Source organism: Ixodes scapularis, unplaced genomic scaffold, assembly GCF_016920785.2.
Source record: "Ixodes scapularis isolate PalLabHiFi unplaced genomic scaffold, ASM1692078v2 PGA_scaffold9__187_contigs__length_104089568, whole genome shotgun sequence".
In the NCBI taxonomy this organism is placed as follows: domain Eukaryota; kingdom Metazoa; phylum Arthropoda; class Arachnida; order Ixodida; family Ixodidae; genus Ixodes; species Ixodes scapularis.
The window spans coordinates 95,622,295-95,766,473 of NW_024609884.1; the positions used below are offsets into that span (position 1 = coordinate 95,622,295).

The 144,179-nt window shown below is 45.4% G+C and overlaps 1 protein-coding gene across 1 annotated transcript; it reads right to left on the minus strand.

Annotated features, from left to right (window-relative positions):
• Positions 1 to 3,522: 3,522 nt before the first annotated feature.
• LOC8028413 (atrial natriuretic peptide-converting enzyme) lies at positions 3,523 to 85,983 on the minus strand. Its single transcript, XM_040218232.2, has 16 exons — positions 85,842 to 85,983; positions 70,026 to 70,055; positions 69,847 to 69,959; positions 69,118 to 69,188; positions 68,863 to 69,029; positions 67,013 to 67,354; positions 57,027 to 57,134; positions 55,474 to 55,566; positions 34,696 to 34,806; positions 21,644 to 21,839; positions 20,610 to 20,696; positions 20,487 to 20,545; positions 17,825 to 18,002; positions 14,873 to 15,117; positions 11,127 to 11,254; positions 3,523 to 3,699 (listed from the first exon to the last, which is right to left on the minus strand). Exons 1-16 carry the CDS (start codon positions 85,981 to 85,983, stop codon positions 3,523 to 3,525), a joined length of 2,247 nt encoding a protein of 748 aa, XP_040074166.2.
• Positions 85,984 to 144,179: the final 58,196 nt, after the last annotated feature.

Sequence of the window (144,179 nt, forward strand, 5' to 3'; positions counted from 1 at the left end):
AATGGGAAAGGAGGGGCGGAGAAACGGGAGCGGAGAGAACCTTGCTCGCTAGCGCCACAAAAGAGCGAGCGGCCAAACGCAGAAACAATCTTTTTTTTTTTCTCTCTCTCTTCTCTTGTCGCTATCGTGGAGAGGAGAAACTCAACGTCCACCCTTTCCCGTTTCTCCCTGCGCCCTTTCGAATCGCCGCGCCCGTTTCTCCCGGAGTACAAAAACGACGGTGACGAAAACACAAAAACAAGCGTGGTTCGGGGAGCGGCCGCTCACGACACAAGCGCTCGCTGTCTAGGTCTGCCCTTCCTGCTCTGCGCTACCATATTGGTCACCGTTCGGCGCGCTCCTCCTCTCCTTTTTCCTGCGGCCGCGCGCTCTATGGCTCCGTCGTCGATGTGCCAGGCTTTCTCCGTATAGAGGAGGCTATGCCTGTGCTTATCCGGGAGGCACAAAGGAGGATCCTGATAAGAGGGGAGCTCCTTCTTCCCCTCTTCTCTGGAGGGCAACGGAAATGACGTCCTGTGCAAGCCACGTATAGGCTCCTTGCACAGGACGTCATTTCCGTTGCCCTCCAGAGAAGAGGGGAAGAAGGAGCTCCCTTCTTATCAGGATCCTCCTTTGTGCCTCCCGGATTTGCACAGGCGTCGCCATTCTCCTCCCAGAAGATTATAGAAGATTAACCTGTCACTCAAAATTCTCACAAAAGCAGCTTCCCTCTCCTCCTTTTACTTGGTGTTCAAATGTGTGCGATGTGACGTCAGTGCAAGGAGCCTATACGTGGCTTGCACATGATGTCATTTCCGATGCCCTCCAGGGAAAAGGGGAAGAAGGAGCTCCCCTCTTATCAGGATCCTCCTTTGTGCCCCCCGGATTTGCACGGACGTCGCTATTCTCCTCCCAGAAGATTATAGAAGATTAACCTGCCACTCAAAATTCTTACACAAGCAGCTTCCCTCTCCTCCTTTTACATGGTGTTCAAAAGTATGCAATATGACGTTAGTGCAAGGAGCCCATAGTTCGTACGCTGAGCGAGGTACCTCTTGTAAGATATGCTTGTCATAAACAAATGTTTTCGTTTTGCGTTTTAACGGTGTACAAGAATAAACGTAAAGCAACGATCAGGACGAGGACAGGGTTAAATGTTCAGAGTCCCTTTTTTATTTTTTGATTTCCCTTTATTCTTGTCATTACCAGTGCGCTCTATTTTTTTTTTCTTGAAAAATATGTACATTTTTATAAAATGTCAAACTGATCTTAAAGGGATACCGATCTGCTCTCAAAATGAAAATGTTTTAAGTGCTTGCGTGGATTTTAGATGATATAAAACAATTATTTTTCACCGAAAAAAGACGAGTGTTAGTACCATAGTGAACAGACTAAGTGCGGAAGCGAGCTGATGGTAGCTAATCATGTCGTGTAACACCTGAGGCTGTGGTGCAAAAAAGGAAAAAAACTTTTAGTCATAGGAATAGACAGAAGGGAACGTTCCTTTCTATGACGTTCCCTTCTGTGCCTGTTCTTTCCACTAAAAGTTGTTTTCCTCTTCTGCACCACAGCCTTAGGTGTTACACGACATAATTAGCAGCATAGTTGGGCCGTGAGACCTATCTTGAGTTGGACGATTCCGAAACTAAGTTATACGTATGTCGAGGTCGATAACGTAGAAGTTCGTTTCGGAGTCACTTCCAACTCAAAACGTGCCTCGCGACAGATATTCCAATGAAAAAAAAAATTTCGGGGAAACCATATTTTGCAAAAAATGTGTCCTATCCAGGCACATAAAACATACTTTACTACACAAAGGGGGGGGGGGGGGGGTTGATTGTAGGAACGATGCGCGAGGAGCCCACATTTCTTGTTACCGTGGTTCAAAAGCAGAAAACGAGCATGGTTACATGGACTCTTTTATCATGTCTCGATACATCTTTTCGTACACATTTGATTGGTGTATCTTTATGTCTTTAGAAAAAAGTATTTACATAATACTCTAGTCACGCACAAAGTTGCGTGACACGAATGCTTATTATGTTTTTGCAATATTTTGTATGAAGGAATTATTGTTAAAAATGAGCCGTTGCGATTTTAAGGATTCAAGTTGTAGTCTGATAATTCTGCTTAGTCTTGGATCTTACTATGTGAACTTATGGCCACAATTTATGACCAACCACGCATTGGTCACTCGCTTCTCATGTGGGAATTAGATTGGCAATGATGTATGGAATTTAACCCTATAGTTATCCTTGAGCAGTCATTTGCCTAAGCAGTTATCTATCGCGCATTACGCGATGCACTCTTACCTTTACAAAAACTTCCAGATTGTAGATTCTCCTTCACAGAGAAGCATCTTGGTTTGTTCCTTAAGAAATTGCACTGCAACGCATTGAGTAGTTGTGGCTTTCTTTTATTACAGGTTTTAGTATTAAAAATATGTTACAATATATTACAGTGTGCACTGAGCTCAACGTATGACATATATACATTACACCACCTGTGCATTCTTTCGAAAATGTGCATCATATAATTTTCTAATTTTTCTTGTACACTTTTTTTACTGCATTAGTCACAAATATCTTTGTAATTTGTGACTTAGCAGTGTCAATATGCTTCGACACATAAAAGTGAGTCACACGAATTATTATGCGATATACTATTTTCCTTCCTTGAAAGCTGTGCTGCGACCTGGAAATTATTCATCTAGACTTAGATTCTAGCTCTAGTCAAATGAATATTTCGACAGGGAATAAATAATGGTTTATACTTTTCTTTTCTTGATAGAACTATTCGTCTAAGTAACATATAATAAATTCTGGCATGTTAACTGTCACATATTTTTGCAAGAAGCCTACATAATGTGCTGCAAGTAATTTACTGACTTTTTTATGTTCACTCCTTCCAAAGTCGACTGTATCAGTACATCACAGAATAGAAAAACAAACGATGACTCTTGTTGTGCAGGTGAACATGATGCTAGCTCTGTGTCAAAAGAAGCCTTTGAATATATGAAATGAGGGTTTTCTTTTAATGATGTGCTTGTGACTCTAGAAACGGGTATGTACATTGTACACATATTTGTGTCTCACATCCTAACTCTGGGCGAAGTTTTTATTCCAGCGAAAACTAGTCTTTCACCCAGACCCGGAGCTACGATGCCTTCTCAGATGTTTTGTTCAAAAGCACATTAAAAGCTGGGAAAACAATTCTACGGGAAACAATTATAAGAAATAAAAACGGCGAAAATGTTTGTTTTGTTTTTTTCTCCAGGACCGCGTTTCCGAAAACGGCCTTCGGGTTTTGTTTTGTTAAGCAGCCACCATGTATCACTTAATCTGGAAAGTGGTTGCACTATCCTAGTTGAGCGTACGCTCAGCCGAGTATATGCTTGAAGCGGACAATTTCCGGCTTCAGGCTTCCTGACGCGGATTTCTGCAGAGCCGAACGGCTCCAGCATGGCTTCGACGGGACTCCAGCTAATTTCCCGGGCGCTTTCCAAAAGGCCAAGGTAACGTCAGAGGCGGTGAGTCGGCGGGACTAGGAGGGCTTCTTGATACCCATGACAGTGGAGATCCACTGGAGGTGCGACGATATGGTGTGGAAGTGCTGCGGCACGGGGCGGTCGTTGCACATGCTCATGCTGCTTCCCACTCCGAACAGGTACCACCGGTCGCCCCGCCAGCACATGAGTTGCCGACCAGGTAACGACTCGTGCTGAAACGAGGGGAGAAAAAGTTTGTTCGGCGAACTTAAAAAAAACATTGAAATGAAAAAAAAAGAAGGGCTTGACAATTTTACAAGTATTTTTTTGTTGTTGTTGCTATATTTACGCCGTTAGACGAAATTTAGGTGAGGGTAGCCCTACCCTAGGCACCGCCGGGTGCTTTCAAAACTCAGCACCTTCTCTCGGCTCTCATTGGTTGGAGAGATGATTCACGTATGAAATGTTGTTTGTAAAATTGTATCTCCGTTTCGTAATAGTATTTTATTAGTAAATAGTTTACGTTAAAAAAACAGATAATTTAGATAGAGTCATTATTGTTTTGAAAAAAAAAATATATCCCGAAATTGCTTTTTGCTTCGGTTTCAAACGATAACAAACATGGCTGCCCGCGTCTGCGGAGTAATCAACCAGAGCAGCTCGTCGAGGTCGTCTATTTTTATAAGTGCGAGTCGTTCTGCGTTCACCGACGTGTTTAGAGGAAGATCTCCTCAACCGACCTAGTTTGCAGCAAACAAGTGTCGCAAGTACGCACCTTCGGAAGCGCTGTTGGCGCTGTGCGGGGGCTTCGGTTCGTAGAGGGACTGGCCTAAGCCTAGCGCCCCAGTTCAGCTATTGTAGATTGATCTAGCTTGATTTGTTCCTTTGCGCGTGTTGATGCTGAAGAAAGATATTGGTTCCCGTAAAAGTGGCCCTGCTGCTTTGTGAATTGTGCGACCGTTGTGACTGACACCATGGTTTCAATAGCCGAGAAGATACCTACACAGATAAGAATTTGCGAGCGATTTGGCTGGAGGTTCGCTTCGCATCAAGTTGGTCCAGGTTTGTTCTCGCCATTCCGCCAAGGAAAGTAGCTATCAAGTTTTGCAGTGCATCTGGCCTGTTAATACGAACATTTCAGTTCAAGTGTAAACTGTGCGTCTTGATGCTCACCCACCTTGCTGGCAGATATCATGTGAACATATAACAAGAACAAAACATGGTGGAAGGACTACATATTCATTTTGTTCATTTTAGGGGCGAAGCTCCTTACGGTCTAGCCTTGTCCATCCGTCCGTGCTCACATCGACTGCACTGCCTTCGGGATCGGCCCGCTTAATAATAAACAATAATAATTAAAAAAAATCCCGCACGGGGGTTTGAACTCAGGACCGCTTGCTCCCGAGGCAGACGTCTTAACCCCTACGCTAAACTCCAACGTTGCATGTGGCCGCTCAACGTCTATACAGGAGAGGGCGCTGCGGTCAAGTGTGTATATAATCGCGTTAAACTTTGCATGCATTGGCTCAACGTTTATAGACGAGAGGGCGCTGTGGTCAAATGCTCAACTGCGTATATAACCACGATCCATACCACACATTCTCTTTCTGACATGGACCGTTGACTTACGCGGTGGAGACGCGTTCTCACGGCTTCTAGCGTATCCAAGCTGATCCGCTAGAAGAACCACTCGCTCTCCATTTCACCGACCATAAAGCACTAATAATGAAGTCGAAACGCAACCCGGAACTCAGCACTCCCTATAAACAATACAAAAAAAAATCAGCACTATTAGCACTACCTATGAACAATAAAATCAGAATCATCAGCACCACCAGAGCTTCGCCTTAATCAACCTCATTCACCACGTGGAGATGCGGCCTATTTTCTTTTTTTTCGTCCTTTTGGTCGCTTTTACCGCACATCAACAGACACTGACAGACGCTTGTATTGGAGCGTGGCTCGTGCGCGATGGAACGGTAGAACGCCCTTTTCATGGTCGCGTCTTGCAGACGTTGCAGAAGTTTTTAGACGGGGGCAGAATAGCAGACGGACGAGGGCGAAAACGGACGCCGACGCACAGTTCTCATGTCCGCGTCTGGGCATTGCAGGCGACGATACACGGTGGTCGAATAGCAGACGTTGCCGGAGGCTGCCGCGCGTTTGCTCGTACGACTAGTAGGTGGTGTCAGACTTCCCGACTAGACGCACCGGATGTCGGGAAAATGGAGACAATAGGCTTCCCAGCATGTTCGGTCGAGCAGCCAAGCCAATCCAGTAGTAATGGGCAGGGCCCTGATCTGTGGGTGGGGCTTAGAACGGGCCGTGACCTCTGCCTAAATTGCGTGTAAGGCCGTAAGTATTGCACTATTTTTGTTTTGTGGAAAAATTTAGAAAAAAAGAGACGTGTCCCAGTTAAGCCCTTTCATTTTTTTTTTTCATTTTAGTGTTTTCTTTAAAGATCACTCATTTAGTTTCCAAGCTGAACTTTCCTTTGCAATCTGGAGTTGGCGAGACTGATAGATGCCATGTATGCTTATAAGCACAGTCGCCTTAAAGCTTCAGTGGGCCCAGTATCGGAGCAGGCATAAAGATCGTTTGGTGCTCACATTTCTGACGACTTACTGGAAGATTAACAAAAACTACCATATACAGCGGGCTATATAACCTTAATACCATTGCCCCGAAATTAATACAAAGGCCACATGTTTGGCCTTTCAATTTGCCCCAGATATGTAACACGAAAGTAACGCAAAAACTAAATTAGTTAGACGGTACCTACGACGGTAGGTGTTTGGAGTCCATAGTATTTTAGTTCGTTCAAGAGGCCAGCTGGGCGCCACTTTTTTCATTATGAATTTAGCTTCTGCATTCGAACACGGATGTCTTCAATGTCTTTTTTAAATAATGCATAGTAGGTGACAAATTAATGGGTTTTTCTCGAAGCGAAATAGTTGGTGTATAAATGAAAAGCTAACTCGAGGAGGTGGACGAATAAAACGTATAATCAGAAAAATAGTGCAGAGGAGCGTGGTGCGACCCAATCGAATGGGACATCAGTGTTCCATCATTTTTAACACTCTTATTTCCACGTACACGGCGGATTCGAAGCACCACGTACGAGTACTCAATTCGTGCTTCAAAGGGTGACGCAACACATGTGCAACCCGTGTATGAGATTATACTCGAAAAACTTTATCTTTCGCTGATATTAAGGTGTAGAATAGGCGTAAGCATATAGGGCATCCGGACATACTCCATTACTTCATTTAACTAAACGTATTTCAGTGAACATTCTTTAGTTTTAGTGAATGTGCAGTACTCGTAAATTAAATTTTCTCCGCATCTGTGTAGGGCCGGTTAGTTTTTCTTTAGCATTTTGTGATTTTGCGGCGAGATTTTCTCCGGTAAGCTTCTGTTCGCCGCCGCGTTTCACCAAAATGGGTCGATGCGCTAGGGGAAAGTGGGGAAGTCAAAGCGAAGCGCACGTGGTGACTAACTGAGAACTTAAATTCTATGGATGTGAGCAGAGGCGTTCCGGGGATATTGACCAAGTTGGAACTCATGCAGATTTCCCACAAATTAAAAAGATTTGTAAGTTGTTTATACAGCGAGAGTTCAGTCTGCCAGAACATGGCACCATTGTTATCCGGTTTAGATGAGGAATTTAGCCAGTGCAGTACGACTGCTAGCCCGGGGTCTTTGACGCACGTGCATCATGCAGTAGTGACAGACAACCGCACGCCGGTATCCAAAAATTCAACAAAATTAGGCAATTATCAAGGTGGCGCCGTCACGGCGGTGGAAGAGAACGAAAACGCGTGCGTTATCTTCTGTTTCTGTAGGTTCACATCGAGGGAGAGAACTTTCAAATGCAACACCAAACGCTTCACTAAACTTCGTTGAACCTAAGTCCGGACGCAGCCGACACTGATGGGACCAATCAACCAGCGTCCAAAGCACTCCAAGACAATGTTCGCCATATTTCTGTGCATGTTCCAGTATCGCTGAACCAATCATGCTTGGGAAAGGCCCAGTGACTTTACAATTTACGGTTTGATTGGGCCCCTTTGCACGTGGAGGCGGCTGCGTCTGGACTTGAGGTGAAACAAAGTAGAGAAATAATGGATTCCACTCGGCTCATTTTCATTACACAGCGCGCCTACAGTGCCATATCGTCCCCGAGCGCTTTGGACACCCTGCGTACGAGAGAAGGAATGCGTATTGCGTTGTCCACGCTGTCGCGCAGTCACGCGGCGCCGAGACTGTGGCCTGCGAACCGAGATCACGGGGTCGCCGAAACATCAGAGACGGCTGTCTGGACTGGCGCTTTTGCGTACACAGCAATAGATGGCGACATCCCCCCCCCCCCCCCCCCCCCCAATTCAAAGGCAGGACGGTAGGACGCACCACACCCCGAAGGGGAGGTGCGTCCTGCCGTTCCCACTACGCAAAACCTGTCCGCGCCATGGCCATTCGACTTTTGCTGAGTGAGATGTGCTCTGCTGTGAATGTATTTGGCAGCATTTTTGAGACCTGAGGGTGAAAGCCCGAGAATCGAGAGGAAAAAACGGTTCCATCACCGCCTTAGATTGAACCGTTAAGTCGGTTTTCATTGTTGTCGTTTTGCATACCGCTCTCACTTTTGGGAAAGAATATTTATCCTAAAATTCTTGAAAAATGCTGGGCGCTGTGCTGTATCCCCTAAAAAAACGAAAAAAAAACGTAGATTGCCAAAAGAAAACAAACAAAAAAAATGTGACTTTAGACTTTAGTGCATTTCCCAAAAGAGATCACTCTAGCCAATTCTGTAACACGCGAATATATTTCTTTCATACCCAAGTTTATCGCTTTTATGAGTGCCTTTTATGTATATCTGCTGATTGCCAACCCACGCTGCCCAAATTTATTGGTAAAGGTAGTTTTTTTTTTTAATGAAATCCTAGTTTTCTTGTGAATTTAACAGTTTTCTTTTGTCGCCTCGTTGCCTGCCGTTATTTTATTGCTTGTTAGGAGTCAAATTCAACTTGTAGCCAGTAGTGCGCTTGTGCGTGCGTGCGTGCTTTTATGGGCAGGATCAAAATCCAATATGTGTGTCCGTCTGCGTGTACGCGAACATAAGTATTAGCCCCGAGCGGGACCGATTGGAGCGCTGCGATCGATCGATGGTGTCGTGGAGATAAGGATCACGTGACGGGGCCAGGTATTTTCTCCGCTCCGCCTTGCTTCGGCTGGGGAATTTCGCGCGTAGCAGCAGAAACTGTTCGCTTGCTATATTTTGCTTTTGCTATGGCGCAAAATGTGTGTACGACGAAACCTAAAAACAAATATAAATTCGCCAGGCGAAACGATCGGAAGGTTTGTTACGATGGAATCCTACGATAGCTTCATGACCGCCAACACCGCTCGGATACTTCGCCGTGGAGACCAACGAACATACTTCTACATCCTTTTCGCGCGCATCACGACTTCAAGCTGCAGAAGAAAAGAAATCCGTACTCGAAACTACAATGATCGATGAAGGCAGCTCAATCCAGAGATTCCCGAAGCAACGAAAATGATTCCACCGACTTGAGCGGCCGTAGCCGTACTCAACAGGCAAAGCCTAGCAGGGGTGCTCATCACTCGCTGCCCGCGACCGCTAGCCTCGTTGAATGGAAGATGTTCGCACGACCCCTTTCTTTTATTCAGTGGACCCTTTCTGTATAAATAGCTTGAATCTTGGTCTAGATTTTCCAGTTATATAGTGAGTCTTATTGCTTACTCGTCCCCTTGTCATTTTCAAAGTGCTGTGCCGTGGTGACGGTTGCTCTCGTGGCAGTGACGCCCTCGTCGATTCAGTTTTCTGCTTTCTTTGACGTACAGCTGAGGTGAACACGGTATGAAATACCCTCACCTCGTGTGGTACGTACACTTTATTTGTCGCGTGTGTTTCTCTTATTCCGAGGTGACGGCGGTGCAGACGTCAGCACGGATTGAGCTATAGAACATGTCTCGGTAGTTACGTGGTAAAGGACCAACATTTATTTTGCTGAACGTCACGTCAGTATTTGAGCCCGAAAAGTCACCGCAGTAGGTAATTTCATAGGGATTCCCTGCGCCCTTGATATTTCAACAGTCGATTGGCTTTCACGGGCCACGGCAGCCTCAAAGCCGCCTGAGAAAACTGCGAAAAAACCCGGCGATCGGAATGCCAAATTCGACGCCAGCTCGGCCGTCCACATAATTGATATATGTTAGCTTTGTCTGTTTCCAAAAAGTTACTAAAAAAAAAAAACTCGATTGGGATCTACGCTATCCCAGAATCTACCTATTTGGTCCGTTGACAAACCTCCAAAGCCACGACTACGGCCCACTTAATCGTGGTCAGTTTGATAAGAAGCTGGGTCACTGGGCCTTGTTTCATGGGGCCGGACATTTCATCGAACGAAGTTTTGTCGAACACCGCTTCACCGTAGCCATTTCATCTAATGCCTTTTCATGGGACGTAGTTGTGTCGAACACAATTGAATCGAAACCGTTTCCTAGAAACCGTCCCATCGAACGCCGTTTCATCCAACGGTTTGCTCGAAATGAAATAGCTTGCACATCCTGAATTACCTATCTTTATTTTGACTGCTAGAATCCCGTAACAAAGGAAGTACGTTTCATTGTGTTTTTGTATTAACGACAAATGCATGGCAGGCAGAACAACGAAGCCGCAACTTCAACTATGTAACAATGATCACGCGTGATGTTTTTCATACCCTCCTGCTTGCGAAGTGCAATTTTGTTCTAATTTTGAATTTGCCGCCTACATATTTTCGGTTCCCTGTTTTAAAAAGTTTACAATTTTTTTTTTCTGCTTTACAAGATCTCAAAAGTCTAGATTACCAACCTTAGAAAATAAAGTTTGGAGGACGAAATTTTTTTTCTCCATGGTCAGGCTTTCCACCATGTATAACTACAAGCTCGCCCGCCCATTTCTTTTCTCTTCAAGCTGGTTTTTTTGTGCGAAGGCGACGATTCATCTGAAGTCAAAGCCACGCCCTCTCACCGGAAGGCAGTGCGCTTCTACTTTCAAGGCACGGAAAAGGAATGGGTGAAAACGTTAGAGTTGCCATCACCTAGCAAAATACCTGCGCGAGGGGAGGCTCATATATACGTGTTTTCATAATGCGCCATACCATAAATATAGGGATTGAAAAAAATCGATGAAACGGCCGTCAGCAGTTCGATGTAACGGCGTTCTCTAATACATCTTGAGTTTCAACTTGGAGTTTTTTGATGAAACGGCGTTTTATGAAAAGGCGTTTGGTGAAATGCCCAGGAACCTCTGTTCCATAGGCTGCGACGCCACTGTTGTAACGCTGCTTGAGTTTAATTTTGACGAGAAGTATAACAAAGTTATATGAAAAGCAACCCGAAACTCTCGTACAAAATATCGAAATAAACGTGAATTGTGAATGCTAAACCTCAACCTACATGCTACCAAAAAAGCGCAGAAGCGGTCACGTGACCTTTGCTCCTACGTCACGACGAGGAGCCGTCAGGTGGAGCCACTCATTCTTCTTCTGGCTAATACATGTTTGTCTGAGTGCACACACATTCATGCGTGCGTGTGATGTGCGCGCCCATGTGTGTGCATGACCCATTTGGCTCTTTGAAAGAATGTGCTTACCATACATATTGAGTTATGACTTGACTCTTGTTGCCGCCCGCAGATGGTGCTCCCGGTGCCGGGAAGGCTAGAGTTGTAGCAGGCCGTGAATGTCACGATTTCCAGGTTCAGCTGCTCCATTTGGTCGCCTGTAGAGGTTGCAAGCTTACTTCGAGCGGCTCACCGACGACATCCAACCATTTCTCTGCGACACATTGCAGAAAGTTTCGCCGCGCTTTGTAAGCAGCCTCACCGTCTACATATATACCAGTTATGCTCGAGTCCCACTTGAGCGACAAACAGAAAGAACAGAGATCGACAAACTCCGAGTGCGTGAAGCAGGCACGCGAAGGTACCTTGGCAGGCTTGCTGTCTCTCGGTGCTCGTGGAGTAAGCACAAGTTACTTACAAGCTTGCCAAAGCTATTCTGTTTGTCGAACCGCACTAATGGAGCCGTCGAGTTATTATAATGTACGCTGGAGGTTCAACTGGAGCTAGTGTGCTGTCGCAAATTGAAGCAGACAGCGACCAGTCGACAATTGACTTCCGGTAATGCATTCCTATGGGAAAAGGCGAGTGCATTTTCTTTTTGAGCTCGATTATAAGAGCAAATATGCCGAATAATTCATACGTACTAGGTAGCCTGGTACATTTCTCCGTCAGGCAGACAAAATTATTGATCAGTAACGGCGTTTTTCTTTTTTTTTTTTTTCGAATGGCCTTTCAAATTGCACGGTGCTAAAACGGTTTCGTACATGCATTTTTATGCACTGTCGGACACTGTTAGCGAGAAAATGTCGGTGCTTTTCAGGATGGGGGATATACGTGCCAAATGAACGAAGGGCATCTGGAAAGCAAAGAGAGGCGGCCAGAACTACGCAGTAGAACTGGACAAGAAACTCCCTGTGCATGTTCGATCAAAATTAATTGAAGGCCACGTAATACATTTCAATTTTCTTTCAGCTCTGCGTGAAGATGCTTATTGTACGTTGAAAACATCACCCGCACGCTCAAAATATTTGAGAAGAAGTGCCTGATAAATGCTGCCTGTATAGAAAACAATAAAAAGAGGCACCTTTCATAGCCCACGGACTTTATTCTTTAAGTCTTGAATGTTTTTAATCAGAAGACGGGGTTATTTTTATATAGTGACAGGACTGGCATACTAGCAATATATAAGCGTCACCAGAATGCTAGCAAACCTTTAACACACTCTATATTCCTTTCGATTGTTATTTTGCTTCGAATCGTAGCTTGTTTTAAATACATCTATTGTGGAACACATCTCTGTGCCTGAAATAGGGCGAAGTTAAACATCGTTCACTGATGAAGAAAAATGCACTAAAGCAATTACACTTTTACGGTTTCACTAAAGGTGCATACTATCCGGTAAGACAGAAATAACAGAGGTGTTCCATGTTATTTTCCGGCGAAGAGACAAAATGCACGCGCCTTTTCCCATAGGAATGCACAGGAGCACCGCAAAAGTAGACTGATTGCTGTCTGCTTGAATTTGCGTCACGGAAGTCGCATAGACACGAGCGCCAGTTGAACCTCTAACGTATGTTATAATAACTCTATGAATGTAGCGAAAGAAAGATCAACGCCATCTCCCGTTTCTTCCGATTGTCCATCTCCCGAACACTTCCGACGCCACTGGTCCACTCCCTGAAGCGGGTAATCTGAAGGTAACGTTAATCTATCTTCTTGTAAAAGATGCCTGAAATTTTTACAATGTGGCGTATAGTTCACGATTGCGCCAAACACTTTAAAAAAAAAATTGCGTTGAAAGCATCACGTGGTTTTGCAAGAATTCTATGTGGCCATAATAATTTTGATGGAAAAGGAACCTCCTGAAAAGTCTCGAAGTTTCAGATGAAGTTTCGCAATAGACTACTTCCATAAAGCCCTGCATGCAACACGGCGCGCGTTGCACCCTGGGAACTAGTTGGCCAGGGAGGAGAGTGGCATGGTTTCGGTTTCAATCGACACGTCGACAAGAGGTCACACACAGAGCGTGGACTGTTAACGGCCGTTATCTCATGCTCTCTGGTCCCGAGAGCGTCATTTGTGGTCTCTAAACTAACCTAAATGGCCAGACCTCGAAGCTTTAGCACAAGTCCCGAGACGTATAGCTTGTCTTAACGCATGCTTGTTATGTTTTTGTACTTGAGCCTTTCTGTTAGCGTTTCGAGGTATGTGGACGAGCCAGTGCTGGGAATCTCGACGCTGCGAAGCTCGGGGATCTTGCTTGTGTGCGAATCAGCATCGAGCTCGAACCTTTACATTAGTATTGTTGATCAGGAAGTTTGTTTCGTGCGTCCATAGACGAAATGTGACTTTTTGCGATTACTTTTTTTCTTAATACGCCTGAGTACTCGAGGTAAAACTGGGAGGCGCCATTGAAAAGTCCCATTTGAACACACTTCTCATCTCTTATCTGCACTACCCCGCAGCACTGCACGATGTGAAGTTTCCACCTGCTTGCATTCCAACAAATATTCAACATCGCATATGCGCATAAAGTTAACCTGCCAATCATATAGGCACATTCGCACATACAAAGGGTTTTAAGAAAGCAAAAGTCGAGCACTTGTTTGAAGAATGTCGCACCGTTCGCCGGAAGTGCGCCGGACGGGCACGAACCGCTATGCGGTGCGCCAAACGAACGAAATTATTCAAAGCGCATTTGACGGTTGCTAATGGCTATAATATTTGTTATGTGTTTGATTTATTCCTGGTTGAGTATGCCGAGATAATTTCAGACACACCGGTCAGGCACAGATCTTGGGCGTCAGGAAAAGCTCATCCAAAAAGGCTTACCGAGGAGTAGGGGACGCTTGTATAGGGCTTCCGTCGTAGCAAGCCGATCTCAGTGTTTGCGAAAACTTAATCTTCTATCAGCATAAAATTTGAGTGTGAGATATGTAATGACTCGAGGAAGACATCGTAGTAACGTTTGTGCAGTAGTGAGGTCGAATTTATTGCGTTTCCCTGAAAGTTCATCCGCCAACGCCGGGCTCAAGTTTGATAATCCTGTGAAGATGCGGCTTGCTTTTCGCCCAATGAAGTAACAAGAGGCGGACATTTGGCAAACGAAATACGTGTAGGGCTCAAATGACCAAATTTCAGTTGTAGTTCACTGGTACTAGACTGGATTACTGACATTGAGCTCAAAGATGCACTCGTGGGTCGTGGGGTGAGGTGATCCACGTCTTACTACGTTTGCATACGCACGCACAATATCCGGTGTTTCGGGAACCAAGGAAAGTGCCCCGGTCTTCGTTTTGTAACGCTCGAGAATGAGTGTGTTGTACGTTCGTGAAATGTCAGATAATCGAAAACGCAATCAGCGCGTTCGGTCGCGGCTTGATAGCATGAGATGAACCTGCTCACTCGAAACCGAAACTGAGTGGCCAACTAGTTCCCAGAGTGCGTGGTATTTCGCCGCGATGGGGTGCGTCGGTTTTGGAAGAAGTCTATTAGCCAAGCCTTCTAGGAAACGTCCAGGAGGCTGCTTCCGCACTTCTTCCACAGAGGCTTCGACTTGCTTTGTCTCTTGGACGTAACGGAACTATAGTCACTGCTTAAAAAACACAGGGCGTGGTTAGTCCCGAAAACTCTTGATCCACACTCAGTAAGGTATTAGCCGATAAGAAGGCCGAATCAGGAAGCGAGAAGAGTGAAGGAAATCGTTAGGATATGCCCTGCGTTTTTGAAGCTGTCAGCTAATCCTTGAGCTGGGAACCGCAGCGAAGAGTACTCGCCTTTCAGGTCGTATCCCAAGGTGACGCAGGTTTCACCGACAGATGTCCTCTGGTTGGGCGCAGGAAGACAGGACGGCCTGACGTAGTGGGATTCCTCGACCTCCGTTTCCAGACGGACCAAAGAGAGCTGAGCATTTACCATCGGCGAATGGATGATCTGGATGGCCCTCAGGTACACGTCGAACGGGGAGGCAGACATCTTGCGCACTGAGCCCAGACGGACTGCCCAGTTATGGTTGTCGGGGCTGGAAGGACAAGCAGCGCTCGTCGATCAGTGATTCTACATTGCGTGCTATTTTGAGCTGACGATTAAAGCTGGAGAATTATTTGAGGACGCGAAAAAACCATGCGGTCGTTCATTGGTTCGGCGAGCTTCATGTTTTCTAAATTATTTCAGAGATGTTATGTAGCTGTGTTTTGTTGTGATTCTGAGGGGCACGTCCTTCTTGACTATGCGACCTTTGAAGGAGCACTAAGCCCCTCCTCTCTCTTTCTCTCTCCCCCCTCTAAAAACAAAAACAAAAGCAGCTACCACGTTATTGACGCCGTGAGACTGGTTTTGTGTTAGCAGGGGCTCCGCAACATGCTGTAATTGTAATACGTCAACCCTCAAAGAGAAATCTATCTGTCGGGGTGTCAAAATTGTCCCGCGACGTAAATATTTTGCCAATTTCTGTTTTCTTTTCGCGGAAAGTTTATTTCGTGGCAGAGAAGCCCTACCCTTGGCACTTAAATAAGTGTTTTAGAGAGTTCAGGGAACCCCTGAAGGGGCCTTTAAAGTGTATTTTGATATTGTCTTCTTATGGCGAGAACTCATTCTACGCGCCCTAATCATCCTAGAAAACCTAAAATTACAATCATGCTTGTCCTTATTAAAGGGGTCATGAAACGATTTTCCTACTTCTTCCTCCTTAGCTTTAATCCTCAACTCAAATGCGAATTGTGAAATCACGTGGTCGTGACATTCCTTCGGCACCGGTGTGATGACTCCTAGGTTCCACCGTGCTTCCTATGCACACCATAGAACTTGTCATTCCCCAGTGACAATAAGTTCCCTCAGGGCACTTATTGGCCACGAACGCGAATCCAAATATTCGTCGACGGATTGATTGTTGACGAGCGCATACGCCCGAGTGACGCAGTTCTCGTGTCCAATGCGTGAGCTGGGCTCTGCTGACGTCAGTTTGGCGCCCGTGACGCGCTTTTGGTACGGCGGATGTATCATAGTGAAAAGGCGGAGAGCTTTCGAAGGCAAGAAGGTACAAAATAGTCCCCTATATATTCAAATGTTCGTACCGAAAAGCTGGCTTTGGACTTTCTAGCCTCTTTCTTTTGGCCAACTAAACGATATGCGATTAGTAAAGTCCCAATTTAAAATCATTCATCCCAACCCAAAATTCGTTTCATGGCCCCTTTAAGCACGCGACCAAATATCGCGATGTTTGGTCGCGTGAGCGATCTCATTTTTTCGTTATTGTTTTTTTATATTTGATATTCTGTCCAGTTTATTGACATAGGAAATGTATAGGCGTAACTACGTAGGGAACTCGGGCTTGAGCGGAATCGCACCGTGCGTTCCACACCATCAAGAGCACCGTTCTTAGCAGGCGACAGGTAGGAGCTTGGTCTGATTATCGGGGACCTCTGCCAGGCCAACCATACCACTCCTCCTCGGATGCGCTGTGAATAGCACTGACGGTTATTTCTACTTACTGGTTCCCTCGAGGTCCTACTTCTGCGGGGTGAAAGTAACAGGGTGAACCGAACGCTCACCGACATAAAATACAGGCATGGCCGCGAATGTCATAACAGGCAAGCTATGGATAGGCCAGGTGGCGTACAATCCTCGGATATTACATCTAAGCTAGATTGTCACGCGTTGACGCCACCAAGCGGCAAAGCTCGCTACTACGGTACCCTTGGCCGTAAGGGGCACCTGACGTTACGAGCGCATACGCATTGCGCTTCTGGCTGGCCAATTTCGAGGCGAGAGGTAGAGAGCTCGCAGCCACGTCATTTCGTTTCCGTGCCCCTTTAATTCTCATGGCTTTTTGGGTTTCGGGCCTTCAAGTCTCATCGACTGCGGACCGCCGTCTCCAGGCCCTCTTAAGCAGTGATCAATAAATTGTGTACTGGGTTGTAGAAGACGTTCTGAGCATGCGCAGTGACCAAGGAATCTCGAACGCCGCGCATGCGGTGCACAGCCCAGTGACTTGGTATTTTGTGCCTGGGTGAGCCGAACCGTGGTAAGTTGGTGCTGGAGGACTAAAGGACTACCCCGCCGTTCTTTTCTTGTGACTACATGGCCCCAAAATTGTGAACAATAATATCCAACTTCTTCATGCTCGTGTCACGACTCCTTCGAAACTCGAAAAGAGGCGGACGACAGACAACGCAGAGGAACCCTCGTCCCGGTCATTTGGTGTTCTCTGGTCATTACCTTCTTAGCATTCTCAAGTTTCTGTTAGGGATGGCGCGAACCTACCGAAGTTCGAGTTCGACCAGGTTTGACGTTTTCCGCCATTTAACTACAAGTTCAACATGAAGTTAGACTCAAGCTAAGGTATTCTGCGCATGCGCAGAAATTGAGAACCAGCTGACGCCACCTCGCGAAGGAGGGGTACGTGCAATATTTGGAGAGTTTATTGTTGATTGTTTCAAATTAATAATCTAACTAAAGCATTAAAAGTACATGTTTGCTTTCATATTGTGTAAACAACGCTTTTCATTTTATAAAATATAAAATAAACCACTGTACAAACGATTTTCCTCGAAATTATAATTTGTGTGTGCGTGCGTGCTCCTGTGTGTGTGTGTGTGTGTGTGTGTGTGTGCCAGGCAGCACCGCTCATAAGTCGAACTTTGTCGGATTTTGTTGAAGGTTCGACGAACTAGTCGAGCCTCAGGTTGGACAAAAGTCGGTGCCATTGCTCGTGTCGGTGCTGCACTCACCCTCTGAAACAGGAGCTGGAGGTGAGCACCCATTTGTTGCTGATCAAGGTGCCGTCGCAGACATGCTTGCTGTCTTGGAGCAACATGACGTGCCAGGGCCAGTCGCCGTGCCGGCCGGGTCTCGACGTGTACATGGCCGTGGCGTTCTGAGGGGGCGTGGCCGAAGACTTCCCGCATTCTGAAAGTAACACTGTTTTCCTTACAATAAGATCGAGCTTTGCAAGGCGTCAGTCAGATCGGGGCTGAGGCAAGCGCCGCTAACATCCAGGCAGTTATTTTGCCAATCAAACGCTTTCCAAAAGACACGTGCAGATTGTTGGCAGGTCTGAATCAACTGTCTGACACAGGAACAACCGACAATGTGAACGACGCGAACATTTTGACGATCAAGTCGAAGCACCCGAATTTGTTGCTTAACAAAATTAAAAAAAAAAAAGTCACAAACGGAAAAAAATGCGCATTTAATAAGCTTTCGCGTGTGCACGGGGAGCACGGGGAGGGGAACACCACCCAACGGGCCCACCTTTTTCGGGGCCCGCCACACTCAAGCTCCTTGCGTCGGTTTCTTATGTTTAGACTTTATATATGGCTAAAAAAAGAAGGTAAACGACTCTAGTGTGAAAAATGTATTGTGTGTTTTTTTCGAAACCCCATTTAATCGGCAATCAATGAAAAAAAAAGTTTCGGCGTGTCAGAGGGAACAGGTTTTTGAAAAAGAAAGCTTCACCTGGATTTTGAATTTCTGCACTTTGAATTCTGAACTTGGCGCGTTTGACCGAAAATTCAAATTCTGAACTGACGATGTGGATTTTCGTCTGCCCTCAAAATATTTGCTCGCGAAAACTAAGCACACGCACGACATAATGTCTCACGAGTAATTAGTAGGGCAATTTATTTAAGCTTCTTTTTTGTGGCGTCATGGTTTTATTTGAATATCAACATGTTTCAGATTAATGTGAAGGCCGTGGTTTGCCTTTCTCTAATTTCGCATGCAACATAAGCTTGATGGTGACTGACAGCTTAAGAAATGCGATTCTGGGCATCTTTTGTGCCACCGATCCCTACCTAAAAATCCGGTATAACTTTTCGCTATCCGGAATATGGAACCGGAAATCTATCTGGATTCTATCTGGACTCTACCTGGAATTTAGGTTTTCAGCAATTATTTCTTTGTCTGCAACCTGGATTTCGGGTTTCCAGAAACAAATTCCCAGTTCCATAATCCGGATAGTGAAAAGTTATACCGCATTTTTCGGTAGGGATAAGAACGTAGTAAGCTTTTCTGGGCTAGCTACAAAAGAAGCGCTCTTCTTTGGCCTTTTTATCGGCGCATGCCGCAATCTGTGCCGCCGTGGTCATAATCTACTTGGGATACCCGCTTCATAGGCTGACTAGGAAATACATAGTACGCTACGCACTTGGGGTCACTGCTACAAGCGGCACTCACAGATTATTTCGTTGATTTGACAATCAAACTAGCAATCGTCCTATGGCGATGGGTGAGCGGCGTTTGGGAACTTGTTCCTTAGCAAATTATGTTTTACTGTTGACAAACGACGACAATGAGCTGCAAGCCTGTGCAAGCATGTTCTGAAACCTGCAGACTGGTATTCAGAACCCTGCTTAGACAGGTTTATGGATCATCGTCGTCGTTTGTAATCAGCTAAAGAAAATTTCCTAAGGAACCGGAAGTTCTCAAATGCCGCTCACCTATTCCATTGGTCGTTTTGGAGCGCGCCGGCATCAGTAGACCAGGTCCGAAATGGAGCAACGCGATCCGAATGGAGTCTCTCCGCATCCGTATCCCCGTGGAACATGACCACTCCTCCGGGATCGGTGGATGCCTTCCCGTCATTCACTTTCCCGGGAATTCCCTTTTCGCGGTCCCGGATCTCGAAGCACATGTTTTCGCAATCGCGGCGCTAACTACACGTGTTCAACGCACGAGCGAAGTTAATCATGGTGTGAAAGATGCGTGTCGATAAGCGATGTGCATCAACTTAGCAGCGTAGCTCACTTGCCTCATCATCGGAATATTGGTGAACGGTGCCCCAAGTAGGTCTCAATTTTTGGCCTCTTCTGCGGAGGTCCGAAATGGGAGTCGGATTCACGCGGGAAATACAAGCAATCCTCGTCGTCGCTACTACACTCGAGCCGCTGCTGCTGGATGAGCTGCTCCAGCAACTTGACGACGAGTTGCAATCAAGCAGCAGCAGCAGCACTAAAGGGGGCGGCACTTCGCGAGCGGCCATTACGAAATTTTCCGCGGCGATATGCCCGACGAGAAAGAAAGTCACGTGTGCGCGCCGAAGGCTGGCCAGGCTGGCTTCAGGCCGAATTCGCCGAAATCAGCAAAGCGACTTTTTTCGGATCCGGATCAAGATCTGGAGCGGGAGCTGATACAAACCGACGAATGGAACACGTCCGTCTCGATCCCGATCGCCATGGGAAATAGCTGCACTCCAGAAATATCGACGCCGGCGCGCTCCAAAACGACCCGTGGAATTCGCCATTAGATTAGAATGTGGTCAGTATCTCCCAAGATACCTTTGTTACACGTTATAATCGGAGGCTAAAACTATAAGATTAAGAATTAATTAACCATTTTATTATTTTTTTTTGCTATTTGGTAATCCCATTTTTGTATAAAGTAAAACGGTACCTTGGAGGCTGCACTGCAGATAAACCACCAGCTTTGTCTGGCAGTGAGCCGATGAAAACCTGCAAGAAGAGACAGAGTTTGTTTCACATTTTCGCTCTTGTTTACGTCGTTGCGCCGCGTCACCTTAGTCCGGGGGACTGGGGATCCAACAGCTGCAGGTAGCTGTCGCTGCTGTTCCCATCCCTGTGCAACTCCATTCTCGAAGGTGGCCTGGAACGGTTATAGGGTGCGACATATAAGTTGCGTGGCTGCTGCGCTGGAGAAGAAGACAGTAAAACCTTGCGTTCTGTCCTTTCTAGCACACTATCCGACAAACATACCGACGGCCTGCCACCAAATGCATATTCGACAAATCACTCTTTAGGCATATCCAGCAATTTTTGTTGAAATTAAAATTTTGAAGCGAATTTTCTGTTGCTTTCGGTGCGCCCATTTTGTTTTGTTTTTGTTTAAAAAAACAGAATACCAGGTTCTTTTCTAACTGCTACAATAGGCGGATCTCGCTATATTCTGTGTCAGGTTAAGGGTGAAGTAGAAGCTCCTCCCACCTCTTTCCACTTTAGCAGAGTGAACGCTGGAGAGAAGGTGACCAGCCTTAACTTGTCACCGACTATAAGCGTCCCACGCATGCGTTACGCAGCCAGAACTGTAGTTCATAGAAGGCAGGCGCCAGTTCACGAGACAGCTCGTGCTGCCTCGCGCTCAGAATTCCAGCGAGGTCGTCGCACGTGCAGAAAGGCTACAGTTCCCACCATGGATGGCGGCAGTGGTGGCGTAATGAAACCTGCGGTGAGATCGGTCTATCCAAGCTTTAGTTGTCAAGTACGTTTCAGGGACATCCACTAAGTCATCTGTCAGACGACGGCATCGACTTGAGACTGCAAATTAACCCCGTTTGAGCTCTAACACACTCGCTTCACTTTAATCTTTAAAAATAAGAATGTATTAGGAAGAAACTTAACCTCAAGATTCCAGTCCGTTTTTATGTGTTGTTTTTATTTCTAATCTCACACATACAGACACGCACACACACACGCACAAAGGTTTATACTATACGAACTGTCCGCCGACAACATGCTTGAGTTTGCGGGAAAGTAAACGCCTGCAACAGAACACTGTAATCGCAATCGTAACAACTAACGGAAGGTACTACCTACCCCAGGTTGAGTATAGAACACGCGGTTGTCGCCAGATTTTTGAGTATGACGTCGCGGCGAAACAGGGGAAGTGTCGAGTTGAAGTCGTCCATGCAGATCTTCTTGTACTGTCCCTTTTCATTGGCCATCAGGTATCCTTGGTGCGGGTGCAGCAGGGGTGACGTGCTCACGGTCTCTGAATTCGATGCGAGCGTCACTGGAAAGTTAAGGTGATCGATTAGCGCATTTTTCATCTTGGGAACTTAAAGCTCCTAAGGCCAGCGAAATTTTGATCGTGAATGATTTGCCTCAAAATTTATTCAACAAATTATCTGAACTATTAACCCAAATTATAAGTCTTCATAAATTGCTTCGCAAAGTTATTGCATTTTGAAATTCGGTCTGAGAAGCTGCAGAAAGGCCCCACTGCAACAGTAAACACTCGACGTCAGATGTAATTCGGAACAATAAGGCGGAGGTACAGATTGTTCTCGACGGGGTACATGGCGTCTGATGGTGTGAAATGAATGCTGGTTAAGCTCACACCAGCAAAACAAACCAAACACGCGCAACATACTGTTTCATAGACTGCCTGCATGACTTGCAAGTTCTACGACATGTGACGTCACTGCACTGGAAAGCCCGGGAAAAGTTTAATGTTGGCAACAATTTGCCGCTTTCTGAATAGCTATTTTAAATTTAGATATACTAATAAGTAGCATGCTGGAAAAAGCAAAGCCTAGGTATTTCTAAGATGTGTTCAGTTTCGGTAGCTAAAAAATCACCGGGCTGCCGCTTAAGAAAAAAAAAAAAAACTCATCACAAGTATCCCGCATGCTCCACTAATTCGTGCACTGTTCACGAACGAGGCTCACTCGTTCACTCGCCAACAGACTATACGCATATATATTGTTAAAGAAAGTTCGACAGAACCCGCTCGACAGAAACCGTGCACACCAACGCACACGACAGTTTAGAAGGAGTAAGGGGTTCTGCGTTTTCGGGAAATATCGAAACCCCAATAAAACTGACCCCCGAGCCTATTTCAGCAAAATCGGAAAAACCGTAAAACCCCGATTTAGACCTGCCCTTCAATAAGAAAAATGTAAGCCTCAGGGGACGAAAGTTTCTCTTTAACCACGACAAAACACCCCCAAGACTGCTTGTAAAAACGGCACATACACTAAAAGGTCTAAAACAGAGCTGAAGAATTTATTTTGCAAAAACTGCTTAAAAAGGCACTGAGGCCAAGCAAAACAAAAAGAGAAGAAGCCAAAAACCCTCTTTCCACAACTGAGCCCAAAGAGATCACCACAAAAACACAAAAGACGTCGCGACCACCACCTCCTCCTCTACCTCTAAAACTCTTGCTATGCGAAAGCTAGAACCTCATTCCACACCGGAATAACTTTGTTCGTCCAAGAAAGAATTGGAGGAAAAAGCAGCCGTACTTGTGGGAACCGATAAGTCAGGCTTGTTTTCGGTTACGCCGAAGGTGGAATTTTCGAAGGAAATTCGATATAACCATTTCAGGGTTAGTTAGGCCTTTCGACATCAGTTTGAAGCAAGCTAAGGAGAAATTGTTGCCGCGAGCGCAGCTGACCAAGAAGGCAGCGCGCTCGTGGTCTAACGGTTATCGCGCGTGCTTTCCACGCTGAAAGCGAGGGTTTGATTCCTGGCCGCGGAGGTACACTTTTGTTGACTCTGTAAAGTGATATTCTGGTAAATTCGAGAACCATGTTGGCTTGTTCGAGGTCAGAATGTTCTACGCGCCGAACCTTCTACGCCGAACGATCCAGAAGCCCACGAGGGTACATAATGGATTCCGCAAGGCGAGCGGAGTCAGTTTCGCCCCAGCGTTCGACTCTGCTGCTACGCCGACTTCGACGCCCGCGACGTTCTGTTATTATCTTTTGTACCCTTTTATTTCTGGCACAAGTTCGCCACATTAAACGTTTATTTCTTCCTGTTTATTTATTGTTTTTGGTCACCACCCGTGACATTTTGGTGGAGGTGCGGGGTACCGCATGCCCGTGCAGCGTTCCCCTCCCAGGGCCCGCAGTGCAAGCCCGATTCCAAGCCCGGTGAGAAGACCACTCAACGCGGAACCTGAAACTCGGACCAGTCGCCGCACCCAAGGTCTACACCCGGAATACGGACTTCTGCCACCCAGGACCAGGCAGCCAACGAGGCCGACGATGGACGACCAGCAATCGCAGTCCCCGACCGCCGCCGCCGTCATCTACCTGCCTGTTGCCCAGCGTACTCCGACGACCTTCCATGGCGAGACCCACGAAGACGTAGAGGACTGGCTTCAGCACTACGAACGTGCAGCACGCCATAATGGATGGACCACTGAGTAGCGCCTCCAAAACCTCTACTTCTCCTTGGAGGGTACCGCGAGGCAGTGGTTCGAGAACCACGAGGCGTCGCTTACGTCGTGGGACACCTGTGTCGCTGGCCTGAAGGAGACATTCACGAACCAGACACGACGACAGCGCGCGGAAGACCTCCTTCAAGTACGAACTCAAGGGCCCAACGAAACGGTCACCAGCTTCGTTGAAGACGTCCTCCGCCTGAGCAGCCGCGCCGACCCTCTGTCCACCGAGGAGAATAAGCTGCGCGTCCTGATGAAAGGAGTGAGGAGTGACATCTTCGGTGGCCTTGATCGCAACCTACCAACTACTGTCGATGAATTCGTCGCCGAGGCATCTAACATCGAGCGGGCCCTGTCAGTCCGAGCCACCCACTACAACCGACTCGCCGGCACGCCTGCTGCTTCGACGCTGACGTCTTCCCGATTCGACGAAAGCGGCATCAGCGCTGATACTCTCCGGGCAATTGTCCGCGACGTCGCCCGGGAAGAGCTCAGGAAGCTGCTGCCTGCTGCCAACCAGCCGGCTTCGCTGTCGATAGCCGGAGTGGTACGCGAAGAAGTTCAGCGGGCAATTCAACCGGAGACTCCTGCCAGCGTGGCCGCAGCCGATGAGCCGACAGTGACCTACGCCGCAGTGGCCCGACGACCGCCGCCAACTGCTCAACATTACCCGGTGGCGCCACGACGAGACCCACCAACGCAGGCGTACCCCTGACGCAACGACGAAGTACATCAGTACGACCGCCGAGAACAGCCGGCGCCAAGGAAAACCGACGTGTGGAGGACAGCGGATCGACGAACCATCTGCTACCACTGCGGGGAGGCCGACCATATCTACCGCCGTTGTCTTTACCGGCAAATGGTCCTGCGTGGGTTCCACCCAAACGACCCACGCCGGAGGACATCTCATCACGCCGGTCGGGAGATGCACTGCTCGCGTCGAGATCCACGGTGAAACGTGCCCTGTGAAGTTCGTCGTTCTGCAAGACTGTTCGAGGGACGTTATCCTCGGAATGGACTTTCTCTGCGAGTATGGCGCCGTCATCGACCTCGGGGCAAACCAGTTGACGCTACGAAAACCTGTTTTGCCGACGGTGGAGACCAAAACGACGTCGACCGCGATCCGAGTTATTGCCGACCATGTGAACCTGCCGCCGCGGTCGAGTGTTTTCGTCACCGTTATAACCGACGCAGCCATGCACGGTGAAGCTCTTCTGAAAGGCAGCGTCCAACTGCTCCTCGAAAAAGGAATTGGTGTCGCAAGAGGCGTAACGGATCTCCAAGAAAGACGTACAACTGTTCTTGTGACGAACTTTCGAGAGGAGCCGCAGCACCTAACGAAGGGTACCACCGCGGCCCACGTCGAGGAGCTTCAGGCGCCAGCCGTGGTCACCGCAATCTCCGAGGAAACCTCGTCGCCACAGCAGAAGAGCACGACGCCGCCGCCGCTCAAAATCGACCCCGAGCTCCCAGCTACGAAGCGCCGGCAACTGGCTGATCTCCTTGCCGAATACAGTGACTGTTTTGCCACGACATCGAAGATTCGCCAAACACCAATGGCGAAACATCGCACTGTTACCGACGACGACGCACTTCCTGTCCACCAGTCGCCGTATCGAGTCTCCTTAAAGGAAAGGAAAGTGATTCAAGATCAAGTCCAGGAGATGCTCGACGACGACATCATTCAACCCTTAAGAAGTCCATGGGCGTCCCCAGTCGTCCTTGTAAAAGAAGAAGGACGGAACCCTGCGGGTTCTGCGTGGACTATCGTCGACTGAACGCTGTGACGAAGAAGGACGTCTATCCGCTCCCCCGCATTGACGATACGTTAGACCGACTGCGCCACTCCCGATATTTTTCGTCGATGGATCTGAAGAGTGGCTACTGGCAGATTGAAGTCGACGAACACGACTGGGAAAAAACTGCCTTCGTCACTCCCGACGGACTGTACGAATTCAAAGTGATGCTGTTCGGGCTTTGTACAGCGCCAGCCACCTTCCAGCGTGTCATGGACACCGTGCTGGAAGGTCGGAAATGGCAGAGCTGCCTCGTCTACCTCGACGACGTCGTGGTATTCTCACGAGATTTCGACGAACACCTCAGACGACTTCGAGCCGTGCTTCAAGCCATCAAGACCGCCGGCCTGTCACTCAAGCCAACAAAGTGTCGGTTCGCCTATGGGGAACTAAAGTTCCTTGGCCACGTCGTGAACAACAAGGGTGTTCTACCTAACCCCGAGAAGACCCGCGCCGTAGCTGCATTTACGCCGCCGTCTGACAAGAAGGCCGTGAGAAGATTTCTCGGACTCTGTGCCTACTACAGGCGCTTTGTTCGAGACTTCGCCAAGCTATCCGCACCGCTGACACACCTCACGAAGGACGCCGTAAGGTTCGAGTGGAGAGAAGAACACCAGAGGTCATTCGACGAGCTCAAACGAAGACTCCAGACGGCCCCGATTCTTGGCCATTTCGACTAGTTTGCTGAAACCGAGATCCACACCGACGCCAGTAACACCGGACTGGGTGCGGTACCAGTCCAACTGCAGGACGGAGCAGAGCGAGTTATCGCATACGCAAGTCGGACGCTGTCTAACGCGGAGAGGAACTATTCAACGACTGAAAAGGAGTGCCTCGCTGTCGTATGGGCAATAACAAAGTTTCGCCCATATTTGTATGGAAGTTCTTTTCGCGTGGTCACAGACCACCACTCGCTCTGCTGGCTGGCGAATCTGAAGGACCCCTCTGGACGCCTCGTCCGGTGGAGCCTACGACTGCAGGAGTTCGACATGACCGTGGTGTACAAGTCCGGCCGGAAGCACAATGACGCCGACTGCCTGTCAAGGGCCCCAGTCGAGGCCGGTCCTGCCTACACCAAAGAGGACGACGATGAGTGTTTCCTCGGCGCTCTGGATGTCAGCGACATGGCAGCACTCCAACGAGACGACCCTGAGCTGCGAGCACTCATTGAGAACCTAGAGGGACAAGGAAGCGCCGTTCCCCGCGGTTTTGTACGAACACTGCCAACCTTCTCAATCCGACAAGGCGTACTGTACAAGGAGAACTTCAGCGACAACAACACGGCGTGGCTGTTGGTGATCCCTTCCAGTCTTCGAGAAGAAATTTTTCAAGCCTGCCACGATGACCCGACGGCGGGACACCTTGGTTACAGCAGGACTCTTGCGAGGATACGCAAAAAGTACTACTGGCACAAGCTTGCGAAGACAGTACACCACTACACCCGATCTTGCCACGAGTGTCAACGACGGAAGAAGCCACCGACGAGACCGGCAGGACTTCTTCAGCCTATTGCGCCGCCATCTGCCCCATTCCAGCAAATCAGTATGGATTTACTCGGACCTTTCCCACCGTCGACGCAAGGAAACCGATGGATAATCGTCGCAACTGATTATCTCACGCGGTACGCCGAGACAAAAGCCCTTCCACCAGGAACGGCTGTTGAAGTCGCCAAGTTTTTCATCGAATCCATCGTCCTCCGGCACGGCGCTCCCGAAGTCCTGATCTCAGACCGTGGATCATCATTCATGGCCCAGGTGACGCAAGAAGTCCTTCGTCTCAGCCACACCAGCCATCGTCGCACCACGGCGTACCACCCGCAGACCAACAGGCTGACGGAGAGACTCAACGAAACCATCGCCGACATGATCTCCATGTACGTCGACGTGGAGCACAAGACATGGGACGAGGTGTTGCCGTACGTGACATTTGCCTACAACACGGCCGTACAAGAGACCACCGGAGTGATACCCTTTCAACCGGTGCATGGGGCGCAAGGTAACGACAATGCTGGACGCTATGTTGCCCCACGAACCGGCTGTCAACGTAAGCGACGACGCCCAGGTGGTTCCCCAAAGGGCAGAAGAAGTCCGTCAGCTCGCCAGACTCCGGATTCAAGCCCAACAACGCGTCGACACTGGCCGCTACAACCTTCGTCGTCGGGACGTCCACTTCCAGCCCGGAGACAGGGTTTGGGTCTGGACTCCCATTCGTCGCCGTGGTCTCAGCGAGAAGCTTCTCAAACGCTACTTCGGACCCTACAAAATTATCCGACGCCTCGGCAATCTGAACTACGAAGTTCTACCGGACGGAACGCGCCCATCTGCAAGACGCCAGCCACGACCCGAGGTGGTGCACGTCGTCCGGCTCAAGCCGTATTACGAACGATAGAACTCTGGAGTTTCGTCAAAGAGTGAACTGTTAAGTGCGACTCGCGAGTCTGCTGTCCTTTTGCTGTGGATCTGTGTTTTCGTTTTGCGCTGCATCGGGACGATGCACTTTTTTAAAGGGGAGGATAATGCCGCGAGCGCAGCTGACCAAGAAGGCAGCGCGCTCGTGGTCTAACGGTTATCGCGCGTGCTTTGCAATCTGAAAGCGAGGGTTCGATTCCTGGCCGCGGGGGCACATTTTTGTTGACTCTGTAAAGTAATATTCTGGTAAATTCGAGAACCATGTTGGGCTTGTTCGAGGTCAGAATGTTCTACGCGCCGAACCTTCTACGCCGAACGATTCAGAAGCCCACGAGGGTACATAATGGATTCCGCAAGGCGAGCGGAGTCAGTTTCGCCCCAGCGTTCGACTCTGCTGCTACGCCGACTTCGACGCCCGCGACGTTCTGTTATTATCTTTTGTACCCTTTTATTTCTGGCACAAGTTCGCCACATTAAACGTTTATTTTTTCCTGTTTATTTATTGTTTTTGGTCACCACCCGTGACATTGTGAAAGCTTTGAAGGACGCCGATTTTACTTCCCTAGCCACCAAGACAAATGAAGTCTCAAAAGATACGTTTGGGTTTAAGTTTTTGTTTTTCTAAAAGACCGCAAGGTCGATAGTACCCTCCGGGTGGTCGTTAATGGCAGAAGTTGCTGTCTTCCTTTCTACAGAACGCTGTTGCTAGTTTGGATACAAGAACTTTGTCCTTGCGGTGCATCCATGATTCTAGTGAATGATCAACAACCCTTTCACTCATTAACAAAATTTCAAGTGTTTTCATTGGGCATAAACTATCGGTATTACTCCCTTAAACACAAGACCTTACTGGCTAGGGCAAGCAGTTCTTGGAAGAACATTTGTTAAGTTTCTTGTCACGGTCCAGTGTTTCGGTCCTTGAGTTTATGAGGCTTTTGGTGGAAGTACCTTGACTAAATGGTAGTGACACATGATAGTCCGAAGTTTAGGAACAAGGTGCGTGTATCTGTTCCGCGGTAGCCCGTGCTCTTTCTGGAATCTATCTGAGGTTTATAGGTTTGCAGCTCTTTGCATCTATCCGGAACCCTAACAAAGTTTCAGTAAGGAGGAGCGCGGAGGATGTTTTGTTTTGTTCTACCAAGATGCTTTGTGCGGAATCTATGGAGAAATCACTAGCGCCCCCGAGTTTTTTTAGAAAGGCTAAGGGACGGATAAATACAATATCTGGACCTTCAACTTAAAACTAATTCCTTCCCTGGGAGTATGGAAAACGGCAACCGGCCCACTCGTCATCGGAAATCTTGTCACAGGACAACTGGTCACAGCGGCCTTCTGGATGTAGGTCACTTCGTCATAGGAACACTCGCCAAAGGGGGCCGTTCGTTACCGGAACACTGGTCGCAAAGTCGTTTGTGTTTTGGAAGGAGTAGGGTCATTCTTGATTTACACAAAATTAGTCGTTTTTACTAACAAAAGGAATTCGGACCCGACTTAGAAATACGCTTAGGACGCACGTATTTGGTAAGACTACGTTCAGAAGGGTTCGGAATTAACGAACACACAACGCACAAGACTTCGACGATGTTGCACTAAAATGTTTCGTTCCATTGTTCCAAGAAATTTCGTAATTATCTATCAGAAAATTCAGTTCTGGAATGCACTGCGTGTGCATGGAAACGAACTACTGCAAGTCAATCAATAAAATTTCACGAGTCCGTTTGTATTCTGACCGTTAGGGGCACACATACTTATCTCGGGGACCAAACAGACCACTTACCGAGGTACGTCAGAAGAAAAAAAGACCACCGGTAAAATATTTTCCGTTATTATTTTAATCTGGCTAGTGAAAGTGTGCACTTCGTTTACTTGTTTTTTTCCCACTTGTTTCTTCGCGTATTTTTTGCTCTGCTTTTCTTTTTTTTTTTAATGAAGAAAATAGAGCAATCTCCCACATCAAAATCTGCATGATACCGAATTTTCTTGGTATTTAAAATTGTTTCCACAATCAGCAAACTTCGGACTGTTCCAAAAAACGTCCAGATATCTATCTGAGCCCATTGTATGCTCTGCATAAGTTTCAAAAAAAAAATTGTTCCATGATTTACTGTTTTATAAATATTTATACATAACATCCACATGATTTGGCATGCCAGTTCTGAAAACTGCTAGCATGATAATAATTTAGTTTTAAAAATAGCAGCACGCTGTTCAGTATGTTACGAAAGTCAAGTTCAAAAGTCCCGTTCTCATTTACTTAGTTGATCTCTACATCTTCTTCTTAGAGCGGTTCAGAATTGCAAGGTATCCTTGCGAGTATATTTTAAGACAGTTGGTTTATCTGGTGTCTCCAAAAAAAGGTAGTGTAAAAGTACTAAACCTTCGAAACGAGCAGTCCTTCCCAACTTTCACAGAATATCCCACAACATCAAAGCACTAGCCAACAGGTTTAATATTAGCACCGTCTTTCACACAGATTATAGGCTGAGCTGTATGACCCGTTCCCTTCGACAAATACAGATTGTGAAGGGACATGGAGGAAAAGATGTGGAGTGTGTGTCAGGAATTGAGCACAGGATACCCTTTGATTGTGGCCTGCGTTATATCGGGCAAACTAAACGTTGTATAAATGACCACCTATTATAACACAACCACTGAGTAAAACATAAGGACCTATACTAAGAAATATATAAACGGATAGCTGAATGTAAAACGTGTGTACCGCTGTGGGGTCTAACTTCAGTAGACTTGCGAGAAAAAATTATCAGAAGCGCTTAATAAAAGAATCATCAACAACACTAAAACACGGGAACGTTGTTAACAAGCCTTTGTTTTGTGTAGACTCTGAACTACGGGCAGCAGAGAAACGCTCACCAAAGAAAAGATCACCGGAGATAAGCGCACCGGAGAAAATATCACCGGACAAAAGCTCACCGTTCCATTGCTCGATGTGGAGAAAAGCTCACCGATCTTTTGACGTGTGCGGAGAAAAGCTCACCTACCAATTAAGAAACGAGCGTTCACTCATGTGCAATACATTCACTTAACTGAAGTATGCTGAGATGCCTTATCCGCATGCGGTAATTCTGCAGTTCACTAGCAGAACTTATTCTTAATATATAAAAACGTCCTCTTAACACCGTGAGGCGTTGCCTGCCAAAACTAAAATAGGGTAATTGCAATAGATCGCTAAATAAAAAAATAACACGGGGAAATACAACCAGTGTGGAGGGATGCAGCTTGAGTTGTTTCTGGGCATTTATTTATGAAACGACCTTTTATGTAGTATAACGACGCACCGTTTTCAAATCTTCACATTTATTCATTCTTTCAAAAAGCAGTGGTTTAAATTCTGACCTCACATGAGCGTAACATAAAATAGGTAGTATTTCCTCTATTCAGACTACGTCCGAACAGGCACGTAGCCAGGGGGGAGGGGGGGGTATGGGCACCCCCCCCCCCCCCCGAAATCTCCCATTTTGATGGGGCCTCCTCTCCCCCCTTCCCTTCATACAGCATTTTGTCATGGGCACCGAATGAAGGCAACGACGGCAAAATCACAATATGGCCGGCCTTTTCGAAGGGGGAGGTCGCCGGGGAGCTGGCAGACATCGAGGAGTAGACGCAGAAAGTGGTTGGAGCCGTGACCAAGCACACAAAGATAATCCTGCTCACGACAGAAAACCCAGAGGTGATCCCTCACCTGCTTCACTTGTGGGAGGTGAGGCAAGGACTTCTGAGAAGATGGAAGCGGCAGAAAATAGATCAGAAACTCAAGGCCAAGTTCGCACCGATCACAAGCAGGCGGAGGAGTACGCCAAACGACTGGGGAGGCAAAACTGGAACAAAGTGTGCGATCAGCTGCCGGACACCTTGAGCAAAAAGAGAACCCGGGCAATCCTCAGGCTCCCTGCTGAACAGGGCGGAGCCCAATGCAACCTCGCGACAGCAGATCCAGCAACTTATCCACAACTTCCCGAGCAAGAATGAGGAGATACTAAAGACGGTGAAAAAGGTCTTCGGTGAGCACCCCGTACAAGGCACGATATTTTACCCAGGTTACGAGGAAGAAGACAACGCAGAGCTGGAAGAACCCTCCACCAGAGTTGAGATGCAGGCTGCTCTGGGAGGGCTGGCGAGAAACACGGCACCAGGACGGAATCCAATCAAAAACAAGACTCAGAAACCTGGATGGCAAGATGGTCGATTGCCTACTAAGACATGTAAACGAAAGCTGGTATACTGAGAGCATTTCGTCCATCTGGAAACATGCAGGTGTGACAATGATACCCAAACCTTGCAAAACGATAGTCATCCACAATCTGAGACCGATAACTCCGACATCCTGCGTGAGGAAGTTGGTCGAACACATGGCGCATTACAGACTGGTGCACCATCCGGAGGAGAGAGGCCACTTCACAAGTACCATGTACGGCTTCAGATCCCATCTGTCGACGCAAGATGTCTTCTTGCAGTTGTAGGAGGAAGTCATCGACAACCTGAGCCCTAGAAGCAAGATCACCATCCTAGCCCTAGATGCGAAGGACGTCTTTGACAAAGTTTCCCACGCGGCGGCGCTGAGGAGCCTACAAGGGACTGGCTCTAGAGAGAAGGCCTACAATTATGTACGACACTTCTTTGCAGACTGGATGGCGACGTTGGGACTTGGTAGCCTAAAGGCTTTGTGATACTCCGACGTCGAGCGTATGAAACGCGGCATAGCGCAGTGGACAAAGATGATCATTGCTCGCAGATACTAAGTTCCAAATCGCCGGCCAATGAAAGGAGCGCGTTCTGCGCTACGTTGTGTACGCTCACCGTCGGTGTATAACAGAGTCTCAAAGATGAAGAAGTTGAAGATCCCGCAAAGATGGACTCCTCAGGGGTCAGTGGTCTCACCATTCCTCTTCAACCTTGTGATGAGGGGTCTAGCGGAGAGGTTGAAGGGCATTGAATAAATCAATCACGCCATCTCTGCCGATGATTTGACTATGTGGACAACGGCCGGCTAAGCAGGAACCAAGCAGGACGATTTGTAGGAGGCGGTGTTTAGGACTGAAACATACCTGAGAGACTGCGGTCTGGCGTGAGCCCCGGACAAGTTAGAGCTGCTAATCTTGAAGAAAGGAACAAGAGGGAGGCCACCACCGGAGGAGCAGGACCCGGAGCTGACCCTCAACGGAGTCACCATCCCAAAGGTCAATACGATCCGGATCCTGTGGCTGAATTTACAAGGAGATGAAGCGGGAACAACCGCAGTGCGGAGACTACAAGAGACGGTCTCCCAAGTCACACACCTAGTGAGGAGGGTGGCCAACCGCCAGCGCGGACTCAAGGAGCAGAACTCACTGAGACTGGTGCAAGCCTTGGTGGTCATTACCATAACAGATGGAACTCCGTACTTGGGGTTTCGAAAAAGCGAAAAGGAGAAGATTAACAGGCTCATCAGAAAGACCTGCCAGCTGACATTGGGGCTACCTCCAAAAACCTTGACGGAGAGGGTCATGCAACTTGGGGTCTACAAGTTGTGGGAGGAAATGTTGGAGGACCACAAAACAAACCAGCTGGAAGGACTGAACCTCAAGGCCGCGGGCATAGCCACGCTGGAAAGGAGCAAACGGAGGATCCAGTTGGACCTGAGAAACAAGAGAAGGGTGGCCCACATCCCGAGAAATATGCATCCGAAACGTAACAGGGAGTGGAGGAGAGCAATGGTGGAAGCTTTCAGGAAACGATACGGAAGAAAAAGCGGAATCCACAAGATTAACCGATAAAGTCAAATATTCAGGGAAAGGAGCATATGCAGTCTGCGCGGTGGACGGCAGCGGAGAGTAGGTGGCAGCAGCGACGGTCAGGACCCAAGAGACAGGAGCGGCGGAAGAAACGGTCACCGCTTTGGCGGCTTCGATGAGCAGGGAACGCCTCACAATAATCACGGACTCACAGGCAGCCTGCAGAAATTTCCAGCGGGGGACAGTGGCAGCAGCGGTTCTGCAGATTCTGACAAAAAACAGAGAACTTCTGGAAATCCAGATAGCTTGGACCCCGGGCACGTGAACCTGGCGAGAAATAAGACGGCCCACGCCTTGGCTCGAGATTATACTCTCCGGATCTTCCTGCCTATCGGTCGAGCCCTGTTGAGCCCGGATGAAGGCGTCTCCAAAAGTGCAGAAATACTAGAATACTACCAAATCAGGAGAAGGGTCTATCCACCAACCCAATCAAAGCTATCCAGGGAAGAAGCAGTGTCTTGGAGGCAGCTGCCAACTCGGGCATTTACACATGGCACACTCTACAACCTGAGACATCCATCCTGCTACGAATATGACTGCGAGGCCTGTGGCCTCGCAGTCATATTTGACCTAGTCGGCGTGATCCTATTGAACAATCAGGATTTTCCCATCCCGCTGCCGCTGACACCGGCTTTTCTGTGACACGATCGAGCTCCTAACGCTCTCGCATTAAAGTAATAAATAAATAAAAGATGATACTTACAGCAGTTCTGTTCATCGGCTCCATTCGTGCAGTCCAGCCTTGAGTCGCACCTCTGTGTTATGTCGATGCACTGCCTGTCTCCACAGTGGAGTAGCCCCGGACCACAACGATCTGAATGCAAATTGAGTAGGAAAATATGTATACTCTTACACAGTGCCTTACTCCTGTTGAACTAAAGCAAACAAGAACAACAAAAACACTATATCGGACTGTAATTTTTCTTCAAGACATTTGAACTCCTATCATAACGAGCATGAAGAACCATCTCCGATCTTCCATCGTACGACGCGAGAATAAAAGGGAAGGAAGGGTCCCGCTGGAAGAAAACTTATAGAGGAATGGGATCCAAACATATTGGTGAAAGACTTCTCAGTGCGGTCTTTTAGGTGCACGGACGTTTCTTTGCACGGACGTTTCGGTGTAAATATGATGTGTTAAATATATGAAATGTAAATATGAAATTAAACCTCCAGCGGACATTGGAGACCTTTGTAAGCTTTAATATTTTGATGCATGAAAGGTGCGAGATGTACGTACCAATAGGGAGTGCATATTTGTTTTAGTTTAGCTCTCTGTTTTGTCCATTATAAAATATAATAAATATAAACTTCAACAAATAAAATTAATTGCGTCTCTGATGTGGCAATGATATATTCAGTCATTTTAATACAGCGAAAGATATCTTAATACAGTTGTGTAGGACGTAATTTTGAGAAGCTAAACATACATGTAATACATTTTACAACCAATACATTTAAAAAAAAAAAAAAAGTCGCGTGTTTTTTTAGCGACAAGCATTAACGCAATCTAAGGGATGAGATTCTGTTAGCTTTAGATTATGTTAGGCAAAACGATGGCATTAAAAAAGTCCCCACATATATATATTCTAGAAACAGAGTGGCGAGCGGGGTCAAGTAAGCCGAAGATAATCTCTTAGTCATTCGATTAATAAACATAGCAACTAAAATAATTGCTATTTGTAGAGGCAATTATGAAAGTTATTCATAGCGAAGGACAACACAAGTATTCTATGAAGATGTAAGTATAAGCAACGTAAGTACTAAAATATGCGACGTACGTTCAGAGACGAGACAGTCAAACGATAACCAGGATTTTAAAGGATATACACCGAAAAGACCTCCCCCGAAATGTTCTAGACCCTAGTGGAATATGTCCTTCTATTGGGGGTTGGCGCCTCCTGCACTCCGTTCACCCCTAAAGCCCTGTTCATACACTTGCGACGTCTTAGTACCGAATGTCTTAAAATCTCTTAAGACGAGAGCACACACTGGCACCACCTATCGGGTAGCAATGGAACACTTGGCGGTCCAGAATATTTTCTATTTCTTTGGCGCATCATTTTTTCTTTCTTGGCTTGAAAACCTTATGTAAATGTTCTAAACGAACATTTATCTAAGTATATTTGACCTCGCAAATGGCGCCAAACCTTCACTCAAATGAAAAGTAGTTCCAGGATCACCGCATAGAAGGCGCCAGTGAGTCAGTGGGTTCTCTCGTCCTAAGAGATTTTTAGAGGTTTTAAGGCTCTCTGTTCCAAGGAGTCGCAAGTGTGTGAACGGGTCTTAAAGGCCGACGACCAGACCCGAGATTCTGCAAGGCAGAAGATCCTCCTCCCTATGGGGGAGGAGGAAAGAGGCAACGGTGGACAGGGTAGAAGGGGGGAGAGGAGGAAGCGAGGGAAAAGTGGAAAGCGCGAAATGGTCGTCGGTCTTTAAGGGCCGGTTGCACCAACGTCACTTACCTTAACCGAAAGCGGGTATTTCCTAAGGCGGATTAGCGCCCAAAACCGAGCTAAGCACGGGTTTAAATTCCGGTTGCACCAAGATTAGCACCGATTTACAGTCACGCTCCTAGCTAAAAGCTGGCTTTGCGTAGGGATTGTAGAAAGAGACGAAGCGAAGCTATAGAGAACGCTCAGAGGGACGAACAGGATTGGCAGAGGGGAATCACGTGCTGCAAACAAACTTTTTGCTGCCGTGCCCGGCGCCGGCGGCTATTTTTCGCTGTTTCTTCGGTGAGTAGCCAATTAAACATCACTCAAAGCAATCATTTTCACGCTGACGTTTTATAAACAAGCGTCAAAGCTTTAAATATACACTAAAGCTCTTTACGTTTGTGATTGTGTGTTTAATAATAGTCTCGTCCCACTAGAGGGACAAAAACCGATTTTTGTCCGGCGACACCCCAAAGTTACGTGTCGCTGATGCTATCCCACTGCAACGACCAACACTCACGAAAAACGCCGACAAGCGCCGACAAACGATTGACGACGGACAGGCTCTTGTTTGTCCTTGAACTTGAAGCGCCGCAAACAGTCCCACCGGGGAACATCTCTCGGAGACAAACTTATCCTCCTCGCCAGATTGTAACCTCAGTAGATCCAGTCTTAGAGTAAGTTACTTTCAAAAAGAAATTAGTTACAGTTACAGATAATTTGTCATAAATGCATTTAAGTTACAGTTACTTAAAAATACATGTAGCGTGTAACAGTTACTTCATTATAGTAACTTAGTTACTTTGAAGATACTTTAGTTTTTTTCTTAAATTCAACTACGAAGACATTGATAAACACACACGATGCCTACGATTTATATTTATTAAGAACTCTCAGAAAACTTTCATTTCACTTTTTGAGATATATATTATTACCGTCGCACGACTTTGTTGAGTCAATGCTACTTCAAAACATGGTGGACTAAATAATAAATTATTTAGTTCATGCAACGCAGCCGAAAATACCTTACAAAGTTTTCATCACTTAACTTCTCCTTTTCGATGCACATAATTTTCCTTGCTAAAGAGGCGCTCAACGGATATATGCAAGACGGGAGTGCAGTATTCAGGCGTAAAAAGGTTTCCCAATGGTGGGAACGTCGTTGAGGCTGGAGAGCGTTGTCGAGGTTTCAGCCTTCCATCGTTCCGACTCCATGCCTAGCGGTAATGTCCAGAAATGAAAGTCGAACCTCACCCCGAGGGGCTTGTGAAGGTTGAAGGAAGAGGACTTCCCGTCTGCGTAGACTCTTTTGCAGTGTTTGCAGCGAGCACTGAAGTTATCGCCGCTATATTCGACAAGGTCAAAGTGCAATTCAATAGCCGGGCCACGGTAACACCTGCCGTTCGTCACTCAGGACTGCATCTCGTTTGAGCGATACCGGTTAACTACAATCCAAATATTTGCCTTCTTTCTTGCAACATTCACTAACCATTCCTCTTTCTCTTAAGAGCTCTCTTATTCCCCTTCCTCAGCTGACAGGAAATGGGGATACTGATGAACAGATGAGTCTATTACAATAATAGGGAGGGGTGCAGAAGGCTAAACCACTTGCAACTGAATAAAGTCGAAAAGACCGTTAGTATAAAAAAAAAGGTAAAGCAAGGAGTGAACAAAAGCAACACAAAGTTGCCTCGAAATGTGTTTCGCCTATCTTTTTAGTTTGTTCTATCCAACGTTAAACAGTTCACCGTTAGGTGTCTACGCGTCGCGTGTTTCCGCGAGGTGGCTCTGTCGCTTGGCTGATGAGGCGGGGCTGTTCGATGACATCGGAAAGGGTGAAGACGGGGCGAGAGGGCCCCGCACAAAAATGTTGAAATAAAGCAAATGCTGAAGGCGAATTTCCGCGCAGTGAAAAAAGAGAAACAAAACAGAAAAACGCCTGCCCTCTGCTCCGGAAGTTTGCTCGGATAAAAAAAGTTTCGAGTTCTTGTTTTATTTTGTCGTGTCTAATGTGAGGTCCACCCTCCGCCCATGGTTTGATTCCTGTAGTGTTCACAAAATAGGGTCATTTTTTTTTTTCGCAAAAAGTATTTGTATTTTTGCAGATAGCTCTAGTTACTGTTTGCAAAAAAAAAATAATAATAATAATAATAATTTATCTTTACAGTTACTGAAAAAAAAATCTATCGAGTTACAGTTAAAAGTTACCAAAAAAAGCAACGAGTTACAGTATCGCGATACCACTCCCCAAGACTCCTCTCTTCCCCACCCTTCTAGCCTTCCTCCAACTTCTCCCGTGGCTCGCTCCGACGCTCGACCTTCAAAGAAGGGCTTGGCGGCCACTGATCGTTCCCGCAGTTCCCGTCCCTCGATTGCTCGTAGTGGTCGTGGCTTCTTGCTGGCGGTCGTGTTGCGAAAGGGAATTTGCTCTGACTGGTTTTACTCGCGAAAGCCTGATGCGCGAGGTGGTGCTTCAAGACGCCGTGGTCTACGCCCCTGCATCAGGATGGATACACTGACCAAAGTAAGACCACTCGCCCCGAAGTAGGACACGACGTTCCGGCAAGCCATTCTGGCAGACGAGACTTGTCATCGCGTTCTGTGATAATCGGGATGCCGTATTGTCCACCCCAAACGCCTGCTCTCAATCATTTGGATATAACTTATAAACATCCTCAAAATTGGCGTGAAAGTTTGTGGCGCACACCTAGAATGTCTCGAACGACCCAAAAAAAAGGAACGATTCGGGAATTATTTATTTTATTTATTTTATTTATTTTCAAAATACTGCCAATCCCCATAGAGGGATTAAAGCAGGTATGGTGCAAAGAAAAACAACACACACAATTTTTGAGGCGCGCGAAAAACAGTAATTCTTAGAAATCGTCACTTCCTTTCATATTGAAACAAACAACACAGAACATAACAGAAATAACTAACTCATGAACTTGCTGAGAAGACCTTGTTCAAGAGCTTGAATGAACGCATCCACATTTGTGTAGTTAAAAAACAGCGGATCAAGGCTGTTCCAATCACTTACAGCTGAAGGAAAGAAAGAGTACCTAAAAGTATTCAGTTAATGTATTGCAGTGTTTATGTCTTGTTGTTCTTGCCTGGGAAAAATTCACGTACTTGTTCTTGTCCATTTTAAAGGCTTCGTTTAAAAGGAGGTACAAAAATTTGAGTCTTCCTAGTTTTGCGCGATCAGCAATGGTCAGTAGGCTGGATCTTTTCAGCAATTCCGTAGGGGAATCAAAGCGACCATACTTGTGGTGAACAAATCTTACCGCTTTCCTCTGAACACTTTCGAGGATGTTGACATTGGTTTGCGTATGGGGGAACCAGGCAATCAGTGCATATTCTAATACCGGGCGAACGAGTGTGGTGTATGCGAACAACTTGGTTTCACGACTAGAGTGTTTTAACGTTCTTTTTAGAAAAAATAATTTGACGAGCGCTTTAATAGATACGTATTTGACATATGCATTCCAGTTTAAATTAGACGTTAACACGACACCTAGATATTTGTATTCAGTGACTCTGCGCAAAATTTTACCGTCTAAGCTGTAAGGAAATTCCAGAACATTTTTTTTTTCTTATTGGTCAAGCACATACAAACCGTCTTTTCAGTGTTTAAAACCATCTGCCATTCACTGCACCAGTCTGCTACCTTCTTTAAAGATCTGTTTAATATTGCTTGGTCATCTTGGCATGAGATATCACGATAAATAATGCAGTCATCTGCAAATAACCTTATGTTTGCGTCAGTGCCATCAACCATGTCATTAATGTACAGAAGAAATAAGAGTGGAGCTAGGACAGAGCCCTGTGGAACTTCCGACTCCACTGCAACTGGTTGTGAAACCTGTCCTTCGTAATAAACAAACTGAAAACGATTTCTTAAAAACTCCTCTATCCATTTTATTATCGGTCCCTCCCCCATAATCTGTTTAAGTTTTTTCACAAGTTTGACGTGCGAAACACGGTCGAAGACCTTTGATAAGTCTAAGTAAATTACGTCAATCTGTCTTCTATTGTTTATACCCATCGAAAAGTCATGGAGTGTCTCGATTAGCTGTGAAGTCGTTGACAAACCTCTCCTAAAGCCGTGCTGGTGTGCATTTAGTATATTATGTTTCTCGGTGAATTCTGTCATAAATTTCAAAATTATGTGTTCCATTATCTTGCAGCAAGTACACGTTAGGGATATAGGTCTATAGTTGGAAGTTAAAGAGCTATCGCCAGACTTATGAATATGAATAACTTTTGCGACTTTCCACTCTGCGGGAACCGAAGAAAGACTCAAAGACTTGTTAAAAATTAGCACTAAATACTTGCTTATCCATTCAGCGTATTTTTTTAAAAACATGTTAGGAATTTCGTCAGGACCCGTACCCTTTTTTGCGTCTAAGTCGAGTAAAAGTTTTAGAACGCCCGCTTCTGTGATGTGTAAGCCACCAAGATCTTTATCTGCATAGGTTTTAGAAGGTAGAGTTAAGTTTTCTTTGCCATTATCAGCTGTGAAGACGGACTTAAAAAAAACTGCTAAATTCTTCTGCCATTTTTTGTGCCTCCGAGGCGCTTATGTTGGAAGTTTTAGACTTTCTGGGAATTATATGATTCCAGAATTTTTGCGGTGATGCTTTCATAAAATTGTGGAGGGTAATATTGCAGTATTTGTGCTTTGCTTCTTTAATCTTCAGTTTGAGCAGTCTGGATAGTTCCGATATAGTTGGATTGTGGTTGGTGAGTGGACGCTTTTTGGATGACTTTCTTAGTCTTTTGAGCTTACGCTTCAGGTGAATGATTTCACGTGAAATCCATGGGTTTAGCTTCCTTATCATTTTACGTCTACTAGGAATAAACTTAGTGATGCAGTGATTAATAGGGGACTTGAGATTTTGCCATAGTTCGTCAATACTGATATCAGTTTCATCATAGAGCTCTTGAAAATCGTTAAATTCATGAGCAAGATAAGTTTGAATGCTAGCATCGTCGGCTTTGTAGAAATCGAGCGCGTATTTGGCGCAGCCATGGGAGATGGCGGAACTACGAACAGGTGCCGTGCATACAACAATTGTATGGTCAGATATCCCCTCCACCACTTCTACGTCAGTTTGAGCCCGAGGAAAGTGGTCACTGAGGAACACTACGTCAAGCAAGCTCCGTGACGATCCCTGCACCCTGGTTGGTTCCCTGACAATTTGGGTTAGACTGAACGCAAATAGCATGTCTATAATAACATCAGCAGTGTCCAGGCCAGGGTGCAGCGAGTCCCAGTTTATTTCGGGCATATTAATATCACCCGTCATGATGATTTTATCATGACGGGTGATATCATGAAAAAGTTTGATGTCGGTTGTCACAGCTGTTTGCGTAAAGTCGTCAACAGCAAACGAAGGCAAGCGGAAGCTTTAATCAAGACATAAAATAATCGTCTCCACTTTCACCGCGTTTGTCGGCGCGTTTTATGCCCAAAGAGGAAAACACAAAAACCGCGTCGCCAGACTCTGTCTATATTTTGAAGTGTTTTGTTGACAACTCCATGTCCCACTACGACACAAGTTTCCTTGTCCCCGTGTTCTGCGCCGCGTCCGCCACGTGGGACGGCGGATTCCGACAAACAGGCTGTCTGTCGGTGTCGTTTGTCGCTCGTTGTCCTGTTTCGTTGTCGTTTGTTGCTGTTTTTTGCTCTAGTGGGACGTGGCTATAACGGATGATAGCAAAATATTTTGGCTGCGACAATCGTTTTCCTGAACATATTTCGAGATAAAGGAGCCGTCGGGTTTCAGGGCTCCAAATTTCACCGAACGCAAGAAGGACGCTCTACTAGACATCGCTGAAGGATGCCAAAACGTCATCTCGAATAAGTGGTCAGGTACGATGCCTACAAAAATCGCGAATTGGGCGTGAGCCCAGCGAAGTTAGAAGCAGTGACGATCTCGCCACCGCACCTGTGAAAATGACGGAAAATGTTGAATAGAATGCCCCGAGAAAGGTCAGGATCGGTGCTCTCAGCAAAGCGACAGAACGGCTCTGCATAGTTCCTTGCGATATGAGCTAGAATCCGCAAACGGCAACCAGGCAGTACAAACCACGCTGTCACGCAGCTACCGGACGTACGTCTGGGGTGGGGAGGTATCGCCCGCGTCGGATGAGTACACACATGTAAACACCTCCACTGCCGTGTTGACACTCCACCGGTGGCACCACCTGGTTTGCACTGCCTGGTCGCTCTGTGCGCATTCTAGCTCATATCGATGTGTACCATCGTCGGACATCTGTTGCAGCCCCAAACGAATTTGACTTTGCCACTGTGCTGTTCGAAGGTGGCTGTGCAGCCTCAGCCATTTTAATGCGCATTATTAGGCTACTATTCAAGATTTTTCGCTATGTATATTCTGGCCTCCTAATGCGCAGTAGGTGTGCGCAGCTGACCATTTCACCTTACTGTGCTTGCACCCCATTGCGCCGCGCGTATGCGGAGCGGCAGTACGCATTCCCTCCCATTTGCACCCTCCTCGAAGGACCTGACGACCTTGACGTCGTCCTAGAGATGGTCCTTGACGTCGTCCTAGAGATCGTCCTGGAGGTTGTCTTAGAGGTCGTCCTAGACCCTTTACGTGGTCGTTGACGTCGTCCTCTAGGACGCCGTCCTCGACGTCTTCCTAGAAGTCGTCCTTGAGGTCGTCTTAGAGGTCGTTCTAGATGTCGTCTTTGACGTCGTCCTCTAGGACGTTGTCCTCGACGTTGGCAAAGATGGCGTGTAGGACGACCTCAAGGACGACTTCTTGGGTCATCTCATGGACGATAAGGATTTAATGCCGTCCTAGAGGAGGACGCTAAATTTAACGGGAAGTTGCCCCGCTAAATTTAGCGCAAAACTTGACGTCACTACCTATGCACCATTTCAGTTTCCCCGCTAAATTTGGCGGTGTGCAACGATACATTCTATCGCATTCATAAATAATTACCCCTTTGGTTTCTACAAATTTGCCTCCACCATCAATTTGCAGCCCTGTAATTTTTTATTCCATGCGTCTCTCCTCAGGCACAGATTACCAGTCTACTTTATATCTGCACAGTACGCCAATATCCTGAAAACTACAACCATGGTGAGCGGTTTGAGCAGACTTGGGATCCCCAACTCGATAACTCAAACCCGAGTCGTTTGGTAACCATATAGTCGAGAGAATACACAAAAATTAAAGCAGTTTTTTCTGCAACCTCTTTATGTCCTTGTCCGCATTTATAGAAATTATCTTCATGAACTAGAGAATATCCATTTACTGTGTGTTTTAGTCTAATAACTTCAACAAAAAGGGTGACAGATCAAAGAAGCTATTTGGGTTCAGAAAATCATAGCTTTAAGGCGTATTTTAATTCACTGAACCCTGTTGTCTTGGTCAGTGAAACATGGCCAAAAATTTGCGTCAGACGATTTCAATTCAATTATCTGTTCCCGCGTGGCGTAATAACCTTTAACTTTTAGGCCGTGCGCGAATTCCCGCTGAAGCGGAATGTGTGCGGAGTAAAGAACAAACAAAAAACAGTAACTTCAGATAAAAAAAAATTGAGATAACAAGTGTCTTGAGCTTGCAACATACTAGTAACTGTAACATTCTCCCCCACCCTTTCATGGCGATACTTCGATCAAAAGAAGAACATCGGGACTTTCAAACAATCCCGCAGAAGTCATCGCACGCATTCCTATATTTCTTATAGGGAACTTGGGGTGCGATATAGTTAGGTACCTTCAGAGATAACTGTGTTGTGAGTGAGTACAGGGCATGATACGTATGTTAATATTAATGGTTGATTCCGTACACGGCGTATCTGAGGATGGATTGTCAGCTTATGCATTTCAGGCCATAATTCTTTATGCGTTTTTTCCACAGCATCATTTTTAAAGTGGGGATGATTCGGCCGTTTTTGCGCATTCGTTCATGTTTTGAAATTTCGTCACGCGCGCTTCGCCAGATAATTTTTCGATGGCAACCCAGTCCCCAACTAAAGGCGGAATATAGAGGGTAAGCCCTCCAGTATATCCTGGTACTGTGGCAAATACTTTAAAAAACCTCCCTCTTGAGAAAACTTGACTTAAAGTGCGGATGGTTCGGCCGATTTTACGCATTCGTTCATCTTTTGAAATTCGGGCACCTGCGCCTCGCCAAAGAAGTTTTTGAGGACAACAGAGTTTCCAACTAAAAGCGGAATATACAATGCAAAGCGCTCGAGCAAGTCCTGGTACAATGAAGAATACTTGAAAAGTTGTCCTTTTCGAGCAAACCGGTCTCAAATTGGGGATGGCGCAGCCATTTTGAAGCATTCGTTCACCTTTTGAAATTCGAGCACCCGCTTGGCCAAAGAAGTTTTTGAGGACAACAGAGTTTCCAACTAAAGGCGGAATATGAAATGCAAAGCGCTCGAGCAAGTCCTGGTACAATGAAAAATAATTGAAAAGGTGTCCTTTTTGAGCAAACCGGTCTCAAATTGGGGATGGCGCAGCCATTTTAAAGCATTCGTTCATCTTTTGAAATTCGGGCACCCGCGCTTCGCCAAAGAAGTTTTTGAGGACAACAAAGTTTCCAACTCAAAGCGGAATATGAAATGCAAAGCGCTCGAGAAAGTCCTGGTACAATGAAAAATACTTGAAAAGGTGTCTTTTTTGAGCAAACCGGTCTCAAATTGGGGATGGCGCAGCCATTTTGAAGCATTCGTTCATCTTTTGAAATTCGGGCACCCGCGCCTCGCCAAAGACGTTTTTGAGGACAACAGAGTTTCCAACTAAAAGCGGAATATGAAATGCAAAGTGCTCGAGCAAGTCCTGGTAAAATGAAAAATACTTGAAAAGTTGTCCTTTTCGAGCAAACCGGTCTCAAATTGAGGATGGCGCAGCCATTTTGAAGCATTCGTTCATCTTTTGAAATTCGGGCACCCGCGCCTCGCCAAAGAAGTTTTTGAGGACAACAGAGTTTCCAACTAAAAGCGGAATATGAAATGCAAAGTGCTCGAGCAAGTCCTGGTAAAATGAAAAATACTTGAAAAGTTGTCCTTTTCGAGCAAACCGGTCTCAAATTGAGGATGGCGCAGCCATTTTGAAGCATTCGTTCATCTTTTGAAATTCGGGCACCCGCGCCTCGCCAAAGACGTTTTTGAGGACAACAGAGTTTCCAACTAAAAGCGGAATATGAAATGCAAAGTGCTCGAGCAAGTCCTGGTAAAATGAAAAATACTTGAAAAGTTGTCCTTTTCGAGCAAACCGGTCTCAAATTGAGGATGGCGCAGCCATTTTGAAGCATTCGTTCATCTTTTGAAATTCGGGCACCCGCGCCTCGCCAAAGAAGTTTTTGAGGACAACAGAGTTTCCAACTAAAAGCGGAATATGAAATGCAAAGTGCTCGAGCAAGTCCTGGTAAAATGAAAAATACTTGAAAAGTTGTCCTTTTCGAGCAAACCGGTCTCAAATTGAGGATGGCGCAGCCATTTTGAAGCATTCGTTCATCTTTTGAAATTCGGGCACCCGCGCCTCGCCAAAGAAGTTTTTGAGGACAACAGAGTTTCCAACTAAAAGCGGAATATGAAATGCAAAGTGCTCGAGCAAGTCCTGGTAAAATGAAAAATACTTGAAAAGTTGTCCTTTTCGAGCAAACCGGTCTCAAATTGAGGATGGCGCAGCCATTTTGAAGCATTCGTTCATCTTTTGAAATTCGGGCACCCGCGCCTCGCCAAAGACGTTTTTGAGGACAACAGAGTTTCCAACTAAAAGCGGAATATGAAATGCAAAGTGCTCGAGCAAGTCCTGGTAAAATGAAAAATACTTGAAAAGTTGTCCTTTTCGAGCAAACCGGTCTCAAATTGAGGATGGCGCAGCCATTTTGAAGCATTCGTTCATCTTTTGAAATTCGGGCACCCGCGCCTCGCCAAAGACGTTTTTGAGGACAACAGAGTTTCCAACTAAAAGCGGAATATGAAATGCAAAGTGCTCGAGCAAGTCCTGGTAAAATGAAAAATACTTGAAAAGTTGTCCTTTTCGAGCAAACCGGTCTCAAATTGAGGATGGCGCAGCCATTTTGAAGCATTCGTTCATCTTTTGAAATTCGGGCACCCGCGCCTCGCCAAAGAAGTTTTTGAGGACAACAGAGTTTCCAACTAAAAGCGGAATATGAAATGCAAAGCGCTCGAGCAAGTCGTGGTACAATGAAAAATACTTGAAAAGGTGTCCTTTTTGAGCAAACCGGTCTCAAATTGGGGATGGCGCAGCCATTTTGAAGCATTCGTTCATCTTTTGAAATTCGGCCACCCGCGCCTCGCCAAAGATGTTTTTGAGGGCAACAGAGTTTCCAACTAAAAGCGGAATATGAAATGCAAAGTGCTCGAGCAAGTCCTGGTAAAATGAAAAATACTTGAAAAGTTGTCCTTTTCGAGCAAACCGGTCTCAAATTGAGGATGGCGCAGCCATTTTGAAGCATTCGTTCATCTTTTGAAATTCGGGCACCCGCGCCTCGCCAAAGACGTTTTTGAGGACAACAGAGTTTCCAACTAAAAGCGGAATATGAAATGCAAAGTGCTCGAGCAAGTCCTGGTAAAATGAAAAATACTTGAAAAGTTGTCCTTTTCGAGCAAACCGGTCTCAAATTGAGGATGGCGCAGCCATTTTGAAGCATTCGTTCATCTTTTGAAATTCGGGCACCCGCGCCTCGCCAAAGAAGTTTTTGAGGACAACAGAGTTTCCAACTAAAAGCGGAATATGAAATGCAAAGTGCTCGAGCAAGTCCTGGTAAAATGAAAAATACTTGAAAAGTTGTCCTTTTCGAGCAAACCGGTCTCAAATTGAGGATGGCGCAGCCATTTTGAAGCATTCGTTCATCTTTTGAAATTCGGGCACCCGCGCCTCGCCAAAGAAGTTTTTGAGGACAACAGAGTTTCCAACTAAAAGCGGAATATGAAATGCAAAGTGCTCGAGCAAGTCCTGGTAAAATGAAAAATACTTGAAAAGTTGTCCTTTTCGAGCAAACCGGTCTCAAATTGAGGATGGCGCAGCCATTTTGAAGCATTCGTTCATCTTTTGAAATTCGGGCACCCGCGCCTCGCCAAAGACGTTTTTGAGGACAACAGAGTTTCCAACTAAAAGCGGAATATGAAATGCAAAGTGCTCGAGCAAGTCCTGGTAAAATGAAAAATACTTGAAAAGTTGTCCTTTTCGAGCAAACCGGTCTCAAATTGAGGATGGCGCAGCCATTTTGAAGCATTCGTTCATCTTTTGAAATTCGGGCACCCGCGCCTCGCCAAAGACGTTTTTGAGGACAACAGAGTTTCCAACTAAAAGCGGAATATGAAATGCAAAGTGCTCGAGCAAGTCCTGGTAAAATGAAAAATACTTGAAAAGTTGTCCTTTTCGAGCAAACCGGTCTCAAATTGAGGATGGCGCAGCCATTTTGAAGCATTCGTTCATCTTTTGAAATTCGGGCACCCGCGCCTCGCCAAAGACGTTTTTGAGGACAACAGAGTTTCCAACTAAAAGCGGAATATGAAATGCAAAGTGCTCGAGCAAGTCCTGGTAAAATGAAAAATACTTGAAAAGTTGTCCTTTTCGAGCAAACCGGTCTCAAATTGAGGATGGCGCAGCCATTTTGAAGCATTCGTTCATCTTTTGAAATTCGGGCACCCGCGCCTCGCCAAAGAAGTTTTTGAGGACAACAGAGTTTCCAACTAAAAGCGGAATATGAAATGCAAAGTGCTCGAGCAAGTCCTGGTAAAATGAAAAATACTTGAAAAGTTGTCCTTTTCGAGCAAACCGGTCTCAAATTGAGGATGGCGCAGCCATTTTGAAGCATTCGTTCATCTTTTGAAATTCGGGCACCCGCGCCTCGCCAAAGAAGTTTTTGAGGACAACAGAGTTTCCAACTAAAAGCGGAATATGAAATGCAAAGTGCTCGAGCAAGTCCTGGTAAAATGAAAAATACTTGAAAAGTTGTCCTTTTCGAGCAAACCGGTCTCAAATTGAGGATGGCGCAGCCATTTTGAAGCATTCGTTCATCTTTTGAAATTCGGGCACCCGCGCCTCGCCAAAGACGTTTTTGAGGACAACAGAGTTTCCAACTAAAAGCGGAATATGAAATGCAAAGTGCTCGAGCAAGTCCTGGTAAAATGAAAAATACTTGAAAAGTTGTCCTTTTCGAGCAAACCGGTCTCAAATTGAGGATGGCGCAGCCATTTTGAAGCATTCGTTCATCTTTTGAAATTCGGGCACCCGCGCCTCGCCAAAGACGTTTTTGAGGACAACAGAGTTTCCAACTAAAAGCGGAATATGAAATGCAAAGTGCTCGAGCAAGTCCTGGTAAAATGAAAAATACTTGAAAAGTTGTCCTTTTCGAGCAAACCGGTCTCAAATTGAGGATGGCGCAGCCATTTTGAAGCATTCGTTCATCTTTTGAAATTCGGGCACCCGCGCCTCGCCAAAGAAGTTTTTGAGGACAACAGAGTTTCCAACTAAAAGCGGAATATGAAATGCAAAGCGCTCGAGCAAGTCGTGGTACAATGAAAAATACTTGAAAAGGTGTCCTTTTTGAGCAAACCGGTCTCAAATTGGGGATGGCGCAGCCATTTTGAAGCATTCGTTCATCTTTTGAAATTCGGCCACCCGCGCCTCGCCAAAGATGTTTTTGAGGGCAACAGAGTTTCCAACTAAAAGCGGAATATAGAACGCAACGCCCTCGAGCACGTCCTGGTACAATGTCAAATACTTGAAAAGTAGTCCTTTTTGAGAAAACCTGTCTCAAAGGGGTGTATCTCGAAACAACCCATTCTTATTTGAACCCTTCTCATTTGAACCCATTCGCAAAACGCCCTTCTCGTTTTAACCTTTCGCGTTTCGACCCTTTCTTATTTATACCCGTCTCATTTGAACCCATTCTCATTTGAACCCTTCTCGTCTGAACCCATTCGCAAAACGCCCTTCGCATTTTAACCTTTCGCGTTTCAACCCTTTCTCATTTGAACCCGTTGTCATTTGAACACCGTAGTGAGGTATAGAGAAAGGAAAAACAGTTAAGGATGAAGGTTGAAGATGAAGCGAAGCGGCACCATCTCTTGCATAGCACATGAAACAATTTCCCTTATGCCTGCGTGCCACCCCGAGTCTGTTGACGTAGCTACGTGGTCACATGGTGACGTGGTTTCAAAAGTGCTAGCGCAGATTCGGCACTTCATTTCTCTTCTGTCGCTGTATGTCGTAAGATGTCGTCGTGTGGAGCGGATGGATCATTGTGCTAGTCGTGTGTTATTGCTTGTAATGGCCCATTCGGGTGTTCATTTTCCCTGAAAAAAAGTTTTCCCATATCTTCGGTAAGGGCGTTCACGTGGTCAAAGGCTGGCGGGTGCAAGCTTTTCGGGTTGCGCTTCTCAGGCGTGTACCGGCTATTTACCAGCAGAAGTTTTCCCGAGCTCCAAGAGCTCGGCCAGCTTGTCTGCCAGTCTGTATCCAGTATCGTCACATCCGGATCGGGATAGGGAACCAAACGAAACAATGCTCGCTGAGGCGGCAAATAGCGGGTTCGAGTGGAAAATGAAGCCATCGAACAGGCACCTTTTTGTGCTCTGTGACAAGATAGCGAAAACAACGAAGAGAAATATAATTTATGCTTCAAAGAAAGTCAACATTTTTGGAAGAATTTATCCAGCATGAGCAAGGTACGTTTGCTCTCAGACACGGGCTGCATCATACATCACTTTATTTTACAACTATGTAATAACAAGTTATTACACCGCTGAAAAAGAAGTATGCAGAGTGATGCAGTTTGAAGCTTCAACACGCATTACAATTTCAAGGAGGGTGGGTGCAATGAGAAGACTGAGGATTCCAATAAAGGTACCAGAGAGTTTTAGTAGATCATTCCGAAACCCCCAATAGCCCCGATAACGATACTATGCATGCGCAAGGGAGGCGGTGGCGCAGTATCGGGTATCGTTATCGGAGTCATTGGAACGATCTACAAAAACTCTCTACTAACAGTAAACAGAATATGGAAAGCGACGCTGGCAAGCCTCCGTGGCAACAGTTAATCGAAAATCCAAAAGAAGTTTATTGAAATTTGACGCGCGTGCGGGCAGCACCACACTGATTTATACATCTGCCCCTTCATTGATTTTATATTTTAATATTCTGTCAGCTGTACGGACTGTGGTAATGCCAATATTTTGAAAAGTTTTGTGTAGCCGCTTCTGTTTACACACATCTCAAAGAGTCGTAGTTTATGTTGTTGGCGTATGCAGCATGCTCATGGTACCATAGAATGATCGAAGAAGTTAACAGAGCTCACTCGCGACCCAGTCAAATAAAAACGCCAGTTCATTGTGCTTTGCATTCGGGTGGAGAGGGTCGCGTGATGCGCCGCTGGCGCGTTTTTGGTCGCCGGTGCCACAGGCGAGGGCTCAAAGGCAATTAATTACCCGAATTCGCCGTAAATACCGCAGAAAGATTGCGAGATAATGATGTTGGATTAATTTGGGTTCGAAATGAGAGGTTAAAATAAGAAAAGTCTTTCTGACAATGCTCAAAACCAGAAAGTATGTTTTGAGAAAATTTGAAATGAGAAAGGTTAAAATGAGAAAAGTCGTTTTGCGAAGGGTCCAAACCCGAAAGTTTGTTTTGAGAACGGTTTAAACGAGAAAGGGAGAAACGCGAAAGTTGTTTTGCGCTGGGTTGAAATGAGAAGGTAAAAACGAGAAGGTAGAAATGCGAAAGGGTTCAAATGAGAACCACCCAGAATAACAATGTCAGAAATATGTGAAATACAAAATATAACCAAAGTAAGCACTGACAACGTTGACAATCAGTGCTCCATCAATGTTGCTTTTTGTTATTCCTTTGAAGTCCCCATCTGCAGTCACAAACTTACAAATAGACAGAGTAGGCAGCTGCCTAGGGCAGCAGAGTTTGGTGTAAAGGGGGGGGGGGGAGGCGGGAAATTTTGGAGAGGGACTTTAGGCAAGTATGTGATTCATATAGTATATGAAACTCCAAATATTCGAAGGAACACGAGGCTCGGAAAATACCAGAGAACGGAGACACTGACTAGTGACGAGTAGAAGATACGGATAGGACTAGACTTCAAGAACATTGTGACTTCATCCTGGATGATTTGTGGTTGTGTTCTTCTTCCCGCCTGTAGGGCAATGAGCTGTCAAACGATCCTCATGCTTGAAGCGCGTCAAAACTTACCTGCTTACAATCAAGTCTGAACATCTGCACTTGACATTGTTTGACGGCATCAAAAGCCGTTGTAACTTTGACCTCATAATAGGTATTACGGAACTGGCTATTGGTAACCCCCTCCAAAGATTACCTAGAGCCGGAGTGACAAAATATGTGCGTATGTGTTCATATTACCATAGGAGGAGGGAGGAGGCGGCACTTTTAAGTACTGGCAGGGGCGGCAAGATGCTAAGCGTGTCTCTCTTTATCTGAAAATATGAGACAACTAGCCTAAATGGTGCTTCTGGTCTAGCAGTTAGCAAATTTTTCAGAAACCATAATAAGCTTTGTGTTGTTCAATTTATGCGAACCCTTTTCAGGTCAGGGACAGTGACACCCATGGAAATCAGGCGCCACGCTACTTCCACAAATTAATTGTGGGAGGCTATATCTGTAGAAACTGCCCCTTTACACATGAGTACAGCAAAATTTACTACTAAAAAAAGGTAAGAGTGAAATACATAACGGTAAAGATGAGTCTCTACAAAGTAGATTATTCACTTGTCGACCAGGAAACTTGTCAAAGGATGGTGTTGCTTATGATGCCCTACCAGCATTTTCAAACACTGCCTAGGAGCACTCAGACTTGTCGCAAGCACATAGGTGATGAAAATGATCTTAGTGCCGCTCTTATCACTGCATGCGAGGCGCCTGTCCGGCTAGGACAGCTGGGAAAACACGCCAATGCCTTACCAACTCCAGATCCACAGGGAGTTCTCCTTCGACCAGTTTAAGCACCATGTCATGGAGAACTGCTGTGGCCACAATGCCGGAATGTGTTCAGCCCTCGGGCTGAACTTCAAGTCAGGAAAACAGCATTTCTGTACACCCTTCTACCCTCCATGGGGTGGAGTTGTCTATGTGCTTCTTCTCTCATACAGATAGCATCTAAGCATACTAAATAAGAGTGCATTGGTGAAGGGATGTTGAAGAAAACCTTAAGGCATATGCTGTGGTCACAGCATGCAGCTGTTCAAGGGGTTCTGAAACCACCAGCATGAAGATGCAAATATCAGCCCTGTCTTACCTACTTTTGGCAATTGACTCTAGTGCCGCAACTAGTGTGATGATGTCGTGTGAACTAGCGAAGCCTTCCTCTACCAGAAAAAGACCACTTTCCTGACACCTGATTGCTTCAACATCTGACTTAAAAACAATGCTGCCATTCATTGACCCTGGCACCGTGCCAGAAATCTGTGTATGAACAGCTGGTGGCCCAACATTTTCTGCACAATGATAAAAGTAGCCCCCCCCCCCCCCCCCCCCCATAACGCAAATGAGCTTAACATATTTTATTATTGGCGACTACATAGGAATGTGTTTGCAATCAACCACACAAAATACACATTGAAATGTCTTAATAGTAATGGAACTAGGTATATTTTGCCTTGGTGAAGGGAACAACAGTAGCTATCTATACATCAAAGCAATACCACCGGTAAATCCCTTGATCGTGCACACTGACAATTTATGAGCACCCAGAGGTCGCCCAGAACTGTTTTTGGTTTCATTCCTGCTGATAGAAAACAAACAGAAGCTTGTTCGCAAAATGATAACAGTTAGATATGGAGTTCACTAAGGGTAAGGCTGTTATCATATAGCTGAACAAATAGACGGCGGCGGTCTTTGAAGTACTAAAACTCCCACTAGTTCATCACATCTTGTCGACGATAACGATCATCTCTTCGCACCACCCGCCGCAGCCGGCCTCGTTACAGTGATGAACGAATCTTGCATCGTAGTCGTTATGATTTGTCGTCGCCACAAAGGAAACATGTAAGCAAAGTGTCTCTACAAGGCCCGATTACCAGATTTCCGAAACTAAGATTCTACTCTCGAGACAAGGAAACTTCACTGAAGATTTCTCCAAAGCTCTAAAAACGAAACGAATTGCTTTTTTTCATTGTTTTATTATTTAAACGAGTCGTTTGCCATAGTGCGATAGAAAAGACAGAAGTGTCGAACTTCAGCTGATCGCCGAGATCATAAAGTGCCGCTATTCAACGCATCGATCCGAATGAAGGATACTCGTTGAAAGTAAAGATAAACACGATTCTCAATAGCAATACGTTAAAGATATGCGAAAATAAATACAGACGAGAACGCACGTTGACAGGAAAAAGCTAACGGGCAGAGTGACGTGAAAGCCACAGTTGCGTACCTTCCAAAGTTAGGGCTAACACGCACTCGAGTGGAGAGCTAACGTAAAAACAGTGGTTGATAAACACTTCACGTGATAACATTACATCCTTGTCATTATCGAAAGTCATTTTGTCGAGACTTTCACGATGTTGTAGCCTAAAACACTTTCTACAACCACTTTATTCCTCCGCGTCGGCGTCGACCGTCGCAAATTCTTCATGTTTTAAATCATGATTTAAAAAAAAATACATAAAAAGCAAAGCACCCAATGTTGGGTACTTACGTTATGCGTGGCTTAGTAAAAGGTTTAGCCATAAACGATTTTGTTGCAACAGAACAAAACCGAAACTCAGCTTAGGTTTCTGGCTCAGCTCAGATTTGCGTTACGCCGTTGTTGGTGCAACGAGCCCCCCTAGTAAAAAATCTTATATGTATAAGAAATGTATTTGTCCAATAAACGCATACGATCAAATAGATCATATAGAACCTTATTCGAACATATGAGAAGAATATAAGATTCTGTAAGAAGTAATAAGAAACTTCTTATCAGTTTCTTATAACTGCTTATATAGTCATATATGTTCTTATAAGGTTCTTCTATCCTCTTATATAATCGTATTTGATCATATACGTTTATTGGACAAAAATGTATTATATATAGAAGATTTTTCACTGGGGCCTAACCGGACAAAACGGTGGAAGTAAGGCGCTCGGCGAACCCCCTGCCCTTTATCAGTCAACTGTCTCTCTGCATGGCGGGAGCGTAATCAAGGGGTGAAAAATCTACTGATGACCATTCCAAGGATCACGTAGGCAGGTGGCCTCCATCGCCCTAGCAGCTTAGCGGTGAACGGAGTATATCAGCATGGGAAGGAACACGTTGACTGTGATCGTTTTCGTCTCTGGAGTAAAATGTCCCTAATTAGAAAAATATCCCGAGACTAGGGTAAAAGCAAAACAAAACAACAGCACCTTTGACAAAAAGAAAGAGTCCCATAATATAATATAGAAATACTTACAAAGTTTCGTTTATTTTGACATGGCTAAAAGCACGGAATACATTTTAGTGCTTAAAACACAAGGACAAAGACGAGAATCGGACACCACAGTGCGCTACTAAGAACTGATTTTATTACATGAAACGTAACTTATATACCATACGTGTTTCTCATATCGCCCCATCACTAGCCAATCCGATGCCATGCCGCGTCATTGAAGAAGGTACGTTCCTTGTCATGTAGATCAATTGAGGTCACGCTGACGCATGCTGCCCCACCCTTGTTAATCTCATCTGCCTCGACTATCTCCCTCACAGTTTTTTTCCCTGTGCCTCGCCCGAACCTTGCACTAAGAAAACAACGGAACACACTTTTAGCTTTGACGATATAAGTGGCGTTTCATGTAATAAAATCGGTTGTTAGTAGCGCATTGTGGTGTCTGATTCTCGTATTTGTGTCCTTGTGTTTTGAGCGCTAAAATGTATTCCAAGTTCCAAAACCAACTAGCCCAAACATCTACTCTACTAAAAGCACGGTACTGCATTGTTTCACTGCGTTTTAATCCGGTGTTGAAGTTGCAATGGTAACTGACAAGCAGTCACGGATATCTGAATGTATCTTGGCATGCAGTTCTGATCTTTACTCACCGCAAGATGTCTCGTCGGAAAAGTCTGGACAGTCCACTACGCCGTCGCACACCCTCACAGTCTTTCCCCTTGCCTTCAGCTCGTTGGCGCACCCTAGGATAGGATTGGACCGGAAGCAAAGTGGTTGACATCCCGTTTCATTGGGACCGACCTCTGTAGGTGCGTATTCACTGGAAGCCACAGCTGAACTCGATCACTGCGCATGCTCGGAACCTCGGAACGGACTTTATTTATCGCCTACTAATCCCGATGGCGTGAAATGCGTGTGGCGGAAGCGTTGATACACCGCATTCACGCTCTCAACAGCAAGAGGGTTAGCGATGGCGGCCAGAAAATACCACCTATTGAGCAGACAGTTCTACGGCATTCAATTTTATTTGATTAAACGTCGGAGTGAGTTAATTTCAGCAAAAGGACGTTGCCAGAGAAATAGGCAGCATTTCCAAATGGACTAACACAAACAAGACTGCATAATAATGACAAACTCTTTTCTTCGTCACTGTAAAAAAAAAACAAATTGGCTAAAATGTTACGAAAATTTCAAAGGCACCCGCAAACGTAAGCATCGCTTGCTGCTGCCCTTACAATAATTGTTTTTCGCTCCTATGTTGTAGCCCTAAATGCTGGTGCACATGTGCGAAAAACCGTAGGAAATTGGCACAAAAATCGCTTTATGAAAAAAACAACAACAAAAAAAAACGCTTCACGTTATTTTCGAAAAACCAGTGTATTTAGTGCATGTAACTTCCAAATGTGGCCTCGGTAAAATATCGGGTATCTCAAAGAGCGGCCAGGCTCTTGAAATCGACCGCAAAATTCAGTTTCTTAACCTATCGTGCTTCGATTTAGTGCAGCGTTGCCCAGAGATGGTGCACTTTTTCTGTGACATTTTCAAAGAGCGAACTTACCGGAGGAAAAAGTAAAGAAAGAAAAAGGCTTAACTTCTATGGAAACCCAGCCAAGCCACCGGTCTTTAATCAATAGGGCGCCCTATTGTTTGAAGACCGGTGACTTCGCTGGGTTTCCATAGCAGTGAAGCCTTTTTCTTTCTTTACTTATTCCTTATGTAAGTGCGCTCTTTGTAAATTTTACAAAAAAAAGTGCACCCCCTGTGGGCAACGCTGCAGAAAATCGTATCGCGATAGGTGAAGAAACTGAATTTTGCGGTCGATTTCAAGAGCCTGGCCGCTCCTTGAGACATCCTGTATATATTGGGAATTTCTGCATCTCAAATACCCTCTTCTGGTCGAATTTGGAAGAATGGTCTGAACCTATTCTTTTAAGTTCCAATTTTCGGTTCTTTTTTGGATTGATTTTCATGCATGTGTTTTCGCGCGATACTGGGTGCGAATTTTCTTTTTTTGTAAAAATGCTTGTGGAACGTGGCATGGACATAGTCATCATTATTATAAGCGCTAATCATGACTATGATGATAATAATGACTTACATATGCTATGTCCCACATACGTCCTAAAAAACAGCACCGTGTGAAGCGGTTTTTAACGGGATTGGAGGCCTTTCTAATATGCTAGTTTTGCTGCACTCAACTCACCTGGTTTGTTGCGGCAGCTGCCGTTGCCGTCGTATTGCGGATAGTTACTGCAGTCGATTTTTCCACTCAATGACTTCGGCAGTAGCTTTCTGCACGCGGACCAAAATTCTGTAAAAGAACCACGTGAAGCACTAGCTATCAGTGGCTGTCTACTACACATTGCTTCTTTACCTTCGCATTTTTCAAAGTATATACACTCTAACGTTTTCTTACTGAAAATGTAAGTCACGCACGAAAGGCCTTTGAATAGATCTGGTATCTGATATTTGGTGCTCAGTTTTCATTGCACAAATATGAAACAAAATTGCGCATATTTTCAGTTACGTCGACTGTGTTGCTGGGCTATAGTTCGACTTGGATAAAGCTAAAAACCTTAACGTGATCGTTTTTCAGGTGATACATGGCATTTCAGACGATAAATGACAATTATAAGGCATTTACAAAAAACATGGACACATAACTCAACTTATTAGAACGTTTTAAGACCAAATACAAAGAAAGTACTTTGAACCCTTTATTAATACGAAATACGGAGAGCCAACAGAAGATATGATGTGCCAAATACATTCAATGATTTGCCCGAAGAGATGCGTAAGATAAAATCTTCTAGAACCCTTATAATTACGAAAAACAAAGTTAATAATGAAAAAGGGGAAACAACCTACAGGAAAAAGTTAACTTAAGGGAACTTTAATAAACTGTATTTCTCAGCGGATGAAACACAGCGCCGATGGAGTTAGATTTGGTTCCACCAAATCTTTAGTATACGCAGGAATAGGTGCCACCCGTTTTCATGCTTTGGTCGCTACAAACAATGGCAACAATGTGAAACACTACTAAACTAATGTGTTTTTCTTTGAACAAAAACATTAGCAACATACTATTTTCGTTGAACATCCAACATTTTTTCTCATTAGATTACTTTTTCCCTTTATGCGGGCGTCCCACGCACACACCATCTTGGGTTTTGCGGGAATTAAGGTGTAAAATGTAAAAAAAAAAGTACCAAATTGTATTACTTGTATTGTATGTTCAGTGGAGCTTCGGCACTGTGCATTCGCAGTTATCTAGGAAGCTTTTTTGCATCATTTAACTCTCTGCAAAAGCATTCCCGGAATGCATTCTTTCCTTTTCTTAATTTTTATTTCTCTTTTCTATTACATTTTTTTTTCTCTTTTTCTTCCTTTTCTTGTCAAGTATGCGTTGTTATGCTTAAGGCGATGGCCTGCATAAAACCATCAGCAGTTTTCCCCTCTCGTTTTGGCGCAGCGAATGCGATATAAAAGCGCTTTCTCCATAGAGAAATATAGTACTAAGAAAGAGTGGCCACTCAAGCCGTGGCCCAGGAGTTAGGGACTCTACTGGCCGTTAGTAGGGGCAACAGTGCCACTTATACTGAACATTTCTCAGACATATAATATTAATAAATAACTTTGTTGCATAGAGTAAACTTTTAAAATTATTACGAACTTCGAAAACTTTCAAAAACTACTTCAAAGGCTGTGGCTATGGCTGCGGCGCAACGGTTGGCTTCGGAATCGTGGACTCGATGGAGGGCGGATACTTGGGCTGCTTGGTCTGTGTCTCTTGCCTCGTTGTGTGGGTTGCGTTGGTTCCGCGGCTTGTTGTCTCGTGCGGGTTTCTAGTCATTCTTCCATTGCGGCCATGGTATACTGTATGCGTAAGAAGTATGGTGACTGTAGTTTTTTTTTGTTGACGGACATTTGCATTCGGTCACTGAATTTAGAAGCCACTGGGCCAGATTGTTCTTCTTTTGTTGCTGTATTAGTCACATGGTCATATGTGCAAGCGTCTTTCATGGAACTTGGACGGTAATTTCTTTAAATGCCCTCCATCATATTGCATTTGCCGCTGTAAGTCTCGCTGTAATACAGTACTTTGTTTCCAAGTGTTGCACTGTTGACGCGTTATTCATAAATTTTGCATGTGTATTCTTTTTTGTGAAATATATGAATAGCATGCATCACTCCTTGTCTTCAGAGTTGATGTTTATTGCGCTTCTCATAGTTACAAAAATAAACACTTTTGAAGCACAAATGTGAAAATATCCTTTTCGGTTTGCGGTTAGTTTGACTTATATGTAGCGCTGGATGACTTTTTTTCTGCAGTGCAATTAAGGTATACTTATAAAACAATTATATTTTAAACAAAAACCATGCTAGTTACAATAACACTGATTCGTTAAACTGGAGGGCGCATGCTACTGCCCGATTCAAAAATACCGCCAGAATTCGCCTTGAGTCTATTTATTCATCTGGCCATCGGTTACTGCGTGCATCCATCCATTCAACACTCAACTAGGGACAATACTGGCCGCTGGGTGCGCTCGCTGACACTGAATTGGGCCGCTGGGGCCTTTGGAAGTGTCCGCTCTTTACGTAGTACTATATTTCCCTAAGCTATCTCTCTCAACCACACCAGAATGAGCCCCGGCCCTCCCCTTGGAGCATGCAAAACTAGATCAAAGGATTTTAATTTCCCTTTATTGAGCGTTAAAGAGGGTTCAATCTAAAAAAAATTCAGATACCTCATATGAGTGGGGAACCAAAAGGGCCGTTCGTGTTACCAGCTTCTGCCGCTAGCCGCGCTTAGCGGCACCCCTTCCGAGTCAGTTTGCCGATAGGCGTCGTCTGCTAAAGTTTTAGCGGCATGTTCTGATTTTCCCCCAATTCCCCAAGCGCTTCAAAGTCATTCCTCGTTTTTTATCTGGTGTCTGATTTGAAGGAACAGTGCGCGACCATAAATTATGTTTTATTCTAGAGAAAACGGCAGCGGAGACTCTTGCAATGCTTCAGACAGCTTAAAAAGAAGATACTATGAAGAAATCGCAGGTCTACGAGCAGTTTTCTACCTTCAAGGCCGGTGATTTATTGATCGAAAATACACCTCGATCAGGCCAACCCTCAACCGCCTCAACTAATGAAAACATCTATAAAATTCGTACATTGTTCACTCCGAGTATGTTTCTCCTAGTGAAACACTTAATCAATTTTTTTACTAGGTAGGTTTAAGACGCTTGCGCCACTCAGTTAGGCGGAAACGCCCCGATTTGTGGGAAAGGGGGGAGTGGCGGTTCCATCACCACAATGTCGCAACACAGACTGCCCTGTCAGTGCAACAATATTTAACAAAAATGGCAAAACATCGTTTTTCCACCCGCTCTATATTTACCAGACCTTGACCCAGGTGAATGTTTTTTTTTTCGCCCGTATGAAAAACGTTTAGAAAAAGAAACGTGTTGTGAATGTGAAGGTCCTTCAAATCAGATATTTCAAAAAACGAGAAATGATTTTAAAGCACTTGGGGAAAATATTCACGGCATGTAGCAAGAACATTATCACATGACGCCGGTCGGCAAACTGATTCGGAAGGGACAGAGCTGTATATGGGGAGAGTTTGGCCAGTTCGGGTGATCTCGTCGCCGTAACGCCTCCCTCCCGAATGAGCCAGTCAACCCGCGGCGCAGAGCGAGAGGCGTGAACGCATGCGCGTGACCTCCCGGCTGCTTCCAGCTGAGCGGGGAGGGCCGCCATTTCGATTCATTCGCCCGGCGGAATTCATAGCTGAATGCATGGGATCGACATCAAAATTCCGGTTTTCTCTTCTTATTTGGCAGGCTTTGGCAACAAAATGATATAGTGTTATTCCTCGGTGGCTTAAAGAGCTAACGAATAAAGTTTCCCTATGTTTGAAAGCAAACTTTTATTCAGGCGAAAAAGAAATAAGCCCGCAGCAGACAACGCGTAGCCTCAACAGTGCTCGGCGCGCCGACAGCGCTGCGTCAAAATGTCGGTCGTCTCCTCTTTGCTCCCTTCTTTCTCTCTCGCTTCTTCGGCGCTTTCCTCCCTTCACTTTTCTCCTCTACACCCAATGCCCAGACTCACCCAATATACGGCTCTAGGAAGGGATACCGCTAAGCGCTGCTAGCGGTGGAAGCTGGTACTACAAACGGCCCACCCTCCAGAAATTCATTCCGGTTACTTTTGGGTACCCCCTCCTATAACCTCCCTCCCTCTTCATCTGGTGTGCAGGCGCGCATTTCATTCTTTGGCTAAGAGGAAACAAAAATCGTTCTCATGGAGTTTTCTAGGACACATAGCTTCACACTCCACCACTGAAAGTATTCAACGTCTACATTTTTAGCGGCACGTGGAAAACAAACGAAATCGGCACTCAAGCATTCCGCTTACCTCTATGTGACACGCATTGCATAGGCAAGCATTAAAGTTTCCTGCACCAGACACCACAACTCGCGAACGTGAGTGTTACTATATATACTACGGCTCTAAAATGCGGAAGAATAAAAGATTATGAGCTGAGCACTAGAAGCACGACCACAGTATTTTTCGTACCATGTAGTCCGCGGACTAGACGAGTTTAAAAGTTAAACTTTTACGCGGTGCGGACTATATCTACAGGTGCGGACCTGTACAAGGATTTTCTTTTTCGAGATATTATGACAATACGAGTTTCGGGTATAACATAATATGCTAATCATTATTTTTGTATGATGCTAGCTTCTTACTGGGGCTAACAAAGCATGCATTTCTGGAGGTGTACTGTGCATGAGATGTTTTACGTGCCGCCTACCCTTGGCACAAGCAATACACTAAGAGTATATATAAAAGTATTTTTTAAGGGGAATTTATTCGCGGTGTATTTTCCGCTTTTTCCTCGTAGATGGCGCAGATCTTCTTTTCCGGAAGGGTTGCTTGCAGGTCGGGCTCTCAGGGTGGGTTCGGGCCAGGGGCTTTTCGCTGCCGATCTAAGCGAGCTAGATTGCGTTCGCCCGCCGTCCGCCGCTACCGGCCGGAGGCAGCGGCCGGCGCGGAGCACGAGCTTAGGCAAAGAACTGGCTCTGATTTGCCTCTCAAGTTGAAAACAGGTTCGAAGTATTCACACATATTTTGTGGACAGCCTATTTACCCATGGTGCTGTGCGTTGGTTGTGCACTCAGGCTCTCAGCGTTTGCAAGTGTGTCATTTGCGTGCAGATGGAGTCGCCCACGCAACTGACGTCTTTACATCACGTATCGACTTCGCCAGCGTTCATCGATTGTTCGTCGCATGGAGTTTGGTGCCGACGAATACGCTGCGACTAAAGTTACTGGATCCTGGGAAAGTAATGTCAGGCTTCGCCGTATGGTCGCCATTTTGGTTCATGGAATGAACAGTTTTTCTATGACCTCTTCATTCTTGTTGAGCCGATTTTAACTCCGCGGTGACAGGTTGCTTTATAAATGAATGTTTTGTATGTTCTAATTTTTCTATTCACGCACCGGCAATAACAAGCGCACATCTTCGCACCAGCATCACGTGCGGCGTCGGTCCTTGGCAGCATTGAAGAACAATTTCCATGTCTTGAAATATGCAAGGATAATACTATCATTGTACGTAAGAGATACCAGGAGACCAGCATGACTGGTCAGCATGATTGCATATACAGTGCCAAATACGCTTATATTGGCGAGGAACTCTTTCAGTACGATGAGACTCCATAGAGGTCATGGTGCGATTGGTTAAGAACGACCCTTTTGGTGCTTCGCAGACTTAGAAAACCGACCTGGTGATTGCTATGGCAACAGAATCCGATTAGCCAATTGCCTTACGGGATTTTGCTCGTATGTATAGACGTTTTCCGTTTCCTGTCGTTCCCAGTTATGTGGGTTCCGTACAGTGGCGTACCAACTTCTTTCTGAGTGGGGTGGGAAAACCAGACCAGAACCCCCCCCCCCCCCCCCCCCCCGGGCCGGGAGGCTGTGCCCTTGGTATCCTTTAGGCGCCGCCGGCCAGTGTTTGCCCTGCCCAGTGGCGGCTGTTTAAGGGGGGGGGGGGGGGGGGGGGGGGCAAAACACATGCCTTGCCCCCCTCCACTCTGCAGAACTAAGGGGGGGGGGGGGGGCGAGCGTCCCCCGTGCCCCCTCCCCCCCCCCCCCCCCCCCCGGTTGGTACGCCCATGGTCCCGTATCTGGTACGCGGGACGAAAATATGACAAGACATGTCAAGCTGGAATTTGCGAAACAAAATATAGGGGAGACAGAACAAGCCTGTGTGACAATCACGCATTTTTCGTCAACACCTTCCAGCGGCGTAGGGAGATTAAACTTATATTTGTTTGCAGGCAAACCAGAAGTGACGACATTCAAGATGGCTGCGCCCATGTGAAAAAGGTGTATAGGTTAGTATCTGTTTGGGTCAGGCTCGCAGGCAGGGAAGGCAATGGCGCCACTTTCCCAGGATCCAGTGACTTCAGTAATGAGTAGCGTCCGATCATGCACGAGTCACGATCGTTATGTAGAAGGGGTCTTCTGACCGTGGTGCCATTTTCAGCGCCTCTAAATACGCGCCTGCTTTGCTAGCTTTCGAAACCGACGAACACGTGCGTGCTGAGCTTTGAAAGAACGCATGCTGATCAGTGCGATCTTCACAGCCCAGACTTTTGTAAACGGGGCTTCTGGCCGGTGCGATCTTCAGCGTTTTTGCATATGGCTGATGCTTTGATAGCTTTTCGAAGCACGATTGCTTTTCGAAGCGTGATATTATAAATATAGAAACGGCATAGAAGCATCTTCCAGCATCTGCTCGTCCGCGCAACAAAACGTTAAAAAAAAATAGTGCACCACCTTTAGCGTCTTATCAAAACGCTAATAATAGTTTACTTCTGGCTTTTTTTTTTTTGTAATTCTTGTTTTCTTTTTTCTTGGGTTGCCAAAGGCATCGTAGCGCTTTTTTGCACGAGGACAAAAGAAAGAAAGACAAGACAGACTCAGTGCTCGTGTCTGTCTTGTCTTTCTTTCTTTTGTCGTCGTCCAAAAAAGCGCTACCATGCCTTTGGCAACGCAAGACCAATACCAACTAGCCCAGCATTCAGCTTTGTTTTCTTTCACATATTTATTGTTCGTTTGCAACGCGAGCTAGTGTGCTGAGCCGTAGGGTATTTCTGAAGTGAAAACCGCGCGTGTATAGTTTTGAGTGACACTCAAGAAGCTCGACTGTACGAGTGCCGCTAGCTTTCTCTTCACAGTCACGGAAAGTTGTGCCAAGCAGATGGGGCGCGGCACGCGCTGTTTGCATCCCACCGGGTGCGGTTGAGGTTGGTTTTGTCAGAGGTCTGCAGAATTGTACTTTCGTCTACAGAATGGGCTTGAATAACTCCGCCTGGAATAATGGAAGCCTGTGCATTGGAATTTTCATGTCATCTCAGTGAGAATGAACGTAGACAAGATTGGAGAAGAGCGCTACGTGAGCGGTCGACTGGAAGTCGTGTCCAGTTAAGGCGTCGAAAAACGCTCGGCGTCGTGCTGGGGCCCCATTCTTGAGTTGGCGCCTTTCAGGTGGGGTGACATACCGTTGAAAAAAAGGAGGTCGTTCACAGGCTTGTGTGAGACGATGAGACAATGCATGTATTGCGTAGTGGTGCCCTGACTACGCAATATATCTCAACGCCTCGCGCTTCCCTTTCACTTTCAAAATGATGCAGCGAGCAACGGCAGCGAGTTCTCCGAACAGCCATAGTAAACGCGAGACAGAGGAATGATAAAAAGACGGACAGAACAAGCAAGTCTCAACGAAGGAGAACGGAGACTTGGTTGTTCTGTTTTATTTTGTGTGCATCTGTTCCAGGTTTACTATGAACCAGCTCGCCTGTGTTTTCTTCTCTATCAAACCAGAGTGATCCAGCCAATCCAGATTGGTTTCTATGGCATTTCAGAAAAATGTAGAGCGCGCATGTGCGGCTTTGAGCGGCGCTCGAGCTGCGTGAGTGCACGGACGCCAATAGCTTTGGCCGTCTCTTGTATGTATGGGACGGAATGTGGTGTTAAGCAGACGGCAAGCGCCCTTTGCTTGACACCGGGTGCGGCCGAGATTGATTTTGCCGGAGAATTGTGAGATTTCATGCCGTCTAGAAAATGGGTCTGAGACGATGCATGGAGGACGTAATGCAACACGGAATGCCTCGCTGTCGTGCGCCTTCCTTTTACTTTCAAGAGTAAAGGGGTTTTTCACTGGACGCCATGTCTGAGCGCGCTGTTTGGGGCGCGTGCTCAGTACAAGCTGACATTAATATGCTGCTGGGACCGGCAATCCTGATGGTGTGGAATTCACGATGTGAAAAAAATTCGGCACCAGGAAACGCTCTGCAGTCTCGCACACAGCTATGGCCGCCAGTGAATACTCCTGATATGACCGCAGCCGATGCAGCGAGCTGTCCTAAAGTAACTATATCCCAACCGTTCTAGAACTACGTGACTTCCAACTCCGGGAATCGCAAGACAAAACCAGAAAGCCACATCCCCTCAGTACTGGATTGACAGCTTGTACCGTCTGCTTGATACATCCCGGCTATCTCGGCTATTGAGTGGCCCATCTCTTTTTAACGTAAAACGTTCTTTGGCTAGGTGCTCAGCCTTCCGTGAAGACTGATAAGTGAAGCCTGGTAAATGTGGCCACGAAGCTGGATGCCGTGCTTACTTGGAACTCAGAGTATCGCTAAACGTTTGTGATGGTAGAACGTTTGTATGCAACACAATAATTGCCCAGCGATTCGCCATAAATTTTATGTTCCCATCTCGATGAATTACGCGAGACTAGGGATAAAACTCAGTTTATCAATCGTGGAACAGATATAAATTTATGTGTTAACAGATTTCGCGGGTTATTGCATATATCGGCACGATAGTGTAGACTATGTACTCAAGTCTATATTCCACCAAAAGTGCGAGTGAAGCTGAAGAGGAGAGCGCAGTGTTTCTAAGGCCGGCACCGACGTCACACAAGCCGCCCTTGTAGTGACCTGGCTGCTCACCACGTATTTTTGCAGCGTCAATTTCTACCGTCGCATTTATTTTTCTTGGCAAGAACAACTAAAAGTGGCATGAGCTACAGAACGAACACAGCGAGCTCAAGGCAGCTCCTATATCTCAGCGTTCGTCTGACTGACCCACATCATCCTGTAGATATGTTTGTAATTTGTAACCAAGGCCGCGACGATATGAGGCCTGGAACAAGCTGTGTCCATGGATACTTTTGTCATCAAGTGTCTTTTGTATGAGCGGTGAGACAGCGCTTTCAGGTTCTTTGTCGCGTTGTACTTCTCGCTTCGGCACGGACTAACCGGAAAGGTTGCAAGCCTCTTACGTCAATCCCTTGGTGTCTCTTTTATTTACTTTTCTGGGCACTTGGTGCACATCAGCTATACAGTGCTAATCGCGAGTCGTATGCAGTTCCAGCTATGGACGCTGCAGCATTTTCCAAATGGCGCCTGCCTAGCTTTCATCTGCTCTCAAGGTACAGTGAACTATGCTCCGTTTCACATTTGTTGTACGACGCTGTCAAGGTTACTGGCGCGAGCGAGCGCAAATAAACGCGAAATGAAGACGTACACAGGTGGCAGCAACAATCTCAACGTTGTACACAAATATGAAACGGAGTACAGGTGCGCTTTAACAGTGTAACGACAGAAAGTTGTCACCGTGTATATCTTCGCTAGTATAATGCATGCGCACACACTCCTTTACAGATGCAACAGAAGGTGAGAGGCTCCTTGCCGGTTCAATTTGCCGGTTCAAAAAAAAAAACAAAAAAAAAACATGGCGATCAATTGACTCTTTTTCTAACCCGAGTAACAAGCGCAGTCTGGCGTGTTTTCTGCCATCTTCAAATGAAGGGCAGCCCAACGTGCTCCCGCCCGTCAGACCACATTCGCATCGTTCCGCTGTATCCAGTTTCATAGCTTTGTGTGCCCCGTACTAACAATACTAAAAACAAATCGTCAATAGAGACACGCGCAAAGATATGTGCAGAATCTGTTGGTTGTGCAGGAAGATACCCTCCTAAAATGGCGACAGCGGGATGCAACGCCAGGGGAGAGGGTGTACGCATGCGCAGAAGCTTACTGGAAAGAAGTTGTATTGTTAATGCTAAGAGTATCGGGCTGTGTACGTGTTAACTTCAAAGTGCGCCTACCTTCGCAGAAATCCCTGCAGGGCAACAGCATCTCGTCGTCAACGCACTCTGGCTGCAGCAATTGGCAGACGAACTCGGCAGCGAGCGGGTAGCACTCGGAGTCCACGAGCTGCCGGTAGGCTACCAGGTCCCTGTAGACCTCCTTGGGGCCGTTATGGCCGACAGCGTTCGGGTACGAGGTCAGGTTGTAGGGCAGGCCGCGACAGTGGTCAATGGAGAGCGGCTCGCAGAGGCGCGGGGGAATCACCGCGGGCTGCTGCGTTGTCAGTCCGGCCAGGTAGCCCGGGTACTGCCGCTTGGGCGTCCAGGACTCCGCCAGGGGGTCGGCCATCAGCCTCCGCTCTGGGAACACGTGGCGACCGAGCAAGGTCATCGCTGTTATTGTTTTCGAGAGGCGTTTTCACACCAAGTCAGTACTTAAAAAAGACAGAAGTTAGATGGTTAGACGGCGTGAGGTAGGTGTGCCATAGTATGACGACACTCGCCCAGACTGTATGAGAAATGTAATAAGTGTAACTGAACGGTCGCCAGGCTTGAACCAGTGTTGCCTTCCTGCGGAGCGATCGGAGCGCTAATCGCTGCAATGTCCGGAGGGAGCTCGGCTAATGATGAAGCCGAGAATATGTTTCGGCTTAGGTCCGCGATGCGACAAGTAGCATGTCAAGCTTCATGCTTAGTGTCGGATCGATCGCAGTCGGTTCTTTCAGGTCTAAACATTATTCCAGAGAATGCGGTGACCTCTCAGATCCGCATCAACCCTCACGGGCAATGTGGAGAGCGCTCGCCGCCGCCGAGAACAGCTCATTATTGTGGCACAGAGGGAACTGACATAATGAAGGAAAGAAACAATCCTGATATATGTATATATATGCCATCCGAACATTTGCATGCAAGTGCCCTAGCGCGAATCGCATTTTTGGGTTAAAGAGTTTCTGTAACCCCGTAATTAGGCATTATCAAGCTTCAGCGCCATCTGGAGGAAGAATATAACAGTTTAGCGTTTTCCCTACTCATGGCGGTCATGAAAACGTTTTTCGACGGGCACTGTCACTTTCGTACGTCAAGGTCACGTGCGAATGGGTTCTCCACCTCTTAGTTATTTGTCAATTAATTTTAGTTTCGATGTTATGAATGAATAAACCAGTCAATACAAAGGGTCAATCCATAAACCCCATGAGAAAATTGCTTTAGTCAAGTGGCATTTGGTGTCGACTTTGTGCAAAAGGGTTGATTGAGTCAAAAAAAAAAAAAACGCTGACGCAGCATTCTAATTTGTGCGTCGCGCTGTCATCTTGAGTGATCCTCCACTTGGGAGCGTCTTCAGCTTGGATGGTGTGAACGCGTACGGTCTAGCAAGTGCTCTCTTGTAAGGTCTCTGCTTTGCACGGCGTGCCGCCGCATCTGCACCTGTTTTTTATACAAATAAATTACTCTTATCTTCCTTCATCAGCCAGCAGAAGGCCGCCAGTAAGGCACTGATGCCTTACTGGTGGCCTCACTCAGATGATGATAGTGAACAAAAAGGTCAGCCTGAGTTTCGGGAAGGCTCATTTGCGAAGTTTTCTCAGTCAACTCCATAAATTCATCAGTGAATGACTATCTCCATGCTCCATGGGGGACTAGGCGCGGGACATTTTTTTAAAGGATAGGAATAGAGCTCGCGCGCTTACTTTCTCATAAGAGCACATGCTCACTAGTTGCCAATCACTGCCATCTTTAGGATAGGTGAGGAGCAAATGACTAAACACCGAAGAACACCGATGAATCATCCGAACGTAAAACGTCTGCAATTCCCAGTATAATTAGTTGATATTTTCTTATTCTCTTGAAATTACACACTCTTATCTTACCCTGGACGATGATTGACTCCGGGTCAATTTTCAGGCCGTCGAAAATTCCCAGCTTGCTGCGGAGGACTTCGTCCGTGAACACAAAGTACAAGTCTCCCGCGTCTACGGACTTTCGATTAAGAGCGAAGTGCACGTTGAAATGAACCGTCAGCTCCCTATTTTGTCTCCTGCGGGGGAGAAAAAAAAAATTCCTCGTAATCAGCGATGTCTCGCGTTTGTGTTTCTCGCCTGGTGATGACCGAGTAGCGAACTCACTTGTTAAAGGCAATAACTTCTACCTTCTTGAACCCAGACTGGTAGGCACTTGTGTTGAACAGCTGGTCCAGCTGTAATATACGAGCGAATACGCGTGAATGGCGTCAGTCTCAGAAAAAACCCAACGCGCCCTTTTCCGCGATGCGCGCCCTACACCGACGCTCGAATAGAACGCGGTCAGCTCATAGCCCATTCCGAAGTTTTTAAATATCTCGCACCAGCTATCACCGAACTAAACTTGATCTCAGCTTGTTTAGGGCATACACGCGAAAGAGGCTGAGCATGATGAAGTCTAATTAAAGTTCCTCGCTCTTATTTAATACAACAACGACGTGAAAATTACGACTGGCCATCTCGCTCCCATGTTTTCAGGTTGCTACAACTATAGAATAGAGGAAGCTGTGCTGTAGTGATGAACACTCCCTAATCTGCATGCTTTCATGGAGCCTTCGCTGGGTTGGCATTTCATTGATTTTGCACCGTGATGTGGACCAGGTATCAAGACAAACATAATATTGGTACCCTGCGTTCACTGGTAACGTGCCATAGACAACTGAAAGCATGGCACACCCGACTGGTGCTTCAGGTGTGCAAGCGCGTACAGCGCGCGCGTATATGGCGGCCGCCAGTCGCTTTGCTTGCAATCGTCTATATTATTAAAGATCTTTTAGGCTGTGCAGAAGGCTACCTCGACCGTTTTCTAATATCCCGCGTTGCAATTCTACGTACCTTGGCGCGATAGTACTCCGCCTTCATCATAAAGTCGTCGGTGAGGCTGTTCGCCAAGTTTTCGCTGAACCTGTCTCCCTCGAGGACTGTGAAGGATCCCTTGTAGACTCGCTCTGCAATTCGGAGATGGGCATGGGGGCGAGCTCTGATCGTCACCCGGGGAAATATCTTATGCGTACCTATTGACCGCTGGCCTTCCAGGAACTGAACTGCAAGGTCGAAAGAGAAACAAACATCGCATTAGCACACTACATTTCGTTAGCCTCGCTCATGGAGGTAGGAAGAAGAGCAGGCGACATAACGGCTTAAGCCAGCCAAACGTGCAAATCCCGAGGGAAGTAGAGGTCGCTTGGAACGCCCCCAACGGTGAGCAAAATAGCCGTTGGCGCCTAATCAGCTGTCTTTTCCCGTCCTTTCCGTCCAATAGCGTCTTTTGGTTTTGTTCGTTTTCAGTCATCGCTGGGGGCGTGTCCCTCCAAACCGGAAGTCTCCCCCGCTTGACCTCTGGTGGCGCCATGTCGCTTTCAGAAGCTCCCTACCTCCATGGCCTCACTAATGTCGTGATAACTGCGAAAAGCTGAACACAGAATTTCGCGCCATTTCAAAGAAACATACTGGGGAGTCCTAGGCTTTGTCTATATATTTTTTTTTTATTATTATTTCCTTGCGTCTTTGTTTTGCCCGACTAATGTCTCTTAACATTCCGGATCCTTTTAAATTAAAAATACTACTGTCCCTATAAATAATTTTAGGCCACCTTAACATATATGCACACCCTGCTGCTCGGACCAAAAATATTAAAAAAAAACTACAGAGAAACACATCATGGACAACTGGATTCTACCTAACTGTCGAGAAAAGTAGGGCAGCCTTGGCCGAGCAGTTAAGGCGATTTACTCGAATCCTGTCGACTGCGTTCTTTATTTCAGCACCATACTATTTTAGGGCAACGGGTAACCCTCCAACTCCTCCGTGAGGAAAGAGGTGGAACCGAGCCTGTGAACAACCCCTCTGCCTTCATGGAAACATTATCATGCGACATCTTTGGACACACTGATTTAAAGCGAGGCCCAGCCGGACTTCGGCAGAGTGCTTGTGTCCAATATTTGTTGGCGTTCAATTTCGCCGCGATGGCATCAACATTCTAGAGCACGTGCTTTGGTTATTCAAGTTGGTGTCCTTTCACTCCTCCAGCCAATAGCGTCCCCTCATTTCCTGAACGAACCAACTTTTTTTTTCAATATGGCAACACGCGGTGTTAGCAACGCGAAGAGACGCCGGCCTTTGTCTGTAATTTTAGCGTGAAACGTTCTCTGGCTAGGTGTTCCGATTTCGTGAAGCCAAGATAAAAGCGCGGCCGCGAGGCTCGACACTCATTGGTTGACGGGTGGGAGAGAAGGAGTGAGATGCTCGATGCTGATTGGTTAACGGGAAAGTCATGTGGCCAGTTGGGTAGGCGAGGAGGAGCTCGACTACCTGTGCGCACTGAGGGAGAGGAGCTCGAGTGTTTGGAAGGCTCTGGAAGATAGCCAGGTTTATCAGCCCGATTAGCGCTAGTATTGGCACACTCTGGGAACAACTATCTAGTCTACACCTGGTAGGCGCTATACTATCTAATGAAGAGAGCCGTGAACGTAGGCGTCTGAAAACTCATATTGCTAAACGTTTGGTATGCTAGAACGTTTCACGTATGCAACACACTTGTCTATCAATTCACCCTACAATTTTTAAGTCTTATGTGACTCTTATGTGGTAGGAGCACATGTTCCTTTCTATTCACATTTCACCAGGTGAATATAATAGATCAAGAATCGAGCATGTTTCTTTTTGGCGTGTATTTTCGCATCGCGACCTTGAATGTTCGCGATTTTACCTTGCGCAAAAAAAAAAAAAAAGAATTACCAGCTGCAACAATCACTACCTCAAAATAAAATAGATTTTCTACCACTTAAATCAAAGATCCCTCTGACGGCGACGTTGAACTGGCGCTGCGACCCTTTGTATGTCGGTATGAGGTATGTATGAGACTTCGGATGTTGGCAGGCTATTTTCTTTTTATTGGAAGGTTGGCGCCATTACGGAACCCGAGCATGGTCGTTGATGAGCTAGGCCAATTCATATTGTGCGACTTCATTTTATTTAACCGTGAACGAAGTTATGTGCAAATATGTGCCAAACAGAGCCAACGAGGAGGCAAATTTTGTTCGACTTCTCGAGACTGTACCTGCATTGCGATCGAGCGTTTTCAAAAAACTCCCCGCCACACCGACAAGGACCTCCCTAGGGTACCCTGCTTGTGTGAGCATGTCGACCTGGTTGCAAAAACATGCAAAAGAAAAGTTTTCGACGCCCCAAGTCTTAGCCTAGGGAGAAACCCAACGTGAGACCGGTGGTTCTTTCTTATATACACAAGGTTACGCATAGACTCAAAGGGGTAGCACAGCCACATGAAGTCCCCGTGGTGTCCTCTGCGCCTTCAAAACTGGGGCGTCTATGTGCTAAGGTTGAGAGGGGTCGTCCGGAAAAACTCGGCTGTGGTCAGAAGCACAAGAAGGAGTTTGTGCCGTGCGCGGTCGGCGCGGTGTACAAACTTGAGGTGTCCTGTGAGAGAGTGTACTTTGGCCAACCAGGGAGGTGTATCAATGAAAGGCTCAGAGAACACGTACTTTCGATAAGATCTTCACCTTCCGGTAATTTGGCCATTCGTTGTGATAGATGTGGATGCTCCCCTCCTCTTTTGGAAAAGACAACGATTGTATCTCGGCACAGTCAGAGGGTGACCCGTGAAATATTCGAGACGTAATACATTTAGAAGTATAAGGATGAGTGCGTCAGTGCTCCCTCGGTTCCACTCTTCGGTAAGGAAATCATGTCGGAGAGCTGTGACACATGCCCTTAGGCGATGGTCCGATGTATGTTTGTCTGTGTTTTTATGCCGTAGGTGGTTTTCCAGAAATAAACCAGTTGTCAGTCAGCGCTCGATCTGTGTGTTCCTCGTTCTTCGTCCTACGTACGTTTGGCGCTGTGTCCCCCTTCGTAACTACGTTTTCCATAAAATCGAGCGAGCTAACTCTACAAACACGAACCTGTTTTCTCGAACGACGCTTTCACTTCCCGAGTGTGGGTGCATTACAGGTTCGCATGAAGCGTTGAGCTCGCTCTCGTACTTGCCCTTTTGGTGGAATGGAGTGCACATTTCTAAGAACGCCTTCAGAACAGTTATATTTGTTAAAGTTGTTTTTGTGGTCAAGAAATATTTGCGCATTACTCAATTCTCTTTTACGTTTGTCCCCATTTTTTCTCTGTTGAGCGAAGCGGTTTTAATTTTATATCGCGTGCCGTGGAGGGTCTGCTCAGGAATTTAGAATTTACGCGTGCATTTAAGCGATCGATTCCTAACTAAATTTAAAATTTTAGTTTGTCACGGCAGCCTAGGTGGAACATGGCGTCAAGCTACCGCCTAATACGAACAGAATCAATTATGTTAGTTATCCACCCATTCAGACAGCAGACGTCTATGTCTCTAGCCATGTGGTGAATGGAAGCGCCTAAACAGGAAGCCGAGACCAACGTCACAACAGCCGCTTGATGCGCTGACATTTAGGTCAGCCACTGGGACCTACGGGAGTGGCCACTCTTTACGTTCGTATATATTACTCTATGGTACAGCCTCCAAATGTTTCACAACATTGCGCGAACGCCGACCGGCCGGTAGATCAGCGCCTTATCGCGGCGTGAAAAAGCAAGTCAGCGAGACCACGTGCGTGTAGCAGAAGGTACATGTCTAGTCTCGCTGACTTGCTGTTCCATTCCGCGATAAGGTGCTTATCTACCGGCGGGTCGGTGTTCGCGCCAACGAGGTAGAGGGGCTTAGAGTGATAAACCGGAAGTTCGGAAGTGGCACCCCCCCCCCCCGGTTGCCGCCATGTTTTACGCAAATGTGACCACTCGTCACGTGAGCTCCCAAGAGCCGTGACGTCACAGGTAAGATGGCAGCGCCCAGAGCTGGCGGATGCGAGTTTGTTCGGCGCCGTTCGGCACGCTAGCCGTGATGTACAGCTACTTTCCGACGACTTCGGTCTTCTTCGTGCTCGCTGACGAAGTTATAAAGTGAAAATATGAAGGAATGAGACTTTATACCCTTTTTGCGCAAGATCGCACTGGATCATCTGGATATTAACACCTGTGAGGCAGCATCAGCCTTATCGCCGTACCCGTGCTCGGATTCGGCATCTGTTCGAGGATCGATAGAACTTTGAGTGCTTTTAGCATAAAATTTTCGCATTCTCTTAGCTTTGTTTGAACGTTGGAATGTCTGAGAATCGACACGAAATGTTTGCGTCGGATGTAGGGCCTAGGGGAATTTGTTTCAGCCCTAACTGCATAATCACAGCAACTTTTAGCGAGAAAGCTCCTGCGACCTTTGCGTTTAGCACTTATCAACACTTTTACGATATAACTTCAGGCATAAAATATTCGCATTTTTCAAGCTTTGTTTGAACGTTGGAATGTCTGAGAATCGAAGCGAAAGGTATACGTCGCGTTAGGGCCTAGGGGAAGTTGTTTCAGCCCTGCGTCACCGAATAACCATAGCAACGTTTAGCGAGGAAGTTCCTGCGATCTTTAACCTTTTGTGCTAATCGACGATTCTACGTTCAATCGCTTTTCTTCCTTTTTTTTGTGAGTGCGAAGTGCACTTATTTTCAGCTACGAGGATGACGTTTTATTGAGTGTGGGGATGAATAAATCGTTGCAGGCACCTGCTTCAAAGCTTTTCGACTTGCTATAAGAACAACTGTTTTGGTGTATGCATAAATTAACTGCACCTTTTTTTCTTTCGTAGGATTTATTGCAGCAATACGTTTTTCATCAAGAGTGTACTGCATTAGTCGGTCAATTATTTACTTGTTCTCATTACCTGGATAAGATGATTCACATTTGTGTTCATCCCTCGCCTGAAGAGCAGTCATTGAAAAATCTTGACCATTCCTCTCGGTCTCTTCAATAGACTTTTTGGAAAGTGTAGGCTGCCTATACTTCGGATCATTGTAACTTGGAAAAGGGCAACCGCCACAGACCCCTCGAGCCAATCAGAGAGACGGAGCGAAGGTGTGTGACAAATCTGTGCAGACGAGCACTCTGACGATATGTTGTCATGTGCCTCTCTCCAATGTGCCTATTGACTCGCCGAGACGGTAGCCTTTGCCGTTTGCCAGATTGCGATGAAAAGAATTACAGTAGCTACTACTCTAATTACCCCAGGCTTTCATACTTTGGGCACTTGTTCGGCAAGAATGTTATGTCCGCCATCACTGTGAACTCGGCTCGGCGCCTATTGGACTCGAATGCTGCATTAGCATTCGACGTGAACTGGGGCCCAATCGTGTGCTTTACGCCGAAAAAAAAAAAATGGTGACAGTTGTGTTGCTTGATGGGGTTCTGCAAAGGGTCTATAGTGTCATACGTATAGGAAGTGTCCTGCCATATAACTATGCATCAACACTTACTATTAAACTATATGCTCAGAGGTGTGTTTCTTTTTGCAATTAAAAAGTTACAGCAGTGTGCTTTAATGTTATTTCATGTGTGTAGTTTTAAGTATCCTCTCTGCAATGCCTACGAAGGCGCCTGGAGGGAATAAATTAATAAATAACATTTTCACATCACTGGAGTTGGTTTTCGGATGCACCACGTGTTCAGGAAAGGTTGAACGAGTGCAGAACCATGCAACAAGTCTGCCAGCCTGGTATGTCCCATTAATTAATATTGAAGGGTCAGAGATGAGTGTCCTCAAAAGGACCTGCGAGTGCAGTGAACACAATTCCTGGTGTATAGACTCTCAAGGCGTAAAGGCAAGCGGAAATACGTTTATCTGGTTAGTGTATCAAATATGTCTATTTCCACTTAATTACACAATTATTTATTCTTAGAAAATGGTTCCATAACGAGTTCTTTCTGCGACAGTCTTCTGTCAGGCGTTCAGTCGTAGTACCTGTGGACCTTGTTGTCGGATGACGCTCCTGACACGTCGGTGTTCAGTTTGGTCGAGTAGCAACTTTGACCGACTGATGCAGTCTTGTAATCATACGTCATGTGCAGCCACTGACATCTGATGCACTGAAGCCGCAGGGCTGGCATCTAATCCGCAAATTTTCCTGGTAGTTTTCTGCATCAATGCAGAAAGCTCGGGCATGTATTGGTTACGTGGCTGTGCCTTTTGCTGTACCGTTGACTTGATAGCTGGCAACAATGTTTGTTTGCTATCCAAGCCATTTCACTTCCATTTCGTAATGGCGATTTATTCTGCATCCCGCGACCACTGCAACTTGTGTAAGTCTCGTGTGGCAAAGTGAAGTCTGGTGATGCTTGCAGTCCACTTTTAGGAGCAACCAACCATTCTATTTCTTCGAGTCACTCAGCGGCATTCTCCCTCAAAGTTGGAAATTGTGTGCTTCATGGCGTGGACACAGATAATTAGTGTCAGGAAATTATTAGGTATTGTCCTTGGACGACAACCGACACCAGATCAACTGTCCTTGCATTGCCGCTCACCTGCTTTGTCGTGCTTACCTCCCGTCCAGATGAAGTGAATCACGAGCTTCGAGGTAATGTCGGCACCAGGGACAAAGACCGCCGAAGATAATCCTCAATCTTTCGCGGACGCTCGTCGAGACGTGGTCGAGGGTCGTTCGGCACGAACCCTTGCAGGCCAATTCATTTGTACGGGCACCTCCAGTAGACATGGTCGGCCTCATGCAATGATAGCAGAGTGGTTTTCGGTCCGCAATTCGCAGCACCTCCGTTTTTCTCGGTGTAATTTGTTCAGCGCGGACCTACACTGGTTCTTCCCAATGTCAGGAAAGCTTCGGAGTTGGGGTGTCTCGTTGAATTCGCATTGAATAGTAACAGGTAGCGGTGGTGGTCACTGTGACTTTGTGGCATAAGTCGCCCTCGGTTCGTCAAATGTCGCTTTGCTCGAAGAAGTCTCCAGTTGAAATGCCTGTCGAACTTCTTCCGAAACAATCTCGGCAATCAAAATAAAAGCCGGGCAACAGATGGCAGGAACTAGCTTTCTTATCTCCTCCCGAACACTGTTGTGGATGATGTCGCGGATGCCTGGGGGGCTGGTGTCGAAGTTGCACCTAGACGACTCGAGTGTCGAGACGCTGGGGAGGTGTTGATAATAATATTGACAGTCTCGGGCCTGCAGTGTACATTCAATGTTGGAAGCCTGGGTGATATGAACCCTTCGACTGGTGTCGTGGGGTTGCGGAGAAGGCTGCCAAAGGTGTTGTCCCTCACATTAGGTTTTAGCTTCTTGTCTTCTGTAGCATCAGGGTTGGCGTGGGTGCTCGATCAGGCGCAAAACATTCTCCACAAAGGTGGTGACGCTCTTGTTGGGGCCGTGTCCTGGACAGAATCAGGAATTCGGCTCTCTCTCGTCAAAGTTGGCTGATGAACTTGCACTTCACCTCGGTCTTGCAAACTTCCCACAACGTTAAGAAGGATTCCTGGTTCTCAAACCAATGCCAGGCAGTTTCTTCCACGAGAAGTATATGTTCTGCAGGAGCTGGTTGTCCATCTACCCACTGTGGCGGGTGACACGATCATATGGTCATATTGTTCAATCCAGCCCCCGACGTCTTATGCACCTTGCGTGAAAGGGCGTCACAGTGCGAGGTGCGACACCCATGCAAACGATGGTGGGAGCGGACGCGGTTTGCTGCTACAGGTTTGTCATTGTTGGCTTAGTCAGCTTCGGTTTTTCTGGCAAAAGACCTAATTCCAATGGTTCTTGCTGGTAGCAGCAACTGGCTTGGATTTCAGGTTCTTAGTGGTATATTTCCGAGGTTCGTCCTTGTGGTACTCGCTCGTCTTGCGGTTTTTCTGCCGGGCTCGGGATAGGACTTGGTTCCCGGCTCGCCGGGGGTTTAAGACGCGGGATAATGTGCCACCCATGTCTTGTTATCGGGCAACCCGGCTGAGGAGCCGCCAGGGTCTACACAGAGTGAAAGGCTATGGGTAAAGTACGCAGCACCTCCACCAGAACATACAATGACAGCTGAGCATGGCCCTGGAACTTTCCAGAATAATAAATATTGATAGAAACTAGGACTGGAGCAAGCATCCGTGACAATATAACAAAACAAACAGAAGAGAGTCTATCATGACCACTAAAGAAGCTGCATTGCTTTAGTGGCATTCTGTCCGAATAAATCCTCTCCTTCGGGGTTTGGCGACTGCCGAGGACAAGCTGAACTGAAATGGATGTGGGATCACTTTTCTGGTAATGACCCACTGCAGACTGTCGTCACAAAGCGGAGTGAACGGGTATACCGGGTAGGTAACACGCGCGATGAAATATTCATACAGCTTGCAATTCGCGTAACGAGTGTTGATGAAACTTTGGTGTCGACGAAACGTGCGACAGACCAGCAGAATCAATACCAACAGCAACACCTGTACTCCGTGAAAGTACACGTCTACGCCAGAGCAATTTAGTACGCAGCACAGCATCACCTAAAACACGGAGGAACTACCAGCTTCAAGGCAGCTCTTCGGCGCGCCGCACACCTGTGCTCCGTGAAAGTGCACGTCTACGCCGGAACAATTTGGGAAGCAGCACAGTATCATTTAGCACGGTGCGGGAACTACAAGCGTCAAGGCAGCTCTCCGATGCACCGCACAACGAAAGTGAGCCTTCGGTCATTTGAACGAAGCGGCACCACGATTGCACACTGCCAAGCACGAATCATACAATTTCCGTCGCTAAACTGTGTATCCAAATATATTTCACACGCTTCACTGCAGATCTTGAAGGTTTCGATGGTCAACGCGAGCACAGAAACGTTGCCTTAAAATTTATCCTAGCGGTGTCCGAATGAATCCGAGGTCCGAGCAACGTAGGGCAGATTGTCTCTTCCGTGGCAATATCCCCGTCGGTCATCAGCGAAATGCACACCGTTCCTCCGTATTCTCACGTTATACCTACGTCAGACACCACGCTGAACTCTGAAGTCGCTTTTGACCGGCCCCATATGACGGCTTCCGCGTCTGAAATCAACTCGCCGAGACGAACGACAACCAACAAAGCATCTGACAAGCTCCGGCCCAGCAGGGGCCAGCCGCTGCATGGGCGCTGCCATCTTTCCAGTGACGTCACGTATTTGGTTTGGTCATGTGACGAGTGGTCAAATTTGCGTACAATGGTAGCCGCTTTATGGGGGTCACTTTCGAGTGCAGACCGGAACCCCGGTTTATCGCTCTAAGCCCCTCTACCTCGTTGGTTCGCGCGTTATTGTTATAACCTCTGGAGGCTGTACGTCATACATATATTGCGAGAAAGAAGGAAAAGAATCTGCCTAAAGTTTGGCACTGATTTCCTTTTATATATTTATATAAACAAGAACATGAGCGGTAAAAGCATCAGAGATAGAACGTACAGCGCTAGCTAGCTTTATATTCACGAATGCTATTGCGCCGCGCGATAGTGGAAGCGAGAGCGGAGAAGTTTCTGTTAGGTCAGCAGCCCAATGGGCGTGCCTTGGCCGAAGAAAACGAATATGCTATTGCCAAGAAATTCGAATGATTGATCATAACGGCGTTGTAAGTGGAGAGAAAAGATTTATTGAAGAAGCTTTCGTAGACTACACCGTTGTTTTGGGGCAGAAAGGCGAAAATTACCGAAGGCACTATTGCAGGGCACTCCTCAACTATCGCCTTTGGTAAAAGAGTGGTTGAAAGGGACTATACAACGAGCAGGCGTTCCAAAATGCATTTTTGACGCATCCGAACGCGAGGCGTGCGAATGCCGGTTCGACTCGAATAGCCCAGCCTCATCCTCTAGCGCTGCTATCAAAAACCGGTTGTCGTGGCTTTCTCTTCGACTGCAAAGGTTAGGAATGACGCAGTTCTTTTCAAACTGGTATTCGCAGACCCCTATCATATAGATAACGCGTATGGCAGGCGCGATGACGAGGCAGCCAAGCGCGCGCCGTCATTACCGTCAACCAGGGGTCGCTGTCAGACCGCGTTTTCAAACAACATTTTCTATGTTACTTAGAATGGATGCTTGGGCCAGTTGGGTATTCATATTGAAGGAGAAGCGCTAAGTAGATTCACTCACCCTCAAACTCACACTCACACTCACACCAGAAAAACGGTCATTCACGTCGCGCTGACTTTCAACTAAAATTGCATTTTCGTCTTCTTTCGTTTTTCTTTTACCCGTATCAAAATTGTCATCTCACTTCGTTCTCTTCTGTACAAAACAATTAGCAATGTCTATCGCACATTACCTTCGAGAATCAAGATAAAACAATTCTTTTTCCGTTAGCGTTATGGATGGACTGCTAACACAGGTGTCACTTCTTTTTATGATGTGAGCTGCCTCTATTATCTCACGTGTTAACTGATGATGGTTCTTTCCGATTATGGTGCTATTTTCGAAGTCCGCGGCGCACCCACAGTCACGGCAGTGAATGCCCAAAAGTCCTGAGTTTGCTAATCGGGTGTTGTTGTTGTGTTCCCTTAATCTGTCGTTAATACATCTTCCAGTTTGTCCTATGTACTGTTTGCCGCATGATAAGGGAAAGGAATATTTCCTACAATATTTCTATATTACCTCTCCTATAATAAAAAAAAAAGTTTAAAATATAATGCACGACGCGTCTAAGGAGAGCAATAATAGTAACGTTTGGGATCTCCACGTTATTAATTATTATCAGTGGTCACATGGTATGGAGCTGGTAGGAACCCGAGGATGCCCTCCCTCGAGAGAAAATAGTGCCCGTGTATTTCTATTACTGAGAGTTTACTAGGACGCCTTGCCATCTAGAAATAGTCATTTTTATTGACTAAAGCCCAACAAACAAAGTGCCATCAAAAGCAAGCTTCTACAAAAAGGGCTTGAGTGCCCTTTTAAGTTTTCTTCTGACCTCTCTAAATTAAAGTTTTCAAATTTTGAAAATTTCGCAGCGGCCTTGATTAAGGAGTTGGCTACAGCACGAATATATATCTGCGAACATACTTTTTTTTTAAGATCAAGAACCTTGAGTCAAACATGGGTCTTGTGAACAACACTTGAGCACCTTCAAAGTGTTTTACGATTCTCAGTTTAGAGTTTTAATGTGAATGCTCGCATTTTGGCAAACAATACTGAACACCCACTGGGGATGTGAAAAGCCTCCAATACTTCGGGTGTCACCTTGTCCTTGTGTCGTCCTATCATGGTTGTGTAACTAAATGACTGTTCGCACAGGCACTCTTTACAGTGGACCGGAAGGTGTCCTCCCACAGTGGCGCCTAGTGAATGCATGTGCTCTCGGAGCCCACCGTTAAGGCAGCGTTCCGTCTGCTCAACGTAGGTGCGACCACACAAGAGTGGGATCTCATATACTACCCCCTAGCACATTAAACCATTGGATTGGCGTGTTTCTCACAGCACCTGTTCCTTGCTATTCCCTTAACCTTCGTGTTAACTCTTGGACAAATCTGGTTTGTGTTTTGCGGAACAGAAAAAAACTACCAGGATTCCATAGCGGCTGTCAGCATTTTTTTTTTTTTGTTTAATTGTGTGAGACCCGGTGTAAATGTGGAATGACGACTGATCCCTTCCTTTCTACGATACGTTTGGTGAACTGGCAGCCCTTAATTTTCTTCAGAAAAGTACCTAATACGTTTGACACTAGCGCCGAGGGATAGCCAGATTTTACACCCTGTCAGCCTGCGTCTTGAAGCTATCTTTCAAGATGTGTCGAGGCACGATTTTTTCTGTGCTGAGCCTAGACATGGTAGTGCGATGCCCCCTTTACGATTTTCGAGTGGGCCGACATGTAGTCCTAAATACCCTTCTCTGATCTTGGGCAAGAAGTCTAGGAAATATGGGAGTCTTTTTGGCAGAGAGAGAGGTCCAGGTACTGGAGTACCCTTTATTTTGGAACATCAAAGGTGAACTTGAGGCCTCCCCCACGCTCTGTAAATATCTCCACCACTTTGTTTACCTGCGTTTCCAATTTTTCACATCTTTCGAGAAAGCGGAGGGGGACAGGCCAAGGTGCATATCCAAATGTGTGCATGTTCTTCAAGCTCCAAGGAAAAGAGGACATATTGATCCAATCTCCCCCTTGGTGGATTATATGATAGATAATGGAATACGTGTCATGTTATCTGACAACTAGAGACAATTTGTGGTATTACCGGCAGGCATGTTTAACAAAAAAGTAAGCGCGCCTATAGAAAATCATTTTGGGGAAGTAAATGTCAATCTAACGAAAACTAGAGAAAGGGTAAAACAGCTATGGAAGCGCCTAGCGCGGTGGGGAATAGAAACGAAGCAACCATGACTGAGAATCAAAATTCATTGGATTTTCCTCGCATAAGTTCGAAACCTAACGGCTGCGGGTCTTCTTTAAGCTTCCCAAGGTTTTCGAGCCATGTGGAACCCTGCCACGTTTCACTCCGAAGCAACTTTAGAAAAACAACGCGGCTTGGCCTATTTTTTATTGGACTGAAAACAAAAACGCACGACGGGCACTGAGGTGAAAGGGTGAAAGGGTACATGCCAGGGACTATTACACTTTCCTATTGGTATCGTCTTCTGAATAACACGTCTCTTCCCACTCCGTTCGCCTGCGGCCTAGGCATTCTTTCTAAGGGCCTGTGCAGACAAGTAGAGCCCTGCGCGGATAACAGTTGGATCATCCGCCTCCGATCCGCATCCGAACCGCATCCGGAAAATTCGGAGCTGCATCCCACCCTCAATCCGCGCATTCATTTTATTTTATAAACTTAAGCATGAACAAAAATTAATAAAAGCATCTTATAAGCCGTCTGCTTACCTTATTACACAGAATTCTTCGTGTCAGGATACGGTGAAAGTCATTTTATCGTATTCTGTTTTATAGTATTTTAAAAGAAGCGATCTTTCCAGGGACACTTCGCATCGCAGGAAAGATGATCGCAGTTATGAGGTCGTCTTGGGAGCCCGTGACACTGGGACTCTGTCCAGAAGATGCGCTCAAAAGGAAAGAAATTCATTTATTTTCCTTTACGCTTCGTAAACCCCACTTGAAGCAGACGTACATTTTATAAACATGAATATTACCAAGGAGACTAATAACATTGTGTCATTTCATTAAGGAGAAACAATACATAAGTGCAAGAGGGAAGGCTCTCACTACTCACGGCAGCAAAATACTAGTGTATTTATTGTGGCTCGAGAAACCCCCTGGGAAAATATCACAATATCCAAATATGGCAACACCTCCTATCGGTTTCAGTTTTAAACACGAACCCTCAACTGAATGCTCGGAAACACATGCTTAAAAATAACTCAGTGCCGACTGTCGAGGAATAGAAAACGCACACACACGCAACGTTTCACTTGTAGAGGTTGCTGTGAACAAGAAACAGAATATAGTGAACATGCACAGATTCAGACTAGTGCGCCTCTCTTAAATATCCGCTAAGGAGAAGTCCATCTCCGTTGGTGTACCTGATGCTGGGGTGGCATCCACGAACTGCGCTATAAGAATGAGGTGCGGAAACCTCCGTGCTGGTGCAAGTTCTACTACTCCAGAGTATCGAATTCAATCTCCCCGATATACTCGTAGACAAAGAAGCCCCTTGCAGGCTCCTTCTACTTTCTTGTAGTTTGCACAGTACACCCCAAACTTAATGCCGTTACTGGGTTCCCAAACATTAAGCTCGTGTCGGCTACTTACTGTTAATTTAGTCACCAAAACGTTTGGGATGCCTTTTTAGGATTAGATAGAAATCGGGAACCCAAATATTCTTCAGGTAGTTCAATCGGCCGCCGCAGGACTGTCGGAAACGGTGAATGCCGTGGCGGCGTTAAGTTCGAGGCGCACTGTACCTTTATGATTTTCTTTGTCCAAAGAACGTTTTCCGCTGTGCCAAAAAAGCACGCGCTTTCCCGGGACTACTGATGCTCCAGCATTCTTTACTTTTTCTAGGGACAGCATTTTTGGCGAGATAGAATGTTCGAAAGCGGTTTTTGATGAGAATCAAAATTTTCTTGACGTAAAAAGCAATTTCCTCCCCGATTGGCAACTTTTATCTAAGCGAGTAGTTTGCTCCCACATTCCATTCGACGATGCACTTTATAGTACCCTTCACTTAATCACTCTCCTCTGCACGGTCACACTCGTTTATGGGCGGCCTGGGCAAAAATGTAGATCCGGACCCACGGATATCCGATCCGCATCCGCAGCATCTGGCATCCGCATTCGATCCGCAATCAGCCAAATCTAATTAATTTTTATCCGCACTCGCCGGTTTACTGCGGATATTCGCGGATATGCAAGGCTCTACAAATAACCTAGCCAGTCCATATAGTATAAATGCGTTTTTGTAATCTTATCTGCATGTTAGTTTAACGCTTGGCTGCTTACAGACAAACGCGTAGTTTACACCGGGTGCGTAAACTATGCGAAACGACCTTCCCGTTTGAACCTGTCTTGTTTCAACCCGTTCCCGAAACGCCCTTCATATTTGAACCCGTAGCTAAGACATATTTTACGTTTGAGTTCGTCCCGTTTGAACCGGTTGGTGTAAAGCCTCGCACATCTCAACCTCTTAGCGAAAGTGTCCATCGTTTTAATCCTGGTTTGCGCAGTTTTTCTGCTTAAGAATATGTCCCTAAATCATGTTAATGCAATTAATGCAAATGTGCAGGCGAGCAATTCAGTTATGTTGTGAAATATTTTTGCTTGTAAACGTATTCTTAAAATATGCAATACTTTCAGACAAGCTTCGACGAAATATATTTCTACTTGAACCTCCTAAATTGTTTCTTTCAAGATGGCCCCCAAAATGTGTAAGTATGAAATGGACTATGTACACTGCGCGACAACGTTACCACGAACACGATGTTGGCGATTTCTCGAATTTTACTTCGAAAAGGTATTAGAGGGTACCACATTTTACCGCTTAGGTTAGTGGCCCAGATGAGCACTTTCAAACACACTACCAATATTGATGGCAGTCTTGACTTCTTTTAGAAAACAGCTAAAACCAACAATCGCTTGTTCGCGCTAGCGGTTTCGCGCTCTTTACAATAACAGGGAGCTTTCGTAGACCGTTTTCGACGTCACGCGACGCTCCTCCGCAACCTGCTACGATACCCAGAACTCTACAGTCAAGGCCATCGGCGCGCAGGCGCAGTAGTGGCTTCATCGTTGCGGAGGGCTTAGCGAAAGGGGAAACGCGGTCTACGAAAACTCCCTAATAAAGTCTCAGAGACGCAAGCAAGCACTTTGAGTAAGCAAAAATTAGCGTTGCCTAAGTTTTTATATCGCGACGCTACGTTTAGGTCACCAAAAACGCTTGCGTACGTTATTCTAAAACTTCCTTATAGTGAACGGGATAATTTTAAAAGCGATAAATCAGACAGGCTGACGGGCATATGATTGCGACTTCATTTTCTTACAAGTTCAAACACAAACCCGTCGCGTACACAGGCAAAAATCATAAACCACAAAATGCTATCGCCTTGGTTGAGTATGTCGAGCAGGAAAACCACGCCATCAGGACGGCGACACTCCAATTGTAATAGTTGGCGGCGGTGACCTGGCCCGCACGGCACCACCATTTGCAAACTGCTGCAGTGATATCCTTGTCAAGGCCTCATCCCGTTTGCAGGTCGATGAAGTTGTAAATGTTCGGGTGAGCCCTCCCTAACACAGCGTTTATCTTACGGTGCCATGTCTCCGAGGTTGTTTCGGGAGAGGGAGAAGTGATGTGAGCAAGGAGGACAGACACTGGACACTTGAAACTAATCAACTGTTAACGAACAATACAAACGAACCGAACGATGGCCGAAGCGGGAAGGTTGCTTCGGGAAAGAGCGAAATGGGATGAAACGAGAGGGTCGTTTTGAGCCCGGTCGAAACGGGAAGGTTGTATTGGGGGTCGAAACGGGAACCAGCCGACCTGAGGAGGGGAGCCCGTCGTCGGCGCGATGCGGGACTCACTTCCGTAGTAGATCCCGGCCGCTGCGCCTAGGGTGACGAAGATGACGGCCAGGGTGACGCAGAGGCAAGTGGACAGCGTGCAGCCCTCTTTTTTGGTGAAGGTGATCTCGTGCTGGTTCACCAGGCATGGCGGCGGTGGCATGTGCTTCAGTGGCGGATACTGCGTGAGGCATCAAAATGGGGAGCTCTAGTTGCGTGCGTATTTTTCTTTCTTTTACTTCGTCAGACTAATCACTCTACAGCCGGGGTCACACTGCTCATACGTCATACAAAAGACAGTCTGCAGACACAAGTCACCGCAATGTCCGTGGTTCGAATGCCGCGTGCCAGCTTTTCTCCTTGAACATTCATTGCCCTGCGGCATTCGAAGCCCGGATCTCGCGGTGACTCGCGTTCGAATCTGTATGCAGACTGTCTTTCGTATGATGCATAAGCGATGTGACCGTTTATTGGGTCATTCCACGCCAAACGATCCACACTCTTAAAAAAAAAAAAGGTACATATAGTCTTCTCTAAAGGGGGAAGGTTCTTGATACTTATGTTCCTTCGGGAAGGGAGAAACTCGCCCCTGAACGCTGGGGAGCAAAGTTCTTCTGTCGTCTGCATCTCATTATGGCGGCCCCGAATCGAGCGCATTGAGCTCAATAAGGCTTAACGAGGACGCTACGTCTGTTGTAGGGGGCGAGAGGAGCTTCAAATTAAATACCAACACGAGCTTTCCCGAACTGTATTTATTTCCGAAGCCAGTTTCCCTCGTGGGTAAAGAAACTTGGGTTTCGAAAATTGTCACTCAGTCTTCTCATCGTTAAGAGTGCGATGTTAAACGGAGAAAACCGATACCCAGTTACTTCGCCCACTTTACGTCTTACCTTTGCTATTTCTCGGGCCACAATTCTTCGTCAGTATCGCACATCAAGGAGGAATGGTAAACCATTTTTTGAAACCAATATCCGCTCACAAAATGGCAAATTTGAAGCAGCCTACTCGGCTCATTGTTGCACGGGTAACTAGAAAATATCGCGAAGCGTGAAAGAAGGTTAAATTTATCGCCACTAGATGGCAGCTTCAAGGTAGGCGGCGCTAGGTGCTGCCCGATTCATGTGCTACAAATATATATTTCTTGGCTCATTCCACCATTGCGCTTCGGCTGAACATACACAACGAGCGCACGCAATTAAACGGCGCATACAAACATCAATTCAACAGCGCACTAACCGAAGCTGTGCGTTTTCGCCTTTTATACTCGTCGTTTTGAAGGTACAAATTTTCTCGGCGAACACCTAAGCAATAGCCAAGATTTCCAGCATGTTGATTTATTTTTCACTAATGTCATACCACTGAAAGTATTTTTAAGATCAAGGGATGCATCTCTAAGTAAAAAGTAAACGTTCATGCCGTAATTATTTGTAAGTTAACAAAACAAACCTCTCCACTGCGGTTCCAAGCCATGAGTTTGTTTCCCCGCTCAGCAATTCGTAGAATGGCGCGAATGAACGCCAATTTTTCAAGCGTAGTATTTCTTTTTCTTTTCTTTTTTTTGCGCTGTTCGTTTACGGCTGCAATTGTCGTTTTGAATTAAGCTGGGAGCCATGCTTCACGGGCAGAGGAATCACTTTTCGATTAATGTGAATGCAGTGAACGCCGCGAGTTGTGGCAGGAGTTATGTGTACGGAGCTACGACGTGGTGAGCTCGGAAACTTCCAGCGCCCATCCCAGCGCGCCACTTGAAGGGCAATTTGTCCAGGAACCGTAGTATATTTATACAGCAAAATAAAGCATAGCTTCTTTTCTTTTCTATCTTGCCTACCACCTTCGCTTCATGCTAAAATTCCAAACTGTGAATATAAGTACTTTCCGTTATATTTCAACTTTGCTCTGTCCTTCCCCTAGAGTGCAATCGCTCTCAAGGAGGAGACAACAGGACATCGCTGACCACAGTCAGCCTAAACCGTAGGAGCTACGGTTCAGACTAGCGTTACATGATTATCCGCAGGTCGATCGATTGCACCGTAATCCCTCAAGCTATCTTAAACTCTTTAACGGAAAGTGGAATTTCAACCTGCGCCCCCCTCCCGTTCGATCACGGCCCGATCAGCGCCATCAATGCTCGACAGTTTATGACATTTCATCCTGTTGTTACACCACTGATACACGAACACACGGTCACATCGGCAAAAATTCCAGCCTTTGTACATAACGCAGAACACTGCCATCGCTACGCTTCTGCTATGTTGCTGACAACCGAAATACAAGACCACGTTGATTGCCGGTTCGCACTCGGCGTCAGAAACAGAACCGAACTCAGCACGGAAGACACGCAGGCGCCAGGCAGCAAAACCTGCCCAACCTCCGGACACAGAGCGAGTTGCGCGGCTCGAACACAAATTGCGCCACCATAGAGGTGTACAGCAGCGCTCGCGTGGTCGGAGGCGCTCATTACTAAAAACTAAACAAAACAATAATGAAACGAACCTCATTCAACTTTAGTTATGACTGCCATGTTGTTTTACTAAATACAAATTACGTATTCCCAAAAATATAATATATTTTTTTAAAAGTTCATGTCAACATCACACTCTCAAAATTTAGCTTTTTTCTGTTTTTTGCGTTTCTAAAACGAAACCACTGCCTGTGCGCATGCGCGCTTGCGCTCTGCGCGTTCTGAAACCGGTGGACCGTTGTGGAGGCGTCCGAGGGCCTGCTCGGTGCTTTCGCGCTTTCGCTCGCCTTCGGAGCGTCAAGCTTCGGCGCCTCGATCATCGCATTGCGCGAGCCTCGCACTTTCGGGCAAGTGGAAAGCTTTTCGTGTCTTTGAACCACCTCATTTGTGCGGTTACGCAAAGTCGTGCCCAAGCAGCGTTGGGGACAAGAAGCATCCGTTCGTTCGGATCCCAACTGACGACGGTGAGTTTGAAAGTTTTCACCCCAATTGAAACTTTTCCTAAGCTGATCTTCCAGTCACAAATTGCACCATTTGAGGGTTTTCTACTCTTTTAGGTAATTGAATATATCGTTTAATTTTTAAATTTACAAAATGTCACCGTGATTTAATTGCGATGTACCCATTTCTGCGAGCGTTCTTAGCACGGTTTTGTGGATGAAGACCGTTCTGCAAATATTTTATATTCTGTAGACTGTTGGCAAAATATCACCTCCTCTACCTCTCGTCGATCTCGTTCACTGCAGTGTCGATCCCCGTCGAGTAAATTGTAGTCTCTATATAAATATTCTTCTCCCAGTTTTATAATATTTCGGAGTTCACATCTTATAATATCTGCCCGTTTTTATTAATGTATCTCGTGTAGATTCTTTTACAGCCCTGCGACTAGTTTTGCCACGTTTTATTTCTTTCAGAAATAAATAGAAAGCTGGATTGTAAAATAATTTTTAAAGACACTTTTAAAATCTTGAAAGATTTACGCATAGAAAGGCGGAATGCAGACGGCAGAGCTTGATCGCGAGATGTGCTATCGGTCCTTCCATGTGTAATTTTTTCGAAAGTTTTTACACCTCCCAACGCACTCCCCTCAAAACAATTAAAACTCGCATTAGGCTTTTTTGGTTTTCGTTTGTTGCACATAAAATAGCATCATTTGCATTGTTTTTATTTTTTTATTTTTTTTTTTTTTTGTGTGTGTATTTATACAGATTCTCAACGCATGAAAATCACTCCAACAAGCCTCAGGGACAGGGAACCCCAATAGACAAAAGGTATGTCCGAGGTAACTTTTTTGTGAAGTGCACTTGATTGTTGGCAAACCTATCAAGCTTCCTGAATATGTAACCATCAGCATGCTAGGTTCCGCCGTAGTGATGATCTCTGCAGTCTAATCTACGATCAACTGTAATGTAAAACGAGAGTGGCTGGGGCAAAGAGAATTACAACAAAAACAAAAGGATAGTAGGAGCAGCCCTCTGCAATATTTCATAGCCCTGTTTCTCTTCTGCAAGTGTATGTGTTGTGACGAGACAAACTAATGTGTTCTTACATTGTCCTGTGCAGATCCTGAGAGGATAGAGAACACAAATACAGCAAAAATGAGAAAGAGCAATGAAGTGGCTGGTCCATCCATGGGCATCATAGGATCTCGGTGGCCACACCAAGAAAACCTGGTTCAACTCGTGGTTCAACTTGACGGTGCAAGCGACAGGTATCGGAAGCTCATCAAGAGGTCAAGAGAAATGAGAAATACCAAGGTGGTCTACAAAGAGCTAGGTCTACACATTATTAAGTCTCTAAAGATTTTGGTTCAAGTCTGTAAGTAAGCAACGAATAAGTTTGCCCGAATTACAATTCATTGTGTTAACTGTTTATTTGCAGGGACCAGTCAGAATGACACGAGCTTTCAACGAGGCATGAAATCTTTTGGCTGTGCTTCTCGAGACCCTCGAGAGACAATGTTGTCCACTGCGTCAGCAGGTTGCTCCTTGCACGATTTTTATGGAGCAAGATCACAGACTAACAGAAGCCTCTGAGCATCCACTTTGTTTAGACACGTTGTTAGCCTGCTGGTGGCCAACAACCTCTAGGCAGTTTTCTTTTTAGGGTGGGAGGGCGAGGGGGAAATATCTGTTGCTTCGAACCAGTGATTCCAGGACCTTTGGCAGCTAGAATTCAAACTACGTATTTGGAGAGTTTCACTCTTTAAGATCTCTAATTTTGGTGGACAATCTCTGACCCACTAAAATTTTGCATTATCGTCTTATTACACAGGTTGAAGAATTGATGTTTTATCGTAATATACGTTCAAGTTGGTATTTGAGATTCCACAACCTATAAAACCATTTAAATATCTTCTTAGAAATACCTCACCGCAAGCACGTAGCCAGGATTTTGTTTCGGGGGGGGGGGGGTGGGGGGGGGGGGGGGGGGGGGGCGCTCATGACAAAATGCTGTATGTGGGGGAGGGCGGAGAGAAGGTCCTAGCAAACTGAAAGATTTCGGGGGGGGGGGGGGGGGGGGGGGGGCAGGGCCCATGGGCCTCCCCCTGGCTACGTGCCGGCCTCACCAATAGGGCTGTTTGCAAACAATTCTCCGTCAAGGCTGCATATTTACTTCACACTGGGTTTGCTTCTATGTAACACATATCAGAAATTATGATTATTGTGTTTTCATGTCACGGAAACAGACATTTCTGTTTGCTGTTACAGTATTTTCTCTTTAATATGGACATCTCCAGTTTCCAAAACAATTCTCCATAATGCTGGTCATCCATAATCTTGAATCACTGCCAAGATCACAAAGAATAAACAATGAAGGTGGTATGTTGTTTATTTTTGTCGTCTGCTACTGGGAAAGGGAAAGAACTGCAAGTGATTCAGGCTGGACACCCCTGAAAATTGTAACCATTGAGTCACCATTGCCATATCTGACAATTGTGCAGCTCTGGGTAAATTCCGTAACCGAAGAGCTTTACTATTCTTTTTTGAAAATGATTATGATGATTAAAAAGCGCGACAGGACAACGGACACAGAAGGAGACACAGACACAGTGCTAAGTCTCCTTCTGTGTCCGTTGTCCTGTGGCGCTTTTTAATCATTATGAATCACCAACTCGCCCAACTTTCTACCCTCGTCATTCTTGTTTGCCCCACTAATATATTCCCCCCCCCCCCCCCCATTTTTTGGCGTTTGTCTTTACAGGGACCACAATAAAAATATAAAAAACATGTATTTATATATTCATTTCGCTCCCAAGTTGGCTGTCCATAGTACGTACTTCGGGTTTCTTTATTTAACGTGACGAGTTAGAATTGTATGGGACACATATCAGTCCCGGAAAATATGACATTTAGAGCGGCGTGACCGAAACAATCGACCATGTTAGCGAGACATGACTACTGTGTTTTTCAATCGCGAAGACCGATATTCTCGCGCCATAGTTGCGCCTGAGGTTTACGAAACTATAAGCAGTCACTTGGCGAACTAAGGCATTAATAGTTGGTGCGCGCCGATAGCCTTTCAAAGTGAAAAAGCTATGTCATGTTCGCGCTAACAGTGTCGCACATTGTATCTTCACTGTAGCACCTCTTGCTAACGTAGATACTGCGCTCATTATTAATTTTTTTCCGCATAGCAACGCTTGTATAAAGTGACAGTGCAAATTGTTTTTCCTTGTCATGCAAATGACTGAATAAATGCGTCACGAGTGCAAAAAATGCCGCATCTGTTTCGATTCCCTGGAAGACGCTGACGACAAGTAACGGACTGTCAACTGCTGGACACAAGGTAGGCAAGCAAAACTTACAATTCTTTGCCATAACACGTGGTATGGCACGCGCGGACCGTAAATTTCGAAACAAAACCTACCGCGGTACCGGCGGTACCGCGGTAGGGAGCAGCGGCAGGGCACGGCGGAAGGGCTGCGCCATGTTGGATTTTGAGCGGCTTCGTCTTCGCAAACGGCTAGGAAGCTGCTCCAGCTAGCTCGACGGCGTCAAAAGTAATTAATAAAACGTTAGCGCTTCATTTTATGAACATAATTATTGCTGCTTATTTTAGTTTCACAATCTATTAATAGAGCAATGAGGCTTCAATTCGTTGCAGTATAATGAGCGCCTCCGACCACGGAAGCACTGCTGAGCGCCCAGTTTTCCCAGAAATCGACTCCATTGGGTCCATGGCAGTGACCGGGCACTGACCTGCCTGTCTTGGACGCAGTTTCCGCAGTTTCCATAACGTCGTCAACGTCGACACGCCGTTCCGCAATCCGGAGGTACCCATCTTATCCCAGTGTACGTAGCGCTGCTGGCACTGCTCCGGAACTTCGCTGTTTTTAAAGGCTTTGTTTGCTCGTTTGACAAAATTAGAGGTACAAACGTCAATGAAACTACGATGTTCCGCACGTTTGGACTGGGAGCGCTGAACCTCAATCAACTCGACAACGTTTATCAAACAACGCGAGCGACGCGCTTGCTTGAGAAACGAAACCGAAAGAAAATTGGGCGGGAGCGCGGAACTTTTCTCACGTCTCGTTCCTTCTTTCTTCTAATGTCCGCTTGGGAGCGCGTCAGTAAAAGGAAGAAAAATGCGCCGCTGCTATACCTTTTTCATACTTTTTCCTTAGGGTGCACACCTGAATTCAACCCTCAGGGATTCTTGTTATTTGTGATATGTGTTATTATGTAGAAGTGCCTTTTCCAAAATATTTTTGCTATAACTATGTATGTTTTTAAGACACTGAACTTTGCGGATAACAGGCATGAAGGGGTCAAAATCCCAATTATGTTTAGAAAGGTTTGGACCGAGGTCAACTTTTTATTAATGAAACAATGATTGTACACCACTCAATAGTTTAGTTTTAGGTGGCACCAAATATTGGGTCAACAAAAGGCAATGTTTCGGCCGTGACGTCATATCTCAGCATTGTTGTAGGCGTTACCGAAAAAAAAGTAACGAAATACGTTACTCGTTACTTGAAGAATAAAGGAGCGCGTTAGCAACCTACGTCACCTCAAGATAAATGGAACGCGTTACCGTTTCTGTTAGCGATAAAAGTAACGCACGCTACTTTTGCGTTACTTTTTTGTTATTATGAATTAACATGTTTTAGTGTTTTGTTGTAACAGCTATGTAGGCATAAGAGCCATATTTCGAGAAACATTAGGTTCATGCGGAAACTGAACATAATTGCTTTATATTTTTTTTTTTGCAGTTTTACTTAAATACTCGCAAAAAAAAACGGAAAAATTTGCATGTTTCTTTTTTTTTTACTAGAAACAGAAAAAAAAAATCGAAGCGTAGTTTTTTTGTCCCGGCAAAAAGAGTTAACGAGTAACGTAACTCCGTTACTCGAAATAAGTAACGTAAGTACGTTACCCGCAGGGTTGTAAAGTACCTAGGTACAAGTAACTAGAAATCGGTATCTAGGTGCTTTTGTTGTACCTGAGTTACAAACCTCGGTACTACCATTTCTCGGTATCTCTATCTGTAACCTAGGTACATTTTCCAGTAACTTGTATTTAAATGAAGTTACTTTTTACAGGTACTTTTCTAATCACTTCAACAAAATGATGGAAACTATAAATCTTGGAGTATTAACATACTACCCCATGCCGTGATTAACGTTGAGTTGGGTACGACGTGGGAGGCACTGACTTGATCGAACAATGTTTCAGCGAACGAAGCCCCGCCCATTATGTTTCATCGAACGACACTTTAGCGAATGGCGGTGTTCATTTGAGCGAACGGTGGATTAGCAATGTCGTTCTAGCGACACCAATTTAGCGAATCTCTTTGGAACTCCGTTTAGAGAAAACAGCGACCTGCTTCCTTCATTTCAAATCGACACCGAAAACGATAACGTGCACTGGAATGCTCATGTGAACGCGGCTTTAATTATTTCTCGCATTGACACCAATAAAACACATTTACCAAACTCGTTTTTGTGTGTGTCCTTGGTATGAGACACTTTACTTTCAATATATTCTGACAAACTTTGAGAAAATAAATAAAGTATCTTTGAAGTAACTATAGATGTATATAGGTACATCATTAAGCGAGTACCTAGGTACCTTTTGGTATGAGTAACTGTAACTGTATCTTAGGTACAATTTTGAAGTAACTTTTACAACCCTGGCTACCCGTTACTCTTTTGAAAACGTAACCGTTACGCGTCACCGAAAAAAAAGTAAGGCGTTACCGGTAACGCCGTTGCTTGCAACGCGTTGCCGCCAACTTGTATCTCAGCAGACCCGATGGAATAGGGGCCCAGTTCTGCAAAAGCTTTAAGAATGTAGTTGCTGTCCTTTTGTTGTCAGTGTTTGATCAAGCGTACGAACGTCGCTCCTGCCGTCGTTCACGCGAAGTTTCGGCTGTGGAGGTTGTCTTATTATTGTTTGCTAAACAACTAAAGTCACGTTTTTTTTTTTTGTTTTTTTTTTGTGAGATTAGGAGCATTTATTTATGCGAAACTTAATTCAAACAAAACTGCAGCCTTATCTAACTATTATTCTGCCACATTGCGGCGGTGAGCCATTGAGCATTTTTTGCTTTTCAGAAAGAGGTCATCGGTGCACTGCACTTCTTGGTCGGCGTTGTTTTTCCTTGACTATCTTTCTAGCGTAAGCAAGAAAACTTTAAAACGTGGATTAGTCTTAAGCCTATTTACGCCACCGCTGTACGGCAGTGCCGTTTGCAGCGGGGGCTAGGACGTACTAAAGCTAGTAAAACGAATGTATATTCTGCCGCCTGCTAATTTTCTTTTTTTTTAATTGCATAGCAATACGTTATTTGCGAAGGTGTTTCTTAGAGAAAAGGGCCTAGAACTCCCATGGTCGGTGGAATGTCTGTTATGTATGCAACCGAAGACTCTCGAGCACGTTGTTATTTTCTGCTAAAACGCACTTTTTTTTTTTTTTTTCGGGGGGGGGGGGGGGGGGGGGCGTTTTGCCGCGCTCGCTTAAGAGAGTTTTAGACCCCTTTCGGGAAATTTGCGTGCCGATTATTAGAAGGTCGTAACCCCTGGACAGTGGCGGAACAACTGACGCGGTGGAATTTAGTGCAACTTTCATAAGATACGTCGGAGCGCGGCCAACGCTAGGAGCCGACGAACCAATCAAACAGCGCCGAAAGTGCAACGTCACGTCTCTTACCACCTTTTTCTGTGAGTCTGTTTTCTTCTCCCAACGTATAAAGTGCGGCTTGACGTGGCGCATTTAGTCCACCATGGTGTAGGGATTCCACAGCTGCCAACAGAGGGCAGTCTTTCGAAAGGGTCTAATAGCCCATCAGGCACGCATTACTTGAGTGTAAAGGCAGGTTCACACATCTGCCAAGGTATATGTACATGGGTAGCGAAGCTTCGGGCAAAAAGCGGTTCAAAACAAATCGCCAGCGACATCGGCCTGGAGGGTCACGTGAAGGATGCAATTGAAACGCGACTAGGAGAGGTGGAGACAAAGATTATTAAAATTAATTAGTTTGCGACTACAAGTATAATAATTTTTATTTTTAAACAAGCAAAATATAAATATTAGATATTATCAATCATATTTGGGGCGCTACAAAATTCAAAACTGTCTTTGTTTTTGCTAATAGTATGCATACTTCTTACTAGCGTCCTCTGTACGCGACTGGCAAAACAAAAATGCCGGCTAGCAATAGCGATATTTGCAATTCTTCGTTGACCTCGTGGCGCGCGGAAAGACAGGCTGCTGACGTCGGTCTGCTTGCTTGTGTTTGGGCCTCCACGTGCTCTTTGCTTTTGATTTAGCGGCAGTTAACACCGTCTGGAAGTTTTGTTGTTTGCTCGGGCGCGAATAGCCCAGTTACTTGCGCGGGAACTTGGCAGTCGTGCGCTTGGACCTAGGATACTACTGCGTCCAAGGGGCTCAACGTGCGATGATGAGCACAGCGCGATACTCAAAGAAACGGTGCTCCGTGGAAGTGTGTGAAAGCGACACCCGCACGGCTGGCATCTCGCTGCACCGGTTTCCCCTCGACTCTCGAAGGTGAGACTTAGCTGCTGTCAGTAACATGCCTGCTGTCTGATGCCATGCTCCTTTGTTCGGTCTTCTCTTAACTCTTGTTAGTTTTACCTAAAACTATTATGGTTGTCTGTATGTACACAAGAAACTACGCCTGAAGGCGTAATATGCTATAGCAGGAATGTCGACTTCGCAGCGTTGCGTGCCGTCATTATAAAATTGTCCACGATATTCAAATTTACCGGTACCGGTCTGGCTCTGAGGAGCTTAGTGTCGTGATCATCGGCGTGGTTATCAGTTATACAACACAGATATATAGTAGGGCATCTATGTGTAAGACTCGTGTTTTTACTCTTCATGATGTACACAGAACGTTGATGTCATGCATTTGTAAATGTCGCCGCTCTGATTTGCTTTGGTTTAGGGACATTTTGGCTACATTTTCTCCTCGTAAGTATTCACGGCACCCACATAGCACCATGCCTTATCTGCAGGCGCGAAGCCTGGGTTCGGTTCTGCAACAACCGAAGTCTACAGGGGAAGACTCCCTGGCAGCTACGAGGCAGGGTAGTTTGCTCCTTACACTTTGAGGAGTCAGCTTTCCTGCGGCCTGGACACCTCCGTCACAATGCGTTGCCAAGTGTGCTTCCCACAAAAGGTAAGCAGACTAATAAACCTTCCTTGAACTTTGTGACTAAGCATGGTTAACCCGTTCTTAGAAAAATAGTTACCACATGGGGCTGAAATATTGCTACTGTGGGCTCATAACATTTTTATATTATTTGCAGAGACAACACATGGTGACATATCCAGCAACTCTCCAGGTTCAGCAGTTGTGCATGTTGAGCTTTTTCATTGCAACTAACATAAAGTGGTAGCAACTGCCAGCTTCACTGCATTACCTCATGGCCTTCATGACCTGAGCATTTTGCAATAGAACTAGGTGAGATTAGCTGGAAAAACCTGGTAGAACATGGTCAGAGGTACTGATAGAAGCTCATTTCAGGCTCGTTTATAATGACATGTTTTATTATAGGCGACATAATCAACGTCAGTATCGGACCACAGAGCATCTTTCGCCATACCGACACCTGCAGTCTTCCAAAATAAAGCTGCCCATGAAAGAAAGTGATTTACATTTTTTTTTGTTAAAATAGGCGAATTCGCCATATATTTGCATAGGTGAGTTCGCCACTCTCACCGAGCTACACATACTTCGGCAGTTCAGATTCACGGAGCTTCTGTGGTCACCCTGACGACCAATCTTCCGAAATGAAACTTTCGTGGGAACAAGGTCATTTTCCTTGTCGTGTGTTAGAATAGACGCATAGGAAAGAACTCAACTACTATTCCATGACTAACTTCACGCTAAATTTGCAGAGAGAAGTTCGCCAGCCTCATCGAGCTGCACGTACTCCGGCCGCTCAGACTGGCGGAGTTCCTGTGGCCACCCTGACCACCAGTCTTCTGAAATAAACCTGTCATGGAACGAAGGTGAATTTTCTTTTTATGCGTTCAAATAGTAGATAAAGGAGGACTTCAACCTCCTCTCCTTCGCTAAGTTCATATTAAATTTGCAGAGCGGATTTCTGCGGCTTCATTGGACCACACATACTCCTGCACCTTATTAGGTAACAGTCCACTAGGGGCCCAAATAAGTGGTGGCCTAACATTGTTTGTGCTATCCTTTTATTCTAATTTTTTTTTGTGAGCTTGTTTTTTTAACTGGTAGAAACAGCGCAGCTTGACGAAGGACAAGATACAAGGACTATACTACAGGCTCTGTAAAAGTACACAAAGAGGCACTGTTTCTGCCAGCTAAGATGAACAACCAAATCGCCCAACTTTCTGCTTTGTTGAACTTGCTTTCTTACTTACAGTTTTTGTAAAAACCTTTCTTTATTATTTTTTTTTGCAGTTGATCACAGCTACGCTTTACGTCAAGGTGCTGCTCCTGTCCAAGAGTCCAGCGGGGACGTTGCTGACATGGAGATTTTGGTTTCTTCACCGTCGCCTAGAGACTCTCTGTCTCTGGCTGTACTGCTGAGCCTTTTTACAAATGTGAGTGCTTTCTATGATGCGAACTTTTTTCTTTTGCGTTTTTTTTTTTTTTTTTGTGAAATTATAAGTGGTCAGACCGCAAAAATAAAAGGCCAAGGCTCGAAAAACACCAGCAGATAATAAACTTCTTGAGAGCTGATGGCGCAAGGGGTCACATAACAATACCGGGTAGCTGGCAGCTACAAATCGAAGCTTGTTCAAAGTTCACCATATTTTTGTGTTTCACGGTATATCGTCATTGACAAGCACACAAAAATACAAAAAAGAAAATTTTTCCGCACGCAAGTGTTAACACCATCAAATGAAAAGAGCTCAACCTGTTTCACTGAATCATAAGTCTTCCAGCAAAACCTCACGTAAGACAGCGTTTTTTTATAGTTATCAAAAAGCTGCCCTGGTCATACGTGTGTGATGCTGACTGAGCCTGTCATGGTCCCGTCCTATCTGGGAAACATTAGTTGCCTGTTTTTGTGCGAGTGCTTCACTGTTACAGTGCCATCGGCATAAGTAAGGTATGGTTAAGCTTTGAAAAATGCATTTCACAGTTTGGATGCCTGTTCTGACTTGCATGTTTCTGTGTGCGCCCTTGTCTTTTTCGACTATCATGTCTCTGGGCAACATGAAGCGCCTAGTCCGACATAAAGGTGTACTGCTGCTTTCCTTAACTTGAATTGCATATGTGTAGTCTGTCATACTTGCTGTTCTTGTTTAAAGACACTTCAAATCGTTGAGGTGTATTTTTGAGTGTGAATAGATTACACATTTAATAAATTGATGGCGAATGCAAGTTTTTCTTGGAGACCTGATCTGGTTTATTTGTCAAATTGCAGAACCCGGCAAAAGCCGCAGCATCGACAAGAAGAAGGTAAATGCCATGAGAGCCAAGGCGCGACAGTTTCAAGAGCGTAACAACAAGCTGCAAAGAAGGCTGCAATGACAACGTCAGATGAGGACAGTTGCCGAAGTCGTTGAGAGTGTCCGCGTTGCTGTGTCTCCTGCTGTCGCTGCACTCCTTGAAGCCCAGCTTAGAATGAGCAATGTGAGCCGGTTTGGCCGGAGATGGATACAGCAGCAAAGTGTAAAGCTAGGTAGCAAGTGCACAGGCTACGTACGTGAGACCCCCCAGAGTGCTTTTTAAAGCAGTCTAGGAATGTTCTATTCGAACTTTTCATTTTCTTCGGTTTCTTGATGAGTAATGTAGTCTTCTAACTGATTCACATATATAACGTTTAAAGCTGTGAAGCAACACTGGCTTATGAAGTGCAGCATACCACAGGGCTCTAAGATGGTTTACTCCACTTGGCTTCCTTGACCTGCACCAAACAATCGTTGCGTTGCAGTGTAGCAGCACCAGCAGATGCAAGTTAAACTATTTTCAGCATTATGGTAGAGTGCCAAAGGACTCCGTAGACAACTGTAGTTTTTTTCTGTGTATTACTGTGGTGACCACAGTTCTCCTCGGAACACTGTGAAACCTCTGAGTTATAAGTGGCTGCCTGTAAACTGTCAATGTCCTCACAACATCCAGCCGATAGTACATTGTCTTATTATGTTATAATGTGCCTTATGCACCAATCTACTAGTTTTATTCTACCATTGAACTTTCAAAATAGTGAATACCGATTGTATGATTCTACTGAGTAATCTGATTGAATGATTGTAAATGAATAAAGCAAATAAAACGCGACTGTTAATGCGACGTTGGACTTGCATTAGAGCTACTGTAGTGCATTTCATAAGCAACACACTCCGGAAATTCGATTCACTCTTCTTTTTGTGAAATTATATCATTCGCTTTAAGGTTCCCCACATATTTCCGAGGGACCTTGAAGGAGCAAAGAGCAAAACACTCTGGCTCGAGTTTAAGCACAGTGCAAAGACACGATGGTGTGACAAAATGAAACTACTCTCATAGCAGGTCGGCTAACAAAGTTGGCTGCAGAAAAAAACATTTCAAACAAAATATAAGGGCAAAGGCAAATAAGGGTGTGAACGATCCAGTATAGATTAAGCATCTTAAGAAAACCTTGAGACTGCAGGTAAAAAACGACACACACACACACTAAAAAGTATCAAACACAGCTCAAACACAGAGCTATGTTTGAAACTTTTTTTAGTGTATATGTCGTTCATTTTACCTGTAGTCTCTGGAATTATTTTTGTTTAATTTTCGCGCCAAACAGGACGTACGCATGACGTCACGTTTTTTTTTGGAAGTGTCGTCATTTCCTGTTCAGATTTTGTTCCGCCGGAAGAGTCCCCGCGACTCATAGATGGCGCTAAAGCGGCCCCATGGGTCGCCGTTTTTTCGACATGTGGGCTTCTATGGAAGCTTCGCTACCCATGTACACATACCTTGCATCTGCGTTGGTTGATTCGCATGCATCCGAAACGACCGTAACAACAAGTCACCGGAACAAGTGTGCGCCGTACACAGCATGGCAAGCGATGCAAGGGGTAGCTTCACGAAGCAATCCATGTGTGACAGTTGCTGCGGTGTTTTGCTCTTACGGTCGTTTCGGTTGCATACGAACGCAACCCTTGAAAATGTGTGAACCAGCTTAAGGTGCAACCCCACCCAGCATGAAGTTTTGGTGCTTTTTTGACGGCTTATAACTTTATTTCTATGTATCTTACAATTATAAAATTAATGTCAAATTAAAGAGATGCTTTTCAACAATACTTTAATGTGTCGCTATTACGATTATTTTTAGGTTTTACTTAATTATTCAGCTTTTAATACACCACAATCTCTAATATTGAAAAAAAAATATTTCTCGAGTTACAACGTCCCATCGTCCACGATAGTTTACGTGAGCTTTCGGTTGGATGTAAAAAATAAAAAAAAGTAGGCAACAAATTGTACAGGTAATGTATATCTTAATATAAAAAAATAAAGTTCAAAGTGGTATTATTTATGGCGCTGTAAAAACGGAATCACGTCAAGTAATCAAAATAACGAGACATTAAATTATGAAGCATCCTTGGATATTACATTTCCAGAACTTCCATATTGATATATTACACGTTAAGAATGTTATAAGACCTTAAACTTTTCCCATGCAGCTACAGCAAACTGTAGTTTCATAATATAAAGTACAGATGGCGACACGTGTGCAAAAACAGTTTGATGTGCATTTTCCGTCGTGTGCCACTTGGAAGGCTACGTGAAAGAAAGAAAAAGCGCCAGATGTCAGGGTGTCAGATGCCTGGCTGCCCGCAGTGAGTGAGCCAGAGATGTCAGAACAGCAAGAGCGAGGCTGCGGGTGCACCACAGCTACATTTCCGCGCGTTCTACTCTCCGTCAGTATACACATGCCCGACGCGATCCAAATGAAGTGGGCGCCATGAAATGCATTCTGCCATTTCAGATTTCGTCACGTATGTGAAAACATTTTAACGTTTTTATCACTTGCGAAAATTATTTTCGCAATCAAACTGTGCTTGTAGAAATTGCTTGACTATATTTTGTTTCAAAAACCACTTCGGTGCCTCTTAATGATATTAAAACAAAACACAAAGCATTAAAACGTCTCAGCGTCTCTGAGCCAACGCACTGGCCCATGAATCCATATTTATCGGGTCTAAATATTGGCCGAGGTGCCCGCAATCTGACGGAGGCCAATCTGAGATTTCGGTTTCTCGTCAAAATATCTCCAGTTAGTCAAAATAAACCCGCATATCTTCTTTTTTTTTTTTATATTGGGGTGTGTTAAGGGATCTTTGTGGGTTTGTCTTGTGAAACCCTAGAATCTGAATATTTGCTTTGCTTTATCTTAGTTCGGAGTGCAGCCAACGCTACGGGTTGATGACGCCACTAAAGCAGCGCCAAGAGCTCGAGGTCAAGCAGTTCGTTCTCTTTCTGTGCCCGTACGGCCAGGCTAAACTAGAGCCACTAAACAAGCTACGCTTCATACACTTCTTAGTGGTCAGGGGTGAGCAGTATTTCAAATACAAGTATTTGAAATACGTATTTCAAATACTTTCTGTATTTTGCATTTGTATTTAATTACAAATTGGTTAATGTATTTTACGTGTGTATTCAAATACTAAAACGTGGGTATTTTAAATACAATTGTAATTAAATACAATTTTGTGGGCAAAAATACATCCCTCAAATTTATTGCCACGACTCATTTTGCTCATCCTAAGACGTGTCCAGAGCAGGAAGAAAACTACGTTCTGCACCGAATGCAGTGTCTCTCAATCAAGCACAAGCGTTTAGTGACTCTGTGATTACGGTGCTAGTCCAGGGCAAGAATAGTGACGAAATCGACGTTCACAGAGAACTTGTGATGCTTTCCAGTCTGATTTCCATCCATATTTTTGCCTGGAACATTCTAAACGCGCGGGTCGTCCAGATTTTCGTAACTGGTGCGAGTTCCAACAATAAAAAATTATCTGGCTAGTGCTACGCGTCTTGGTCGTCTCGGTTCTTTGTTGGTCTATGCCTAAATGTAATCGAGAAAAAAAGCTGCTTGAAGCTCTGTACTTTTTTCACCTATCACGTCCAAGCTGATTACATTTTTTTTGTGATTATACTTCTATTACGTTACTAGAGCCTCGCAAACTAACTACCGAGTGTGCGATGCAAAATTGAAATGAGATACCCAGAAACCCGTTGCAGGCGCCCTGAAGTCGCTGACGCAAATTTTGAGGAATGTATTTGGAAAAGTATTTGGAGGAGACCAAACACATTCGGTTGAATTTGTATGTTGTATTTAAATGCTTTTTTGGAAATGTAATTAGATTTGTAATGAAATACATTTTTGACGAAGTATTTTGTATTTGTATTTCAATACATATTTGCATGTATTTTGCCCATCCCTGTTAGTGGTTAAAATGATGGTTGTCAGTTACCTGATGCTTTATCTGAAATCACAGGAAACGCTTTTCCGCCCTCCACAAACGTTTAAACAGTTCGCGACAAAGCAAAGCAATATTACGTGAGCTTCCTGACACCGAAACGATTACTGAGGAAGTCGAACTTTTGAATCATGACGATTGGCAGTTGTGTTTGATTTGTCACTAACCACAAAGATGGCGGCGCCCAAAACAGTATCGGGGGAAAAGTGCCGATACTTTAAGCGTAGCTCATTTGGTTTAGCTCACAAGCTAATACCCCTGTCAGACGGGCTAGTTTAGTGTCACTGCAAGCGAGTGCACTTCAACCCGCCGAAACACACTCCAAGTGTGTTGGTGCTACACGGGAAAACTTAGTGTCACTTCAAAATGCTGGCAATGACGATGGGTAAGTAATGGGCACGCAAAATATTACAGTGCATATGCATTCTTTCATAAATAATTTCGTCGTCTTATTAGAAACACGTTACCACACATTGTTGCGCTAAGTCACGAGCTTTAATCCAAATTTAAATTCAACTTGATCATTACGATCAGCCATTACAAGCCAGTGATACACGTCCGCACGCCGGTACGATGCTCATCTATACTCTGTTTCACTTTATAATGTACCGCAGGAAAGGCTGCAAGCGCGAGCTCCTTGCTCAGGGCACATCTCGGCGGCACAAGCTCTCGTGCGTTAAGAGTAGCTCCCAACGCTATGAGCTCGCGCTTCTAGCCTTGTCTGCGGTACAACATAAGGTGAAACGGAGTATAGATCGAAACGAGCAGAAGTAGTGATGGAACCCAGGATTCCAGGGTTCTGCAGCGCGAGCTTTCGCTCCGCGTGCTCCGAGCTGGTGTGCGCGAGCCCACTTGGCCACTCGCACGGTGGCCACTCGCCACAACGAAACATCATGGAGTGTGTGGAGGACGAGCTGGAGGGCGATATCCGCGATGTTGGACAGTGGAAGCGCGTGATTGGGGTACTTTTCTCTGTGAGAGCCCAACGCCTTCGAGATGAGAGGCAGCTGGACCTGGATGCCGACGCACAGGCAAGAATTTCAAGTGACATCGATCAGCAGCTGCAGGCCAATGCCTTCACCATAGCCACTCTCATGACCGACAACCTACCCATGATCAGTCGAGAACGGTGGACTTTCCAGGGGAACGAACGGTGGTTCGAAGACACCTTGCCCCATTTGGGCGAGTTCTATTTCAAGCAAGCCTTTCGCGTCTCTCCTGCCATCTTTAGATTCCTGGTGGAGTCTCGCAGGTGCCTCCTGGCCGTCGCTGGCCGTCGCGCAGGGGCCAAGGCTGGAAACTAGATTAGCCGCTTGTTTTTCTACAATGTACTACTTTCCTGCCAACAGAAAACAAGTGCGCATCTAATATTACTCCTATAAAAATAATACTAATTCTACGCAGCGATAATTTCTTGTATTATTTTTACTCCTTGAACACTGCTATCGAGATTACACACTCGGTCTACCGAAACGAGCGTAGTGTGCTCCCCGAACTCACTTCATTGGAAGTGTGTTCTTCGGGCAGGGTCGGGGATTGAGCTCAGGATCACTGGGTTCTCCAGCGCGAGCTTTTTCTCGAGGTACTCCGATCTGGTGGGCGCTAGCCCACTCGGCCACCGATACCCTTTAATAAAGACACGTAAAAAAAATTAGACTTTTACAATTCTCTGTAATGCCGAATTGGAGCGCAGCTCTTGAGAGGAGGAGGAAGGGTACGAAGGGGAGGGTATGCAGCTGCTCCCCCTCCGTACCGCCCTATCCTGCTCTCCTATTCCCATCCTACTTAACGTAAAAAATTCGCTAAATTTCCCGCTAAATTTTGCCGGGAAATTTTCCCGCTGAATTGACGTGTGACGTGACATGACACGTCATCTGAAATTTTAAATGTGACGTCAAACGGGTAAAATTTTTCCTCTAAACTTAGCGGAAAAATTTTCCGCCAAACTTAGCAAAAACGTTTACCGCAAAATTTAGCGGGAAAGTTTTACCCTCGTAACGTCACACGTGACGACACACGTGGCGTCACGTGTGACGTCATTTTGGGAAACAGCCCTTAATGCAACGCGCGGTTACGCCGACGCCGCTTAACTCAGAAAGGGGTGCCTAGGAGCTGTGCTCTAAAACAACGTTGCATTAATGAACGATTTCTACGCCAATTGGATGATTCTGATCGATCATCGCACGCCAATATAAAGACGAAGCATATCCAACTTTGGCGTTCCGCTTCGTTCCACGGAAGCCTACGAGGAGGCCCTGACACAGCCTAGTCAGATCATAACTATCGCGGTGTCTTGAATAATTACATGCTGAAACAAAAGTAGACTCTATCATTCTTTGCTAATCAAGACAGCCATAAATGACTGACTTTGTCGTCGTCTTTTATCAATTCACCGCTGCGCTAATCTTTATTCAGGTAAGCCTAAACTCCAAGTCCACCCCACTACTTTTTTTGGAATGCCACTCTTCTACATGTCGTCTTTTTCACGAATTTTTTTTTATTTATAAAATAAAACTTACGCAACGCTTTTGATTTCTGTGTTGTTAAGTTTTACTGTTGAAACACTCCTACTGATTCCACGCGCTCGATCGAGCGAAGTGAGTTCGTCAAACTCACTTGAAGTCAAGTGTGTTCCTCAGGAAGGAGCCGTGTGGCACACGACAGAAATGACACTAAGGGCGAAGTGCACTCGCTTGTAGTGACACTAAACTAGCCCGTCTGACAGGGGTATAAACCAAGTGCGGAGGGGGATCGTTGGCCGAGTGTGTTGCGGCACCGCAGATCAAAGCATGTGGAGAAATGCTCGAGCGCGAGCTCCGTTCAAAGCACGGAGCTCACGCTGCAGAACCTCGGGGTGCTTGCGTTGGTCTATCGAGTAATGTCAGGACCAGTGCACGAGGCCCGCGTCTCGAGCGGTCCTTGGAGGCAGATAGCGGCGCAGCACTAAAATGACTGGCCCTTTAAAGCGAATGGCGGCGGAGCACCCGCTCGGTGGCCCGTGTCTTGCGCGTTTCCACAACAATGATTGGCGGTACTTGTAAAAACGCTTTTATTAAGGGACTTTAGCAGGGATCCTAGGTTCTGTCGCCCATCTGCATCCTACCGTCGTGCGATCGTATACCACATATACTGCGTAATGCACGTTAAAAACCCCAAGCTAACAGTTGTACTGCACTTTTTATAACCTTCAACGGGTAACAATGTCGCCCTTTGAGACTGCTGCTCTCTTAAAGGGGCGGTGCAACGATATTCAATTGTAATGTTTTTCACTTTACACGAGCCTACTGGCACTAGTGGGACTCAGGATACTCGCACGAAACGCCGCTGACCAAGAAATTCCTTTGTTGCCCTGTAATTTCGAGGACGAAACCGAGCGTTTTCATTCAATCTCTCCTTCGCAAAACCTGATGACGTAGCTGGGCGGTAGCAGTACCGCCCAGTGACGATATTTGAATGCGGTTCATAGATTGGACCCGAGCATTGCGTGGGCACTCGATTTGGGCTCGTGATAATCGAGAAACATTCGGGTAATGTCCTGTGTCCAATCGCTGCAATGACGACAGGAGCCGGACCGTAACAATGTCTGGAACGCAGCGCGTGTCCCGTGCCTTGCCAACCCCAGCGCATGGCCATGATCAGCATTGGCGGCATATAATCGGCTCCACATCACGTGGCCGCTTGTTCTGGCTGTGAGTTGAGGGGGTGAACGCTGCTCATTTTCCTTGATTTGTTTCTGCGACTTCGATTGCGTGTGGTGAAAAACGAACGGATATTTCACAGGTCATTAACGTCAGGGATCCGTTCTAAGCGGTATTTTCGCAAAATACAAAAATCGTTGCATCGCCCCTTTAATAACTAATGACTATTTTTGAATGCGCCGTTACATTGCATTTTTAAAGTGTTCACGTGTTCGCGTGTTCGTCTGTCTTTTTTTTTTTTTTTGTCTACATCTTTGATTATGTGGCTCTTACTTATGATGAAACAGATATATAGTTATCGGACTTCTGGAAAAATATTATATAACTAAGAAAATGGCACGTGAACGCAAAAGACAAAAACACACCACACACACACACACACACACACACATAAGCGAACTTAATAAAAATAATTGAAATAATAGAATTGATTATATTTGTGTTTTCCATGGTTTAGGCGCACCAAAAGCTATAAACGCGAGCTCGATGCTTTACACGGTGCTCTTGTTCACTAGAAGTGTAGTTCAGGGCAGGATAACACCAAATACTTCACTGCTAATGTATTTAGTGAAACTATGCTTACCTTCTGCATATGTGCAATGCTCTCAGTTTTCGCTTGATTACACGCTTTTTTCATCAATATTATTTTCGTTTCCCACTGCGATTCAGTTCGTTCTTTTTTTGTGTGTGTGTGCTCAGACTTGTACACGTTACTGAAAAATAGTAGCGAATTACATTTACAATTACTCAAGGCTAAATTGTAATTAATTACAATTACAATTACCCTCCCATGAAAGTAACTGACCGTTACCCCAAAAAGTAATCCGTTACTTTCGGGGCGTTACTTTTAACATTATTGTCCTCAAGTAAGAAACAAAGGGAAGAGGGTTATTCAAGCTCTTATTCTTGCCACCTGTTCCAATTAATGACCTTGAGTATTTTGAGCAACAGCTGGCCCTCAAAAGTCTCGTCAGACATTTTGCGTTATTTCTTACTCGGTATGTCGACCGCTACGCTGAACATCATTTGAGCTGAGGCACTGGATGGGAGTGCCATATTGTTCCTCACGAATGCTTCATGCTCTGCTTTGAGCTTTTTCAGCGAAGCAAGGGAAGTACTATTTACCTCGAATGTAGAGCAAAGCTTCGTCGTTGCAGCCGTTGCCTGCTATTCGAGAGATTTAGTAGATCCTTCCGATACCTCCGATGCCCGCGATAACGATATGATTCATACGCAAAGACGGCGGCGAAGTATCGGATATTGTGATCGGAGTCATCGGACCGATCTACTAAAATTCTGCATTGTCTAAATCGCGAAGCTGTGGTAGTCATCAATAGCAAAACATAGTTGTAACAGTAAGGTGATAATTAACTATTAAATAATGTTTGGCTCGATATTCTTCTTCCTTTGGTTCTGAAGAGTTCGAGCCTCACTTGAGACGTTGGTGAATAAAAGAAAGTTTCCCGTATATAAATATAAGTAATAAAAAAAAAAAGAATGACACTCATAACAACAATCAATTAGAACGTCGGTTAAAACCAGGAAATGTAAACGCACGTTTGCCATGTGTACCTTTCTTGGTGCCGTTCAAAAACACACGGAGCACGGACCGACTGCAGTTTACTCGGGTGTTCTCCAGATAGACGTCCGCTGATGCCACGGGCAGCAAAGGGTAGGGTACTAAGTAAGCTGCGCTATGGCCCCACTCACGAGATTCACGCTTTCCTCAAGCCCAGAATATCAAGTCTACGTCAGCCATTATTATGTTTTATTTGTAAAAATATCTGCTTGAGATAAGATGGGCCCTGCTGGGGCAAAACAGGAAGCAGAAGAAGGGAAGACTATTAGCATTTTCTAAGTGCTCGCAAAAAGCTGACTCACAAAAAGGGTAGGGAAGACAGAGCGTTGTCTCGTGTTGTGACATTATGAAAATGATCGTAGAAGGACATGTTAATTATTTTCAGTGCATTTACCGCCTCGCGCTTCTCCAAGAGGCGCACAATCACTTGGTGTCCTCCCCTTCCCGTCCTCGATCGCAAAGAAAACACAGAGGGACTAAAAAAAAACCAAAAATAACTTTCCCCCTCCGCCCTCCCCCCCCCCCCCCCTTTTTTTTGTAGAAATGGTTGTTTGGATTTTTTTGACATTGTTGTTAGGGTCTAAAAAAAAATAGATTCAGGGGTTTGGTGTTGCAAAAGAAAAAAAAAAAAGGCTTTGTGGAACTGAGGTGCCAAGCCCCCCTTTGCGCTGGTCAATTCGCGTGATAGTGTCACTGCGCTCGACTTTACGAAAATGAAAAAAAAAAAAAAAAACTTTATTTAGAAGGGGATTGGGGGGGGGGGGGGGGGTTGGTTCTGACAAAAAAAATGTAACGGATTACAAGGAATCCGTTACGTCAAAAATGTAAGGGAATTACTTTAAAATTACTCTAGAAAATATGTAATTATTCCGTTACTAAATTACCGATAAATGTAAGGGATTACAAGTAATTTCGTTACTTGTAACGCATTACGTACAAGTCTGTGTGTGCTACATGCATTAGAGAGGGGTAACCCAGGAGCATTCTATTTCGCGGATTGTTAAAAAAAAAAAAAAAAAACCTATGCAACTTGCAACGTGTGCCATAATCAATACAAAATATTCTAACCTTCAGATGTGGCCGCTCGCGTGAGTAAACAATGTTGTTTGTCAAGAACAACTGCGATTGTGTGAAATCACATGGGAATAACTCGTTCTAAGCACGCGACCGTTATAATCGGTGACGAGAACATTGGTAGCTGCCAGCAGGTGGAGTTTTTCAATAAACCCAGAGTTAGAATGTTTCCTTCTTTCTGTCGTAAGCAATCAGGAGGCAACTTACACCAATCTGAGGGTAATAAAGTACTTCGAGCATTCAAACATAACGGCCTGAGCAGTATATATGTACAAGCTTTAGCTTTTGATGCACCCTTAACATTCGATACGCTCACCGCTAGTGTAAAATATAGAGCTGTTTCATTCTTAATCAGCGTACCATGTGCGTGCTTACACTATATTTTATAGAACGTCAAACTCTACCCGTTTGCATCTTTTTCATTTTTGCACACCACTACTTGCGCGCCTAAATCACCAGATTACGACATACAGGATGCCACAAAAAAAAAAAAAAAATTACAGTTTTTTTTTTTTTTTTGCAAAAATAAACTACGCATCGCCTAACGCTTATTCCCCGCCCAAAGGTAGCGCTCGGTGAAAACCAGATGCCAAAGTTTCCTCCCGAACGGACACCTTATTCAGAAGTAATAAGCGATTTTCTGAAAATTTCAATGGGCAAATGGAGCCTATTCTTGCCCGTTTCCGGTTTCGGGTGCCATAGAGCCCCATGTATTCCAAAACTCCGTCGGCCGCCATTTTCCTAGTGAACTTCTTAGAAAATCACTTATAACTTTTGAATAAGGAATCGGATCGGGCTGAAACATTGACATCTGGTTGTGACCTCTAGCGCTAACTTTGGGTGGAGAATGAGCGTTCGGCGATGCCTAGTTTATTCCTGTGGTAAAACAAAACCTGTAATTTTTTTTTTGTGACACCCTGTACATTGCTTAAACTATGTGCAAAAATTCTCCACAGACCCAGAATCTTTGCCTGGCCAGTCATTGCATTTATCGCTGAATTCTTATTAAAATTAATTCTTATCATTTATTGCTGAGTTAAATTTTTACCTCGGCATTTTTTTTTTTTTTTTTTAGTATGACTCCCGCACAAGTCCCACTTTGGGTTTACCAAACGTAACTTCCAACGTTACTAGACCCACTCAGTTGAAAAACTGCCATGGAGACTGCTCTGAAAAAGTGGCCCCAATCTGTCCACCAGAACCGAGCTAATGGCGAACACAACGCCGACATTTCTCCCGCAACGGCCACTCGAGGAACTGCACGTGACTTCTATTTTGGCTTTAATCGGCCATTTTGGCGCCGAAACAGATACAGCGTAGAGGCTACAGGGGTGCCAGCCCCGTCTCCCCAGCGGACGCGCCGCGAATTCCTACCGAAGTTAAAATGCACCTAGGTCGGGACGCGCTACCTGAAAGGACCGCTGAGGCATGGTTGTATAAAAACAATATTAATTGTTCCGCAAAACCTTGCAAACTAAAGATTATAAAAACATCACGCACCCATCATTTGGTACTAAACTTCACTAAATTTCATACAAAAAGAGTCTTTTCCGTTTGTTTTTACGCAAGAACATGCTTTCTAAAAGCTCAAGGTGACCACAGTACAGAGAAATGATAAAGAGCGGCGCTGTTATCGTATTTAGCTCGGTCTAGGTGGACGCCAGCGGCCCAAGTTTCGACGGTGAGTTTCCCAACCGAGTGTTCTAGTAACATTGGCAACTTCTAAACATGAGTGTCATTTTTGGCGTTTTCCAGTCCCGGGGTTTTGGTCAAAATAAACACCGAGCTACCTAAATGAGACACCTGACCGCTCAAAAAATATTTTATTTTTTTATTTTTTAGGTAGTTAATTTCTCAAGCTAGAATTTTGGAAACCCAAGTCTATCACGTCATCACGTTTTCTTGGAAATCCACAAAGAGCCAAACACATGCACGACATAATAGCGGGCCCTTCACATTGCCGCCCGCAGGGCCGAGAAAGCAACGCTCGGTCACGGACTTCTAGAAGATTCGCGTTCACTTTTGCACCAGACGTGACTTTCGCCATGCTTTCTTGTACTTGAAAGTGCCAGTTCATCCTCGCCCTCAGCGCGCGACACTCGACCTTCTTTGCCGAACTTTCGAAATGGTGACGCACTGTGAATAAGCAGCTGCCAACGACTTCGTCGAGTCAGTCTCGCTCTCGCTCTCTGTTACGCTGTCGAATCGCCGCCTGCTTTTCTGCTGTCTCGACGGTCTTTATTTTTTTTTTTTTTTTTTGGCACAAGTTCGCCGATTAAACCTTTATTTTTCAGTTTGTTAACTGTTCGTCCTCTCGTTACCTTCATACGTGCCAATGTAAATCTGATCACATGGAAATATGTGTAATTTCCCTCTGAAATCTCCGATAACCACGCACAAACAATTCTATATTTTTCAACGCGTCGGTGGTTTTATTGTGCATGTGTCTCGCCATTTGGCTTAGGTCGATTTTCGCGCTTTGTTCTGCCCACATTTGCTGGAAACGTGAGCTCGGAGTGTAGGCAATTGGCCCCCTTGCACGAGAACTGGCACAGCCGTGCGCGTTCCAAATAAAGCTCGTGCAGAGAAAAACAAGTAAGAGACCAGGGATATCAAATTCAGGAAATAGAAAAATACCCCACTGTATCGAAGGCGCCACCACACACGATTTCTCGCATTGATGTACAGGCCTGGAAGGCGATCCCACCGCCATCTGTTTGTTTAGAATCACACTAACCAAGGGTGGGTACACCTTTTGTCCCATATGTACAACCTCAAAACTACATTTGGACGTTCAGACCACTGACGACGAGCTGGCGATACCAACTTTACGAGCGGCTTGCATGATAGCTGTTGGATAGAACGTATTAAATAGCTAAATTGCCTATCGAAGACTGCAAAAACAAACAAAAACACTGATGTTTTGCAGCAGGGCCATAAAAACCTTGATTGTCTTACTGTAGCCTTTAATGTGTCCATTAGTTATTTTAATGAGTTGTATCGCTCGGCTGTCGAGCCGCTCGTGAAGGTTGGTATTGTCGGTTTGACATCGGTGGACTGAACGTCGAATTGAATTGTTGTTTTGAGGTGTAACATATGGGACAAAGGTTGTACCCACCTACACCCCCTATTTCTGAGATTGTGTGCCTTGCGACATGAGAACAAAAACTGCCGCGTGCACGACCGAGTGGGCAGCGCACGCTGCTCCCACGCAAATGAACCGGGTTCGAATCCCGCCGTACGTATTATCTTTGGTTTTCCCCGTTGGAAAGGTCCAGTGAATTCTTGTTTGTTGTTGTATCTTTTCTGAAAGAAGCTCACGGAACAACACCGTGTGTAAAAAGAGCCGTACCACGCAGCACCAGATCAGTGTTCCCCTATTAACCAACGCCCGCGACTCCCACTATTGTACTTGTATTGTGGCGCAAGTTGGCCTTGTGATATACCTCGTTTCCTCAGTCATCCATCTTTTCTTCACTCGTCATCCGTAAAGTTCTGGCACAGGTACGGGTTAGTGCGGGTGCATAACCGCAGAACGTCCTCCACAAAGCCGGTGACGCTATCGTTGGGACCTTGGGTTCCAAGTACGTCTTCCGCCATCTGTCGCTTCCACTTAGACCGCGAAATTCCTGAGGTTTTCTTTGGTTGCCGCGACTGACTCGGGGTTCCGCGCGGTTTACTTGTAAAATCCATTCTTCCTGCGTTTTTCTTTTTTTTTTTCTTTTTTTTTTTTTTCACGCTTGGGTTGGACTTGGTTTAAGGCTCCTCGGCGGGTGTACGAAGAAAGGGGGTAAAGTACCGGCGCAGAATGTCACCGACGACAAGTGAAGAAACCATAAATAACTGAGGAAACTAAATGTTTAATAAGGTGAACTCGTGTCAAAATAAAAGTACAAAAGTGATTTCTTTTTTTTTTTTTTTTGCTTTGGACTTTTACAGCTTTTTGTGTACTGCTGTTAGCTTTCTTTGCAGGCTTTCTTTTTTTTCACGGAGATAATGATAAATGTTGACTTTATCTTTATTGAAGGAAATTTATGTCGAATCCGTAAGGAAACACAGGGTCTCTTATGTAATCCCTAAAACGACGTGAAGGCGAACGCCCAAGCGCCGATCCCGGTTATAGCGAGCCTCTGAAGACAGCGCGCTCTCTGACGACCCACTTTTGGCGCCGGTAATCTCTCGGCATGTCGCAGGCCCGCTCTTCACCGCTGCCCGGGCGAGAGTGTCCTCCTCTCTCTCTGGGTTTGCGCCGTGCGCGTGCCTACGCCGATTCTGGCACAAGTAACGCCATCTCGCGGCCCAGTGGCCAACTGTGGGTTTTGGTACCTTTCGTGTCACCGACGTGTTTTTTTCGTCCTTCTCGTGTCGTCGACGTGTTTTCGCTCAAAGACTTAGAAGGTCGACTGAACGATGAGACATATAAGTCTTTCGCCTTAATAATGGGCGTCGCGGACGTCGATGTCGGCGAGGAAGCGGATCGAGCGGAAGTCTGATTCGGTGCTGCATGCTACGGCTACATAGAGTAATAGAGTGATACGTAAAGAGTAGCCACTGAAGCCCTGTCCAAGCTGTTAGAATTCCCAACACCCGCGAGCTGGCGCAGTGGGGCTGAAATATTTATACATTTGTTACACTATATGCACGATTAAGAAATAGTTCTATATTAATTTACATGTTTCTAAAAATATTAGCAGCTTGAAAGGTTTTCAAACAGTATTACAACGACTGCGACGGGGGCTTTGGCAGGACGCACGACTTGGCAGCCGCCATAACGGCAGCCAAGGCGGCGGGGTGCGGATGCTGCGTGCTGTTGCTCCCATCGTGCTAATTTCTAGCCGTGCCTTTTATTGTGGCAGATGTGAGACGCTCAACCGTCTGGAGACTATTTCGGGCGTCTCTTGAGTGTCAACTGCGTTGCCGAAAAGCTATTTTCAGTTTTCCACAAATTCAAGCTACCGGACGCTGCAAACACGAATGTGTTGTCTTGAAATGAACACAAATGAAAGCATAAAAATATTCATGGAAAATATTTACAAAACATATGCGAAATATATGACTTGTAAATTACTTGCCTCCTCCTTTCAGTCAGAGCCCCGAATGGCATCAATTCGAAACCGGAAGAGGGGCTAGCACAAACACATTGTCCCATTGTCTTGAACAGACGTTGTCAATAAAACCATCGATAATACTGGTAACCGGACAAAAGCTCACCGTACAAAAGCTCACCCGTTTTCTCACAGACCCCCAAAAAAGCTCACTCATTTTTTTTTTTTTGCTATCCGGGTGAAATGGGATAAATGCGGACGCAATGGACATTGCACCATTCTTAGGATAACTGGCATCCCATCCGATGCAAAGGTATCGACAGACAAGCCATAACGGGTTTCACATAGTATGTTTCTGTTTTCAACTGACGAACATGAAGTATTTTTTGTTTTCCAAAGCTTAAAAAATAGTAAGAGCTCCGATATATATGATTTTCAAATTAAACCTATCAAGCATGTTTTGCAGTGGATTGTTCATTGTTTAACATATATCTTTAATCTAGCAATCGAGAACGGAACTTTTCCGCAAAAGATGCAGGTAGCAAAGGTATCTGTGCTATATAAAGCTGGAGATAAAAACAACCTCGAAAATTATAGACCGATTTCTGTCTTGCCGATATTTTCAAAAGCTCTAGAAAAAATAATACATCACAGGTTGTATAGTTTCTGCGAAAAGTTTTCTTTTTTAACGCCCTGTCAATACGGATTTAGGAGGGGTTTCTCTACCGAACTTACCTTGTTAAAACAAAAGGAATTAATTTTAAACGATATTGAAAAAAAGTTATTAACATTCGGAGTATTCATAGATTTTTCAAAGGCGTTCGACCGCATTAAAACGTTACTTCAAAAGCTGCATATCTATGGCGTTCGTGGCGTTGCTCTAGATATGATTAGAAGTTACCTTAGTTATCGGTACCAGTGTGTTGAAATAAATAAAAAAACAATCGGATCTTAGGAAACAGACTGCCGGCGTACCGCAAAGGAGCATTTTGGGACCACTTCTTTTTAATCTATACATAAATGACATCCTAAATATTGATCAAAATGTGAGTCTCATTATTTACGCTGATGATACCAGTACATTCTTTTCAGGTGATGATAATGATCAGATTATAAGTGCCGCAAATATTTTTTTGGAAAAGTTAAATGCCTGGACAAATTCAAATTCATTAAAAAATAAATGGCAGTAAGACAAAAGCCGTATTATTTAGATCACGAAATACAAACTGTTTCTATACGTCCATTCTCTCCCTTGGAACACACTGTATAGATATAGTTGAAAGCGTAAAAGTTCTCGGAATTATATTTAATCAACACATGTCATGGGACGAAACTGTTCAACAGACATGTCAAAAATTATCAAGAGTTGTAGGTATTATGTACAAATATCGCCACATCCTCCCGATCTCGGTTGTGCTCCTTATATATAATTCCCTTTTCTACCCAAAATATAATTATTGCTTCTTGGTATGGGGGATTACGACCACTACGAGCATAAAACTGCTACATACTCTACAAAAAAAAAGCGGTTCGTATTATATGTAATACTGAGTATAATAGTCATACTAGTCCATTATTTATTCAATTGAATATTGTACAGATTCCTAATCAGTATTATTATAAACTTTTTCTTGCATTGAAAAGATCTTCTTGCCAAAAAGAAAATATATTCATATCTATTTCCAACCTTAGGATGAGGGAGGTTACTTATGAAACTAGGTCTGCAGACGCATGGTTAGTGCCGCACTCCAGAACGAACTACGGAAATCGTTTTTTAAATCGCCTGAGTGAGTTGAATGTAAAAGTTTTGAATGAAACCATAAAAAATGTACGTTCTATGTTTGTGAGAGAGTGCCCCTGGAATTTGTAAACTTGGCTAAATCGATTACTTTTCCCCTTTCCCCCCTCCCCCATCTAATGATGTTTATTTTTGTGCTATAAGTGTGATGGTGAAAAAAACAATATGTGTCTGTACATGCTGTCCTCTTTCGCTGCTGTGGGGAGGCAGAGGCTTGTCAAGCAACAACTGAGTTGCTTTTTTCTCTGTCTCCCCTCTCCAAACGGAGAGAAATAAAGAGTTTGAGTTTGAGTTTGAGTTTGAAGCAACGATTTAGGACCAAAATTTATGTCACCGAAAATGAGTGGAGCTGGTAAGGTGAAACTTGCTGGACCCAAGGAGCACCATTGTTTCACGCCCAAGAAACTTCGGGAACCCAAGTTCCTGAACCCGAAGACTGACCGAAAAAGCGAAGTCATCCTTCGGTGACCTCGCTTTTACATCAAGTGTGTTTATGGATCAGGTTGCGTAGATTTTTCATGTACAGTGACTAAAGGTCGTGGACTAAAAACTCTACGCTCGCACCTTCGCACGCGCCACACGCGCACCCCTCCCCGTATGAAATATTCGAAGTAAATAACCAAAATAAAGCTTTGACCAAAGCGCGTGCAAGATGCCATTTGTTTTAGGCTTTTGCTTTGGAACAGTTACTGCTGCAGACGCCGGCACGTGCGGCGCGTGGAACACCATTCTCTGCATTCTCCTTGATGCTTGGGTAATTTAGCAATAGTTCTGTTAAGTATAGTTATCAATAGACCATTTGCTATATTACCCAAGCATCAAGGAGAATGCAGGGATTGGTGTTCCACGCGCGCACCCTTTCCCCGTATGAAATATTCGAAGTAAATAACCAAAATAAAGCTTTGACTAAAGCGCGTGCAAGATGCCATTTATTTTATGCTTTTGCTTTGGAACAGTTACTGCTGCAGACGCCGGCACGTGCGGCGCGTGGAACACCATTCTCTGCATTCTCCTTGATGCTTGGGTAATTTAGCAATAGTTCTGTTAAGTATAGTTATCAATAGACCATTTGCTATATTACCCAAGCATCAAGGAGAATGCAGGGATTGGTGTTCCACGCGCGCACCCTTTCCCCGTATGAAATATTCGAAGTAAATAACCAAAATAAAGCTTTGACTAAAGCGCGTGCAAGATGCCATTTATTTTAGGCTTTTGCTTTGGAACAGTTACTGCTGCAGACGCCGGCACGTGCGGCGCGTGGAACACCATTCTCTGCATTCTCCTTGATGCTTGGGTAATTTAGCAATAGTTCTGTTAAGTATAGTTATCAATAGACCATTTGCTATATTACCCAAGCATCAAGGAGAATGCAGGGATTGGTGTTCCACGCGCGCACCCTTTCCCCGTATGAAATATTCGAAGTAAATAACCAAAATAAAGCTTTGACTAAAGCGCGTGCAAGATGCCATTTATTTTAGGCTTTTGCTTTGGAACAGTTACTGCTGCAGACGCCGGCACGTGCGGCGCGTGGAACACCATTCTCTGCATTCTCCTTGATGCTTGGGTAATTTAGCAATAGTTCTGTTAAGTATAGTTATCAATAGACCATTTGCTATATTACCCAAGCATCAAGGAGAATGCAGGGATTGGTGTTCCACGCGCGCACCCTTTCCCCGTATGAAATATTCGAAGTAAATAACCAAAATAAAGCTTTGACTAAAGCGCGTGCAAGATGCCATTTATTTTAGGCTTTTGCTTTGGAACAGTTACTGCTGCAGACGCCGGCACGTGCGGCGCGTGGAACACCATTCTCTGCATTCTCCTTGATGCTTGGGTAATTTAGCAATAGTTCTGTTAAGTATAGTTATCAATAGACCATTTGCTATATTACCCAAGCATCAAGGAGAATGCAGGGATTGGTGTTCCACGCGCGCACCCTTTCCCCGTATGAAATATTCGAAGTAAATAACCAAAATAAAGCTTTGACTAAAGCGCGTGCAAGATGCCATTTATTTTAGGCTTTTGCTTTGGAACAGTTACTGCTGCAGACGCCGGCACGTGCGGCGCGTGGAACACCATTCTCTGCATTCTCCTTGATGCTTGGGTAATTTAGCAATAGTTCTGTTAAGTATAGTTATCAATAGACCATTTGCTATATTACCCAAGCATCAAGGAGAATGCAGGGATTGGTGTTCCACGCGCGCACCCTTTCCCCGTATGAAATATTCGAAGTAAATAACCAAAATAAAGCTTTGACTAAAGCGCGTGCAAGATGCCATTTATTTTATGCTTTTGCTTTGGAACAGTTACTGCTGCAGACGCCGGCACGTGCGGCGCGTGGAACACCATTCTCTGCATTCTCCTTGACGCTTGGGTAATTTAGCAATAGTTCTGTTAAGTATTGTTATCAATAGACCATTTGCTATATTACCCAAGCATCAAGGAGAATGCAGGGATTGGTGTTCCACGCGCGCACCCTTTCCCCGTATGAAATATTCGAAGTAAATAACCAAAATAAAGCTTTGACTAAAGCGCGTGCAAGATGCCATTTATTTTAGGCTTTTGCTTTGGAACAGTTACTGCTGCAGACGCCGGCACGTGCGGCGCGTGGAACACCATTCTCTGCATTCTCCTTGATGCTTGGGTAATTTAGCAATAGTTCTGTTAAGTATAGTTATCAATAGACCATTTGCTATATTACCCAAGCATCAAGGAGAATGCAGGGATTGGTGTTCCACGCGCGCACCCTTTCCCCGTATGAAATATTCGAAGTAAATAACCAAAATAAAGCTTTGACTAAAGCGCGTGCAAGATGCCATTTGTTTTAGGCTTTTGCTTTGGAACAGTTACTGCTGCAGACGCCGGCACGTGCGGCGCGTGGAACACCATTCTCTGCATTCTCCTTGATGCTTGGGTAATTTAGCAATAGTTCTGTTAAGTATAGTTATCAATAGACCATTTGCTATATTACCCAAGCATCAAGGAGAATGCAGGGATTGGTGTTCCACGCGCGCACCCTTTCCCCGTATGAAATATTCGAAGTAAATAACCAAAATAAAGCTTTGACTAAAGCGCGTGCAAGATGCCATTTATTTTAGGCTTTTGCTTTGGAACAGTTACTGCTGCAGACGCCGGCACGTGCGGCGCGTGGAACACCATTCTCTGCATTCTCCTTGATGCTTGGGTAATTTAGCAATAGTTCTGTTAAGTATAGTTATCAATAGACCATTTGCTATATTACCCAAGCATCAAGGAGAATGCAGGGATTGGTGTTCCACGCGCGCACCCTTTCCCCGTATGAAATATTCGAAGTAAATAACCAAAATAAAGCTTTGACTAAAGCGCGTGCAAGATGCCATTTGTTTTAGGCTTTTGCTTTGGAACAGTTACTGCTGCAGACGCCGGCACGTGCGGCGCGTGGAACACCATTCTCTGCATTCTCCTTGATGCTTGGGTAATTTAGCAATAGTTCTGTTAAGTATAGTTATCAATAGACCATTTGCTATATTACCCAAGCATCAAGGAGAATGCAGGGATTGGTGTTCCACGCGCGCACCCTTTCCCCGTATGAAATATTCGAAGTAAATAACCAAAATAAAGCTTTGACTAAAGCGCGTGCAAGATGCCATTTATTTTAGGCTTTTGCTTTGGAACAGTTACTGCTGCAGACGCCGGCACGTGCGGCGCGTGGAACACCATTCTCTGCATTCTCCTTGATGCTTGGGTAATTTAGCAATAGTTCTGTTAAGTATAGTTATCAATAGACCATTTGCTATATTACCCAAGCATCAAGGAAAATGCAGGGATTGGTGTTCCACGCGCGCACCCTTTCCCCGTATGAAATATTCGAAGTAAATAACCAAAATAAAGCTTTGACTAAAGCGCGTGCAAGATGCCATTTGTTTTAGGCTTTTGCTTTGGAACAGTTACTGCTGCAGACGCCGGAACGTGCGGCGCGTGGAACACCATTCTCTGCATTCTCCTTGATGCTTGGATAATTTAGCAATAGTTCTGTTAAGTATAGTTATCAATAGACCATTTGCTATATTACCCAAGCATCAAGGAGAATGCAGGGATTGGTGTTCCACGCGCGCACCCTTTCCCCGAATGAAATATTCGAAGTAAATAACCAAAATAAAGCTTTGACTAAAGCGCGTGCAAGATGCCATTTGTTTTAGGCTTTTGCTTTGGAACAGTTACTACTGCAGACGCCGGCACGTGCGGCGCGTGGAACACCATTCTCTGCATTCTCCTTGATGCTTGGGTAATTTAGCAATAGTTCTGTTAAGTATAGTTATCAATAGACCATTTGCTATATTACCCAAGCATCAAGGAGAATGCAGGGGATTGGTGTTCCACGCGCGCACCCTTTCCCCGTATGAAATATTCGAAGTAAATAACCAAAATAAAGCTTTGACTAAAGCGCGTGCAAGATGCCATTTGTTTTAGGCTTTTGCTTTGGAACAGTTACTGCTGCAGACGCCGGCACGTGCGGCGCGTGGAACACCATTCTCTGCATTCTCCTTGATGCTTGGGTAATTTAGCAATAGTTCTGTTAAGTATAGTTATCAATAGACCATTTGCTATATTACCCAAGCATCAAGGAGAATGCAGGGATTGGTGTTCCACGCGCGCACCCTTTCCCCGTATGAAATATTCGAAGTAAATAACCAAAATAAAGCTTTGACTAAAGCGCGTGCAAGATGCCATTTGTTTTAGGCTTTTGCTTTGGAACAGTTACTGCTGCAGACGCCGGAACGTGCGGCGCGTGGAACACCATTCTCTGCATTCTCCTTGATGCTTGGGTAATTTAGCAATAGTTCTGTTAAGTATAGTTATCAATAGACCATTTGCTATATTACCCAAGCATCAAGGAGAATGCAGGGGATTGGTGTTCCACGCGCGCACCCTTTCCCCGTATGAAATATTCGAAGTAAATAACCAAAATAAAGCTTTGACTAAAGCGCGTGCAAGATGCCATTTGTTTTAGGCTTTTGCTTTGGAACAGTTACTGCTGCAGACGCCGGCACGTGCGGCGCGTGGAACACCATTCTCTGCATTCTCCTTGATGCTTGGGTAATTTAGCAATAGTTCTGTTAAGTATAGTTATCAATAGACCATTTGCTATATTACCCAAGCATCAAGGAGAATGCAGGGATTGGTGTTCCACGCGCGCACCCTTTCCCCGTATGAAATATTCGAAGTAAATAACCAAAATAAAGCTTTGACTAAAGCGCGTGCAAGATGCCATTTGTTTTAGGCTTTTGCTTTGGAACAGTTACTGCTGCAGACGCCGGAACGTGCGGCGCGTGGAACACCATTCTCTGCATTCTCCTTGATGCTTGGGTAATTTAGCAATAGTTCTGTTAAGTATAGTTATCAATAGACCATTTGCTATATTACCCAAGCATCAAGGAGAATGCAGGGGATTGGTGTTCCACGCGCGCACCCTTTCCCCGTATGAAATATTCGAAGTAAATAACCAAAATAAAGCTTTGACTAAAGCGCGTGCAAGATGCCATTTGTTTTAGGCTTTTGCTTTGGAACAGTTACTGCTGCAGACGCCGGCACGTGCGGCGCGTGGAACACCATTCTCTGCATTCTCCTTGATGCTTGGGTAATTTAGCAATAGTTCTGTTAAGTATAGTTATCAATAGACCATTTGCTATATTACCCAAGCATCAAGGAGAATGCAGGGGATTGGTGTTCCACGCGCGCACCCTTTCCCCGTATGAAATATTCGAAGTAAATAACCAAAATAAAGCTTTGACTAAAGCGCGTGCAAGATGCCATTTGTTTTAGGCTTTTGCTTTGGAACAGTTACTGCTGCAGACGCCGGCACGTGCGGCGCGTGGAACACCATTCTCTGCATTCTCCTTGATGCTTGGGTAATTTAGCAATAGTTCTGTTAAGTATAGTTATCAATAGACCATTTGCTATATTACCCAAGCATCAAGGAGAATGCAGGGATTGGTGTTCCACGCGCGCACCCTTTCCCCGTATGAAATATTCGAAGTAAATAACCAAAATAAAGCTTTGACTAAAGCGCGTGCAAGATGCCATTTGTTTTAGGCTTTTGCTTTGGAACAGTTACTGCTGCAGACGCCGGAACGTGCGGCGCGTGGAACACCATTCTCTGCATTCTCCTTGATGCTTGGGTAATTTAGCAATAGTTCTGTTAAGTATAGTTATCAATAGACCATTTGCTATATTACCCAAGCATCAAGGAGAATGCAGGGATTGGTGTTCCACGCGCGCACCCTTTCCCCGTATGAAATATTCGAAGTAAATAACCAAAATAAAGCTTTGACTAAAGCGCGTGCAAGATGCCATTTATTTTAGGCTTTTGCTTTGGAACAGTTACTGCTGCAGACGCCGGCACGTGCGGCGCGTGGAACACCATTCTCTGCATTCTCCTTGACGCTTGGGTAATTTAGCAATAGTTCTGTTAAGTATAGTTATCAATAGACCATTTGCTATATTACCCAAGCATCAAGGAGAATGCAGGGATTGGTGTTCCACGCGCGCACCCTTTCCCCGTATGAAATATTCGAAGTAAATAACCAAAATAAAGCTTTGACTAAAGCGCGTGCAAGATGCCATTTGTTTTAGGCTTTTGCTTTGGAACAGTTACTGCTGCAGACGCCGGCACGTGCGGCGCGTGGAACACCATTCTCTGCATTCTCCTTGATGCTTGGGTAATTTAGCAATAGTTCTGTTAAGTATAGTTATCAATAAACCATTTGCTATATTACCCAAGCATCAAGGAGAATGCAGGGATTGGTGTTCCACGCGCGCACCCTTTCCCCGTATGAAATATTCGAAGTAAATAACCAAAATAAAGCTTTGACTAAAGCGCGTGCAAGATGCCATTTGTTTTAGGCTTTTGCTTTGGAACAGTTACTGCTGCAGACGCCGGAACGTGCGGCGCGTGGAACACCATTCTCTGCATTCTCCTTGATGCTTGGGTAATTTAGCAATAGTTCTGTTAAGTATAGTTATCAATAGACCATTTGCTATATTACCCAAGCATCAAGGAGAATGCAGGGATTGGTGTTCCACGCGCGCACCCTTTCCCCGTATGAAATATTCGAAGTAAATAACCAAAATAAAGCTTTGACTAAAGCGCGTGCAAGATGCCATTTGTTTTAGGCTTTTGCTTTGGAACAGTTACTGCTGCAGACGCCGGAACGTGCGGCGCGTGGAACACCATTCTCTGCATTCTCCTTGACGCTTGGGTAATTTAGCAATAGTTCTGTTAAGTATAGTTATCAATAGACCATTTGCTATATTACCCAAGCATCAAGGAGAATGCAGGGATTGGTGTTCCACGCGCGCACCCTTTCCCCGTATGAAATATTCGAAGTAAATAACCAAAATAAAGCTTTGACTAAAGCGCGTGCAAGATGCCATTTGTTTTAGGCTTTTGCTTTGGAACAGTTACTGCTGCAGACGCCGGCACGTGCGGCGCGTGGAACACCATTCTCTGCATTCTCCTTGATGCTTGGGTAATTTAGCAATAGTTCTGTTAAGTATAGTTATCAATAGACCATTTGCTATATTACCCAAGCATCAAGGAGAATGCAGGGATTGGTGTTCCACGCGCGCACCCTTTCCCCGTATGAAATATTCGAAGTAAATAACCAAAATAAAGCTTTGACTAAAGCGCGTGCAAGATGCCATTTGTTTTAGGCTTTTGCTTTGGAACAGTTACTGCTGCAGACGCCGGCACGTGCGGCGCGTGGAACACCATTCTCTGCATTCTCCTTGATGCTTGGGTAATTTAGCAATAGTTCTGTTAAGTATAGTTATCAATAGACCATTTGCTATATTACCCAAGCATCAAGGAGAATGCAGGGATTGGTGTTCCACGCGCGCACCCTTTCCCCGTATGAAATATTCGAAGTAAATAACCAAAATAAAGCTTTGACTAAAGCGCGTGCAAGATGCCATTTATTTTAGGCTTTTGCTTTGGAACAGTTACTGCTGCAGACGCCGGCACGTGCGGCGCGTGGAACACCATTCTCTGCATTCTCCTTGACGCTTGGGTAATTTAGCAATAGTTCTGTTAAGTATAGTTATCAATAGACCATTTGCTATATTACCCAAGCATCAAGGAGAATGCAGGGATTGGTGTTCCACGCGCGCACCCTTTCCCCGTATGAAATATTCGAAGTAAATAACCAAAATAAAGCTTTGACTAAAGCGCGTGCAAGATGCCATTTGTTTTAGGCTTTTGCTTTGGAACAGTTACTGCTGCAGACGCCGGAACGTGCGGCGCGTGGAACACCATTCTCTGCATTCTCCTTGATGCTTGGGTAATTTAGCAATAGTTCTGTTAAGTATAGTTATCAATAGACCATTTGCTATATTACCCAAGCATCAAGGAGAATGCAGGGATTGGTGTTCCACGCGCGCACCCTTTCCCCGTATGAAATATTCGAAGTAAATAACCAAAATAAAGCTTTGACTAAAGCGCGTGCAAGATGCCATTTGTTTTAGGCTTTTGCTTTGGAACAGTTACTGCTGCAGAAGCCGGAACGTGCGGCGCGTGGAACACCATTCTCTGCATTCTCCTTGATGCTTGGGTAATTTAGCAATAGTTCTGTTAAGTATAGTTATCAATAGACCATTTGCTATATTACCCAAGCATCAAGGAGAATGCAGGGATTGGTGTTCCACGCGCGCACCCTTTCCCCGTATGAAATATTCGAAGTAAATAACCAAAATAAAGCTTTGACTAAAGCGCGTGCAAGATGCCATTTGTTTTAGGCTTTTGCTTTGGAACAGTTACTGCTGCAGACGCCGGCACGTGCGGCGCGTGGAACACCATTCTCTGCATTCTCCTTGACGCTTGGGTAATTTAGCAATAGTTCTGTTAAGTATAGTTATCAATAGACCATTTGCTATATTACCCAAGCATCAAGGAGAATGCAGGGGATTGGTGTTCCACGCGCGCACCCTTTCCCCGTATGAAATATTCGAAGTAAATAACCAAAATAAAGCTTTGACTAAAGCGCGTGCAAGATGCCATTTGTTTTAGGCTTTTGCTTTGGAACAGTTACTGCTGCAGACGCCGGCACGTGCGGCGCGTGGAACACCATTCTCTGCATTCTCCTTGATGCTTGGGTAATTTAGCAATAGTTCTGTTAAGTATAGTTATCAATAGACCATTTGCTATATTACCCAAGCATCAAGGAGAATGCAGGGATTGGTGTTCCACGCGCGCACCCTTTCCCCGTATGAAATATTCGAAGTAAATAACCAAAATAAAGCTTTGACTAAAGCGCGTGCAAGATGCCATTTGTTTTAGGCTTTTGCTTTGGAACAGTTACTGCTGCAGACGCCGGAACGTGCGGCGCGTGGAACACCATTCTCTGCATTCTCCTTGATGCTTGGGTAATTTAGCAATAGTTCTGTTAAGTATAGTTATCAATAGACCATTTGCTATATTACCCAAGCATCAAGGAGAATGCAGGGATTGGTGTTCCACGCGCGCACCCTTTCCCCGTATGAAATATTCGAAGTAAATAACCAAAATAAAGCTTTGACTAAAGCGCGTGCAAGATGCCATTTATTTTAGGCTTTTGCTTTGGAACAGTTACTGCTGCAGACGCCGGCACGTGCGGCGCGTGGAACACCATTCTCTGCATTCTCCTTGACGCTTGGGTAATTTAGCAATAGTTCTGTTAAGTATAGACCATTCCAGAAAAGGGCTGCTGGCCGGTTTCATTTTCAGTGTTCGTGCGTATCGCGCGTGATTTGCTCGCTTTCCGAAGCGACGCACACGCGCGTGCTGAGCTGTGGAGATCGCACGCTGAGCTGTGGATTTGTAAACATTGGAAAGGTCTATAGTTATCAATAGACCATTTGCTATATTACCCAAGCATCAAGGAGAATGCAGGGATTACTAATGCATGGGTTTTCTCGGGGTTCAGTGAAATATTTGAAGTGAATGGTTACGAAAATTAAATTGTTTCCGTCATTGCGCGTCGTAAAGGTATTTGAAATAAAGGATTATCTCAGGGGTGATGTGAATGTGAAACTGAAGCAAAACTGTAATATACAAGTTGCGAATTTTTAAAATGCTTTGAAAGAATGGGAGGTGGGCCTTTTTGGACAAGTACAAGACAGATGACCAATTTAGAAAGCTGTGCGGGATTTCCACCAGAGCTTGTGCCCGAAGGACTAACCTACATCAGGGAAAAGTCTACCGGTAACATCGGCGACCTGCTGGACTTCTTTGATTGCACGTATGTCAACGGCCCCTTCCGTTATGCTTCTGCTCCTTCTGCGGCGGCACCCAGAGCGAACTCTTCCCTTTGCCTGACTCTGTGCCAACGACGACAGGAGTTTCCCTCGGAATGGTGGAATATGTACGACCCCACTCTTCAAGATAAAGTACGGACGAACAACACATGCGAAGGGTGGAATACCGGGTTCCATAAACTTGTCGGCCACGCCCATCCAAGCGTCCGGAAGCTGATTGAATGCCTAGCAAGACCAGGTGCTCGTGGCCACGGCATTGACACAAGCACGGAGAAGTGAGCCCCCAGAGAAGCGGGTGTGGAAAACCACTCTGGGCCTGCAGAATCGTCTGAAAAATATATCAGAGGGGTTCCAGGTACACGGAGATTTACCAAGAGTGCTGGTAGTCGGTTACAAGTCAAGAAGGTAGGAGAAGCTCCACCCACAAGCGTGATGCGCCCGTTTCAAATCTCTCCGCAGTCGAAAGAAGAGTTCACTGGAAACACTCCTTGTTCCGCTTCAATGGTTTCCAACTTGTCTCCGATCCCACTTTTTAAGAAAGCGACCTTTGTATTCATCAGAGAGGGAACCGAGCCCCTGAAAGCAGCCTTTGTATCCATCGGGGGGGAAGCTAATCCCCGAAAGTCGTATTTGTTTCCGTCGGTGGGGGAGAACTCTAATCTCCCTCTCGTGGCTTCCACAATGCTAAGTCAAAGTCAAAAGATAAAGCAGATATGTACAGAAAGGCAAGCCCTTCCTCGCGCGTTGGCCGCGACGTCACGGAAACGGTGGGACGCTATTGGATGCGGAGGTGGCGGAGGGATATCTGATTTCCTTTGAGGGGCCTTTGCCGCTACCTTCTTAACCTGTAACTGACTGTAGTAGGGTACTGCATTCGCTTCTAACCAATCGATAAATAAACTTGTTTCTACTATATACAACAAACCATTCGCGTGTCAGATTTAATTTATCGTTGCATTTTAGTGTTGCATGCATGCACCTAAGTTGTCCGCACGCGTGCTAAGACCAACATGATATTTTCTCTTGGAAAGCTTTTGTCCGGGTCTGCAAAAAAAAAAAAAAAACGTGTGAGCTTTTATCCGGTGAGATTTTGTCCGGGATGCGTTCGGTATTACTCGCCCGATAATATAGCTGTTTTTCATTAGGATCGCTGAACCTGGCTCTACTGAGAGTAGAGTTATGATCAAGGACTGTTTGCCTCGAAATAAATATCGGAGTATTTCCAATAGATCCGAACTTACGAAAATTTTACCGAGAAGTGCTCTAGAAGATTTAGTCTATAATACCCCGGAAACTGAGGCTAACATAAGAACACCGGTTAGGCGGAATAGGCACACTAGGATGACTCACTTCGTGTTGTAAAGTGACGCTTCATCCAGAGATAACCTGCGCATCCTATTGAGTCACTCTAATCTGTAAGACAGCGATAAAACAAAAGAGCAGATAGAGCAACAATAAGGTCTGGAGTCACTTTGTGCTGCAGGGCTAAAAGCTGCATAGTATATTGCTAGCCCATTAGTGCAGAGTCATTCCTACAGTCGAGATGCCGATGCATGCGGTTGTCCGCTCGCGGGATAACACGAATACATTTTAGCGACACTAGAAGCAGAGAGAGAGAGAGACGCACCATTATATAATGAATGATGGTCGGAAAAGCGCTTCGAGTGCGTATGCCGTAATGACAGCTCCAGATTCGGAAGAGCATGCAGCGAGGACAACCGCTGAAAACAAAGGAATGTTTCCTCCTTCCTCTCTTTCGTTTCTTTCCACAGATACCACGTGCTCGTAAGGCAGCAATTTTCATACGCACACGCGAACGTTGTCTACAAACAGAAAAACAAGAGAACTTGCAGTTGCCTTCCTTGCTGGGGACGGTAAGCACGCACGTAATTCAAGAAACTAACAAACTGGAACAAAAGCTTCTTCACGAGCGGCGACGTACGTGTGCCGCCTTCTCCGAGATGTTCCTCCAATTTTCGGGAAGGTGCGACGGAGCGTCGCATTCCGGGCCCAGTTGAGGGGGTCAAACACCGGCGCGTCTTCCACGCCAAGGTTAGAGCGACGCGCAGGCACACCGAGGGGGATTCCTCGTTGTCGGCAGCTCTGGCAGGGCCCGTTACGAAATCCGCAAACTCGCGCACAATTTGGGTCAGGAGCGCCCGCGTCCGCGGCACAATGGGTCCTCCTCGTCCGCTCGCGAGGACCACGCGTTCTTCTAGGTCCCACTTTCACCCGTCCGCTGCTCTCGCTCCCGCCGCTGGGTTGACACCGTCCAGGAGCCAGCGTGGATACACCGTCACCACACCTCCTCCCATCCTCCGTTCACCCCTAAGCTGACAGTGCGGCGGAAGCTACGTGCTCGTTGGGACCAGCCACACTTGTATCTTTTGCCACATGCTCACGCTCCTTCTTGCGTACCCACTCGCAGAGAATGGGGTCAGGTGATGAAAGGGAGACGGCTGATTGGTCTGGCGAGTGCTATAGCTTCCACCGCACTGCCGGCTAAGGGGCGAGCGGAGTACGTGCCCCGCGCAGTCCGCCACGCGGGGAACCCGTAGGCCGAAAGGATCCGCCGCCTGTATTCGCTCGGTGTCGAACACATATCCTTTGTGTGCGATCGGCGTGTAACGGGTTATTGAGTCTCTTCGTGTCCCCGGAACAATGCCAAGTGTTCTCGGTGTACGAGCGCGAGCTCGAGACGCCGCCCAAGGCAGGACGGGCGAAATGAAGAATGGCCGCTTGAAAGGTTTCTCGCGGGGCTGCCTCGCAGCGGGGATGCGCCCTCATTTGTCCCGCTCAACTAAATAGCGACGAGCGTACGCCTAGCGTTTCGCCGAAGCCTTTTTCCACTTCTTGCTGCCTACTTGAGCGGGCACGCCAGACGGGAAAATAAATGCCGCATCAACTCGGACACCTGCGGTGCGCTGTTTCACCCTCTCCCATTTTGAGTTCTAAGAGTCAGGTGCGTCCACCCTGGAAGATGGGCGTTGGTGTCCAGTCAGCTCGCCTACGCCGGAAGGCCACTTGGTTTGAACTGTTTTCCGGGTTGACCGTTTTTTTTTCTTCCCGACTCTAGTCGACATCCTGTGTTCGCAAGAAAATACAAAAAGCGTTTTATTAGGTTGAACGCACTACACCTCGTGCATAATTCCAGCTTGAGGTTATCGTACACAGCACATCCAGGCTCTACTTTATTAGCCCAGGAGGAAGCAGTGCATCGTACACAAATCATCATTCACAAAATCCCTCAAGTCTCGTCATAATGAATGGTATCAAAAAAATAAAATCCTGGTATGTTCCGCACTGTAAGGTTCCGGAACACTTTTTGTTCTCTTACTTTCGCACGTCTACACGCCCTGTGCGAAGAGCCGGGGTGTGGGGTTCGCTCGGGCGTGGAGTCGCAGATAGGCCCCCGGCGAGGGGGACATCGTATGACGCGGGTGGCGGTCTGCGCGACCACCCGCGAGCCCCTTTTCTTTGCTGGCCATTGCTAGACTGTTGCGTTCAACAGCGGTAGCTGCATGTTTTCTGTCGGTATAAGTGTTGCGTTTTCCTTGCGCTGCAGATGGGCCTCCCCCGTTAAAGGGGGAGGCCCATATGCAGCGCAAGGAAACCGAAATTTGGATTTCGCAGAAAAAGGCCACAGAAGCGTTGAACGGGACTCTAACAACTCCAAGACCTCACTTATACATCGATGTCTCAAATGGACGGCCGTATTTTTGAGAAAAAGAGGGCGCGATCAAGCGAGGACTTTGATATCATGGTTCCTGGAACAGTTGAGAATGAGGGGAAGCGGCCTCGCTTCTCTCCTCCTGGCATCGGTTCACCCGCTCGACGGGACGAAGCGAGGAGGAGAAGGAATGAGAGTCGTCATGCCACATGTCTCGTCGGCCTCGTCGGCCATGTCCAATCGCGCATTTCTTTTTCAGAAATGCGCAAAAAAGAAAACACACAATACGTTAGAGGTATCGCTGTTTGGGCAGTGCTTTTTGGTTCTGTAGCGTCCCGCCTATCGCTGCAGCCCTGTTTTGTGAGCTCGAAATTTCGGTTCAGTATCCCTTTAAGGGATTTGTTGTCGCCTTCCCGCGAGTGTCGGGGTGTCTGGTACTAACTCTGTCCGCGCTTTCCAATCAGTGTCAGGAGGCCCTCTCTGAGTTATGGCGGCTGGGTGTGGGGCGCCAGCGCCGACAGAGCGCATTCCTCGGGCCTGGTGTTCAAGAGGACTGTTGACCTTGTACGGGAGAGCGGAGAGAGTGGGTCGGGATGAAGCCGTGAAGAGCACGGCCGAGACAAGGAGCGTGGTCTTTGGTTAGGTACCGCTGGAGAGAAAGGAGCCTCTCTCTAAAAACGGCCAAGTCCGGGGCTCGGGTTGTCGATGTTCATATTCCTGTAACTCGTATGCTACATTGTCCTTTATTGAACTGTTGCGCAGAAGCATAAACAGTTGTCTGGTCGGACCTGCTCCACCAGGGCCACCGTAAAACGCCAGCCATCCTCCTCCAAACCATCGAGAAGGAACCAACTGTGACAAACTTCCCAGAACCGTATTGGCACCTATACGGTAGTCCACTCCGCGGAAGATTTAACCTCTGAAACACGTATAGTCTGCTTGACATACGTCCGAGAAAAAAGCTACTCGTAGTACAGGGAGAAAGCGAGGAAAGAACAATAAAACCTACGGGCCCCTGACCCCTTGCTGTTATTCCCAAAAGTAAAACAAGTTCGAGGCCATAGTTGACGCCACTGGGCAGTATCCATAAAACAGGAGAAACAATAAACTACGTTTTATCCACATCAATGCCAATTGATGTAGATAAAACGTGCCAATTCTATGCCAATTGTTGAGAGTCGCCGGGAGTAATTTGTAAACAAAAGGTAAGGGCACAAACGACCTGGTGGTGGTTAAACATTTCGAAAAAAAAAAAAAAAACCCCGAGACTGGAACAATAAGGGACGGACAAACACAACGTCTCAAAAAGAGACTATGTGTTTGTCCGTCCCTTATTGTCCCAGTCTCGGGTTTTTTTCTAAATGAGTAATTTGTACACTTGTCTGCCATAACTTAGAAGGGAACGGAGACGCACTCTGGTACACTCCTGAAAAAAAGGGGGTGTATCTATGTATATCTCTCCTCATAAAGGGAGAAAGGATCTTGTCCCCTATGTTCCTTTAAAAACAGAGCTACATTCGTCCATGCAAACGGGGGAGCAAAGTTCCTCCCTCGTCTGCCTAGCAATATGGCGGCTCCGAACCGAGTGAATCGAGCGGAGTAAGGCTTAACCAGGACGCCAAGACGCTATGCATAGCGTAGGTTTTTACTCGGTATGCTGCCGCGATTCAACCTAAAGGAGCTAGCGTAGTTTCCGCACAGGCAATTACCTCGCCTCGCCTCCTCCCGCCCCCCCCCCCCCCCCCTCCCCCTTTCTCCCCCCACTTCAGGCTTGCTAAGCAGCTATCGCAAGAAACGCAGTCAACCGCTCTGTACGGATCCAAGGAAGTCTCTGCTTTCGGGGCGAGTGCTGTAGAAAATGACAACAACTCCCGAACTATATTTAATGCTAAAGCCGGCTTCCTGCGCCGGTATCGGAATGTACTTCGAACGCTGACCACTCAGCATTCTCGTTTTCAACACTACGATGCTAAACGGAGGCACCCCAAATTGGCCACTGCGCACACATCATCTCACCTTTGCAATTCTCCGCGACACATTTCCTTCGTTAGCACCGCACGTACCAGAGGAGTTGTAAACCGTTCGCGAAACTGGAAGCAACCCCCGGAATCTTCGAGCGACATCCGGTCAGCTATTTGAGCGCCACCTTTTTTTCGCTGGGTTTTACTTAAAGGCCGGCCCGCAAGCAGAGAGAAGGAACCCGACCCTCACTTTCCTTCTCGCCACCTGTGAAAGGAGGAAATCGCCACTCGCTTCCTCCTCGCCATCTTGTGATTTTGTTTTTTTGCTAACTGCCTGTTTTTTTTTTGTTTTTTTTTTGACAAGTTTGGGGTGGAGGAAATGAAAGCTTCAAGGATTTGAAAAGATTATCCAGAAGCCAGCCGGCACACCTGCGACAAGGAGCTGAACCAACCGAGTAGCTGTTTTGAGCGAGCTTGGCACTTGCTCTTCCCGACGAGTTGCATTGGCTCTTTTTTAGCGTTGGTTTGGAAGTTGCAGTTGTGAGAGCACAAATGCCGTGTTCTGCTTAAAGAAGTAGTCATTGAAGAATCAATTTTAATATAAATATCTGATTTGGCATCTTACGTTGTTTAGGCGGATTCATGGCGACAACGGGAAGTACGAGCGGCGTTTTCTGTATATCAGGGATGGCGCTCCATAGACCAGTGGTTCTGAATCATCATGGTTCGTAAATCGGCAGAGGTGACGGAGGATCCTATCCGTAGTGGGTCTAGTACTTTTCGGTGTAGAGCGTTTTGCTCTTGGGCATTTCGGTGCGGACTTTTTGGTGCACAGACATTTCAGTGTACGGATTTTTTGCTGCAAAGACTTTTCGGTGTGGGACTTTTCGGTGCGCGGATATTTCGGTGCACGGACATTTTGATGCATGGACATTCGACGCTATGGTTTGCTCGCCGGTATCTCTTTTCCAACGTACGCAGACACGCTTCACATCGTGTTTGTGCGTTGAGTTGATAGATTGTCTCCTCTATAAGGTTTTGGCTTTATTATTGGTCCTGCGTGTAGGAAACGACCCAAACAGCAAGTCGTTTGAAGTTGTTTGTGTATTCAGAACAATTTTGAATATCTTCAAATGCGCCTCCTCCGCGTAATCGCAGAGCTCCGATTGTTAATAATAAATTGTAATGACCTCGCACGACAAAAAAAATGTAATTGTCACTTGTAACTCATTAGGGAATAAAGTAGGCGTGTGCGGGTTCAAAATAAGTGTAACCAAATCAAATATCGATTTGAATCAAGTAAACAAGCCGAATTTGGTGAATGCTCAATCTATTTTATTTGGTATCAAATGTTTGCTAATTCTGGTACGAAAAAAAAAAAAAACAGTGACCACAGATCATACACAAAGTATGATCAGTGGTCAACGTCCTTCCATGCCGTAATGATGTTGCCGGACGTAAAGAACTGCCTTACAATCGTGCTTATACAGGGCGATTTTTTTTTTTTTTTTAACGACTATACTCCGTTCCACCTTCAGTCCGAGCGCAGTGGACGCCACGAGCCATCCCAGCCGATCCAGCGCCGGGAGATAATCGCGTGACCTGCCGGTGGGGCGGGGCGACACAGGGAGCTCAAGGTCGCATGACACTCCCTCAACGCCGCATTGGCTGGGATGGCTCCTACCGTCCGCTGTGCTCGGACGGAAGGTGAAACGGAGTATAGACATTTTTCTAAAAAAGACGTCAGAGTTACGCAATTGCGGTTTGTGCCTTATCTGTACTCATCAAAAACAAAATCATTCATTTTTAAAGAGATGTAGTGGACGTGAAGTGGTTCACGGCGTCCTAAAAAGCCTAATTTGGGCGCGAATCGTGTTACCGCAATCTTTTCGCCCACCGCACTCCTCGCCCCTTCTACAGTGGCGTTGTCACAGCGATGCGCATGATTTCTCGCTTTGGCTTCATGGCGTTAGGCTGTGCCACGCGGAGATGGAGCCCACATAAAATCAGTACTACATTTTCGCGCCCAAATTAGGAGGACGCCGTATAATAGTGTACGCGCGTTACATCTTTTTAAGAATGGACGGTTTGGTGGCTTGCGATTATGGCCAACAACTTTCTAAATACAAGATGCCGTTTTCTTTTCTAATTAAAAGGTTAATTAGCGAATTTTAGGCAATCGGTCGTTTTTCAGTTGCGTTCGTTATTAAACCTAATCCTCGCCTGGCCGTGTAGCTCACCTACACAAACCGCAATGGCGCTAATTTTCACTGGACAATTTGGTGGCTTTCGATTATGCCCAACAACTTTATAAATCAACTATCCCGTTTTCTTTTATAATCAAAAAGTTAATTAACAAATGTTAGGTAATCAGTCGGTTTTTGTTGCGTTCTTTCTTGAACCCAATCTTCGCCTGCATTTACAAAACGTTCATTTCCACGTTTTGTCTAATATCTAGTAGGTGAAAAAAACAAAAAAAAACAATAAACGTTGTATATAAAACAAAGGGCAGTTCTTTTCTGATATAAATAAAGCGTGGGGCACGCGTCTTGCATGCATCTCTTTTTTTTTTTTTTTTTTCCGGCCTATGAAAACAAATCCCGGGACATTCGAAATTGAGTTTATGATGGTGCGGGCGCTTTATCACGGGGTAGTTTGTCATGTTTCATAAGCTTTATTACTAGTCGGAAGGAAGCCACGCGAGCCTTATCACGTTGCAAACAGCTAGTCGGGTGTTTCTCAAGCAGCTCTAGAACTTTCCATTTGACATTTTGGTTCTTAATACATCTCAAAAACGTTTCGTACTTAGTCCTAAACATTAAATTTATTAGGCATAATTAAAATACTGCAACTCTCGCGAGACGTCTGCCCAAAACATAAAGTTGGTTTCATTGGCGTAAAGTGGCTGCGTCTTTCATTTTTATGCTTGGTCTTTAAAGATTCGTGAAAAGCATTCGCGGCCTTATCTGTCAAGCCGCGTACGCGGACAGCGCGGCCTCCTCGGCAAGTTGTTCCCTCATCGAAGACGACGATGAATAAAAGGTACGATCAAAGTCTTAATGCCTGAAGAAAGCGCAAGTTTAGAATAATTCTAAGGGTGTCAGTTGATTTTATTTCTACTATATTCAAATTTCAACTCTCGTCGCGGGCAGCATGAAAGGAAGCACTGCACTCTTGGCGCAAACCAGTGCCCAGTCAACGGTCCTACACTCAAACAGGCATCACCACCCGACCTGTTTGAAAAATAAATAATTTCCAGTACTTTTGGTAGAAAAGGCGAATTTTATACTGAGCGTGATATTTTGTGGACCCAAAAGTCCTGTAGCCGAGATCGGTAGTTCATAGCTTCAGGAAGACGAAGAACGACGGATGCATTATTTCTTGCGGAAGTACTGTTTTGACTTTGAATTCCACATAAAATTGTATATGCACAAATCGTGGCACGATACCGAACTTGCTTGATTACTTTTCTTTTAAAGACAACATAACCAGGCATCATCTACAGATATTGCAGAATTCATTTTAATTGGCGTACAGCGCGAAAGACAAGTATGGACATAAAGAACACAATAGAGCTCTGTATTTCTACTGCATTTTTTTCCGTACTTGTGGACAGTTAGTCCGCATGACTATATTCAAAAACTGCCAAATCGTTTAAGCCTACCCCTTTTTATAGTTTTTTTCGTAGATGAATTGTGGCGAATCCCGGCTGGGTTCGGGTAAAGATCTCGCACGTGTTCAAAAACACATTTCGGCATGATTTCCTGCTTGGTGACGACGTCGAGCTGACCGCTATTCCGCTTCTTTTCTAATTATCGGGGAACGCTAGACGCCTAAATTAGCGAAGCAGCCCCAAAACTTGCGGTAGCACAGCTTTCGAACTCCTGGGTTTTTTTGGAGATGGCCTTCGCCCACCGTGACAAAGCCCCAAACAATTATGTAAGGGCTGCAGAGGCTATCTGGGCATTCCATTTCTTCATCAGCGAACAAATGCGAACAGAAGAGAATGAAAACTTCGTAATACCTGCTACATGTCTTTTAATAAATGGCATAATATGCTACTATTGCTAGTTGCACTATATTTACGCGAAGAAAATTGTGATTTTGCGGTTCAATCTCCGTGTTTCTCGTTCTCTTTGCTGATACGCAAGAAATTTGTCGGCTGTCGAGTTTTCAGTTACATTCGTTGACAGAAACTAAATGCACGTTTGGCCACGAAGAAATTTTTTCCAAAGGCTGAAGATACATGAAATATACCATAAACCGTTTCAGTTTTTATGGAAGTTTGTTTTTACTCTTCTTAGTAGCTTCAACGAGGCGGCCGTCACTCTAGAAAACACCTGTAGTACGAACCTATATATTATGCCCCAGAAATGGTCAGACTGTGTCCCTCTGACTGCAATATCTTTGACTTGTAATTACTCATGATTATTAGTTTGTACAAAAAACAAAAAACAAAAACACAATAGTGATACAATCACTCTTCAGTGTGCCATTGTTAGAACGACAAATTTTCAACTCTCTGGGTAGAGCTCAAAGTTCGGATAAAAATACCCATCTTTTTTCCTTCTGCTGTGATGTTCAAGTTCCGTTCACTCGAGATAAATATGCGGTGTTGTAGCGTGTGTGGCCGCATGCGGAAGTATCTGAATATAAAAGAACTTGTTGTTGGGCTAGTTGATGTTGACTATCTGAGTGTGTTTTAAAACTGCAGAAAAAGAGCAAAAAAAAAAAAAAAAAAGGAAGAAAAGCGAGTCAGCCCGAACCCTTCCGAGCTCATATCCAGCCTGCCTAACTAATCCCTGGTGTTTGGGATTGGAGCAAAGAACCTTGAAGGGTTACAGAGATTTTGTCGGGGGGCCGGTAAGCCCATTAGCACTCGCGCGAGAAGGCCGTAAAAAGCGAGGAGGAAAATGGAGGAGGAAAGGGGAGGATTAAAAAAAGAAAAGAGGGGGAATCTTCTGCCACGCTGAAGAAAATTTTGAGCGCCCGCCTTTAAGAACTTCCGGTTTTCGCCGGACAATAACTTTTAATGCGGAGAACAAGTCTTCTGCTTTTTGCGCAACAGTTGCAGTGACGTCAAAACGACGCTGAGCTCTGGTTGCCCTTCAGGCCTACCCACTATTTTTTTTTTTGCTTTTTTTTTCAATCAGCCATAAAGAGTTTGAGGTTCTGAGGTTATCGCAACCCCTGTGCAAAAAGCAGACGAACTTGCGCTCCGCACAGTATGAGACTCATAGTATTGTTGTTTCTTATAGATTTAAAAATTTACTCTGCTAAGGTAAAAAAAATACTTTGGTTAGCTGAAATTTCTCTCTCCCACTGTGCTCTCATTTATCTTCTTTTTTTTTGTTTTTTTTTTTTTCAATCAGCCATAAAGAGTTTGAGGTTCTGAGGTTATCGCAACCCCTGTGCAAAAAGCAGACGAACTTGCGCTCCGCACAGTATGAGACTCATAGTATTGTTGTTTCTTATAGATTTAAAAATTTACTCTGCTAAGGTAAAAAAAATACTTTGGTTAGCTGAAATTTCTCTCTCCCACTGTGCTCTCATTTATCTTCTTTTTTTTTGTTTTTTTTTTTTTTCAATCAGCCATAAAGAGTTTGAGGTTCTGAGGTTATCGCAACCCCTGTGCAAAAAGCAGACGAACTTGCGCTCCGCACAGTATGAGACTCATAGTATTGTTGTTTCTTATAGATTTAAAAATTTACTCTGCTAAGGTAAAAAAAATACTTTGATTAGCTGAAATTTCTCTCTCCCACTGTGCTCTCATTTATCTTCTTTTTTTTTTGCTTTTTTTTTTCAATCAGCCATAAAGAGTTTGAGGTTCTGAGGTTATCGCAACCCCTGTGCAAAAAGCAGACGAACTTGCGCTCCGCACAGTATGAGACTCATAGTATTGTTGTTTCTTATAGATTTAAAAATTTACTCTGCTAAGGTAAAAAAAATACTTTGGTTAGCTGAAATTTCTCTCTCCCACTGTGCTCTCATTTATCTTCTTTTTTTTTTTGCTTTTTTTTTTCAATCAGCCATAAAGAGTTTGAGGTTCTGAGGTTATCGCAACCCCTGTGCAAAAAGCAGACGAACTTGCGCTCCGCACAGTATGAGACTCATAGTATTGTTGTTTCTTATAGATTTAAAAATTTACTCTGCTAAGGTAAAAAAAATACTTTGGTTAGCTGAAATTTCTCTCTCCCACTGTGCTCTCATTTATCTTCTTTTTTTTTTTTGCTTTTTTTTTTCAATCAGCCATAAAGAGTTTGAGGTTCTGAGGTTATCGCAACCCCTGTGCAAAAAGCAGACGAACTTGCGCTCCGCACAGTATGAGACTCATAGTATTGTTGTTTCTTATAGATTTAAAAATTTACTCTGCTAAGGTAAAAAAAAATACTTTGGTTAGCTGAAATTTCTCTCTCCCACTGTGCTCTCATTTATCTTCTTTTTTTTTTTTTTGCTTTTTTTTTTCAATCAGCCATAAAGAGTTTGAGGTTCTGAGGTTATCGCAACCCCTGTGCAAAAAGCAGACGAACTTGCGCTCCGCACAGTATGAGACTCATAGTATTGTTGTTTCTTATAGATTTAAAAATTTACTCTGCTAAGGTAAAAAAAATACTTTGGTTAGCTGAAATTTCTCTCTCCCACTGTGCTCTCATTTATCTTCTTTTTTTTTTTTGCTTTTTTTTTTCAATCAGCCATAAAGAGTTTGAGGTTCTGAGGTTATCGCAACCCCTGTGCAAAAAGCAGACGAACTTGCGCTCCGCACAGTATGAGACTCATAGTATTGTTGTTTCTTATAGATTTAAAAATTTACTCTGCTAAGGTAAAAAAAATACTTTGGTTAGCTGAAATTTCTCTCTCCCACTGTGCTCTCATTTATCTTCTTTTTTTTTTTTTTGCTTTTTTTTTTCAATCAGCCATAAAGAGTTTGAGGTTCTGAGGTTATCGCAACCCCTGTGCAAAAAGCAGACGAACTTGCGCTCCGCACAGTATGAGACTCATAGTATTGTTGTTTCTTATAGATTTAAAAATTTACTCTGCTAAGGTAAAAAAAATACTTTGGTTAGCTGAAATTTCTCTCTCCCACTGTGCTCTCATTTATCTTCTTTTTTTTTTTGCATTTTGTCCGTTGAGAACAGTTACGCTTCAGCTGCCGCAGCTCCGTGCTGCGTTGGCTGCGTTGGCTGCATCGGCTGTTCGACGGCACCTGGCGCCTATGCTGGCGGTGCGACGATGTTTTTAATTTGCGTCAACGGAGAAGGGGGGGGGGGGGGGGGGAGACAGTGGCGTTGGCCTGTTGGTTATCATTCTATTTCGTCAGCCACTACGCCGAGGGGGGGGGGGGGGGGGGATCGGTGTTAGAGCACCGGCAGCGTCATCAACGCTGGTTCTTGGCACGTGTGTCTTTTATGATTATAATGCAATTAAATACAAAGGTGCAAGCGAGCTGGACAAGGATGACGAAAATAATCCCTGGAGAAGGACAAAGGAAAAACACAAATCTCCAAACACAGCTAGGTGACTGGTGAGCTACCGAAAAAACCCGCCTGGTCCGGGTATCGAACCCGGGACCTCTCCATTACATATGGAGCGCTCTACCAACTGAGCTAACCAGGGGCTTGACGTCAGTAGAGGAAACGGGTTTTATCTGCTGCCACCAGTCTAACACCAACAAGGGTGAAGATTGCATTTTGTGTTTGTCCTTTGTCCCTCTTGTTTCCCTTCTCCAGGGATTATTTTCGTCATTCTTGTCCAGCTCGCTTGCACCTTTGCATTTAACTGCATTATAATCATAACCTTAAATTGCAAGCTTCACCCTTGTTGGTGTTAGACTGATGGCAGCTGATAAAACCCGTTTGCTCTACTGACGTCTTACCCCTGGTTAGCTCAGTAATGGAGAGGTTCCGGGTTCGATATCCGGACCAGGCGGATTTTTTCGGTCGCGCACCAGTCACCTAGCTGTGTTTGGAGATTTGTGTTTTTCCTTTGTCCTTCTTGTACCCCTTCTTCAGAGATTTTTTTTTTTAGTCACACGTGTGTCTTGGAGCGCTTTTCTTTCACGTCGTTTTCGTGCTTCTACAGGGGCAAACTCCGTACTTATAATTGGCGCGAATCTTTGCAGTATCGAATGACGTAACGGGGCAGGTTTCGTACTCCTTTTCAGTATTAGCGGCGAGATGTTTTGGTGGCGCCCTCCTATGGTTTCCTCTCGTGACGTCATTACCTTACGAACAACAAGTTCGACGGTGTTTATAATTAGCGTGGTGGAAGCTTCATATCATTGCGCCCTGAAACCAACACTGCCAACACCGTCAAAATTTTCATTAGGAAGTTCTTACATCATTCTTATTTCTGTCGATGAGAAAACCTTTGCTGACGTCATAGTCAGCATTCGGCCAATCATGGAAGGCCGACCACAGCGACGCTTTTGATCGCGCACGTCGCCATAGGAGCGAGCTCTACAAATGTAAAGCACGTGACAACCGTCTAGAGGAAAAGGGCACTTTTACTGTGTAATGCCGCTCGTGGGGCTGAGCAAGCAACGCTCAGTCATGGACTTCTAGAAAATACGTGTTTAACTTAGGGTTGTGCGAATAGTGGACCCAATCGAATAGGTCAGCGTCATCCCTAGTGTCTGCACTGTTGAAAAAACCGGTAGTCTTAGCTTTCCCTAACACTATCAAGGCTATGAATGACGCAGCGCTATTCGATTCGAACCACTTTTCGAACAAACCTAGTGTATACTCTTACTCGAGACGTAACTTTTATCATCTCGCCCTACTTTCTTGTTCTCGAAAGTGCCTGTTCATCCTCATCCTCACCCACAACGCTCGACGCTCGAAGCTTCTTTGCAGAATTTTCGAGATAGTCACACCATAGCCTCCTCTTAGAAATCCTGGCAGTTCGACGACGGAGCCATAGAGTGCCCGGTCACAGATTTGGAGCGCGAGGATGTGGTAGCAAAGAGCATCAAAGAGCCATTTCTCGGGGAACCTGGACATCACCGCACAGCATTTGCGACGGTGAGGACCCGAAACACACTTGTTCGCTCGGGAGGTGTATGTTGGCGTATCGCCACGGCGGGGCGCCAGTCACGTGACTCTTCTCTCATCCGTTGTCTGCCGCTCCATCTTTTTCTTTTCGGCGGCGGATTCTCGTGGCGATCTGCCAGGTTTTTTCAGTATCTAGGAGGTTATAGTCACACGCATTAGATAAGAAGCTGCGTGGGACCTTGTGCGAGTCACTCTCGCTCTCGCTTGCAGTTACGCCGCCAAATCGCCGCCCGTTTTTCTGCCGCATCGACGCTCCTTCTTTATTTGTTTGACATAAGCTCGCCGATTAAACGTTTATTTTTAGTTTATTACTAATCGTCTCGTCGCCTTCATCCGTGACAATATGGTAGAACGTGCCGGGCTAGGGACCTAGCTTTCGACGTTTGCCGAGTCGTAGCGTAAAAGATGAACAGAGTGTTTCTACGTCAGATCGTACAATGATGGTCCGGGTCATATTTTTGATAGTTATTTTAAAAAATACATGTGAAAGTCACGTTTTCGGGAGAAGCATTCAGCTATATTTGAACGTTGTGGAACATTTTTTTCGGAATAATGAAATGTTGAAGCTCGAGGGGTGGAGATAGCAAGGTTTCATCATGGTATTTTGCACGGCCGTCAATTTTACACAGAAGCATGCACGTAGTGATCATTTTGATACTTAGTTTATGAAAGGTTTACAACATGTACGCATTATATTAAAAATTACAATAAAAATATTTCTATACAAAATGTTTTAGATACACATTCGCAAATTATTAACCAACAAACTACTTCATATAAAATGGCGCAAAATATATTAAAATGAGCATCTTTAAATCCATCGTACATTGCCCTCAATCGCGTGATGCTGTTGGCATCGTGCACTACAAAAAGTGGCCAATCCTATGATATATATATATAAATAAAGGGTGTTTTCGCTTATCCTTTCAGATTTGTTTAAAAAAAGCCGTGAAAGCTACACTTCTGCGGTTTGTGCAGGTGAGTAATACGGCCAAGAGGACATAGTATAGGGAGATTGTCGCAACCATCAGCCGGCTAATTAAGTAAAAATTGTTAATTCACTTTTTAATTAGTGCAAATGGACACATAGTTCCAAATAGAAACTTGCTGAGCATCATCGAAAACCACTAAATAAACTCTTTTCAGAAGAATATAATGCCGGGGCAGCATTTTGCGGCGTTCTGTAGAAACGCTTCATTTGGACGCGTTTCTAGATTTCGGTTTCTTATCAGAGCGCATCTACGCGCCCGTACGCGTATTTTCAAAACCTGGCCCTTCCAGATCTGCCGCGGAGCGGCGTGCTCTGATTGGCCAGATTACCGCCGCACAAAATATTGACGGCGACGCACATGCGGCGCCGTTCGCAAGAGGAGCGTCTGCTACACTCCGGGCGGATACTTCGGTACTGTGGTGACTTAGTGGACGCGTTGTTGTGTAGATTACGCGTTGTTTCATCTGCCAGTGCAGATGTGTAGACGTGGAGTGCTTGCAGCGCTAATGCGCAGTGCTTTTCAACCGTATTTCAAGAACCGAGAACTAGAGCCCTGCACAGCGTGTGTGGATTGTGATACGTTTTCCGTGTGGCTCTTGTCAAAGTAAGCCTTGTCGCCTTCCTACGCGTCCGCGTACCGCCCGCAATGCTGTCAACCGTACTGCTCAATTAATTCGCGGTTTTTCTTGCTCTGAAACGCTATGCAGATTTTATATCCACTTTGATGCTTCGCAGCTGAATAAACACTTCTTTGTCGCTGACCAAGATTGCCACGAACGGATGTGCTTCCGCGGTTTTATGCCCCACAAATGTTTACTTTTCTGCCGTATTTTCACGTTTTATTGCACAGACTGCTTTGATTTGTACCAGTTGTAGGCTATTTTGCGCATAATTCATGATAGTCAATCTGGGAAGGTGTTGCTAATTCTGGGAAAGGCCTCGCGAGGGGTGTATAGCATAGATTTGTGAACTTTAAGAAATTTCTTATAGCGTCGTCCCGCTAGAGCGACAAACGCAGATTTTTGTCTGGCGACACCACAAAGTTTTGTGTCGCTGATGCTGTTCCACTGCAACGACCAACATCTGCTACAAGCGCCGACAAACCATCGACGACGGACGAGTTGTTGACTGTCGTTGAACTTGAAGCGCAGCGAGCGGTCCCACCGAGGATCATCTCTCGGAGATAAGTTTCTCGCCCGCTTGTGCCTTCAGTTTCTGTCTTCCCCACCCTCCTTCTACCCTTCCTCCCATTCCTCCCATGACTCAGTCCTTGGCGGCCACCGTTGTTCCCGCTCCCGCAGTTTCGATTCCTAAATTGCTCGTAGTGGTCGCGGCCGCGGCTTGCTTGCTAGTGGTCGTGTTGCGAAAGGGTATTTGCTGTGGCTGGTTTTGCTCGCAAAAACTTGGTGCGCGAGGTGGTGGTTCAGGATTCTGAAGTCTATGCCTCTGCATCAGGATTAATTCGCCCATGTGCGAAGAAAGACCAAAGTAAGACCGCTCACCACAAAGTAGGACACGACGTTTCGCCAGTTCCGCGGCAAGCCGTTCCGGCAAAACGAGAGACTTGTCATCCGTTCTGCGATTGTACCCCATAAAACTACCCCCGTATTGTCCCCCATAAAATGCCTGCCGTCGGTCATTCGGATATTAAGTTAAAAACGTCCTCAAATCGACATGAAATTCCGTGGCGCTTACCTGGAATGCTTCGAACGACCCAAAAAAAAGGAATGATTCAGGAATTCTAGTTCGGAAAAAGTTGGGTGTCGATAGTCACGACTGTTTTCGGAAAGTCGCCAACAGCAAATGAAGACAAGCGGAAGCTTTAAACAAGGAATAAAGTGTCTCCAC

Excerpts from the sequence above, each read along its gene's own strand:
- LOC8028413 (XM_040218232.2), bottom strand. The coding sequence starts at position 85,983 with ATGCCACCGCCGCCATGCCTGGTGAACCAGCACGAGATCACCTTCACC. Across the intron at positions 69,960-70,025 it reads GGAAGGCCAGCGGTCAATAG|AGCGAGTCTACAAGGGATCC; the intron begins GTACGCATAAGA and ends TCCGAATTGCAG. Across the intron at positions 20,546-20,609 it reads CCCCAGTCCCCCGGACTAAG|GTTTTCATCGGCTCACTGCC; the intron begins GTGACGCGGCGC and ends CTCTTCTTGCAG.